The 104,315-nt window shown below is 42.3% G+C and overlaps 1 protein-coding gene and 1 long non-coding RNA gene across 14 annotated transcripts; one reads left to right on the plus strand and one right to left on the minus strand.

Annotated features, from left to right (window-relative positions):
* Positions 1-240: 240 nt before the first annotated feature.
* NIN (ninein) lies at positions 241-102,378 on the minus strand. 13 transcript variants are annotated; one of them, XM_058738998.1, is made up of 33 exons: positions 102,245-102,378; positions 101,708-101,761; positions 97,868-97,928; positions 92,545-92,748; positions 81,528-81,609; positions 71,164-71,253; positions 69,403-69,563; positions 54,013-54,052; positions 52,564-52,754; positions 48,029-48,175; positions 47,387-47,554; positions 46,759-46,895; positions 46,311-46,451; positions 45,898-46,072; positions 41,542-41,652; positions 41,064-41,153; positions 37,564-37,702; positions 35,590-35,711; positions 33,813-34,318; positions 30,608-32,752; positions 29,216-29,341; positions 29,042-29,111; positions 27,296-27,511; positions 24,008-24,121; positions 21,174-21,296; positions 20,406-20,519; positions 19,515-19,661; positions 17,676-17,843; positions 16,228-16,377; positions 13,841-13,945; positions 10,195-10,395; positions 6,312-6,425; positions 241-4,176 (listed from the first exon to the last, which is right to left on the minus strand). In XM_058738998.1, exons 4-33 carry the CDS (start codon positions 92,725-92,727, stop codon positions 3,967-3,969), a joined length of 6,486 nt encoding a protein of 2,161 aa, XP_058594981.1. In that variant the 5' UTR covers positions 92,728-92,748; positions 97,868-97,928; positions 101,708-101,761; positions 102,245-102,378; the 3' UTR covers positions 241-3,966. The 13 variants fall into 13 exon arrangements, with proteins under 13 accessions (XP_058594981.1, XP_058594983.1, XP_058594985.1 ...); XM_058739000.1 differs by lacking the exon at positions 102,245-102,378 and adding an exon at positions 102,078-102,224; XM_058739002.1 differs by lacking the exon at positions 97,868-97,928 and having other exon boundaries at positions 13,841-13,942.
* Positions 94,343-95,866, plus strand: LOC131517196 (uncharacterized). Its single transcript, XR_009264453.1, has 2 exons — positions 94,343-94,512; positions 95,296-95,866. It is a non-coding gene; the product is annotated as an uncharacterized LOC131517196 (long non-coding RNA).
* Positions 102,379-104,315: the final 1,937 nt, after the last annotated feature.

Below are 104,315 nucleotides of genomic sequence, written 5' to 3' on the forward strand. Positions count from 1 at the left end.
GGGTATAGAGACCCCAACCTGGCTGGTCCAGAAGTCCTTAATTCTATGACAGAAATGGAGTCCCAACGCTCAGATCTTCTTAAAATGCAGAATATGAGGATATCGTGTTAGGTCTGGAGTGGGTACTGAGACTCTGCATTTGTAGAATGTGTTTAGTGCAGTATTTTGATGCTTTTACTCTAAGGACCAATGGTAAACACATGGACACTGTTTAAAAGTTCAGGATGTATACAAAACAGCCATGTTTGCAAAATTATTTATTTACATCTTAAGCTCACATTAAAACCTTCCTAAGATGGAATGGTTAAGATGAAATATACAAAGTTGATATCAACACATACACAATTTTATTTCAAAAAGTTATCCTGTGGATGGCTTTTGATGAACTCGTTTTTTTTTTCCTCCACAAAACCAGTGTTCCCTTGAAAGTGTCTTCTCATAATGTTAAATCATTCAAAAAAGCTGAGAAATAAAGAGCTAACTTTTATTATTAAACAGCTATCCATATGCCATGCAGTGTTTTCTGTTTTAGTCTATGAGATGTTCAAATAGGCCCTAACATGATATAGTAAGTTTTAAATATGGAATACTTTGGTTATTAGGTTTTGACTTGGCTTTTGGCCGAACTTGTCTCTCATTCCACTGAGTCATTATAGGTAATCCATTCAAAACAAGACTTGCTCAATACTCTTACAAAGCACTTAGTCGTGCCTGGATTGGGAATACCTTTTAAGATGCTGACAAAAACAACACATTTTTTTTTTTTCTTCACTCAAGAAAAAAACCCACAAAAAATCATTCCTACATGTCAAAGTTGACCATAAAGTAGACTTTTTATTCATTCTTCCAGAAAAAAAAAAAAGTTCATCATAACAATACCTGACCTGGGTATTTGTACATTTTTGAAACACTAGACCTGTAAGACCTCCTTTGATACCCTAAAAACTCATGATTTTGTGATCTATTTATGTAAAATATGCTTGAGATTAAATACATAAGCAATGCATTTGAAGCTCCTGGGAAGGATTCACATTTAAAAGTTTTTAAAATCTGGGTTTTAAAGGAGTTTTAGAAAAATAAAATACTGTGATCAGTTCTACCCCTCCCTCTCTACTTTTCTCTCCTCACAACTTGAGCTTAAGAGTTCAGGCTCTAAAAAGCATAAGAAAGCAAAAATAGAACAATGTAGGCTTTGTTACACACATTTTTGCCTCAGTTAACATATCATAAAGGCAAACCTGATTTTCTTTCCTTGAAATGAAGATCCCATCTTCTAAAACTAACATAAATAACTGTTCAGAAATACAAAGAAAGTTTAACCACTGCTTTTAATAAACAAGTGGCTAAATGCCTATAAAATAACGTGCTATTATAAATTGCCAGCTAAATTCCCACTCTAGTCTACAAAAATAAACTGCACAAATATGTAAATTTAAGGTAACTATTTCTCATGTTGGTCTTGCAATTTTATAAGTGCAGTAAAGCAAGAAATGAATAAGCACCTAGATATTGACTGAGTCAACTTTCATTTGAGCAGCATTCTGATTTTTGGATAAAGGGGATTCTGAATGTTTTCTAAAACTTTCCAGAAAGTCCTATTTACATTCATTGTACAGCATTTTATATACATGTAAATACACATTAATGAGAAATTAACCTATGCTTTTCATAATGTAAAAAATACAACACATGTGATCATATGCTAAAGCCAGTAATTTGAGTAATCTGCTTGTTCAGTTTTGATAGCAATAACCTTGAGTAACTTGAATCATATTACATAAATATACCACAGATGCATAGTTTATTTATGACCTTAGTAGCCTAGGTCTAAACACAGTTTTAAGTGAAAAAGATTCTCTGTTAAAGCCTATGCCATACAAGTAGTTGGGCTTACTAGTAATGTTTGTACTGGGTAAGAAAGATTAAGGAAGGCGTGACAGCAGACATCAAATGTTTTGAAGGATAACTAAAGGGAAGAATTAAAATTAGTTATTTTTCCAGGGGGGTATTCATGACTTTCTGATAAGAGCTGTCCAAACATGAAAAGGTCTGTCTCATGAATGTGAATTCCAGTCCCACAAACGGCCATGCCTTGTCAGAGCTCTGGTAGTGAGGACTCCGGTGCCGGCAGTAGGTTGTCAGGTGGGACTAATAGATGGTTAGGCCACAAAGAGCTCTAAAGTAGCTTGATGCAAATTTTGTTAAAAAATTTTTTTTGTTTATTAGAGCGCGAGTGCTTGCGCGCACAAGTCAGGGAGGGGCAGAGAGAGAGGAAGAATCCCAAGCAGGCCCATGCTGTCAGGGCAGAGCCCCACGAGGGGCTCCATCCCATGAACTGTGAGATCATGACCTGAGCCAAGATCAAGAGTTGGATGCTTAACCCACTAGCCACCCAGGTGCCCAAAGATTTTTTTTGTTAACTCTATATGACCTCTTAGGCGGTTTGCTTCATCTTTTGTTGCTGCCCATAAAGCAGTATGTGATTTTGCTGTTATTTATCTTGTAAATTGATGGGCTTGGCCTTCCAGGAATGTATCAGAGTGAATTTTTCTCATCTAATTGCTGTCCCACAAAAACAAATAGCTAGTTAAGATGAGCTTTGTTAGTGTCTTACACATAGTAAGTCCTCCACCAATGCCTGACTAGCTGAAGTGGGCTAGAAGTAAAGATTTTACTTGGGGAAAATAAAAGTTACCTATTCTAAAATGTTGACTGTTCTAGAAAGTTCTGGTCTTGCGACTGAATGGAAAATCCTATTTGGCACTCCTTTACCTCAGAATGCATGCCAGTGCTTATCAGAGTTAAGAAATTCTTATGATCAGATTTGAGGTGTTAGGTTAAAATTTCCATACTTCCTATTCCTCTGTTAAACAAATAATAACTTCAAGTTAGGTTTTTAATGCTAAAATCAATGCTTTTTTTTCCAAAAGAGTAAATTCAGTGAAAATGTAAAACTAAAAATCCTATGGCTCTAAATCTAAGACAAATAAGGTCACATGGCTTATGCATTTCAGATTCTTAAAGAGGCCCTACTGTTTCAGGAAGACCATTTAAAATATTGTTCCCTGAGTTCTTGAAGCAACCCTAAAAGTAAGTTGATGAACTCCAAGACTTTAGAGAGAGAGAAACCCACATGGTTTGCTTAACTCTCTTCTAAGAGTAACTGTTGAAAGTGGTTTGTGTTCAGTGCTTTCCTTATAGCTCAAATGCTATAAGAATGTGGCTTTATCCATTTCTTAGAAGATAAGCTCCCCAAATGAAACTTGTCAGAAGGAAAAAAAATGCTTAAAGAAAGTTGGTTTTTTTAAAGCAAGTACAGTTTTAACCTTAGTTAACCGTGTAGTTGAGTAAATCAGTTTTTAGTATCCATAATCCATCAGGAGTGGTAATACTGCCATAGGTGTTAGAAGGTCAAGTACATGGGCTTTGGCTCTTCTGTCCTCCGTGGTTATTGAGCTCAGGGTCTCTCACTAAAGAGCCAAAATTATTGGAAACAGAATGACTTCTCCATATTTAAATGTGTAAGAAGACAGACATTTGGTTTTCAAATAAAGATCAAAACAAACTCATCAGATCTAAAACTTAAAATACCTGGAATTTACACAAACATTTGTACATAATATTGTTTTGTTTTTTAACTTATTCACAACTGGGGGTTTTAAGATTCTTGCATTGTGTTCACATACCCACCTTTTTGGTGGCTATCAGGGTATGTTTTTAAAATTCAAAACTGGGGAATAATTTAAACAGTGAAATATGTGACTATTTGCAGCTCCCATTAGAGTCTCTTTAGAAAAACTAATTACAGTGAATGGAGAGTACAGTTCTGTTGCTGGCAGTTTTAGGTTGAGCTGAACTTTAAACCAGTAAAGGTTTAAAAAAAAAAAAAAAAAGGGTTGAGAGAACCTACTGAAATGTTCCATCCATTTCAGTAAAGTGCACAAATGAGTGTATCCTTTGGCTTGGCTATGACCTCAAGGGAGGTGTAGAAGTCAGTGGTGCTGGTGCCAGATTCCTGACTATATTACTGAGGCTGGCAATCTTCTCTTCTAGGAGGTAATTTTTCTTTTCTGCTGTTTTTTGTCGCTGTTCAGTCATTTCCAGAGCTTTCAACAACTGGGCATTTTCAACATACAAATCCTTCACCATCGCATCTGCTTTAGTATTCTTGCACAGCTAGAAACAGAAACCAGAAACATTTTGACTCCATTTCTGTAACTGTCTTAAGTTTAAGGTCTGACATTAGGACAGTTGTTCATAAAGGCAAATGACTTATATTCTTTTATTTAACAATACAGGTTTAACATCAGACGTGGCATCAGGGATACAGGCAGAGCACATCCACTTTTTCCAAGCTGTTTCTTTGCATAAAGTTTGTAGAAGCCACTAATAAAAGAACAGACTGATATTTCAAAGCTCAAAAAATGAAAGCTTTTTTTTTCCCCACCTAAGTAAATTAGGTGTTACTGCTTTTTCTTTCTCTAAAAATAGCAAAATACTTTCATAACTTCTGAGGTTTAGGGTGTGAACTTTAACTCTGTTCTTAACAGATGCTTGAGTTTCCCTCCCATTCATAGCTATAACCTACTGATTATTTTAAAATTTTGTTCATGTATTATAATACAGAGGTAAGATCTGGGCGGCTCCTTTTCCTTAACTCTTCCTCTTTTACATAGAACTTGTCAGAAGATAGACTTTAATTTTTATGGTTAAAATATATAGTCAAGGGATGGGAAAACTTGTCAGTGGCCTTGCGATAATTTTATTTTGGTTCCTATTATATGTATTCCAACCCTCCCTTCCCTCATTACACCTCATTTTACAGGCAGTTTTAACCAGGGCATCTAAAAGTATAGAGGTTTCAGGGGAAAAAAGAACAACTGAGAGTGGCTAATTTATTAGCATTGCAAAGGGCAATGATAAAGACGATAACACCTGAAGCCTGGAATCTAGATGACGGGCAAGTGTAACATACTAACCTACCCTATTGAGCTGTTCTAAGGAAACATTTCATCCCTTCTTCTCTCCCTTCCTGCCGTTTACAAAACACTCCTGGCTCTTCATCCTAAGACCCTCTACTGCCCACTCCTCCCTATTTCTCCCGTTTCTTCTCCTGCTCCTCTCAGGACACTATGATCTGTTAATGCCAAAATATTTGTAGATGTCCACACACCATATGTTGTCGTAACTGCATGATGTTCCCGTAGCCTAGAATGCCCTTCTCACACTTCTTCACCTGTTCAAATCTTACTCAGCTGTCAATACTTGAAGAGGCCTTCAGGAAACTTTCTTTAAAGCATGGAGTTAGATCAAGTATTCTTCCCTGTGTTCCCCTCTGCTGAAAATAGAGTGGATCGGATTTTCTTTGTTTAAAATTACCACCTTGCCAAATGCTTAATACCTTGTATGTGAACTACGCTCCCCATTGGCAGGATTTTGTTCACTGTCATATCTCTAGCACTTAGAAAAGGACTTGGCATGTAGTAACTATGTCTTGAATAAGTGAATGATCACAGGGTTGAATAAATGCTTATTGTGTAAGACTTTCTTTTCTTTCCATTTTGTGATTAAGATATTGGGCAAAGAAAAGTTCCTAATTCTCCATTAAGACCTTCTCTTGGTATTATTATTCTTAAGTTTTATGTGTCTAGAAAACCAGGTGGGACAATTTCTGCCCCCACCTCCCCAGGTCTTAATTTCAGTTTCCAAAGTAGCTATAAATCTTTACTATAGAGTGGTCCTTTTTTGCATGTCTCTTCAGTGGTTACACAAATACTTTCTAAACCCAGGCCACACCTGCCACCAGCAGGCCAGGGTCCCTATTCTAATTCAGAGCACAGCCTTTTGGGGTCTGGATATAGCCAGAAGACTTTTTGAAGTCGTCATAGCCATCGCAAACAGCAAAGCTAAAATTCCATTTATTATCTCCCCATTTTTTACCAACATAAATTTTCTAGTTATTTAAATAGAATGTTTACTGTCTTGGGCAAATAAAAATCTACAAAAATTAAATTTGAGCCACGGAACTTCATTAGGAATGCATTAGGTCCAGATGAGTCTCTTAGCAAATGTACATTTTCAAAATTGTGGACAAACAGGCCTTAGCTCTGGAAAAATAATGTAGAATACAGAATTCATATTTTTGGAGTGGTATGGGGGACAGTGAATCCTAAGTCCTGCTATACGTTTGTAGTAGAATTTGCCTTTATTTGACAACAAAAATTAACACGTTAATGGCAATAAAGGAATGTAAAACTGGAGTTAAAAGTGGAATGTGGGGTGGGTGGGTGGAGAGGACCCGGGAGGCTCACTTGTTCTTTGAGCTGATTTACTTTATCCTGAAGAAGCCTTTTCACCAGTTTCAATTTCTGTTCAACTTCCATCATCCGTTCTTCCATGACAGTTACCAGTTGTTCCTGGTTTCCCTGAAGGGAAGAAAAAAATGTGTTGTCATTTGAAAAATATGCCATACCGAAAAGAAAGCCCTAGTAATTTATTTTTCCCACAAGATGCCTAGAGAAAGGACAGTAAATATGTGCCTTTGTAACGGGAGGGGTGGATTTCTGATGAAATGGGGGCTCTGAACACTGCATGGGTTGCACATTAGAAAAGTAATCCTATCAGAGAATCAAAGATTAAAAAAAAAAAAATCTGTGTTACTATCTTCCCCTGAGATAAAGCAAAATTCTTAAAACCCGCATTTTAGTACCTGTGTGCACTTCTTCTAGTAAAATAGTTTTCAATGGTAAATTAAAAATAAGGTTATCAACCTTTCCATCTGTGACTTGGGCCTTGGCAATACTGTGGGTCTCTCAAGACCAAAACAAAACTGAGTTTATTCAGGATCACTTAGCATTTCCAGTCAGCTTGCAATTTGCGTGTCCATTTTTCCTGTGTAAAATGGCTGATTACTGTGAGGGTGTTACTGTTCCTTTCTTTATAATAACCGGCTTCTTCCTGCCAGTTATTGTTGTCATCTGTTTCCCAATTTGACTTGCCATTGTGAAGCAAACATCTGGATTGGAGGCTGGGTTTATCATAAAAAAAACTTAAGAATCTCCCCACAACTCATAGATAAAACGAGAGGGCAGAAACAGAGCCAGGGCTTCTCCTCTTCTCACACAACAGTGATAGGTTAAGGAGTTATGTGGGTTTTGAAGAGAGTGTGAGTGCAGCCAGCTGCCCTCCCTGCAGGTCACGAAAATGTCCATGTAAGGAATTTGAGGTTTTTAAAGGTTCTTCAAGCATTAAGCAAAACTCAGGTGTTAATGGCTGATGGTATAACCCCTTTTAAAAGCATGGAGAATGACCAAACGTGGACTGGAAGCCAATGTTTGGATAAAGCAACAGCATTTATTCAGATATAAACAACTGAACCATGTGATTAGTTTGAAGACAACTGTAGTAGGTCAAAGTCCAATGCAGGAAGTAAATTTCAAGAAAGAAGCTTTGAGAACATTTAGCTTTAAAAAAAAAAAAGAATGGCTTTTTAAAGGTCAAACGTAAATGGAAGATGCCTGATTTCTACTTGCTTTAAAAAACAAAACAAAACAAAACAGGGGCGCCTGGGTGGCGCAGTCGGTTAAGCGTCCGACTTCAGCCAGGTCATGATCTCGCGGTCCGTGAGTTCGAGCCCCGCGTCAGGCTCTGGGCTGATGGCTCGGAGCCTGGAGCCTGTTTCCGATTCTGTGTCTCCCTCTCTCTCTGCCCCTCCCCCGTTCATGCTCTGTCTCTCTCTGTCCCAAAAATAAATAAAAAATGTTGAAAAAAAAAATTTAAAAAAACAAAACAAAACAAAACATATAACTCAAAGAACATGGAGCATGGCCAAAGAGGAAAGAGGAAAAACAAAGGCAGTCATATATTTAAAATTTATTTTATTGTTTCATCAAAATTTTTCTTTTTCCTGTCAAAAAAGCATGATACATCTTATACAAAACAGTATAAATAACCCAAATTTTCTTCCAATTCCATATATAAAAGTAGTACCTCTTATTAAAAATAGTTACAGCATATGGAATGAGAAAATATATAGAATACATCCTTTCAAGAATCTCAAGTCCACATTCTTTAAATGGTATAAATAAAATGATTTGTAACAAGCTGAAATTTGTGAATTTGATTCACAAACTGTCATTTCTACGTTAATAAATAAGAGACCTAATACTGCAAAGGCTTGATAATAATAATAATATAATTTAAAAGAGCACTTGATTCCAAAATGTTTTCCAGCTTATGTCTCTGTGTGTGTTTGGGGGGGGGGGGGGGGAGCGTGTGCATCTGAGTAGCTGCCATGGTAAGAAATGTCATCAATAGCAGCCCAGTTTTCACAGGTGCCCAATCCTTCTGTAGGAATCTGCATGCACTGCTCGCTGCTCCGGTAGCAAGGCCTAGAGAAAGAAGGCAAGTGGTATACTTCACCCCATGTCAAGATCATGTTTGGGGAGGAGTCTAAATTCACACATCTATAATGCAAACAATCTTTAAAAGCACACACATTAACACTACAATGCAAGCAAAGCAACACAGAGGCAGAAGAAATCACATCACTCCACACACAGAGGCGACGTGCAGATTCTAATAATGTTCTATAATCTTAAAATTAGTGTCAGCTCAGGGGCCAGAAACAGAAGAGCCTGCAGTGGTATTCTAGAGACAACAATAAGCAGTCCACTCTGCCATCTGGCTGGAGAAAAAAGTTTTTTTGTTTTTTTTTAGTACAAAAACCTCAACAATCTTTGCAGCGCCTAGGTGGCTCAGTTGGTTGGGCGTCTGACTTTGGCTCAGATCATGATCTTGCAATCTGTGAGTTCAAGCCCCACGTCAGGCTCTGTGCTGACAGCTCAGAGCCTGGAGCTTGCTTCAGAGTCTATGTCTCCCTCTGTCTCTGTACCTCCCCTGCTCATACTCTGTCTCTCTCTCTCTCAAAAATAAACATTAGAAAAAAATTAGGCAAAAACTGTACTAAGGTTTTTTAAATCTTATCCTGAAGTAATTGGAGTAAAAGGATATTTTTTTATTTTTAAACATTGGCAGGTGGGTTGGAAGAACATGTTTTGAAAATAGCATGAATGAGAAAGCAATGGATACAATGTCTGTTAAAAACTGAGGTCAAGGTTTTATAACTCAATTCTGTAATGAATTACTGAAGTATCTTCGACAGCCCATCTACACAATTTTAATATTTGGAAACTGAAGTGGAATAGAGGAAGCTTCCAAAAACGTGGATTTTTAAAGCACAAAAGACAAAACTAATTGTAACCTTTTGTTTGAAAGGGCAGATGACAGAGGATATAATGACAAACCATAGATATATACTACGAGAAGAGGAAGACAGAACTGCTCCACTGTGTAATTGTAGTGCTAATTTGACTTTGCAAAGCCACTTTGAGACAATTAGGGAAAAGGAGTTGGGGAAATTCCTTATTAAATGTCCACTGAGAGACAGAAGATGAGCATCCAAACCAGAAAGGATTCATTTAAAATTATACAAACGAAGGAGTAATTTTAATTTTATTGGTTCTGAATAAACAAAATCGACAAGCAAAGCTGGACTATGAATGAAGCACTTAAGAGAACTATTTGAAAATCCAGCTTGTATCAGATTATGTCTGTAAGAAGCTAGGATGATTCTAACTCAAAGGGAAGGGGAAAAAGATGTTGATTTTCTGAAAGAGTTTTTGAAACTAGTTGATTTTAAAAAACATAGTTGACATTTTTCCCTTATGTCACTGACTCCACAAAGTCCCCACTTGTGAATTCTATGGAATTCAGCAGGTTGTACCCCTCTGGTACAGGAAAACCTAGGGGCCTGTGTTAGTACTGCGTATCCCAGAGGTGAACTTGAATTCTGTAATATTTCTGGCATCGCACAAATGTCAAGTCAAAAACTGTTAGGTCAGCTGTACACTGTGCTTAAGTGATCCTGATCCTTTGTCATGGATTACGAATGTGCAAAGGAGACCCAGAACACTTCATCACCCAGCTTAGAAGCTGAGAGCTCAAAAGCATCACTGCAAAAAACCAAACCCAAACAACACTGCAGTTCCGTGGGTCTGTAAACACAGGTAAGGTGAGACTCTTCAACAGACACGTTAAGTTCTTAATCTCCACCGCTGGACGGGTAGAGCTTCCCAATAAACAGGTCAAATTAGGTGATCTGAGTTTACTATGAGGGAAAACAGAGCCTCGTACCTGCGGCGTGTTGGTTTCGGAGGTCCTGTTTTCAAGTTCCTCCTGCAGGCACTGGTTTATCCTTTCTGCCTGCAGCAGCTGCTGTTGAAGCTGCAGAAACTGCTCCCTGGGCACCGTCGGACAGGCTTGCTGCTGGCGCAGCTGGAGATCCCACGTGGGAGGGGATGGGCTAAGCATCACAGTGGACCTCAGGTGCTGCATCTGGAGGACAGAGGCGGAGCCCGGTCAGCCGCAGTGCCTTCAAGCACAGAGCTGCCCTTGCAAATGTCAAGCAGAGGGAACGAAGCTGATGAATTCATTAACGGCCTCTCAGACCCACTGATCACTTGAACACAGGACAGTACGTGACTTGAGTAAGAAGTGAGTAACGGGAAGGGTCATTTTCCTTAGGAGATAACATAGTTAAGAAGTAGGATTTCTTAAAAGTTTTAGACTTAAAAGATGTACTTCCTCACTCATGATGGAGCTACATGATATAAGTCATGTGTCTGAATTCTACTTCATTGTTTCTGGCACTAGAACTTTTAATTATGCCTGTTTAAAAAAACAGCGGGGCACCTGGGTGGTTCAGTCGGTTAAGCAACCGACTTCAGCTCAGTTCATGATCTCACGGTCCATGAGTTCGAGCCCCACGTCAGGCTCTGTGCTGACAGCTCAGAGCCTGGAGCCTGCTTTGGATTCTGTGTCTCCCTCTCTCTCTCTGCCCTGCTCATGTTCTCTCTCTGTCTCAAAAATAAAAGCATTAAAAAATAAAAATAAAGACACAAGTTGGGGTAAGCAAAGGGGAGAAAGTGGTTCAGCTTTAGGGTTTTGCCACTTTACTTACCATTCATAAAGACTCTTAAAAGCAAATGTTCAATGACTATGTATTTTCCAGGTTAGCAACTGAGTCAAAGAATCTCCTATCCAAAATTATTTTAACCTATTTTATTTTGTCAATGTTCAACTCTTAAATGGCACTGTAAGATAAGCAATTCGGGGACACAGGGTGATATAGAAATACTTGTTCAAGACCATAAGACAATGATGTGTGTATCACATGCCGAAGTTGGGGAGAGGAAAAGGAAGGAGAATGCACACTGCATGTGGCCAGTGAAGCATGGCACTCCACATCTGTCGATACATTCAGCGGACTGAGGACTCAACAGAAGGCATGCAATGAAGACGACCAAGTACCCAACTCAAGAAGAAGCACCTCAAGGCTTCTGAGAGGGGAAATAGGCCCTCTAAGAGACGACTATAACTAAACATTTACCATGAAACTTCAGAGCCACTATCCATTTCCTTCAAGCTAAAGTTCTGAGGTGGGAGATTACCCGTTTTGAAATATTTCTAGTTACAGATTTAGAAAACCCACCATTTTATTTTCAGGAATAAAGAATAGGGAGAGTTAGGATCCCATGATTTTCTATCAGCAGGATGAGTTTCTTCACATTTATCTTTACATACTGAGGAAAATCCTGGCCTAAATGTAAACAGACATATGCCACAGTTAAAGCAAACTGAAAATGAATACTGGCTCTTACCTTAAGTATGTATTAACTGTTACAGTCAGTAGAAATGATTACATGAACAGGGAGTCTAATGAGAGGTCTCCATGCTATGAAATTGATTGAAAGAGAATGTTCTACCTTCACACACTATCTCAGGCAGAGAACTGCACCCTTCTCTGCTAGTTCCAACCACAGAGTTCTAGGTACAGGTTAGCCACAGACAAAACAAAAACAAAAGAAAATTACAGGAGTCATAAAGAGAGGAAGAAAAGTATGAGTTACAAAAAGAGAACAGTTAAAACTGGGTATATTATATACCTGAATAGGTGTGCTCAAGTCAGAAAGAACTTACAAAAACACCAACATTTACATTTCTCCGTGTATAAACTTTAAAATATCTTATGGCTCTGATCCTGCAACTGCAATGTGAGTTTGGGAACTTACCACCTTTTCCTCCACCTACCCCACTACAATTATTTAGAAGATTCCAGGTCCAGCACGGGTGGATCTGATGTTAAATACTTGGTTTTACAGTTTATATTCTGCATCTCCAAATGGCAATTTTCTCGTTTGAGTGTTTGAAAACTGTTGGCTACCGGAGGTACCCAGTGGACTTGAGAAGTGCTGATATGGACTGGAACCCCTTTGTTGAATGTTCAAAATGAACTGTTTATAGAACACCGCCTCATGTAGTTCAAAGAGCCCCAGAGTGTGACTCAAATTCTTCTATTTCCTAGTCTAGTGATGTGGGAGCATGCCCTGGAGCATGGATATGTATTGTATTACATCAGCGACTTTTAAACTGGCATAGAAAGATGAGGAGAGATGCCTTCCGTCAAGGGAGTGCCTACATCAGATTAGAAAGCTTTCCTGAAATTCCTTGATCCTAAAAATTCTGAAAAATAATGAAGGGAAATTGCTTATGATGGCTAATCAGGTCAAGGGGGGTTAGGAAGAGATGGGGGTTTCTGAGGACGGCTCGAGCAGGTGGGAGAAGAATTGGCCTGTTAGCAGAACATTCGGAGAGGATCTGCCACTGCCTAAGTATATACCCTGTTACTTATCAATTTGGTACTAGAGAGGTGGGGCTTAGCTTCAGATATCTTACTCCTCACAATATATAATTATTTCATCAGAAAGCATGTCTGTATCTAAACATAGCCTGCAGCTTGGGCTTTTGAACACACTTATTATATGCTATTTATAGTTTAATCTCCCTATTAGTGGATAAATCAGAGAACATAAGATTGGCAGAAACCTCAGTGGTCATTTAAATGTCAGTGTGACATATTTGCCAGTATTTCGCCAGATTTCGTAAAAATCATCCATTTAAAATTACCTTGGCATGTCCAATTTCTTAAAATATTTAAATCTCTCTCATCCTATAATTCTGTTTTTAAGATATTTGTATTTGTAGTAGTTTTTAAGAGCACAAAAACATTTTCTACCCATGCCTCTCTACCTGAGCTAAATTTTATAGTACACTACGTGATATTTTCATCTACCCAAAGCAAAATATCTCTGTGAAGTTTTTACTTATTATAGGAGGATTTGTACGGATGTTGTTTTACATCCTGTAATTGTACTTAGTAATCAGAAAGCAATCTGGTAGACTGGATGCTCAATGTCCGAGCTGACAAGTTTTACAACTCCATTTTTATATTTAACAGATGTACCTCTCCCGAGGCAGTGAATTACAAATCTGTAATAAACCATGACAGCACCTGAACATTAAACTTCTACATGCTGATATTCCCAAATTCCTAACCCAAGAGGCTGTTAGCAATCCATCTATAAAACACTACGTATGATATGGGAGGTATCGGGAAACCGTTACAATCACAGCAGTGGTGGGGAGCTCTGGGCCAATATCAGAGTCCCCGCCCCCTGAATTTGTTGAGGTATGGGTCCTTGCATTTTAGGATTACCCACATTATTCCTTCCTCTGTGAAGCAGTGTAAATTCCCGTGACTATGTAATGAGCAAAAATGTCTATCAAACTTGGTAAGACAGACCAAAGAATTCAGCTTGGCAGCATACTTTTCCAGTTTTTCTCGTAATAGGAATTCATGCTATGCTGCTCTCTCTCAACAAACGGCACATTCGTGGATTAAAATATTCTTCAGACTGAGGCCCTTTGCTTAAAAACTCACCTCCATTAGCTGCTCATCCAGTTTTACTTGTTTCTTTTTCAGGCCTTCATTTTCCAAATGAATTGTTTCTAACTCTCTTTCAAGGGAATTCATCTGACTGACCTGCTAAAACAAAACAAAACAAAACAAAAAAACCCAAAAATTTCCTTTACAAACAAACACTTGAGTTGCTCTTCTTTATTTTGACAAATCCATGCTAGTCAGAAATCTCACCCCTTGGAAGAAAGCAAAGATCATTCAGCAAAGGAAAACAGCACTATGATTCAGTGCATCAATTATATTTAGTTTTTGATCATCACTGCTTACATAGAACAGATTCCGTAAGGCACCTGGCTTGCAAACTTTAGTGTCACTCACTGTAAGAAACACACCCAGGACATAAACTCATACCCATAAGTACAGATATACGCATCATCAGTTATAAGTACATATCACTGAAAGAAAATTTCATGAAATATTTATCCTTACCATGAACCATGTACTCTGATATTTTCCAGTACGTTTTATTAATAAAAAAGGTAGAAGTTTTCACTACATCACTTTCATGATCCTTTACGATGGATCGGTGGGGAAAACAGTCTTAAGGCAAAGTTTAAGTCGGGTTTAAAACAGAGTACAAAAAACCTGCTTTATTTAACTCCTTTCTCAATTTTAAAGACTAAATTTGAAGATTTTATGAGTATCCATTTTTGGAATTCTCTATTGCAGGAAGAATCTAATGAGCTACCTGACCCAGGAATTCGGAATATTGCTAAGTAGAAATACAGGACACTTCTATAGAAGGCTGATTTTGGTTTCTATCAAAAAGAGCTGAGGAGAGTAGCAAGAATTTTTAAACAGAAGAGTAATCTTTTCAAGTTAAAACCTATCATTAGACTTTTCTCTCAGTGAGCAGCTGGATGAAACCCTTTATCTTTCTGAAAAATGTACTTGAATGTACCTAAAATTAAATGGCATTTTGGCTTTAGAGCACAAACCAGTCTTCTTACCGCCTATGGTCATAACTTTCACAAACTTAAAATTTTCATAACATTTTTGTGACAGAAACAAATGATTGTTCATCATTCTTCCCAGATTTTTACACAAACCATAATTTTCAGAAGAGGAAGGTAACAGTGACCACTCTGAGTTTTGGTTGAGAAGAAGGAAGAAAGAAAAACAAGGGACAAGAACTCCCAGGGTAGCACTGGGCTTAGATCTCTTACTTCAGGGAACCAAGTACAGAAAGCAAAAGTTGCTCTAGAGACTTAACCACATGGTAGCCCCCCTCCAACACGGTCCCTACTGATGTCCACCCATGGTGTTCACACCCTTGGTCTGTGTGACCAACCGAAGACAGCAGAAATGATGGTGTGTCCCTTCCAAGGATTAGCGCTCGCTCTCTCTCTCTCTCTCTCTCTCTCTCTCTCTCTCTCCCTCTCTCTCTCTCCCTCTCTCTCCCTCTCTCTCCCTCTCTCTCCCTCTCTCTCCCTCTCTCTCCCTCTCTCTCCCTCTCTCTCCCTCTCTCTCCCTCTCTCTCCCTCTCTCTCCCTCTCTCTCCCCCTCTCCCTCTCCCTCTCCCTCTCCCTCTCTCTCTCCCTCTCTCTCTCTCTCTCTCTCACCTGAGGCCTCTGGTAATCAGCCAGCCAGAAACAGAGCCTCTTCCTGTAATATTACTGAACTTGGACGTGGATCTTCTAGTACCAGTGAAGCCTTCAGATAAATGTAGTCCCAGCTGATAGCTAGACCACAACCTCATGAGAGACCCTGAGCCAGAACCACTCAGCTAAGCTGCTTCTGAATTCCTGGCCCACAGAAAAGGAGACAACAAATGTTTGTTCTTTTAATTTGTTGCACAGCAATAGATAACACAGACCATATGAAGATGTTCCTGATATTCAGGATATATATATTTTAAAGTATATCTATTTTGCTAACTTAAAAGGGCTGTGAGGCACTCAGTTGGTTGAGCATCTGACTATGGCTCAGGTTATGATCTCGCGGTTCATGGGTTCCATGCTGACACACATCGGGCTCTGTGCTGACAGCTCAGAGCCTGGAGCCTGCTTCGGATTCTATGTCTCTCCCTCTGCCCCTTCCCCATGTGTGCTCGGTCTCTGTCTCTCAAAGGTAAATAAATACTAGAAAAAAATTAAAAGGGCTGTAATACTGCTAAAGATGATTAACCATCTTCATTATGAATGCTTAAAGTTAACTGCTCCTTTGCAACCACCACTCAACCATAAAGAACTATAATACTATTTGACCAGATTACAAAAACATACATGTAAGGAAGAACCAAAATATACCATTGTGATCACTTCCTTGGAAGCATGCAGGGAAAGAAACATACACTTAGGGACACATCACAGTAAGGACGTTGACACATATAAACTCTCAAAACTCACCTTCCTATTAGTAGGTGATCGTTCCTTTTGAAACTGTTCACACTCTCTCTTTAAGCTCAACTTCTCTTGCTCTGTAGGCCTCACCGTACCTGATGAGTTTAGATGTTTTTGGTGCTTAGGGGGAAGAAGGTTTGATTCCAGTTGACGGACCTAATAACAACATATGTAAGAGGAAGAAATGTGAAGATAGTCATCCAGTGAGGAAGAAAAACAAAAAAAGAACATAAGGAAAGTTTTTATTCAGTACTTGGGTTCTGTTGTATTAAAAACACTTTTTTTTCCCAGTCAAGCCTGCCAATTTTTTTTAAATTTTGTTAATGTTTCTTTATATTTGAGAGAGTAAGGGGCGGGGGGGGGGGGGCAGAGAGAGGGAGACACAGAATCTCAAGCAGGCTCCAGACTCCGAGCTGTCAGCACAGAGCCCGACACGGGGCTCAAACTCACAAACTGCGAGATCATGACCTGAGCCAAAGTTGGACACTTAACCGACTGAGCCACTCAGGCGCCCCAAGTCTCCCAATTCTTGAAGTCTGCTTTTTTTGGATTGCAAAAGATCCTTCTAGGTAAATCTGTTTTTAGTCTGGTTGGGTCTAAAAACCCAACACTGTAAGGACCAGAGAATAGAGGACGTCTGGATCTACCAAATCGCTGGGCGTCCACAGGGTGACGTGGCTGTCAGGAAAACATAGTCCTAGGCACTTGCTCTCTGACATGGCATGGCTTTTAGGAGTCAGTGATGTGACAGTCCCATCAATTTTATATTGGACTGTCCACACCTGAAACCATGTATCCACACCAACAAGTTCCATGAGGACAGCGACCATGTCTGTCTTGTTCAACGCTATAACTTTAGCAATAGCAGAGTTTCTGGCACAGAGTAGGTGTTCTAAATCGCTATCTGTGGCTCTTCAGAGAGTTCTTCCTTAAGAGAAATGTTTAAGCATAGGTTAAGCATAGTTGGTCAACTACTTAGCAAAAGTAAAGACTATATATAAACATCAGTTTAGTGGTTGGAAAAGATCATCTTCAGAGACCATTCTAACCTTAAAAGGCTGAATCTTTAAAAAGGGGTACTTTTTCTCTTACAAGGAGTTAGCCCAATAAGATGGAGTCCAATTTTGCCACTTTTGTACTATCAGTCTTGACAGCTAGTCTCTTTAAATGAAGAATACATAGTTACCATAATTCTCATGAGTCTGTATTGAAAGTCAGGATTAAAATCATTGATTTTAGTATAGAACTGATTACACAAAATGAAACAAAATATTTTATAAACATATCAGGATAAAATTATTTGCAAGTAAATGATAAATTATGCATTCTTAACGTAAGTCTGCCATAGCAGAATACTCAAATCCATACCCTAGACCCATTTCAGTCCTATTAAACATTCATTTTTATACCACACTATTTTCAAACCTATGTCACCATGTGCCGCTTTTCGTTACCTTGTCCCGTGAGTGCGTGAGTTCCGCTTTGGTATTCCGCACCACAGTTTGGAGTCTTTCGTTCTCTTGCCAAAGCAGCTGTTGTTCCTCCTTCATCAGATGATCCATCTGGTCCCAAGAAGGCCTTTGCTGCCGGTTATGGAAGGTGGCTATTTCTGGGGCCCAGTTCTTAAGAGCAAATTGAAGAGTTAAGCCTTAAAAACAAGCTGATTTCTGTTTTGAGTATATTTACTCAATGACAATAATTCTTAGGAAGCACCTTTCATTCTTCGTATCTTCTAATGGGGGTGAGTGTATGTTGTGTGTGTATGTGTCTATATACACACATACATACCGTATTTGGGGGGTGTGACTTAAAAAAGGTTTGGAAACTTCTTTGTTTAAAATGATCTTCGGCAAAATAGTCCCATCAAGTCTAACAGCAAAGATGACTGTAGGGCAAGTCAATTCTATATAGGACCCAAGTGCGTAGAGATTGGTGGCCTTAAAAATTGCTTCATACTTATCAAGTTAATGCTTTGAACCCAGATCACTATTCTTTTGGTTAACAGAACACAGAGGGAACTTCAAGATGCACTGCTAACTTGAAAGCTTTCACAAGCTAAACTCTTTCATTTTTCCCATATGCAATCATACCCTTTTTTAGAATCCAAAGCACATACTGTCCATGTAATTGAGCCCTGAACTCAGGAATATGCTTTAAGCTACCAAAGTGATTTTTTGGATTCTGGAAAATGCTTTAAAAAAGGTAACAAGTAGGTAAGCCTTTTGTGTTTTAAGCTAAACCATGAAAAAGAAAAAGTTACAATCTCATTTTGAGAAAAATGTCAGCCCAGAAATAATTTTTTAAAATGGAAAGAACTATTTTTCTTTTTAAAAAAAATAAAGAGGAGGTTCCTGGCTGGCTCAGTAGGTAGAGTGTGAGACTCTTGGTCTTAGGGTCATGAGTTGAGCCCCATGTTGGGTGTGGAGCCTGCTTAAAAATATGTGTGTGTGTGTGTGTGTGTGTGTGTAAAATAAAAAGTATCACCAAGATATAACTGGATTAAAATAGCTGTCCTTTTATGGTAGGACAAAATCTTAATATCTCCACAAGGCTGACATCTATAATACCATTTCTAATTTATATAAGCACACAAAATAGCATTTTGATATATTAAAATGAGATACACTTTATATAACATCAAGAGTGTTTTTGTTACCGCAAAATAACTCAGCGTGGTCTCCTGACCTGCGCAACACAAAACGTAACCTTGTCACTATGCTTCCATTTATATGAAGTTCAGAAAAAGGCATCCCTAACCTATGGTGGCAGTGGGTCAAAAAGTGGTTCCCTTGTGGTTATCGACTGGAGGGGAGACATGAGAGCCTGCTAGGTGCTGGCAATGTTCTATATTTTGAAATAGGAGTTGTTTACACAAATATATGCACATACATAGTTATGGAAAATATACACGTGAACAACATAGGTTTGAACTGCACGAATCCACTTACGTGGAGATTTTTTTTTTTGAGACAGTATTGTATTTTCTCTAGCTTTATGATAAGGATACAGTACATAATATGTATAATACATAAAATATGTGTTAATTGTTTATATTATTGGTAAGGCCTCCAGTAAACAGTAGGCCTAACTATTAGTAATTAAGTTTTGGAGGAGTCAGAAGTTTTAGGTGGATGTCTGACTGTACAGGGGGCCGGGGCTCCTAACCCCTGTGTCGTTCAGGGATCAACCATATATTTATGTAAACACACACATCCATAAAAATATTCAAGTTACAGACTTAAAATCTGTGCACTTAACTGTATAAAGTTATACCTCAATAAAAAAGAAATTACCTTGTCACCAGCATTCTGAAGTTGTTTATATAAAGACATCACTTCTTGTTTCAAAGCCTCCTTTTCCTGCTGAGTCATTCGTAGGTCAGATTTAATCAGGGACATTTGCAGGTTCACATTCTGTAGGGTGTCTTCTAAACTCTGAACCTGCATCATGAGAAAAATCTTACATTGTGATGCAGATCCTCACGGTCTCACCTACAGCATGTCCAGGAATGAATGAGCTAAGATAAGAGAATTCCAAGGTCCCTTATATTTACTATATCCAGCTCTTTTTAGTAGCCTCGTGGAGACCCCAGTTATTATGTATATTTACAGGATGTTATATTTAGAGCAATGATGAGCTATGTCCTGGAGCAAGGTGTCGCTAACACAGTCATCTGGTATATGACCAAGTGATATCTTACAGAACCAGTGAGTACCAGCTGGCATGACAAAAGCTAGCTCAATCCCATGAACCATGAGGTCACAACTTGAGCTAAAATCAAGAGTTGGATGCTTAACCGATGAGCCACCCAGGTGCCCCAGTATCTATTTAATTAAAAATAATCTAAATTTGTAAAAGCAATGTTGATAGATATCAAAACAGGGCATGAACCTGCCTTAGAAATCCTTTTTCTAAATCAGAAACAAGCAGTCATTTCCACACAGTATTCTTAAGCTTTTATAAGTAATCTCATAATGATGAGGTAATCTCATAATAATGAGCTCTGAGGGAACTGTTGTTCAAGTTTCATCACACTATAAGCATATGACAAATATTAATCAAATTGAATCATTATGAACCCTCTTAGGCCCATTCTATCTGGAATATTCTTTCTACTAGGAATTCTGTTGGAATACATAGGAAAATAATTAACTGTACAGGTGAAACAACAGTTGGCCACATACCTTTTCCTGTGAAGCCTCTAGTTGCGACTTTAAGGTTTCACTCTGGTGTTCCCAAGATTTCTGTTCTTGCTTCATAGTAGCAATTCTGTGCTCTAAAAGACTTGATTTTGCCAACTGTTTCAGGAAAAGAAAAGAGATAGCAGGCATGTTTGCAAACATATCTAGCCTCAATTTGTGCATCTCCACAGAGGCTGAAAAGATAAGTGCCATGTGGGAGCAGGGCAAGGTAAAACACAGACATTTTCCTGACTCCCTTTTCTACCTTTAATTTTGAAGAGTCTCTTTTCTTTGGTGGTTTCCATTTTTCTCTCTCATTGCCTCATTGTGGGTGAGAAGTGGTAGGCCGGGAGGCAATTAAAACTCTCAAGAGTGTACCATAATAGGAAAACATGGAATGCCTACTAAGGCAGGTGGGGCAAAAGCAGTGTTGTGGGATTTGCTAGGGAAAATATGATAGAAAAAAAAAGCGTGTGTCTATGTAATAGATCTCAGAGTATTATATGCGACAATACTTATTTATATATTAAGTAGCATGGCTATATATTAAAATGAGGCAAACTGTATATTACTATATTTAATAATATCATTACTAAACAAATTTAGCCTCCTGTTAAAATCCTGACCTCAGAAATTCAGAGGGCGCGTAAGGCCTGCTGAAATGCTGGAACGATCAGGCTAAAACGGGACTGCTGAGTGCCACTGGACATAGAGAAATGCTCACTATGGTATACACTGTATGGTGATGGTAAAAAGTCTTCTGTTTCCTACCTTATCCACACAGCTCTTTAGTTCTTCACTGAGAGCCTCCTTTTCTTCCAGCAGTTTTTCATTGTAGCTGAGAACACTAGCAAGTTTTTGCTGGAAGTCACCAAGATCAGGACATCTGTGCAGCTGTAAGAGATCAACAATCCCATCGTGTCTCATGGCTGTATTTATAAAGAGGTATTTATAAACAGGGCGTTTTCATGGCTGCTGCTACTTCCCTATCTACATAGATATTTCAGAGGACATATAAACTCTAAGGAACTATAATTAAATTTAACAAAATGTTCCCTACTCGATTCTCTCCATTCTCCAACTGACTGCCAAAATGTCTGCTCAGATAGATTCAAGCAGACAGACACTGTTACGTAACGGTCCTAGCTTCCGTTGCACCTTCAGGGGAAAATAAGTGACATACTGCCATTCTGTCATCAATTTAACATGTGTACATACATAGCACCATACATTTTCCTCATGCTTTTTTAACTAGAAAAAAATCTTTTTCAGCAATCTCAGTCAAGAGTATAGAATTGGCATGAACCAAGGACTGTGTATCAATACAAAGACAAGTTTAAAGCTAAAACAATCAGCGTTTTTCAGTTTGTTTCATGGGTCCTTCCCTTTGGAAGAGGCCAAAATTGCCTGGCTCAGTAAAATGTTAATGCGGACACATTGGCTTCCTCCTCTCCACTGGAATCAAGGCAAACCAAAGGCTGTTTCCGTTCCATTTCAGTATCAGCCTTACTAGGACTGACATTTTGGGGGGCCTGTGTACTAGAGGATGGTTAGCAGCATCTCTGGCTTTTAGATGCCCATAGCACCCCTCTCTCCACACACCAGTTGTGAAAAACAAAAATGGCCCTAGATATTGCTAAATGTCCCAGGGTATGGGAGTGATTCCTACCTCCCCGCCAATGACTGCTTCAAAGAGACCGATTGTTTCTTACACGTCTTTACCCTTTCCCATAGTCCATATATTTTTAATTTCCCTCTGTTTCATTTGACTTCCATATTTTCAGTTCTTCATTATCATTAAGATTTTATGGCCATCTTTCTACTTTATACCTTAAGTTCTTTGACACATTTAGCTTTAGAATAATATGACAAAATAGACTTTAAGGGTTGAATCTTGTCTTCAACTGAGAACAAATACAGCACACCTTACAAATCTAAAGTCAGAAGGACATAGGACAATGTATTTTAAAGTACTGAGACATTGGTTTACTAAAGGATCTTTCTCCTTTGCTCTCTGCCTTGCTTCCTCATCCCCAGAACCTCACAAAGCCTGGTACCATTTTGGGTGTGCAGGTTGGCATGTGGCTTCTGCTGATGCTACTTGTGTTTCTTTGCTGTTCAACAGATAATTTCTCACTCACAAAGTAATTTTACTTGTATTATGTCCTACAGAGCAGCACATACTTCCTAGGTCCATGCCGTATGGCAGCAACAATGGGCTGATACTACCCTACTGTCGTGATCCAAAAGAGCCCAGATGCCGTGAAACAACTTTCTACCCAAGGCAGACAAAGCTCACCATTTTTCCACTTCACTGTTTATCCCACCGCCTCTGTAAAACCTTCACAATAAAAACATGCCAAATGATGTCTTCACCATGCTATCTTACTCCCAGATCCACTCCTTTTCTTCTGATCTCTAGCTTAGCAAAGTCACAAAACATGCATTTCCCATGCTATGGATTTGGAGCCCATCATTATCATCTTAAAGACCGAACAACAGATTTTCAAAAGGTAAAGGAGAAAAGTATGCCCACGGTAATTAGGATGAACTTGGTAATAACAGCATTGGAAAACTTAGGCCCGGTGAGCTTCAACTTTTGGAATGTTTATAAAGGCAGACAGCTTCTGTTATGGCAGAACAGATCTGCTCTGCAGAACAGCATCTGACTTACAGAACTCCTCTCAGGTACCAGTACTAGGCATTAGGAGAGGCACAAACTCCCCGGAAGGCTTATAATCCTATTAGGAAGTCAAGACTTCTAGGAGTCAACTAGAGATCAACACAAACATAAACTCAGTGCTAGAGACTCAGTATTTCAGCATTCAGAGGACACCTTTGTGCTCACAGGCTGAACAGATACAAAAGAGAGAATCTGATAATCTAAGGATGTCCTAATATCGAAGTAAACCTTAAGTGAAGCAATTTTAAAAAACAGAACTAAATTCTCCTATTTATAAATTAGGATTGCTCAAATCCTGTACTCACTGAAAAGTACAGAATTAAGAATAAAATAGGACAATGCTCAGGATATACCTTTAAGGTGAACCCTCTTTTATACTTAAAATTAAGTCTTTGTTTGAAACTTTGACATAGGCTTCTTAAAACCAAATTCATAAGTGAGACTGCATCCCTGCTAATGTTCTAGAATTTGCTCCTTAGCCCAAGATAGATGCCACATACTTGCCATAAGAAAAAAGAGAAAGAGGTACCTTTTTGTGTGTGTCACACCAGTCTGGATGAGTAGTTATTAAAGTTATGAGCAAGAAAGTCACTTTCATTTTAGACAAACTTATTATTACTTTGTCACCCGGCTAGAGGAAAGCAGAGCGACAAATTTCTTAAACTGAAGCGGCTGTGACTGATTTATAGAATTTTAGTCTACAACATGTCAGTTACACACCTCAAACAGCATGTAGAGGTTTAGGAATAGGAGCCTTTATACGTGGACTTGTACTGCAAACCCTCAGCTTTTACGAAGCAATGAGCTAGTTGACAGGACAGTGTATTAAGGATGTCCGGTGGCTGGCAACGCCAGACCATCAGGTACACCATGTACTGTGAGCCTCTCCACTGCACCCACTCCCAGCAGCATGCAGTCTTACTTGTTTCATTTTCTCCAGTTCATCTTTGAGAAGGAGGTTCTCCTGTTCCACAATATGAGTCTGTATTTTCACTTCAGACAGTTCTGCCTCCAGAGAAGACACTAAAGTGGAGGACTAAGAAGAAAAATTAAATCAAAGAGCGGACATACTCATTTAGCCTAGGGAAACTTACTGGGTTCACAGAAGGCAGCATTAAAAAAACTCTAGCCCCGATTCAACGACACACTCTTTTATGACCATTATATTCAGTGGAATGAACCAAAACTATTTTTTTTAAGTTTATTTTTACTTACTTTGAGAGAGAGACAGAGAGACAGAGAGACAGAGAGACAGAGAGAGAGCATGAGTGGGGTAGGGGCAGAGAGAGAGGGAGAGAGAGAGAATCCCAGGCTGGCTCTGCAGTGTCAGTGCAGAGCCCGACCCAGGGCTCAAACCCATGAACCTTGAGATCATGACCTGAGCTGAAACCAAGAGTTGGGCGCTACCCAGGTGCCCCCCGAAATTATCTCTTGAAAGACTGTCCACCTCAACGTCATGAACATGATTTCTCAGGTAGTTTTTTCAAGTCTCTCCACTGCAAAGTTATTTCTCTTGGGAGAGACAGGTTGAGACGATGATAACTGTGTTTTTCTCCTTCAACTTGTTTATTAATTTTAGTTTCTATCGGATTTTGTCTACAACAGTTACTACTCTCATGTTTGCCTAATGGTAACTTTCTATTTTCTTCTTTCTTTCTACATTTATTTATCAGAATTCTGCTTTAAGGGAGAGGTATTAATTCTCTCCCATTTAGTCATTTTTTAGTCAATTTTTAGTCATTTAGTCAATTTTTAATATCGGTTTGTATCCATACCTATTTATTTTATTCTGTATTTATTTTATCCTTTACTATGATTATTTTGTTGGTCAAACTCTTCCAGCTTTGGCCATGAGGAGCTCTTCAAGTGGGGTTCTGTGTCCTCTCGATATGTGCCCCATGTATTTTATTTTATTTATTTTTAGCACTTTTTTCTTTCATCTTGTATTTTCCCTGCCCTAGCCCTAGAATCAATCATTTTTCCAAGGAGCCCTGGCTTCTTTTAAAAGAAAATGGTATTTAGAAACAAGATCTGGGCACTCCGTCCATATACACACATCTATATCTCTGTATCAATCTATATATAGAGAGAGATTAAGATTATATATATATATATATATATATATATATATATATATATATATATATATATTAAGAAACCTGAGTTTATACTAATGCCTCAAATTCCAGTCCAACACCAGAGGGTTCAGTTTAGCCTTCCCCCATTTCCTCCTTGCAGCTTCCTTCTCCAACAATGAGAACCTCAGTTCTGTTGCCTATAATCTATTTACTTATTTGCTCAATTCTAATATACACAAAGTGGTTTCAGAATTACTGACTTATCCCCCATGAGAAACACATTCACTGGCTGGAGTATTTTAGTGTTTGTGTACACTTCTTTTTTTCTTTAGCCCTACAGTATGGAGTCAAAATAATCATTTCCAGTTTACTTAATTCTTTTCTTCCCCATCGTAATTATGTTATCCATTTACAATATAGTTAGGTTCATTTCTTAGTGTTTGTGTTCCAGGTTGGTATTCCTCACCATCTGATTGGTTTCGATTGGACGTTTATCTGGGGGTATGTGAAGAGTATGTAAAACACTGCTATGCTTTTAAGAGTCAGAGCCATGGGAAAAGATCTACTCAGGGAAGTGGCACTCCCTTCCCTCATCCCTTCTACAACCTTCCCATTCTTCTCTTCCATCCCTTTCCCACCCACCTTCTATGGCAATCATCTCTTTAGTTTCTGGTTTATCACTTTTGTATATTTTTCACACAAATGAGTGAGGATATGAGCATGTGTATTTTAGAACATCCCTTTATTTCTTACATGGACAGAGTCATCCTATACTCTTTTGTGCTTCTCTTTTTCACGTAACAGTGTGTCCTGGAAATAATTGCACATTGGTAGACAACTTTCCTTCCTCTCTTCCTTCCTTCCCTTTCTTTTTTCCCTCTCTCTTTCTCTTTTTTTATGGTTACACAGTACTACCCCAAGGTGTGACTGTGCCCACCACGTTTATCCAGGCATTCTCCTATATATGAACGTCTAGATGGTCTCTAATATTTTGCAATTACAAACAATGCTACATTGAGTATATGTGCATATGAGTATTCATGTTGCTGGAGGTGTATCTTTAGGGTAAATCCCTAGAAATGGGCTTGGTGGGACAAATGGTAAGCTCATATGTAATTTTGTTAAGTATTAGCATATTTCCTTCCAGAAGGCTAATATCAGTTTACACTCCCAGCAACATATAAAAGTGCCTGCTTTCCCCAAAGTCTTGCCAACAAAAAGTCATGGGTGAGAAAAGATGCTGTCAGTATTGTTTTTACTTCCATTTTTCTGATTATGATTTTGAGTTTTTTCACGGACTTGAGGGCCATTTTTATGTCTTTTTTTGTGATTTATTCATTAGCCCTACTTTCTGTGGTATAGGATATATAAATATTTTTCCCCAGTTTGTGAAATGTCTTTTGACTTTGTAGCATTTTTTTTTTTTTTCCTTTTTTGGCCACAAATTTTTTGATTTAATCATTTCTTTTTTGGTTTGATCATTTCTTTTTTGGTCTCTGGTTTATGGGTCATAGATAGCTTTTCTCTACACTAACGTTAAAGACAAATTGGCCCATGTTTTCTTCTGGTACAGACGTAGTTTTGTTTGTTATATTTAGGCTCCTAATCCAATTAGAGTTTTTATCTTTATGCACTATATAAGATATAGATATCTAATTTTTTTTTTTTTTTTTTTTTTTTTTTTTTTAGAAAGCACATGGGAGAGGGGCAGAGAGAGAGAGAGAGAGAGAGAGAATATGAATCTTAAGCAGGCCTCACACCCAGCACAGAGCCCAAGGCAGGGCTCGATCTCATGATCCTGAGATCATGATCTGAGCCAAAATCAAGAGTCAGATACTCAACCGATTGAGTCACCCAGGCACCCATAGGGATCTAATTTTATCTGTTCCCAACCGTCTACTGAGTTGTCCAGGCACCACTTATTTATGAAATCCATCTTTACCCCAGTGATTTGTTATATAGTAAGTTTCCACTTGTATTTGAGTCTAATTCTAGACTTTCTGTTCCACTTCTCTATTCATTTGCTGATACTATACTGTTTTAAGACTTTACATCTAAGAAATTGAAAGTAAGCATTGCTTTATGCTTTGAGATTTTCTCCCAGAAGGCTGGAGGGTGGCCACATTCCATACCTGCACTTTACATTGTTCCAGTTCTTCCTTCAGATTAGACTTTTCTTGTTTCCATTCCTCCAATGTACTGCGCCCTGGCTCTTGATCCTTCTGGCGTAGCATTTCTGCCAGACGTTGATTAAGTTCTTGCAGTTCTTTCTCATTTTGAGAGTTCTTTTGGCTAAGTTCGGTATTTTCCAAATCCAATTGTTGGTTTTGGGTTTTTAATTCGGAAATCTAAATAAAATGGAAGTAAGTTTTAAAGACTAGTTGCCCTAATTCTACTAAAAAACAGATTTAGAGACTATCTACCCAGGGGAAAAAAACCAAAGTTTTATACATACGTACGTACACAAACACATCCTTAATAATAGAATTTAATACGTTATTCATTATTACAAATTTCACCACTTGGGAAGTGTATGAAGAAGTGATAGACCCTCCATTTGGTCTAGCTCCACAGGGGTTGCCATTGTTCACAGCTGGGTACCTATCCCTCCAGATTGTTTTCTATGTACATACAAAACTCGCATGTATGTGGAGGTTTTCTCCTTTTTATAACAAAAGGAAATTTGAATCATTTCAGATATTTGGGCAGCCTGCTTTTTCCACTTGTAATAGTTCACGGACTTTTATCTTTCCAAGTCAGTGCATTCAGAAACCACCACAAGCTATATTTTTAGTGGCTCTAGCATATTGTGTCGAGACATTCCATAATGTATTTATCCATTCCCACACTGACATACAAGTTTGTTATCATTCTTTTAATTATGAAGAAACAAACCAATCTTTTGAAAAACTCGTTTACACAGGGTACCATTTTGAATTTTGGGTCATTTTCTTAAAAGTGGGGCTACTGGGTTAGGTAGGAGGTATGCACCTACATTACTGGTCTGAATATCCCCAAAATGTCTTCCTCATGGTGCTACCAACTTATAGTCCTATCGAAAATGTATGAGTACCTTCATATCCTTACCCCTTTTTAAAGACTAGATGGTATCTTTCATTTTTGCTAACCTGAAAGATGAAAAAAGAATTTATTTGCACTTCCCTAATAAGGTTAACTATTTTTTTATATGTTGTATTTTCCCCCTTTACTTGACCACTCCTACCAATTATCTGTTTTTTCAACAGGGTTTTGCCCCTTATTTGTGAGAGCACAGAATATATTTTGGATGTTAAGACCCTGTCTGTTTCTAGTACTGAAAATTCTCTTTTCCCAGGATGTCCTTGTCTTTTGGCTGTTTCAGGCAGATTCTTAAATGGCCTTGTCCTGCACAACCCCATGTCATGAGACTACACAAATTGGGCACTTGAATGGCACAAGCTATCTGAATCAATTCTAATCCTACGAAAAGATACACTGATACTCTATATCTGTGAAATTCTGTCCTTCCCTTTTTGGTTTCAGTCATGGTGATGAAGGAAGGAGCTAACATCAATTGAAAAGAATGTGAGGGACAGAGTTAGTATTTCATAGATTTGGATTTAGAGCTAGTATTGTCTCCCCATTGCCACTGATTATAAAATTTATATTAAACACTCAGAATCTAGAAATAATATATACATTATTATATTCACAAAAAAATATAAACCTAGTTTAGAGTCCGCATGGGGTGAGTTTCCATTCTGAAACCCGGGATTCACAACTTTATCATCACTAGCTACATGTGATTCCAGTAGTATGTCCTATAATTTTATAAATTGCAAATTAAAAAAGAAAATTTCAGAATCAAGAACACTGGGAAATACCAAGTATCTCCTCACCTGTTTCTTTAAATTTTCAACCATCTTCTGAACTGCAGCTTTTTCCTGTTTTACAGTTTCTATTTTTTGCCTAAAGGGACAGTGAAAATATAAGAGTTAGGCTTTAAAAGTTGAAGTCAAAACAGTCTTAGTTCTTGCAAAAATGCCCTAAGAAAATTTAAGTATATGTCTTACCACATTTCTTCCTGAGATCCATTTAATTTCCCTAATTTCAGGTTAGAAATGCTATCTTCTTCATTTAAAGTAGTAATTTCACTTCTCAAAATAGAATTTTCTTCTTGAAGCTTCTCAGATTCACATCTGAATCACAGAGATTTAAAAATATCATTATAACAAGGCAGTCATGTGGCATCTTTGGAAAATGCTTTCTAGGAACTTCCAATAAAACAAGTATTCCATGCCAGTTAAAATGAGAAGTCTAAATTAGTAGACTTTTAGTACTGGAAATCAAGCTCTGACATATTGACCCCTTTCTTTTGGGGAGATAAGAATTTCACTAAAAGACATTAGGGAAGTGTGGCTGAAACACTGGAGTGCAGACAGAGACAGGAACCGAGACTACGCCCGCTATGTTTGCTGGTCTTCTCAGTGGCAACCATACTGCTTTGGGCAAAAAACTTCCATTTATCTCGGGCTCAGGTCCTACCTGCTCTATATAGGCATGGGCCATATTGCTAAGCTGTATTAGCTTTAGTTACAGACCTCAGGGCACCTAGGAAAAGGAAATTCACTACATAAATAAAAGAAATATGTACACTCATGTTCACTTTGTGATGTTTTTCAACTCATTATGTTCTGATTTTTAGAACCAAAAATGGTCTGAAGAAGGGGAAAAACTACATCTGGAATTCAATTATTTTGTTTCAGATCATTCAGATAACGTGATGTGATATTTTCCAAGTCTTTGAAAACCAAACTTGCTGGAAGACTATTGCAATCATGTTATATAAAGTCAAGTGAGCAGTGTTTCGCATGAGTTTCGTTTCTGTCTTAAGTACAAGCACATTTATTAGAATCTGATAGCTCTTCAACCAAATGATATGTTCTAAGATAAATTTCCATTGTTTACACAATATCAGCATGTACTTCAAGTGATAGGAGTGAAGAACTGTAAGTCATAAAGCACAGAATTTTTCCTATATTAGTATAAGAGTTCTCATCTACCAAGTGAGTTAATCATAAACAAAAGGCATTCTCACAGAACGTGTTCCATCAAATGCGGGAAACAATTAACATTTAGCAAAACCAAAACTACCAATCCAAATGAAATGCTAGAAAACAGTTAAAGACTTGACACACACTGAGGATGCACATGGTTAAACAGCAAACACGCTCCATTAGGACACCCTGAACGAATGACATTTATTTCCTGTAGAGGGGGAGGGGATGCCTCCTAGGCAGGGTTATTCTATCTGTTAATACGACACAGAAGCAGAAGGAAGCCTACGGTACTGCTCTCTTCCTGAGGACTAACAGGTTAGTTTCTCTAGGCACAGCAAGCGGCGGAAGTTAGATTTGGTGAGATGCTCTTGGGATTCCATGAAGTTCAGAAGGTATATACGTTACCTCAGAAGTTCAACTTTCTGTTGCATCTCACTGCACGTGATTTGCAAGTCATGCATCATCGCCTTTAGTTCTTCCTCGTTTTCTCCTTGAGAAGGTCCATCTTTCTGCTTAACTAAAGTAGTGACTCTCTCCCTCAGCTTTCTAGTCAGCTCCTGCAGCTTCTTCTTCTCCAGTTCCAACTCTGCTATGGTGGCCTGACGCTGAAGATGTCCGTCTTGAAGGCCCAGCAGAGCGGTGTCTTCCTCCAGCAGAACTTGGTTCTGTACTCTGGGCTTCTCTCGACGTGTCCGGATTGTTCTGTGAAGCCAGGCAATTTCACTCGCTTTTACTTCTCCCACGAGCTGTGCATTCTGCTGCTCGAGGTACTGGTCTTCTTGATAATGTTCTTCTAGAATATGGTGGACACTTGTCACCGTGGGCACACGCTCTTCCCATGTCTGATGTCGTCCGAGCACCTTCTCATCGGGTTGGACTTCCCGGTTATCTAAATGGGCTTCCCATAAGGAGAAGCAGTCACAGCGCAGCACCGCTCTTTCCTGGAGCCTCTCGATCTTGCCTTGAAGCCTCAAAACCAGAACATGCAGTTCCTCATTTTCTCTCTTGACCTCATCGTAACTCTTTTCCAGGCTAAGGAAGGTTTCAGTCACCTCTTCAACTTTCTTTAGGTCATCCTGCAATTTGAAAACTTCCGAAGTGAGGTCTTTGTTATTTTCTAGGGCTTCGTCATAGCGCATCTCCATCACTCTCAGCTCTTCCTGAAGACAGTCATTTTCTCTGCTGGCATCTTCATATAACAATTTATACTTGGGGGAAGGCTCGGGGATTCTCTCAAGCATCTTCAGTTTCTTTTTTAGCACAGAAACGTCAAAAAGTAGGTCCTGTTTCTTTTCAGAAGCTCGACTGCAGTCTGCACGCAAGATCATTAGCTGTTCCTGAAGCTGACAAATCTGATTCTTCAGGTCCCAGGTCTCAGTCCTGGTCTCTTCACTATTCTCGAGCTCGGAAAAACTCTCTATTGATGCTTCAGACTCCTCTGTCTTGACCTCCTGTCTCTGAGCTGAGCTCGTCCCTGTACTTCCCAGATCCCGGGTCTCATCGTCTTGTAGGTCACTTAGGGCACACCGTGTGGCTACACCTTCTACTTGCTTCGTTTGATTTTGCAGTAAAAATGGCTCTGTCCGTTCCACAGAATTTCCAAAGAATCCAGTAGTTGGCTCGTCTAAACAAGAAGACATCACTGACCCTGGCTCTAATTTCTGTAGCTTCTGTTGCAATCTCGAAATTTCAGTGGCCATTTTCACATTTTCCTTCACTGCTCGCTCATGAGCTCTCTGCAGGCTCAAGAGGACATCTCCATTCTCTTCCAACAACTGCTTTCCTTGCTGGAGCAGGGACATGGCTCCACTTCCTTCTGCGTCCTCCCCTCCTGCTGCCTGGCAGCCACTCTCTCTCCTGGAGAAAGGAGATGCCACCTGCTGCATCTGCTTGATTTTATTCTGCAGCCTGGAGATTTCTGTGCTCATCTGGGCCCTCTCCTGATCTGCCTTCTCACAGGTCACCCTGTGGACACTCTCCATGGCCTGAAGCTTGGCCATCATTTCCTGCCTCTCCCGGTCACGTTCCATTTCCAGCTTCTCAAGCTGCTGGCTGGCCTGCTGCTCTGAGGCGCCCGCCTGGCACGGGACCTGCTCCCTGTCCTTCGGACCTCTGTCACGACCGCTCTTCAGCTCAAGTATCTGGTCGGACAGCAGGCTCTGTTGACTTTCAGACACGTTTCTTAGATCTTCCAGGTCTCTGAGCAGCTGCTCTCTTTCAACGACCATACTACTCAAATGTTCCTTGTACGTTTTCTCCAGCATCTCTCTCTCCTGGGTCAGGACCAGAGACGTTGCTTTCTCTCTTTGCAGAGTCTCTTTGAGCTGCTCCTGGGCTTCGGCGCACTCCTGGGCGAGCTCGTCCTTCTCAAACTCCCACTGGGATCTCTCCTCCAGCTGCTGTTCCACGAGCTCCTGCAGCTCTTGGCGGTAGCGCCCCTCCAGGCTCCGCAGAGCGCTTTCACACCTCTCGGTGACCTTCTGACAATCAGCCTGGGACTGGGCTTCTATCTGAGAGGTTCTTCTATTACACTCAGTTTCCATTTTTTCCCTAAATGTAGTCAACATACAGCATTACTGAAACTGCCACCGCCTCCAGAAGCAAACAAAAAACATTTTCCCGCGCACGGGAGAAGCCGCCAAGCAGACAATTTATATCCTTTCTATAAAAACGGTCTTCACGTATTCCTGTGTAATCGATTTATACAGAGACGGGGTCTCATTTCTGAGGGCTGAGACTGGCAGCCACAATTAAAAGACTTACCTCACTGTGTTTAGAGAAAATCTAGAAACTGCCTTCTTTGGCATCCTCCTGAATGTATATGTTTATGGATTTTTAACCAAAAACGTACACTGATATTTCACATTCACGACCAAATGCACATTAACCTAACCCCTAACTCGGGAAATGTAAATAATTCCTTCATTTTAATTAGGTATATATTGGAGGGTAGTAGTCACATAAACCACACATATTAATATATTCATTGCTTTTCCTTATTTAATAAAGCAGCAGTAAGGTAATCGGAGTATAAGGCATCAAAGCCCTCAAATATACCTGAGATTTCATGTGGGGAAAGTTAAGCACAAAGCTGCACTTCATAATTTGGAGAACACTACCCAGAATTTAGCTCATAAATAGCCTTTCTCAGAACACAGTAATTACTCTCATCTGGAACCTGAAAGGATAATTGAAACAAGAAATACTGTCTGTGGGGGCACCTGGGTGGCTCAGTGGGTTAAGCGTCTGACTTCGGCTCAGGTCTTCATCTCGCAGTTTGTGAGTTTGAGCCCTCTGTCAGGCTCTGTGCTGACCACTCGGAGCCTGGAGCCTGGAGCCTGCTTCGGATTCTGTGTTTCTCTCTCTCTCTCTCTCTGCCCCTCCCTGCTCACACTCTATCTCTCAAAAATAAATAAACATTAAGAAATACTGTCTTAAAAAAAAAAAAAAAAAAAAAACCACCGTTTGAATAATCTCAGGGTAGGCTCATGTCTAAACACTGGCAAAACAGGTTGAGAAAGCATCTAGTCAAAGTCTCCTTAACTGCCTGGACCTTCTGGTGCCCCCAAGGGACAGTATTCTGGTTTCTCCACTTCCCCTACTTTCTTACCTTCCCTCTTGAAGTTCCCTTTGGTGCTTTTCCAAGAGCTCTTTTTGCAACTCCTCCTTCTCAAGAGTGTGCTTCTCCATCAGGCTTTTCAGCTGCTCCTGGTGAAGCTGCTCGAGTTCCTGAGTCAAGCCTCTCACCTTCTCTTCTGTCCAGGCACCATTCCGAAGGAGTCCTTCCCTCTCCCGGGTAAAGCTGTCCTCTGCCTGCTCCAGGCGAGCCTTGAGTTCCATCTCGTGTTCCAGCCTCAGCTTCTCCCGCAGGTGAGCCTTTTCCTCATCCCACCTCATTTGCAGTTCTTTTTTCTCCTCCTCGTGTCTGCAGAGAGTTGTATGTTGTGCTTCCTTGAGCACCACTGCCTGGCCCCGAAGTTCTGCAGTTTCGTTTTTAAGGTCACTTAGTTGTTTTTCCAAGACGCGGACCTCATTCTCGTACTTTTGCTTCATGCTGTCTTGCTCCTTTTCACAGGCGACCTTGGTTTCATCTAGCTGCTTTTCATAATGGTGCACCTGAAGTCACAAAGCAAAACCACCACAATGTTATCCAACTCAAGGCAGTGGGAAGGTGATGGGGGCGGTAACTGCTTTTTTCCCAAGTGACATTCCTCAGCTTTCTCATTTTGACAGCTCGAAAACATGTTAAATAAGCTATGTTTGAGGCAGGCATAGTTTGTTTTCCTTTTTAACTCGGTTGAATTTTATTAGTTTCTGAACAACTCTGATAAAAATGACTAGACTTTCACATAGATAGTGTTGGTCTTCCCAGGCATCCTGTCCAACTGTAAAGGCAGGGGTTTAACATACTTAAATTCAAATATTGATTGAACACCTATCATAGGCACTCGGTGGGCTTTGTGGGGACACAAAGTTGCATACGATATAGTCCTGCCATCAAGGGAAAACAGCTCTAGACATGGTTTTGACAAACACAAACAAGTATGCTACAAGGCAGAATGAAAAATATAAGAGCTATAGAAAACAGACAAATATATTGGTCAAGGGTATTCAGGAATGGGTTCATGCAGGAGGTAGCATTTGATCTAAACTCTGAAGGGTAAGTAGACTTTCAAGAGGTAGAAAGGAATAACACAGCATGTGATGGCATGAACGAAAGAGGACAGTTTGATGAAGAATGGTGAACTACTGGCTTGGCTGGAGGAGAAGGTAACAAAGACCAGAAATCTAAGCTGAAGCACTGTGGTGAAGGGTTTTGGAGTCCAAGATTCAGAAGTTGTACCTAATGCTGTATCAAAGGGCTTTCTTTGGTCTTATTAACATGTTTCTCAACAAGTTAGAAATAATGCATTGGCCTTCAAGTTCCATGCTTGCTAGGGCTGAAGATAATACATTTTGGAGAAACTCTCTCCTAGGAGGAAAAGGCCTCATGCTCAGCCTACAAAACCATCCTGAGCAAAGGGGGGTTTGGTAGCCACCAGACACAAGAGGAAATGTATTAAAAGTGATGCTCTATGGGGTGCTTGGGTGGCTCAGTCAGTTAAGCGTCCTTCAGCTCAGGTCATGATCTCACGGTTCGTGAGTTTGACTCTCGCATTGAGCTCTGTGCTGACAGCTCAGACCTTGGAGCCTGATTCAGATTCACATTCCTGTGTGTGTGTGTCTCTCTCTGCCCCTGCCCCGCTTGTGCTCTCTCTCTCAAAAATAAACATTAAAAAAAAATTGTTTTTAAAAGGGATGCTCCATGAAGTAAAAAGAATTAAGTATGTCCTACAAGCCAAAGCTTGCCAGAGCTCAAAAAATGAGAAAACAGAATAAGGACTTACTTTATCTTCAAGCTCCAGTCTTAAGCGACATAAGTCCCTGTGATGTTGTTCTTTCATCTGCTCAATGACCAGCTCCGCCTCGATGCTCATAGTCAATGGATTGCATTCTTCAGAACCAAGCCCTGAAAACACACGGGATCTGGTGACCCTCCAGCAGGCTCTTTCAATAACACAACTGGCTTCTGAGGAAGGAACGTCCAGTTAAAGGAATAAATCTCAGCCTCAATTACCACTGATGAGATCTACTAGGAAACCATCGATGCCAAGAGGTTTCTTGCTTTCAAGCATTATGGAAAACAAGAAAAAAATGAAGGTGAACAAGCAATACGGTAAGATTCTTTCATGTACAGACTGTACCAAACCACAGAATTCATCTTTTTGAAGAGTAGGTGGGGTTAGGTATGGAAACTCTGGTTTAAATGTGACCTTCTAAAATGAAAATGCTGGGAAGTGAGGTAGTTTGATTAAACCAATCAGCTTTCTATCCATCCAACAAATACTATGGTGACAAACGAGCAGAGGGGCAAAGTGGCAGAAGATGCCTGGAGGCGTTAACTTCATGGGTCAAGACAGCGAACCCACCCCTCAATGACAGAAACTTGAGTATTACGATATCAATTTCCTATAGTGCAAGTGGAGCCCCATTTTAAATTATCAGCTAAAATTTTAAAAATAGGGCATAGGTTAGGAACCTGGATATAGGCAGTTTGGGAGAAAAATTCTCAAGTCATTCATATGAGTTCACTTCTGCAACCATCCCTGATGATGACGGGGAAGGACGCTCAAATGTGAAGCATAAACTGGAAACTGAGCTTGTACACAGACAAAACGATCATGTCTAATACTATGTGGGAATCTCTTAAGGCAGGGGATTCAAAAAAGTTTCTCACATGGGGTCCATAGGCAGATAGGAGAAAGGGCATGTCTAGCATCCGAGATGAAGTCTTGCCTTGGGCTTTCTTTCCGTATATTCTTTCTTTTCTAGTTGGCATATCCCCAACTGAGAAGTGATAGTTGGGATATGGACCACCCCAGCACGGCACAGCTTCGCATGCCCATGAGGAGAACCCCCAAAACTATGGAAAAAGTCCAGAGAAGCTTCTGAGATGCATCATACACCATCAGTTGGGTTCCATCCTCACACTACAGTAAGGCTACTGACCACATACTTAGAATCACAGGAAAGGTCTTAAGCCCTCTCCCCATCCCCTCCTAAATCCCTTATTTATTCTAGAATAAACAGGTAAGGAGAGGAATGAACAATCCTTGTAAGAACCTGTACTTGCATAGCAGTGGGGAAGACCGTAACAGAAAAATTTATTATGAGCCCTTTGTGAAATTCAAACTCCACACACTGAGGAAAGAGGCAGAATGCCAGGAGGGAGGAAAAAAGCTGGTGAAAAAGCAGCAGCGTTCCCAAACAACTCTGCCTTCCAACTTTCCCACTCAAAGTCCTCCTCAAAGGCACAGGCAACCAACACTTATTTAACTTCTTAGTTGTTTTACAGAGGCAATGCCGATGTTTAACACAGCCAGCGTAAGAAAACCAAATTCTGGTTTCTGGTTGGCCTGTTCTCCAAAATGATCATCATACCAGTGAGGCACTCCTTAAGAAAGGGAGCACTTAGCAATAGCTCAGTGTCTGAATTGTAACACTCCCAAGCCCTGGATTCTCAGACCTGTGGCCAATTTCTTTTGTTTGTTTTTTTAAACAAAGCAAATATCCTTGGGGTTTGATTTTTCCATTCCTTTGTTGATACATATAAAAATCAGAAAGAAATATTCTCATAAATACTTTAAGGATAAATGAAGAAAACAGACCACAAGCAAAATAGCTCAAGAAAATAGTACTGCCCAGGTTATTTTTTAAATTTATGTTGGTTGCCAAAGTTGTGCAATTTTATATTCAACCATGGCCATAAAAGCAAAAACCAAAGGCAGAGCCTCTGAAAAGATGATGCCTGAATGGCTTACCCTGGTCAGGCTCAATGCAACCACTGTTAACCTCAAGTTCTTCTGACACTGAGTTCTTCAAGGGAAGTCTCAACACTTTGCCTTGTGTGCGAAATTCCTCCAGCTCAGACTGGAGTTCATCCACTTGGTCTTGTAATACCTGGAGTTTAGAAACAAACACAAGTCTTTTTTTCCTTTTTTAGTTCGTTTACTTTAAATGTTTATTTTTCAGAGAGAGGGAGTGGAAGAGGGGCAGAGAGGGGGACAGATGATCCGAAGCAGGCTCTGTGCTAACAGCAGAGAGCCTGATGTGGGGCTCAATCCCATAAACCATGAGATCATCACCTGAGCCGAAATCAAGAGTTGGACACTTAACCAACTGAGCCACCCAGGCACTCCATAAAAACCAAAAACCACTACAAGTCTTATACATGACAGCAAAAGCACAAGCAACAAAAGAAAAAAGATAAACTGGACATCACTAAACCAAAACCTTTTTATTTTGAAGGGTATCATGAAAGTAAGAAGACAACCCACAGAACAGGACGATAGCTTTTGCAAATTACATGGTCTGATAAGGGACTTCTAACTAGCGTATACAAGGAACTATTACAACTCAATAATAAAAAGACAACCCATTTAAAAATTAGGCAAAGGATCTGAATAGACCTTCCTGGAAAAGGAGATATGCAGGGGCACCTGGGTGGCTCAGTCAGCTGGTTAAGCATCCAACTCTTGACTTCGGTTCAGGTCATGTTCTTGTGGTTCGTGAGTTCAGGCCCTGCATCAGGCTCTGCGCTGACAACACAGAGCCTGCTTGGGATTCTCTCTCTCCCTCTCTCTCTGCCCCTACCCCATTCATGCTCTCTCTCTCAAAATAAATAAGCTTAAAAAAAAAAAAAAAAGGAGATATATTCTGAGAAGCCCTTGAAGAGATACTCAAAATCATTAGTCATCAGGGAAATGCAAATAAAAAACACAGTGAGGTACCACTTCATAACCCCTAGGGATGGGTCGACTCCAGAAGACAGCAAAAACAACTGTTGTCAATGATGTACAGAAATTGGAACTCTCGTACTGGTAGGAAGTAAAATGGAGCAAACCCCTTGGGAAAAGTTTGGCAGTTCCTCCAAAAGTTAAACATGCGGTGATCTTATGACCCAGCAGTTCCACCCCCAGACATATACCAAAGAGAAATGAAAACATATCCACATAAAAACTTGTGCACAGATGTTCACAGCAGCATTATTCATAACAGTCAGACTAACCCCAATGTTCATCAACTAATGAATGGATAAATAAAATGTGGTATGGCCATAAAATGGAATATAATGTAGCAGTGAAAAGAAAGGAAGTCAGCGGTGCCCGGGTAGCTCAGTTGCTGAAGCATCAGATTTGTGATTTTGGCTCAGGTCATAATCTTGCAATTCATGAGTTCAAGCCCTGCATCGGGCTCTGCACAGACAGTGCAGAGCCTGCTTGGGATCCTGTCTCCCTCTCTCTGCCCCTCCCCTGCTTGCTTTCTATCTCTCTGTCAAAATAAATAAAACTAAAAAACTGAAAAAAGAAAAGAAAGAAAGAAAGAAACAAACAAACCAATGATACTCGCTACAACATGGATGAAGCTTGAAAACACTATGGGAAGTGAAGGAGGTCAGCCACAAAGGACCACATAGTGTAGGATTCCACTTATATGAAGTGTAAAGGATAGGTAAGTCTCCAGAGACAAAAAAGGTGGATTATTAGTTGCCTAGGGGGAGATTACAGCTAAGTGGAGTGGGAGTTTCTTTCTGGGGTGATGAAAACGTTCTAAGATCAACTATGGTAGTGATTGTACAATTTTGTGAATATACTAAAAGACACTGAATTGTACACTCTAAATGGTGAACTACGTGGGTGAATGGTGTATAATCTGTTTAAGAATATAATGGAATGGATTTGGGGAGGTAGAGATGACAGATTTTACTAATGAAATCCTAACTTTTAAGAACTATAAGGAAAACACCTCTACTTGATTAGAGCCGAGAGCCAAAACTTAATTGTAAACGTGGCATTAATGTTTCATCTCTTTTCTCAAAATGTGCACATATATTTCCTGGGAAGGCAGGCTGTGGGCAACCTCATAAGGAAGTGATTGTTTTCCTCATTTCTGCACAAATACAATTTACATCTAAAGTAGTCAGAACTCAGTTATACCTACCTTGTTAAAATCAACAAGTTTTTGTGATTCAAGAAGGGAAAAAAAACCCAAATTCCTAAGTTTAGGAGAGTTAAAAAAAAATCAAAGATGCCCATTATTTATAAAAATGTTTTTTGTCTCTTCTGGTATGAATTTGTAATTATTAGTAGCTAAAGCCCTGAGTGGCTTCTGCCTCATCTGCATTTTGTAAATAAAATAAGGTATCCAGGGAAAACACACACACACACACACACACACACACACACACACACACACACACGACAAAAGCAATTTACATCAGATTAGGTCTGCAGTGTTTGATTAAGAAAGGCTCACTTCAGGGGAGTGTGGTGTCGGGTGAGCATCCGACTTTAGCTCAGGTCATGATCTCGCGATTCATGAGTTTGAGCCCCACGTCCGACTCTGTGCTGACAGCTGGGAGCCTGGAGCCTGCTTTGGATTCTCTGTCTTCCTCCCTCTCTCTGTGCCCCTGTCTCTCAAAAATGAATAAATGTTAAAAAAAATTTAAGAGGGGCGCCTGGGTGGCTCAGTCGGTTAAGCGGCCGACTTCAGCTCACGTCATGATCTTGCGGTCTGTGAGTTCGAGCCCCGCGTCGGGCTCTGTGCAGACAGCTCAGAGCCTGGAGCCTGTTTCAGATTCTGTGTCTCCCTCTCTCTGACCCTCCCCTGTTCATGCTCTGTCTCTCCCTGTCTCAAAAATAAATAAAATGTTAAAAAAAGAGTTTTTCTAAAAAGAAAAAAAAAATTTAAGAAAGGCTCATTTTAGGGGCACCTGGGTGGCTCAGGTGGTTTAAGTGTCTGACTCTGGCTCAGGTCATGATCTCATGGTTCTTGGGTTCAAGTCCCATGTCCAACTCAGAGCCTGGAGCCTGCTTCAGATTCTGTGTCTTCCTCTCTCTCTCAAAAATAAACAAACACTTAAAAAAAAATGCTCATTTTGGAATAAGCACATGAACATGACCATGTATTTCTCTACCTGGAATAAAACTACTATATTCTCCCCTAAGCACTAGCAATTTCTGACCTAGCTAAAACAGACTTAAATGCAGTTTGCATGATTCCCTAATATACTGGGTACTAAATAACCGCTAACGTTTGGGCTAAGTGCTTTCTATGTTCCAGGCTCTGTTCTAAGCACTTTACATATATTCACTCATTAATTCTTCACAACCTACTGAGCAGGTACTCTTATTTTTACCATGTTATAGATGAGGAACTGAGGAACCCACAGATTAAGTAACATGCTTATGGTCACTAGTAAATGGTGAAGTTGGATTTGAACCCAGGCCCTCCTGGACTTAATTTCTCTTTAGTCACTTACCCTGCACTGCTGCTCATATTCGTTTCTCATCTGTGTCAGCCTCTCCTCTTGCAGAAAGAATTCAGCACTGCTAGGATCAAGGTCACCAAACTAGAAAAGGACAAGGACACAGCTTTCATTTGCCCCAAGTGTCCGTCTTGGACCTTTAACCCAACAAAGGCCTCAGTTTCTGGTGTTCACCCAGAGTATGGTCTCTTGAGTATGAAAGGAATGTGACATTTATGCAGAACATTACCAACTGGATGATGGGAGAACATTCTAGAGTGATGTGTTCAACTAAGGCAGGGGTCATTTCTCAGTATATGCAATGTTTCCCTTGTATCCAATCTCTGAAATTAGATCCCTGTAAAACTGACGGCTTACTTTAGCCATCTAAATACTTCCCTAACAGAAATTTACTTGGTGGCATTGCTTCTGCTCTTTTGAGTAAACTACACTTTGGGCTGCATATCAGGAGATCAAATTCAAACAGATTTACCTTTTCTGCTAACACATTTTCCAAATTTCGCTGAAGTCTATTTGTCAGATTCTCATACTCTGCCAACTTCTCTGCATTTTCCAGAAGCTCATTTTCTAGACGACTGTTTTCCTGAAGCAATTTGGGGAAAGTAAATGGGCACAGATTAAAAATTAGCAAACTGTTGTACCATTTTATGAAGCATAAATTCATGCTCTAGACTGAGAAAATTTGCTCAGCTTGAAAGTTTCAGTAGAATACAGAAGACAAAAGTAAAGATTAAAAAATTGGTATTTATCTTATAACCCAAAAGTTTGCCCCCTTTCTCTGATCCTACAGAACTATGCTAATACGGTAGCTGCTAGCAGACACATGCAGATATTAAGCACTTGAAACACGTATAGTACAAATAGAGATGGACTCTAAGTATGTAAAATACTCAGTAGATTTTGAAAAGTTAGTGCAAAACTATAAAATGGCTCAATAATAATTTTTGTATATGGATTAGGAGTCTAAATAATGTTTTGGAGATACTGGATTAAATAAAATGATTCCAATTAAATTCGCCTGTTTCTTTTTATGCAGCCATTTGAAAATTTGAAGTTACATATATGGTTTGCACCGTATTTCTCTCCAATAGCATTGGAATGTAGTATTTAATGACATGGAAAAACATTCTCAACACATTGTTACAATTGGTTGCAGGCTACCTATCAGCAAAAGAGAACTCAGGAAAAAACATAAAAAGGTAGAATAACTAGGGGAGCCTGGGTGGCTCAGTTGGTTGATCGCCCGCCACTCTCGACTTCAGCTCAGGTCATGATCTCATGGTTCATGAGTTGGAGCTCCACGTCGAGCTCTTCACTGACAGTGTGGGGCCTGCTTGGGATTCTCTATCTCCCTCTCTCTGTCTGCCTCTTCCCCATTTATGTCCGCTCTCTCTCTTGAAATAAACTTTAAAAAAAAAACTAAAATATCATTTATTAATGATATAGTTTGTTGATATTTACTTTACAATCTTATTTTGGCTTAATGATGTAAAAGCTGCACATACAAGTTTTTCATGACTTGTATATTGAAACTATTATAATAACACATGAACAGAAGTCCACAAATGGTGGGTTTTTTTCTGTATATATAAAACTTGTTGGAGAGATTTCCACCCACGTTTGTTTAAAAAAATAAAACTACGAAGACCAAAGCAGGAGGCATCACAATCCCAGACTTTAGCCTCTACTACAAAGCTGTCATCATCAAGACAGCATGGTATTGGCATAAAAACAGACACATAGACCAATGGAATCGAATAGAAACCCCAGAACTAGACCCACAAATGTATGGCCAACTCATCTTTGACAAAGCAGGAAAGAACATCCAATGGAAAAAAGACAGTCTCTTTAACAAATGGTGCTGGGAGAACTGGACAGCAACATGCAGAAGGTTGAAACTAGACCACTTTCTCACACCATTCACAAAAATAAACTCACAATGGATAAAAGACCTGAATGTGAGACAGGAAACCATCAAAACCCTAGAGGAGAAAGCAGGAAAAGACCTCTCTGACCTCAGCCGTAGCAATCTCTTACTCGGCACATCCCCAAAGGCAAGGGAATTAAAAGTAAAAGTGAATTACTGGGACCTTATGAAGATAAAAAGCTTCTGCACAGCAAAGGAAACAACCAACAAAACTAAAAGGCAACCAACGGAATGGGAAAAGATATTTGCAAATGACATATCGGACAAAGGGCTAGCATCCAAAATCTATAAAGAGCTCATCAAACTCCAAACCCGAAAAACAACCCAGTGAAGAAATGGGCAGAAAACATGAATAGACACTTCTCTAAAGAAGACATCCGGATGGCCAACAGGCACATGAAAAGATGTTCAACGTCGCTCCTTATCAGGGAAATACAAATCAAAACCACACTCAGATATCACCTCACGCCAGTCAGAGTGGCCAAAATGAAGAAATCAGGAGACTATAGATGCTGGAGAGGATGTGGAGAGACGGGAACCCTCTTGCACTGTTGGTGGGAATGCAAATTGGTGCAGCCGCTCTGGAAAGCAGTGTGGAGGTTCCTCAGAAAATTAAAAATAGACCTACCCTATGACCCAGCAATAGCACTGCTAGGAATTGACCCAAGGGATACAGGAGTACTGATGCATAGGGGCACTTGTACCCCAATGTTTATAGCAGCACTCTCAACAATAGCCAAATTATGGAAAGAGCCTAAATGTCCATCAACTGATGAATGGATAAAGAAATTGTGGTTTATATACACAATGGAATACTACGTGGCAATGAGAAAGAATGAAATATGGCCTTTTGTAGCAACATGGATGGAACTGGAGAGTGTGATGCTAAGTGAAATAAGCCATACAGAGAAAGACAGATACCATATGGTTTCACTCTTATGTGGATTCTGAGAAACGTAACAGAAACCCATGGGGGAGGGGAAGGAAAAAAAAAAAAAAGAGGTTAGAGTGGGAGAGAGCCAAAGCATAAGAGACTGTTAAAAACTGAGAACAAACTGAGGGTTGATGGGGGGTGGGAGGGAGGGCAGGGTGGGTGATGGGTATTGAGGAGGGCACCTTTTGGGATGAGCACTGGGTGTTGTATGGAAACCAATTTGACAGAAAATTTCATATATTAAAAAATTAAAAAAAAAATCTTTAAAAAAATAAAAAATAAATAAAATAAAATGTGAAAAAAAAACCAAAAAAAAACAAAAAAAAACTACACAGACATGCATTTTGACATATGTTCCATTCCAGTGTGAAAGGCTGATTGGAAGAACATTATTTTCAAAGTGTATTTTGCCAGAAGAATATAAAGCCAGTGTATTTTTAATACATTCTAGTTCACACTCTCACATAGCAATATGGAATGAAAAAGAGTATGCTTGAAGAATTTTTTCCTAAAAAAAAAAAAAAAAAAAAAACACACTTTCTCCCAAAATGCCGGCGCTAGAACTCTAAGCTTTCAAAGCATGTCTAAATTTAGATGTCAAAACAGGAGCAATCTCTGTGGTGTATTGGGCCTGTTCTGGTGCTCTGGAAACTAACAAATCAGATTCTGTTACTGACCATAGGGAAAACACAATCTGGACAGTGGGGAGGGAGACAGATGTAGACACAATTATCTGTGATGCACTATCTTCCGTCAAGAAAAAAGGAAGCATAGAGTCATGTGGTCTGCAGTGTTGGCAAAAGCAGTGAAGGAGCATAAAAACCCACTGAGAAACTGTGAGATCTGATGGCAGGTGCGGTCGGATTAAGGGCATGGCTCAGGGGGTTGCTGGCAGGACCTGAGGGTGGAAAAGTATAAGGACAAGTGCCCTTCCAAGGGCCTTCAGTGCTACCACGCTGTACTTTTACACAGGGTAACAGCACGTTCTTCACTAAGTTCTTTAGTGTTCTTTAGTAATGTAACTCTAGTGGCCATATGGAGGCTGGATGGATGGAAGAAAAGATGCACATAAGTCAGCTGAAATTCTGAACCTGTTCAGAGCCTGCAGAAATGGAGGAAAGGGATAAATCTGAGAGACGTTTCAGAGCACCAACAGGACTTAGAGACTAATGAGCGGGGATGACTGAGGGTTTTAGCTCCTGTGACACCTCATGGTAATGACACAGATTAAGGAGAAAATTCAGAAAAAGAGGCGATTTGATGGTTAGGGTGGGAGAGTTAGCTCAGTTTTTGATGTGTGGAGTTTCAGGAACAACAGTTAATATACTGCGCGTACTTATTTCCTTTTACACGCTGCATATGCAGCATCTCATTTAGTCCCCATATTAAATATGCCATGAGGCAGATATTACAATGGTGCCCATTTTGTACATTAGGAAACAGGTCTGGATAACGTGATCGAGGTTTTCCAGTAAGTAGTGGTATCCAGAATGGAAGTAGGCTGCACCGTATCAGAGTCCAGTGAAGAGAAGGATCGTTTCCTCTACTGAGACACGAGAAAAGAGGAGAGGATGTATAAGGCAAAAGACATATTTGGAAGCAAAGAAACAAAGCTGACGACCTGTGTGTGGCAGGAGACCATGCCATCTGCTCAGAATCGGGTGGGGGACAGGGAAGAGAGAAGTCATCAACCAGGTGCCAAAGAGCCCTAATGACTCAGTGCAACTACAAGGGGTGAGAAGAACAAGATCTACTGACTGACACCGCGGGCACACCAGAAGCCTGGACACTCCTGCAATCTAGATCCCAGCAGGGGCTCTGTCACGTCTGGGTCATGACCCAGCAGGACAAATATACGGGAATCCTGGGACTGCGCCCTGGGCAGACCTGCCCTCTTTCCAGAGCTGTGGTTTTCCATGTGGCGTTCCCAGCAGGGACACAGACCAGAGAACTAAGAGGATGACTACCTTTAAAGAGAGGGCAAGGCGGTCCCGGATGTAGTTCTCTTCTGTTTTTGCCTTTTCAATTTCCTGCTCAAGTTCCAAGCGCTGCTTGCCCACCTGTTGCAGGATCTGTTCTCTCTCCTTTCGGAGTTCATTCTTTAAGGCTGCTATTCGCTCCTTGTACTCTTCATCCAGTTTCCTGTGAGGAGGAAAGACCAATAAGCTGCCAGTAAGACCCTCAGAGGTCCTTATGCAGACCCACCAAAAATGGAAACACAGAGTCCTAGAGATGGAAAGATCTACTGGGTCCTGCTTTCCTTAAGGCTTGACCACACCTGCGTCCCTCCAGCCAGGTGTGGCTGAGCAGGCAGGCAGGCTGAGCCCCACCACCCTGGCCAGTGTGGTAGGAAAGAGGGCCCTGGCCCCGCCAGTCCCACCTGAGGTTGTACTCATTGCGCCGCTCGATGGCCGCATGGTGATCATCCACCTCTGAAGCCATTAGAGACTTGAGCTTCTCAGCTTTGTCCAGATCTGACCGTAGCTTCTCTTTCTCTCTGACCACTTGATCAACTCGCTCCCTTGAAAGAGAAATAGACCAAGTTAAAGGGAAACCATCTCTAAGCAACAGGTGGACCCAAAAAAGTTCTCCTCTGGCTTGCTTCAGTACAAAAACAAAACCAAGGCAACCAAAACCCTTCCAAAATAAACACTTCCACAGCTTCCTTCAGAAGCCTACATGCAAATCTAAGCGTTACTTAATTTTCACAATAGTGAGATGATAGGAGATTAGCTCCATTTGCATACAGAATGTGTCACAGGCCTCTAAAGGACTTGCTGGGCAAGCAGGAAAGGGAATAGGGCATGTGGACCTTCCAAGCAACTCACAGCAAATGCCGGATCTCAGCCTTAAAGCTGGCCAGAGCTGCCTGGTGAATGCCATTCTTGGTGACCAAAAGTTCATTTTCAAGAGCCAGTGTCAATTCTGTCAGGTTGACATTCCCATCAAGGCTGAAATCCAAGGCCTAGAAATCAGAACAAGTTCAAGATAATTACAAGTTCTGTCCTCTAAAGCGGAAGCTGTGAAGGGTATACAAACCCAGAGAAGTGAATGTACAGTCAAGAAGTTGGATGATCACATTTCTTTAGAGACTGCTTGGGAACAACCTTCAACTGAAGTTCTAAGGAAACCATACATGCTTACGTGCATGTTTAACAAAATATTCTCTAGCACTGTAAATAAATACAATAGTATAACTCTGATCTTTACCAGCCAGAGATCAGTTAAGAGCATTGCACTTGTCAACAGTTTTGGTGTTAAAAACACGGGAAGTAGTTAGCAACAGACTCCTGGTAAAAGGGGGTAAGAAAAGTTACTTCTTATTTCTAAGAGCTTGTGAACAGAAGAATCATTAAGGAGAAATCAAATTAAATCAGATCAAATCAGTTTCAAAAGCTCTGGAATTTTTCAACCCTTCCCCAGTCTGTCATTTCTCTCTCATTTTAGCTGCCGCACCTTCAGGATCTCCTGGCTGTTCTCAATGCCCTCTTCCTGCCAGGAGTCGAGTATTTTCTCCACTGATGCATAGCCCATCCCATCATCCAGGCAGGAGAAGACCCGAAAGCCAATGGTACTTGTCATTGCTGATGGGGTTGTGGTACGTCGTCCACTCTCATCGAAGGACTGGAAGAAGAAAGAGACTCGAGCAAGGTCAGGCCTTTCAACCAGACATTGACCCAAAATGGTCCGTCCTGACCACACTGAACAGAAGCCGTGTCTTTCTAACACTATTAAAAAAAATAAATAAAGTCACGCAGCCCCTTTGATCTTTCTTTCCCAAGGGAGTCAAGAATGCAAAACTTATCAAAAACAGTTGCTCTGGTAGGGAGATCCTTGACATAGATGAGATGTGTCTTAACACCAGGTTTCTTTGGACCCACAGCTAACATTAAGGGGCATAATTAGTGGCTTCCCACTCTGTAATTTATGGTCATTTTTTAAACCCAACTTTTCCTTCCCAATGGTTTAGTCTTTCTTCTTCTTTTGCTTCTCTCCTTCTCCTTATTCTTCTTCAAACAACAGATTAATTCATTAGAAACTATTCAAGTGGGTTTTAACTTCTGCTCACAAAGAAACCACTTCCTATTTCTCTCTCACCTGCATGGAGAGATGCCTTTTCAATTGTCTATATGGAGTAGATGCTGATGGTGTGAGGGATTTTCCATTTTTGAATAAGCCATAGAAAAAATCTTCTACGCTCATTGTACCATCAGGATCAAGATTATGGAAGACTTCCTCAAGCATCTGGAAAAGAGTAACCATTTACTTTAAATATTTCCCTCAAAATAACACAAGGCCCAAAGTACATTCGTGGCCAATAGAAACTGGCACCACTGTTGACCCCAAGGCTCCAGAAATATAGCATGTCTCTTTATTCTCATTTCACTGAATTTATTTTCCTTTTCAGTAATATGTCCTTCCTCCTCCACAAGCTAAGTATAAACATCCATTTTCATAATCCTAGGCAATTTAGCAATTAACTGTTTTCTTTTTTACTCACACTTGTAAAATGGGTAATCTTTTTTTTTTTTTAATTAAAAAATTTTTTTTAAACATTTACTTATTTTTGAGAGACACAGAGAGATAGAGGGTAAGCAGGGGAGGGTGCAGAGAGAGAGAGGGAGTCACAGAATCTGAAACAGGTTCCAGGCTCTGAGCTGTGAGCACAAAGCCTGATGCGGGGCTCAAACCCACGAACCGTGAGATCATGACCTGAGCTGAAGTGGGATGCTTAACGGACTGAGCCACCCAGGTGCCCCAAATGGGTAATATTTAGTGTTGCTACATATTATTCTTATGGATTAAAAAATATAAAGATATAGCTTTCCAGTATTGTAACAATAGAAATAAGTTTGGACAGTCATTAAACTATTATATTGTGGTGACTCAACACAATATTTTGTTTATATTGAATTTTTGCAATTGGTATGTTGGCACAGCAGAATTTGGTCTGGGACAGACTGCAATGATCTAAGAGTTTGGGTCTGAAACTCATGACTCGGGATTTAGAGCACTACTTGGAACAGGACTGCATGTATTGGGGTTTGTTTTAATGCTTTAGCACAGGAGAAATGAAGGTCGGAAAGGAAAGATTTTGTGTGTGTCCAACAGAAGGGCCCCAAGAGATGTAAAGAGAAGGAATTTTGCCTGGCTGTTTTGTGCCCTTTAACGGTAATCCAGTAGTCCTCATTATGTAATTGGGGAAGGAGAGACTGGACTGTAGTCCCTTCGGAGCCTTGCCTACAAGATGGCTTGTTCCCTAGGGCAGTAGAGGAATAGAAAGGATGGATAAAGCGGCAAGAGTCACTGACACCACGAAATAGGGAGGAAAGGCAATGAGCTCTTTTTTCCTGGCAGATGGATTCCTCTTACCTTTGGGGGCTCAAGTTTTTCTATACAGACGCCCCTCCATTGTACAGAACAGAAATCGCCTGAGGATCTTGTTAAAATGCAGACTCTGACACAGTTAAATCTGGGGGTGGGGTCTGAGATTCTGAATCTCTAACAAGTTCTCAGGTGATGCCCACAGAGTAAGCAACACATTTAATCTGAAGGCATTAGAGTCTGCAACTGGGTCCATTCTAACAAAGGCCTCTTTGTAACACATCTTCAAAGTTTCAATATCCATTTTGTAAGTCTGGACTATTGCTAGGATTCATCATCTCATAATTGTTGATTTTATTCTTCATGGAAGTGCCTGAGGCATTTCTTTTATCTCAAATGCTTCTTTCCAATTCACATCCAATAGGAAACATCTGTCTCTATTCTTTTTTTAATACCACTTCCTCTGGTGAGGACTCTGAAACAAGAAGCCATTCTAAAGAGTGGAAATCTTTGGAAGAGGAACAGTTTCTAATGGAGAATTATACGGTAAAACCAATGGAAAGGTATCTGGGTGAGATTTTGAGGTCACTAAGATCCCTCAGCAGTTCTGTCTTGTTCTTACCAAACCAAAGAACACTTTCTTAGAGGACTAGGCTCTCGGGATCATCAAACCATAAGTCATAGTAAAATCCAGGTGTGCTGACTGAAGTGAACAATCGTATTTTGGCTCTAACCTTAGCTCCACACTGCTTGGCCTTGTGACCCTGGCCAAACTGATGCACAGCTTCCAGACTGCCTAAAAACCCATCACCTCATTCATTCAAAGTGGAGGAACAGGTGAGTCCCACCAGTTATTGTACATGGGGGGAGTAGGCGAGTGGTGAATAGAAGGTTGTGGATTCAGAAAAAGGCAGGGTTGGGCTAAATAGAACACAAGTCAAATGGGCAAGTGGGGCACCTCCGCAGTCTGTGCAGGAGCCAGATCCAGAACCCTGAGGACATTCTTACTCCTCATGACACACCAGCCAGGCAGGTCTCTGGATGGTTGATTTCCCAAGGTATACATTGGGACATAATGCACTAGAATAGGGTAACAAACCCAAATACCTAGAGAGGCCAGGAAGGTGATATTAATGAAAAAGGCAGGATGGTTTTGAGACAGTACAAAGGAGTGCCGTTTAAAGCAGGGAACTGAACACACGAGTGCGTGTCCTGTCCAGAGGAGCTAGCCAGCCACTTCTCCCGGCTAGCAAAATGGGAGTCAAATCTTTGGGTTTTTAGAAAAATCTGATTTAAAAAAAGTGTAGCAAGAGTTCAATTTTTAAACATTGGGCATACCAAAAGAACAAACAACAAAAGCAACTCAAAACTTTGGGCCATATTTGGCATGTGCCCTCCCTGCCGTACAGCGGTCCTTGCTTCTGGAAAGCATAGTACGTGAGACAGTGAGTTTAGTTCCCCTTCCTGGTAACGGCAACAAGCAGCAGCGACATCACTTTCTTTATCTAGAAAACGAGGAGATGACTAAATCTAAAATTGCTTTCAGTCATAAAATCCTATGATCCCAAGTTGCTTGTGGATGAGATCATCTTGAACTTTCAGCTCCTCTGTGGTCGAGAGCTAATAGTACAAAGTACTATAGTATTTCATGACTTTTTTTTTTTTTTTTTTGGTGGGGGGAAACATTAAGTAAAAGCTATACTCAATGAGCAATCTTTTACTCATCCTTGGATGAGAGGAAAATAACTAAATAAGCTACTTCTTTCCCTGGGTTTTAGAAATTCCACCACAGAAGAAAATGCAATTCCCCGCAAATGGCTACAGTTTATTCCAAGAATTGTTCTTAGATAAATAATCCAAGTTTGTGCAGTATTGTGCAGTATTTCTTGGCAAAACATCCCAAAGTTCTGTATACTGCACTGGGTTTATAATTTAGGAGGATGAATTTAATGTTATGACTCAACAACACTGGAAAATAAATGACCACTGAGCCATTAAAAAGGTAGTCAATGGGGCGCCTGGGTGGCTCAGTCGGTTGAGTGTCCGACTTCAGCTCAGGTCACGATCTCACGGTCCGTGAATTCGAGCCCCGCGTCGGGCTCTGGGCTGATGGCTCAGAGCCTGGAGCCTGCTTCCGATTCTGTGTCTCCCTCTCTCTCTGCTCCTCCCCCGTTCATGCTCTGTCTGTCTCTGTCTCAAAAATAAATAAACATTAAAAAAAAAATTAAAAAAAAAAAAGAAAAAGGTAGTCAATGGGTATATATAACAGTCACATATACTACAGAGGAGGAGGAAAAAAATCTCTTCTGCAAATGAGGCTACTTGGTAGCTTTTGATGATAAATCTGTTTTTGGTTTAGGAAAATAATATCATTTATCCCCTGAACAAGCAGGCAGTATGGTTTCAAATAGCATTCTAATCAAAGATTCCCCAAACTACAACTGTAGCCCTAACCTCTGAGCCCCTCCAGTCCTTATTTTCAGCTCTCTGAAAGACATATCTTAGAATTATTTATGTTCTTATATTTCATGGCTTTTCAAGCACCCAGTCCTGCCAGTTCCCATCTTAATTTTTCAGAAAACAAAGCTCAGAATTTTACCAAGCAAGAGTCTTTTGGCGGGGGTGGGGGGTGGGAGGGGGTGGGGTCCTTCAAGATTCTTCTGTATCTTCAAAACCACCAGCCCACCATTTTCCATTTCCTCATGACCAGAATATTGTGATAGCTCCTGGCTGGCTGGTCTCCTAGCCAAAGGCTGTCCGCACACCAATATACCCCATAAAAGCAGCTCAGAGCATCCTCGTGATCTAAGTTTTTCTTGTATGTTACTCAATCTGCTGAAGAATGCAGGGTTGATACTGAGATCTTCTCTCCAAAAACCTAAACTCATCAGTCTGGCCTTTGAAATATTCTCCCAATTCAAATCTTCTGAACTCCCTGCATAATCCTTCCTCTAGGTCCTTCTCACATTGTGTTTTGTGAATGCCACTTCTACAGATATATCTGACATGGTGGCCGCACCAAGCTGGTTAGTGTCTAGTAATAATGTGGGGTAACATGCTTAGCACAGTGAGGGTCACGTACTATGGGTTCGGTGAGGGTCAGCTATTGTCAGGTTTGGGTTTTTTTTCCCACAACCTAACACAAGCTTCTTACGAAAGAATCTTCAAGGCTTATCTCCCATGAAAAGAAGAGAATGGAATCTCTGTAACATGCTGCAGGAAGGCAAGATATGGCTGTTCCTAGCCTGTGCCAGTTCAGATTTCATCATCATTATTATTCCTGAATAAAAATATGATGCAAGGCTTACCTCTCCATCGATATTCTGCAGGCCATACTGCTCACAGATGGAGACCAGCTTCTTTCGGTTCAGGTGACCATCACGGGTGATCCCCAGATCTTCACAAACCTCCTGCAGTTTCTCTTCTATCCAGTCTTGGGGAGCAGAAGACCCACTTTGTGAGGCATTCAAGTCATCTGGGTTCCAAAATCTTAACTGGCCTGAAATAAAAACATATATTGTGCTGTTCCCAAAGGAATTGCAAAGAGAGAGAGCCTGTTCTCAAAGAAAACTGTGCTTTTTGAAAGTAAATATTACAAAAAGAGGCTATAAATGCTGATTCCATCTTGATTTGAATCTGTAGTCCAAATGAAATGGAACCACTGGTTCTTAGGCTGCAACAAGAGCAAACAGGCACATTTTTCTATACCACATGAGAAATATCTCCTGTGCAAGCATACCAAGGTTCTAGTCTGTTTTATTCCAACTGAAGACATGCACAGGCTTAAGGCTTGGATGTAACTGGAAGAGAAGGCTAGTTGAGAACCATTCCAAAGAGATTTATCAGCCCTGCCTCAACTATAGCTACCAGACTTTATCTAATCACCACTTTCTTTCTGATCTAAGCACTAGAACTGCTTTTACTAAGAAGGAAATGATTTCATAATAAATATCATAAAATAATAAAAGTCTCAGGATTAGCCTGTTTACACATTTAAATATTCTGACCTACAAACAAACCAACTTGAAAGAATAAATGGTTGTAAATTACAAGTTGCTAGTTACCTATACATTAAGGATAAATTTTATTTGAAAATGTAAGGATCAAACTCATTTAAAAATCAAAATTTACTTATCCTCCATTATAAATTCTAATTAAACTTTCCACTTACATACGAGAGTTTTATAGAGTCATTACTTAATCATGAGATAATTACTAGGACAGTTTTGTGTGCCTGGAAGAACCTTAGAGGGTTGAGAAGAGCATTTAGTGCTACCGTTACTATTTATTGAACAAATTAAGTTCATTACTGCTGTGTCTTTCCAGGTTAGAGACATAGAGAACACACAGTAATTACACTTAAGTAGAGTACAGCCAGGGTAGGCTGTGAGGTGGGCTCAAATTCTGTCAGCTGAACCACAGTGCCATCTGCTGGCCCCAGCAGTTCAACACTAAATAGCTTAATTTGAAAGTTTGCCTAAGAGAGTAATTAACCCATAAGTGAAATTCTACATCTTAGTTGCCATACCTTGTGTGAGGTTAAAATGCTGAGATTTTAAAACTATGAACTTTCCATTGGGAATGGATTTTTTTGTTGTTGCTGTTGTTCTTAACGTTACTTCTTAGCGGGCCTCCAGCATGCAAGGCTGTTTCTTGGGAAGAAGGCTAAGAGATGCAGGAAATGGGGACGTGGAAAGTGCCCTGGGAATGGCAGCCCTTCCTTTCCAGGCAGGCTCCAACACACACACAGTTCCTACCTTCCGCTTCATACTCTTCACTGCGCTGTGTCTTCCAGTGCTAGAGAAGGCAAGAAGAAAAGATTAGTGTGCTTTAGTAAATATTCAGTTTTTCCAGGGAAAACTCTGGGATCATCACCCGAGTAAGTCACATGATTCAGAACCTTTCGGTGGGCCACCCTTAGTCAACCAGCAAATCGAGAAGAGACACCTAAGAAACACCACTTAGCCACCCGCACTATCTCACTAGGGATTTGCCTTTCACATTTGCAAATTCACTTATTCAACAGCTAAACCTGTCACAGCCGATAAAACCAAGCCGAAGCAAATATTCGGAATCCATCAACCAACAAAAATTCATACCATGCATTTATGAATCTGTTCTTCAATGTTTATTGGGTGCTAAGTGTTATGATACAACTTCAGGATACAACTATGAACAGAACAGACACATTTCTTGCCTCAAGAAGTTTAAATGCTAATGAAGACATGCAGACAAGAAAACAAAGTATAATATTGTAGTGTATTAAGTGTGATGGAGGGGCGCCTGGGTGGCTCAGTCGGTTCAGCATCCGACTTCAGCTCAGGTCACGATCTCATCTCTCCTGGGTTCAAGCCCTGCGTCAGGCTCTGTGCTGACAGCTTGGAGCCTGAAGCCTGCTTCGGATTCTGTGTCTCTTTCTCTCTCTCTGCCCTTCCCCCACTTGGCATTCTGTCTGTCTCTCTCTCAAAAAATAAATAAGCATTTAAAAATTAATAAAAAAAATTAAAAAGCCTATAAAAAGTGTTATGATGTAGAAGTTCAAATACTATGAGGGTATCTAAATAGGATCCTTCAGACTTAGGAGATCTGGGTAGACTTCCTGAAAGAAGCAACATCTAAACTGAGACCTGAAGGGTGAGCAGGAGACAGCCATGTGAAAAGAAAGGAGCAGCTGCTATTTGCTGAAGCACAGAGGTAACAATGAGCCTAGTATGTCTGTGACACAGTGAGGGAGGAGACAGAGATGCAACCCCAAACAGGTGGGCTAGAAAGCTCAAGTTAAAGAAAATACATGTTACCAGTAAATTGCATTAGAAGCAGTGAAATTTACCTGAACTGGACCATTTTGCCCCTATTGTACTATGTTACTACTGGTCTTTTTCAAGTCACATCATACATTTTATAGTGTGTGTACTGCATGAAAGCACCCAGCCAGGACACAATCAGAACCAAACTCTGGACATTTGTCCACCAGCCAAGTGCAGCACAGGTCTGCTTCTGGTCAGTGGCAACAAGTAGGTCGCGGTGGCCCTTGGCCAGCCCGCGAGGTGCCTAATCACTCCTGTTGGGAGGTTTTACAACCATGGCAGGAAACCCTGTTGAGAAAAGGTGTATCCCCCTTTCAAAACCTGGCTGCTGTCTCAGCAGAGATCCAACTTGATGAATGAAACTGCTTTCGATAACAAATACCCAGCCCTTTCTCTGTGATGGTTGAACTGTACAAGATGATCTGATTTCCTGGAATCCTCAATAAACTCAACAGGAAAATAAGCCTGATTAACTCCAGTCTCCGAGAGCTGGCATCCCTACGGCAAAGAGTGTACCACCCTAAATTCTTAGACTGAACGTTGACTTTCAGTATCCCATTCAAGTTGATATGAGTGGAGGTCCTCTTTCAGGCAACCCAAGCATGTCTTTTTCCACCCCATACTCACTCATGCTGGTCCTCTCCAATTAATTAAAGGACCATTGTTGTATACCAGAATTTCACAGTTCCATATTTTACTTGGAAAGACACTGAAGAGAGCATCAGAGTTTCCCCAGTTTTGTCACACTAAACTAAAACTCCAGACTGACAGTGCTGAGGTTGATCGTTCGTGCCATGCAGAAGACCTCAAAAAGCCATAACTCACAATGTACAAGTGCACTACAACTCATTCAGATTACAACTGAAAGTCACTAATATACATGGTAGTTATGGAAACAGAATTAGGGGACAGTGTGATTTTTGCTTGTTCGTTTGTGATTACAATTTTAGCAGCCCACAGTTCCTCCTAAAGACGTATTTCAAACCTAGTGGATATATGAGGCATGGTGGGGGTAAGGAAGGAGCGTTGGGGTAAACAGCCCTCTGTAAATTTTCTTACATTATTATTTCTGGGTGGAGCTCTACTGTTTTCATATAAAATGATTTAAATCAATAAAGCTCCACTAATAAAAGCGTCCTGTCTGTCCCAGCATATTTATTTTCTTACCCACAGAGCAAAGACTTAAATTCTTATACTAATACTACTTTTGCATCTCCAAATTGTGAAAATTCATTCATTATTCAGCATATGATTTGGAAGCACCCTAAAATGGAATCCCTTAAATCTGCTTAAAACAAATAAAATAGGTTTCTATGATCTAAGAACCACTGGTCAAAATAAAACTAAATCACAAGGAGGAAAGGATTTTTAACAGCACAAATGGACAGAACAAAAACAGGAAGAGTATCAATGGGCCCCACCAATAAAGGAAGCCCCGACTGGGACACACAGATGGAAAAATGCAAAAATTCACTAGAGAATTTGAATGGCAGATTTGAACTGGCAGGAAGAAAGAATCAGCAAATTTGAAGACTAGTCAGTTCACATTATCTAGTCTGAGGATCTAAAAGAGAAACACACCTTCAAAACCCCCTTGGTAACAATTCCTAAAGTCACGAGGTATGTATAGTTACTTAAAAGATTATTGCTTACATTTTCTCACTTCTCCATTCATTTTATTTGTTTATTTTTAATGTTTGTTTATTTCTGAGAGAGAGAGACAGAGCACGAGCAGGGGAGGGGCAGAGAGAGAGGAAGACAGAATGTGAAGCAGGCTCCAAGCTCTGAGCTGTCAGCACAGAGCCCAACATGGGGTTCGAACTCACAGACCGTGAGATCATGACCTGAGCTGAAGTCAGACACTCAACCAACTGAGCCACCCAGGCACCCCTCCATTCATTTAAAAATAGTGAGCAATTAGTTCAGAGAAGCAAGAGGATTTAACATACTGTTTCAAATATTTTGTGAGTCTATGGGACTGGATGATTATATCGGATTCACTTCTTATTTTGAGAGAGCGAGTGAGAGAGCAAGGGACAGGGAGAGAGGGAAAGAGAAAATACCAAGCAGGTTTCACATTCAGCACAGAGCCCAACGCAGGGCTCCATCTCAAGACCATGAGATCATGACCTGAGCAGAAATCAAATCAGACACTTAACCGAGTGAGTCACTCAGGTGCCCCCATACCTGATTCAGTTCTCAGGACAGTACTTCCCCAACTGTTCTCCTTCCCTGGTTCTTTCCCCAAACTAATAAGAGTAAGGGGGTTACAGCACAAAGAAGCCATACTGCCCCTTAACTACTGAATTTGGCCTGGACAAATTTATTAATTGCTTTTTGCCTCAGTTTCTCCATCTATAAGATGGGAATAAAGTAGTACATATTTCACAGAGTTGGGCAAAATGCTTAAAATTGTGCTTGGCAAACAATAAGCACTGTAAAATCTTATTTTTATTGGACATGTGTTTATGTAGTACATGTTAAATTTATTTTTGAAGATTTTATTTTCATTACCATGTTTAAACTTAAGGCATTAATTTAGGTGGCCTGGGGGGAATTATCAGTTATTCATATATTTGTAAGAAAATGCCAAGTCCAGTAGATAGATATGCAAAGAATACAAAGAGACAATTCACATAAAAGGCAACACAAATAAATATGGGGAAAGACTCATTTCAACAGCAAAGAAGTATAAATTAAAACCAGGGAATCCCTTTGTTCCCATTAAATTAGCAGTACTTAAGTCCTATTACCATCAAGGTTATGAATTAAAATAGGCCTGTTTATACGTTCCTGGTAGTAGTGGGAATGGATATTACCCTTTTGGTAAAGAAAATTGCTTCATGTTCCAAAAGCCATGAAAATGTTCGTATTCTTTGACCCAATAATTTCATATGATTTCCACTGACAATAAAATCAAAGGAAAAAAGTTTATGCACGGATAGGTACATTTAGAACTTTTTACAAAAAGTCCTGAAAGTGTAATTCTAGGGGTGTCTGGGTGGCTCAGTCAGTTAAGCATCTGACTTTGGCTCAGGTTATGATCTCACGGTTCGTGCGTTCAAGCTCCACATCAGGCTCTGTGCTGACAGTTCAGAGCCTGGAGCCTGCTTCCAATTCTGTGTCTCCCTCTCTTTCTGTCCCTCCCCTGCTTGTGCTCTGCCTCTCTCTCTCACAAGAATAAATAAAACCATTAAAAAAATTTTAAGTACAATTCTAAAACCATGTAAGACATGGAAAAACACGTGAAATGTTAAATGAAAGACCATGACAAAAATGCCATCTATGCTATGACTACCAAGGGCAAAAATATTTATACAATTAGACAAAGAATGGAAGGAAATAGAGATAAGAAAAATAGACGCATTTAGTTGAGGGACTATGGGAAACAGTTATATTTCCTTTGCTATTATAAATGTTTGTGCAATATAAACAGGTGCAACTTCACTATTTCTTTTTAACCCCCTGCCCTCTAATTCTCACTAAATGAATTTCCTGTGACCTGGGGGTGGGGAGAAAGGGAAAGTTCTTTCACAGAACCCACCTGCTCTGTGACCTGAGACAGAAGAGGCCTGGAGTGGTGGGAGTGGTGGGATGGCAGGTGCTGTTCAGGAGGGTGAAAGCTGCTGATGCCAGTGCCTCCTGAGCTTCTCAGAGTGTGGACAGATCAGGGATACCAGTCTGAGACCCGAATTGGGGACTGAGACCATGACCATCCTTCAGGCAGCTTAACCCAATGGCACCAGGCACAGCACAGCCTTCTAAAACCCCAGGCAGCACTGGCAGCTTAAATGATTTCACACAAACTCTGTGGGCAAGTGGTGGCAGGTAAGGGACAACTTGTTAAAAAATCTCTAGGGGAGGTGTGCCTGGGTGGCTCAGTCAGTTGGGCGTCCAACATCGGCTCAGGTCATAATCTCACAGCTTGCGAGTTCGAGCCCTGTATCAGGCTCTGTGCTGACAGCTCAGAGCCTGGAGCCTGCTTCAGATTCTGTGTCTCCCTCTCTCTCTGCTCCTCCCCTGCTCACTCTCTGTGTCTCTCTCTCTCTTAAAAATAAATAAACATTAAAAACAAAAAACATTTTTTTTTTTTTAACTCTCTAGGGGTAACAATTTCCCAAGCATTTCTCCCATGGCCCTGTATAAGAAACAGAGATCCAGCTAGGAACAGCCCTGCCTAGAACCAAATGTATATTAAATGGCTACATTTCCATTCCAAGACCACTTCAGTTGGAGATGGAGTTAGCCACCCAGAAACATGTGCTGTGCTTCTCCCCAGTCTCCGCCAAGGGTCTGTTCCTTTAACAAGGGGGAGGTAAGCACACGGAAGCCGAATGTTTGTTGTTAAATTGCAATTTCGTGGGGCGCCTGGGTGGCTCATTTGGTTAGGCGGCCGACTTCAGCTCAGGTCATGATCTCATGGGTCCATGAGTTCGAGCCCCGCGTCGGGCTCTGTGCTGACAGCTCAGCGCCTGGAGCCTGTTTCGGATTCTGTGTCTCCCTCTCTCTGACCCTCCCCCGTTCATGCTCTGTCTCTCTCTGTCCCAAAAATAAATAAACGTTAAAAAAAATCATTAAAAAAAAGTTGCAATTTCGAGGGGAGGGGAGGGGAGGGGAGGGGAGGGGAGGGGAGGGGAGGGGAGGGGAGGGGAGGGGAGGGGAGGGGAGGGGAGGGGAGGGGGGGAGATTCAGTTCATTCATAGCTCATGTTCATTCTCACTGCCTGGAGCCAGTAGTTCCAATTAAAAAGCAGGGGGAGCAGGAGGGGATGGCAGGTTAGAAGGTTGGAGGGATTAGGTCATTTGCCTACTGGAACACCATCAATAAAGGGAGGCATCATTCTGGAACAAGGTCTTTTAATTGCTGCCAGTTTACCCAGCACAGTGAAAGCCCAGCAGGTGGTCTTTAGACACAGATCAGCCATAAGCACTGGAAGGGAGATAATCTTAAAATCTTTGAAAAAGTGGGCAAAGAAGGGAGGGACAATTGCTGGCATGTGTTCTCAATACTAATTCATGAAAAAGGACTTTGAATTTCTTCCCCTGAAATCTTAGGTCATCTATCACTGGCGCAATGGATGTTAATAAGCGTTTTACGGTCATTCTGTTTGATTCTGGAGGCAAAATGGTAGAGGGCATGAGCACAAGGGTTGAACAGAGAGACTGGGTTCGATCTGGCTCTGTCGCTCAGTGTGACCCCTCGGTTCCTTACTTCATGCCCAAAGTGGGGATGAGCTGCCCAGTGCAGACGTGAAAGCGTATGCCTGGCACTTAGGAAGTGGTAGCTGTCATTATGATTTCAGCCAGAACAAATATGTGGTTAAGGATTTGGGCTCCAGGGGTGCCTGGGTTGAGTGTCTGACTTTGGCTCAGGTCATGAGCCGGTTCTCTGGGTTCGAGCCCCGCATTGGGCTCTGTGCTGACAGCTCAGAGCCTGGAGCCTGCTTCAGATTCTGTGTCTCCCTCTCTCTGCCCCTCCCCTGCCCGCTCTCTCTCTTCCTCAAAAATAAACATTAAAAAAAAAAAAAAAAAGATTTGGGCTCCAGAGCTGGACCCCCAAGGTTCAGTTTCACCTCCACCACCTACCTGCTGTCCAACCTTGGGCACATTACTTAATAGCCAGTGTGCCTCAGTTATCTCTTGGGTAAGTGAATAACAGTACCTGCCTACAAAGGTGTGCTAATATTTGGAATGCATTTCAAAACGGTGCCTGCTATAACTCGAGAGCTAACTATCTGTGAAGTAAATAGATATTACCATTACTATTCCTACTATTTGGGTGTCCAAAACTAGGACAAGGGCAGAGAAAAGAAACAACAGATAGACCAGTGTCAGCTTGAAGAACAAACCCAGAAGAGGCTCTGTAGAAACTACAGCTTTGAACATGTAATTGTGACGAAGCAATCAACTTTTGATTCAGCTTAGGAGCAGGGCCTCCCTAGTCGCCCTCCCCCTGGTCGAGAGTGTCCCCTGGTTGGTCACAGCTGGCAGGGGCTGCCTGTGCTTCCATATGACCATGCCAAGTGTGCTGGCCAACGACCCCATTGAGAGCAGCCCGAGGGGAGAGGGTCAGAGGTTGCCTGGCCCCAAAATGGCTGCTACAGAAGGCAGCCCCCCAGCCCCCTCAGGCGGACAAAGGAAGCCTGCTCTGTAGGCTGTGCATCTCAACGTCACTCTGGCCATTGTGGTCAACTCTCTGGTTGTCCGGTAGCCGGACGAGGGTGCCCCACATGCGTGGGCTACACCAGTGATGCCGCTTTCAGGACTGCTTTCTCTGGAGGGCCACCTGCTTTGCTGGACCGCAGAGCAGATGGCCCGAGCCTCTTGGATCCCGGGCTCCCAGCCCCAAGGCCGGGCCGGCATCTGCAGCCTGCGGGCCTGGCGAGGCCCCTGCCCACAATAGCCCCGTCCCAGCCCCCACCAGCCATCTGCTCCAGCGCAGACCTTGTGCCCTGCAGAATGTATGGCTAATTAAAACGATTATGGGGGCACATACGGGGCTATTCTTTCCCAGCAGAGGTTGCTGAACCAATCTCAGCAGCCTTAAGCAGATGTTTTTTTTTTCTTTTCCTTTTTTTTTTTTTTGAAAGGGGAAAGCCTTGCAAGCCCATAAAGAAGAGGAAGGAAATTTGCTGGAATAACAAAGCTCCCCAAACAAATAGAGCTATAGTGTCCATTTCACAAGAGTGGCACAATTAGCTAAGCACAGGAAGTCTCTGGAAAAACACAAACAGAACTCAGTTTAGAAGGGTGTTTATGACCAAAACGTGAGGACTTTGAAAAACACACCATCTATGGCATATTTAACTAACAGTTCTAAATATGTATAAAGCCCTTGCTTGCTCTGGGCTGGGAACTAGAAGCCAAGCAAGCCCAGGAGGGCCCCTGTTTCTGTAGGGACTTGGGTTCGTTTCTGTCATCCTGCCTTTGCAGGCAAAATGGGCAATGGAGACCGCCTGCCAGCCTAACTCTCAGTCTCTCTGCTCTGAACCCATGGACCTTCCTTTATCTTTAAAAGCAACTAAAAGCTGGGGTGCCTGGGTGGCTCAGTCGGTTGAGTGTCTGACTTCAGCTCAGGTCATGATAGCACAGCTCGTGAGTTTGAGCCCCACATCAGGCTTTGTGCAGACAGCCCAGAGCCTGCTTCAGATTCTGTGTCTCCCTCTCTGTCCCTCCCCTGCTCATGCTGTTCCTCTCTCTCAAAAATAAACATTAAAAAAATTTTTAAAGCAATTAAAACCTACAGGTCAATACCGGGGACAACACGAATTAATGTAGGATTTTTCACTGCACACATGTTTTTATGGGTCCTGCCACGCTGCAAATTTAAGAGTTTGAGCCTTAAGCCTCTTCTCCTACTGAGATGGGGAGTGTTCTTGGCTCATTGGATTTGAAAGTCCCTAAAGGGATTTATTTTTATTTTTTTTAAATCCCTCATTTTTTTTAATGTTTGTTTATTTTTGAAACAGAGAGAGAGAGTGTGAGTAGGGGAGGGGCAGAGAGAGAGACACAGAATCTGAAACAGGCTCCAGGCTCCAAGCTGTCAGCACAGAACCCGATGTGGGGCTCGAACCCACGAACCGCGAGATCATGACCTGAGCTGAAGTCAGACGCTTCACCGACTGAGCCACCCAGGTGCCCCTAAAGGGATTTTTTTAATACATCTGCTCATGGTATCTCCTTCATCAGAGTTGCTCTTGGTGGATAATGAACAGTGTTTTCCATTCGGAAGATACACTTAATGGTACAGATGGAAAATGTTATTATCATTAAAATTAACTTTGTTCATTTTTAATTTGTTGTCTGTTTTTCTTTCTTGTTAGTAAATAAATACTAGAAATTGTTGACCTGGAAAGAGATGGGGGCGGGGGCTGGATGCCAAGGCAATTCCCTCTGGGATCAAGTCAGGAAGACTTACCAGAACAGCAAAGCCTGCAAGCCTGAGAGCTACAGTCTGTGTTAAAAGAGAGAGATCTTACCAGCTTTGAAGGGACTTCTTTCCATCACTTTCAAGTGATCTACAATTGCATCTTGAATGAGTGTTTCACCTCTGGGAATAGCGAAAGGATCTAACAGACTTAAGAAAACTCAAGGGAAACACTGGAAATTCCATTAATACAAAAAACTATCCTGATGATGTCCTATCGTTTGATGGAAATAAATGGCTTCAGCAATGAAAGTGCTTACTTTGTCAAAGATTAGAACAAAACATCTAACAGGAGGAATGGGAACACAGGTACATTTCGATGACAAAAGCTCTTAGCAGAACTTCTCAGTCATTAAGAAGTTTGCTCCAGAATTCAATATTTATGCCACACAATATAAATGAATCATTCATGAAGGTTGACTGTGAAGATATGCATAGATGAAAATGAACATAAGGGGACTAGAAGTCAGTTTCCCACTTCTTGAAGAAGTCTGATTTTATGTGGGGTAGTAAAAATCAGTTCGGGGGGTTGTTCTTAGTTCTTAAACCACTGCCACCACTCCTGTCCCACCCACCCCTACCACCCCCCGCCCCCTGCAGTCCAAACACAAAGACGCGATTTGCTGAGCAAACCCCATTGTTGAGCAAATGAAGCAAGTGGCTTCAACTTTTCTCTCAGGTCCTCACTCAAACCTCACGGTTTTGGCTTACACTACTATTGTCTGTAGTTGAAAAAATAATGGTTTAAAGCCTCCTACTCTTGATAATAATCTTCCTAGACTCGATTTATTCCCTGTGGAGGAAAACAGTTAACAAGGTGTCCCCTGTTTTCAACGAGGGCAGAAAGCAAAGTAGTCCTGCCCTAATTACATTCATGGAACAACCTTTCCTACAGTAATACAGAATAGAACTGGGCATTAGTTTTGCTCCCCCCCCCCACCCCTGCCTTCCACCTATCCTTAGAAGAAACCACAAAATTCAAGGTCAGTTCAGTAGCCATTGTGGGTATGCATATAAGAGAAGGGGAAAAAAATGTACTCTCTGGAAACTAAAACCTCACTTCTGTTTCTTAACCAAAAATAACCACCCAAACGTTCTCATTAATCACATCTTATGCTGGAATCGAGAATGTGCCCTTTCTTAGTCTGGATTAATTCAGAATAGAACTTCCAATTGAATTGCCTTGAGTGAAAATGATCCCATAAAAAAGAAAAAAAATCACTTTCCTTTCAATACCACCTGAGATGAGAGGTCAGACTCCCAAGGGAATCCATTTGCCAGATAAACACCCTAAATTGGAAGGTGAAGGCACATTTCAGCCTCGTGGTGGAACCTACCTGGCACCTGTGAAATTAGCACATTCTACGTCAGGGTTTCCAAATGAAATTCTGAAATACACGTTGTAGCAATGAGAACGTGAGGAGATTACAGTGGTCTTTCCCTATGCGATGGCTTTATGGCCTTATGAACTAGACACGGGAGGGGAAGCAAGCTTCATAGCTAGGTTAGATATTTTCTGTTTCAGCAGGAAAGAATCCAATTGCCAGAATTAAAGCTCGGGGCAAGATCAAGAGGATTAATATGTACACAATTTTTATTAGGGCTTTAACATATATGGACAGAAACAAAAGTCGAACACAATCAAAAGCACCTCATAGCAAGGCTTATTCTCCTACATTCTATTCAGAGGATGAGGCCCAGTTAGTAGATCATTCGTTACTCCACTGCCACCAAGCAGGCTCTCACCCAAGGCACCATGTCACAATGGGGTGCCACAAATGGTTATGAGAGGGGTTCCAGGTTCTTGTAACTAATGAAGACTGAAGTTTCACATGGGACTTACATTAAAAATAAATGTAATAGGGACGCCTGGGTGGCTCAGTTGGTTAAGCGGCTGACTTCGGCTCAGGTCATGATCTCGCAGTTCGTGAGTTCGAGCCCCGCGTCGGGCTCTGTGCTGACAGCTCAGAGCCTGGAGGCTGTTTCAGATTCTGTGTCTCCCTCTCTCTGACCCTCCCCCATTCATGCTTTGTCTCTCTCTGTCTCAAAAATAAATAAACGTTAAAAAAAAAATTTAAAAAAAAATAAATAAATGTAATAGCTTGAAAGCAAACTCTGTAACAGTGTCACTCTTACCTGTCTGTATTTCTAGGTTTTGTTGGGTGGGACAGAAGGTTGGAGTTACAGGTAGAGAGTTACCTGAGAATTACCTATCATTTTGGTTGTACATATGGGAGAAGGCCTCCCAAAATAAGAATGCAGAAAAAAATATAAGTCACGAACCCAGGAGTAGAGGACCAAACTGTCAATCCTTGGCAACTCCCTTATTACAGAATAATCCTAGAGGGAAGTGGGGGGAAGGAGATATTTTTTTTAAATGTTTATTTGAGAGAGCGCACAAGCAGGAAAGGGGAAGAGAGAGAGGGAGAGAGAGAATTTCAAGCAGGCCATGCGCTGTCAGCACAGAGCCCGATGTGGGGCTCGAACCCACAAACCGTGAAATCATGGCTGGAGCCGAAATCAAGAGCCAGACGCTCAACTGACTGAGCCACCCAGGCTCCCTGAGGAGGAATTATTGTTTCATCCCTTCAGATGGCTGTTTGCTCACTTATCCCTACAAGATGAGTTCCTAGAAGGAAGCAAGACTTTTGCAGGTATCTGTGACCCCATTCCATTCCACTGCCCACCCCTCTCCAAGAGTTCAGGTAAATAAAACTGATTGATCCTGGAGCAAAGATTAGTCTCCTTGTTGGGTAGCAACAGCCAGGCTTCTTCTCCATGTAACCTTTGACAACGGGTTAAGGTCCTTTAGTCTTCATCAAAAAATTCTAAACTCACTTTAGGAAAAATCTGGCATGTCTGAGAGGAGAAACCACATTCAAAGGCCGGCTAGGAATCTCACCTTGCCCTGAGCCAGGATCCAGGAGTCAAAGGAAATTCACAATCAAAACCAAGAAGGCCCATCTGCGGTTCAGCAGCTGACTACTCCTGATGAATTATTCCCATCAGGAGACACCCATCCCTGCTCCCTCCTTCAATACTGCCCAATGGCACTGAGATGGAGTATGAACCACTGGTAACAAATATACCCAAGAAATAAATTCTTAACACCCAAGGGCAGGAGACAAAAGGGCCTCAGGCAGCCAAAAGTGAAAAAAAGAAGCCAACAGTAAAGAACTTCTGACAGGTTCTGAAATGCTTATAAGTTAATGAATAAACCCCACAGGTCATTAAGAATTTTCTCCTCCCCATCATTCCCATTTGGGAGCCACTCTAGAATAAGGAAGATTACCAGGCATTGGGAAGAGACCAGGGGATTTCTGGTGCGAGCACGTGCTGTCCAGAGTGTGAAGTTCTGTTGGCCAACGGAGTGGCCGTAATTTGCTAAGGCTTCTATGGAACCTGGCCAGGAAACAGAAATACTATCTTGACACAACAGTATATGCCATGAAGGCTGACATCCCGTGGAAACTATGCCACCAGACTGAGTATCTGTGAAGGCAGGGTGCAGTCTACCGCTACACAAAGCTTGGACAGGCCCTCCTTGCTGCCCACAGGAACTTCAAAAATGTCACATGTGAGACTATTGACTTTTTAAAGTGATGAATCGATTTGAAAACTGACAACTCAATTCAGCTCAGAAACACTAAAGTTTTAGGCAAAAAAGCATCTGGATGAGCATTCAGTTTGAGTCCACTTTCAACAATTAAAAAAAGACAGGGTAAAAGGGGGTTATCCAGTGCCCTTATAGGCTTTCGGGGGCCAGATCTAACAGATTCGCAAGGTCGGGTCGATAGGGGGTCTTCAAGGTAGACAGACATGGAGAGAAAGGACCCTTCTAGGCCTCTCTCTATTTGCTGTTCTAGTGAAAGGCAGATGAGCACTAAAGCTTCTATATACAGTATCAAAAGGTCCCACCTAAGAGGTTCCGAAAGAGTAAAGAAAGCTGAATATCGGGGGTGAAATGTGTTCTCCCAACACGCCCTCTCACTAAGACACAGCTGCAAGAATTCGCCTGAACTCGGGCCTCAACGCTTATCCTTATTTATACAGGAGCCTAAAGTCTCACTTTTAAACACTAAATCTCACTGGAAGTCCATAGATAAGATAAAACAAGGATATAAGAGCTCTGCTTAAGAACTTTCTAGGTATCCCAAGATCGTAATTAGAAACTGTGTTATCAGGGGGTGCCTGGGTGGCGCAGTCGGTTAAGCGTCCGACTTCAGCCAGGTCACGATCTCGCGGTCCGTGAGTTCGAGCCCCGCGTCAGGCTCTGGGCTGATGGCTCGGAGCCTGGAGCCCGTTTCCGATTCTGTGTCTCCCTCTCTCTCTGCCCCTCCCCCGTTCATGCTCTGTCTCTTTCTGTCCCAAAAATAAATTAAAAAAAAAAAAAGTTGAAAAAAAAAAAAAAAGAAACTGTGTTATCAGGGGTGCCTGGGTGGCTCAGTCGGTTGGGCGTCCGACTTCCGCTCAGGTCACGATCTCGCGGTCCGTGAGTTCGAGCCCCGCATCGGGCTCTGGGCTGATGGCTCAGAGCCTGGAGCCTGCTCCCGATTCTGTGTCTCCCTCTCTCTCTGCCCCTCCCCCGTTCATGCTCTGTTTCTGTCTCAAAAATACATAAAACGTTAAAAAAAAAAAAAATTAAAAAAAAAACAAAACTGTGTTATCAAAAAAATAAGTAATCATTTAATTTCTGAGCACCAAATCATAATGCCTTGGGTACTGAAAGCAGTTGGAGAAAGGAGAATTAGACTTAAAAGTGTTTTCCAAATAACAAAAGGACTAAATACCCCCAGAAGTGTTGAGACGTATTTTAATTTTTTTTTGGTCCATAGGGAAGTGTCTTAGATACATTCCATACCACTCAGGGTTATGAAACAGATTTTATGTAACAAAATGCTATCCTTCCTGACAGCAAGATAAATATTATGAGCACTGCAATAACTATGCAAATTACTTACATCTCTGAAACTGCATATGCAAAATTTTTGTGCACATGAGTATATGTGTTTTATTGGGGAAAGGGCCCAATCTAAATTCTCACAGGGACATGAGAAAGGGTCAGAAACTGACCGAACTCAAGAAGAGAGGTAGCCTCTGCCCCTGGCTGGCCCCAGGCGCCTCTTCCTTGCTTCTCACTGCCTTTTCTGTCTTCAGCTGTCACCTCTCACCCATACCACCCTTACACCATTTGGCAAGTTTCTCTCTCTCTCTCTCTTCTCTAGCTTTTCTTCCTCTTTTCTTCTCTCACATGTCTGCCACTGCTCCTTCACCTCTGGTGTGAGGACAGGTATTCCTTTAAAACTATGGTGCAAACTTCTCGGGATCAGTAGACCACCAGTCCTGTGTCTTCTAAATGTACTCTGGCTGGTTTCATTTTTGCTCAGTACCTAGGATCTGTTATCTTTGGGTTTGTGGGTATTCTGGAAGACTGAAAATGCTAGATGTCTGACTGCTGGGGTCATTACTGGAGCAAGCTTCCTGTGGATTTTAATGAGCTGAACACGGGTGTTAGCAATGAATGCCCACGTGCGCGCGCACACACGTGCACGCGCACACACGTGCACACACACCTCCAGGAAACCACCATCTACGGGCTATTTAAGAAGGTTGAGACACTTTGTCTCTTTCCCAGCTTATGTTAATATCTGAAATATTTGCATCCCCAGTCTGAGCTGGGATTTGCAAGAAATATTTAGAGCTTGCTCAGCATGGCGTTTTCAATCATGTTCTATAAATGGCATGCTGGTAAATGAGCCGTAAGGAATGAATAAAGAAAATGTTACTGCTTCTCCTTCATTGGTAGAGTACGGTGATGAGTACAAGGGGAAGAAGGGAGATGAGGGAAGTGGGCACATCCGACTGCTGGAAGGCCAGGCGGGCCTGGGTGCCAGGAAGGAGAACCACGACAGCTGCTGAGACCACAAGAACCGAGTTTGAAAGCTGCTTTATCCCACCATGATAGATAAGGCGCGGTTTTCAAAATGTCTAAGCGCACTGCTTTTGTTTCCTACCTGCCACAGATGCTGTTTTATAGCTTGCCGGGGGGTGGGGGAGGGGCCAGCTTTTTACATAACTAAAAATGACAGTGCCATGAGGAGAGACATATTCCTAAGAAGTGCTCAAAGTGGCAGACCCCAGAAAATAGGAAAATAACTGAATTTTAAAATATATAAACACAAAGCTTGCACAGAAATGTCAGCTCTCCAGAAGTTGAAACAGAGGTGAAACATTCAAACAAAAGAAAAATTAGCCGTCTATATCCAAAAGGCCAAGTAATAAGATTAGCAAGTAGCTGGTAACTGAGAAGAGCCATAAATCCCTCAGTTCTCCTGTTTCCACACCACCGTGGCAGGGGTATCCATCCGTCACCGCACCTCTGGTCCGGATGGATGTGCCCGTCCAATTCCTTACCTCGTGGCGGTCACTGGCTGGGGTGTGTGAAGGCCGTGCTTCTTCATCTAGTGGCTCAATCTCTGCAAACTCTTCCACGGATTCTTGAAACTCAGGCAAGGACCTTCGTCCGTAACGCTTCCCACCTTTAACATATTTGGGCTGAGCTTCTAGTGAACAGTCTAGGCAGGGAGACAAGAGTTGAGGCCACATTACATGACAGTCTCAGCCCTTAGCTGACACTCACAGCTGTCAGACACAGCCTCTTATACTAGCCCCCAAAATAAACCACCACTGTTTGCCAGTTGTGCGGGGATGTGGGCGTATATGAGGCGCCAGGTCAGACGCAGAGCACAGCTTCTAATTCTGAATGACTGACAGCAGCCGGAGCGCATCTCTGCATACAACGGGAGAGATGCAATGCCAGCAGAAGCGTCTGACTTTAGAAGTACAGAATTAAGATCAGGATAAAGCAAGGAGTCATATTTGTTCTTCTGTTTATTAAGCTGGTGTCGTGCAGGGAGGGGGAAAGGGAGAGGGGGAGATCGTACTGACAAAGAGACACGCTAGAGGAAGTCTTGGAAAATAATGATAAAGCGAACACCATATCAGCACTGTTAGTATTCACGCACCCCTCCTGTACCTCAGTGACTCCTTTGTTAACCATCCCACCTTCTGATCCATCAGACAAGCGGGATGACAGAACAAAGAAACTGACACAGTGGATCCTAATAAATGAATGACAGCTCATCGCTTACATGAAACCTGGCATCAAGATCGCATTATAAAATTAAAAGCTGTAGAATAAAATAGTAAAGGCAAAACTGTATACAGAAAAATGGTACATTTTGTTTTTATTCTCTTCATGAGTTTGGTGTTGTACAAAACAAAATGGAATGCGCCTCACAGGAGGGTTATTTCTTGACCTTAAAGAAGGACCTCAGCATTTTGATGTAACATGTCTCAGGTTCAATGTTTCACCATGTTCACGACCACCAATGCAGCCACCGCCATCACCACCACCGCCATCGCCGCCACCGCCATCGCCGCCACCGCCATCACCGCCACCCCCACCACCGCCACCGCCACCACCCCACACTAACCTTTCTCTACAACGGATGGCTTTAAAGCAATAGAATAAATACTTCACTCAATGCACGTGTCATCTTAGATACAGAGATTTTTTAGCACCTTGCACAGAATTAGGAGCATAAAATATTCTATTAAAATACAAAAGATCAGCAAGGCGTTGATTTCAGTTCTTATCATCCGCGAAAGCACGGTGTCTCTCTGAGAACATAACGTGTATTCTATTTGAACACGACAGTCTTAACAAGATGTGTCTCAACTCACACATGGAGATTTTCGGATGAGGTTATGTACACACATCATCAAAACCAGGGTGGTCAATTAGATAAGAACTGAAAGAACAAAACCCTTCCTTTACCACCACTGAAACCACATGAGGGGTTAAGCCATTACTTCGTAGCCTCCCTGGGAAGGCCGGCGATCCTGTGTGACTAACTCTGCCCTTCCCCGCACCCCCATGCCCTTCCTCTGATATACGCTCAGATTTCACAGATGTGGTCCGAAGCATTCTGAAAATGCTCAGCACAGCTCAGAGTGAAGTATTTATGCTTGCTCTATAATTTCTAGTGATATTTATATCCAGCTTTTAAAAAGTCCCAGCCAAGTCATTGTATTTGGTGGAGCGATTCTCTTACAGGAAGAGTTTAAGCATACACAATTTAGACGGAAAATCACATGCACATTTGAAGGTACCTTTCATCAGGAGAGAGTGTGTCAGCCTGTGAGTATTCAGGAGCGGCCCAGACACCCGAGCTACTTGTTGGCAGCTGACACCCACAGATGCTAGTCAGATAAAGAGGCAATGTAGAACCATCCTTAATTTATTACACATTCTTAAGTTTTACTGGCAGACAACAAGGTACACCGTTAGTGACGATGGGGATGGGGGTGGGGGTGGGGTTGGAAAAGATTAAAAGAAAAACTGACAATGTCAGAAAACAGAACATGACATGTTCCTAGTGTGAGAACAGTCGTGGTCTGGGGATGGAAATGGCAAAGGAGCTCTCACTGCGCGCTGCACTTTTACGGAGGAAAAGAGTAAAGGGACGAAGCAGCCATCTTAAAAAACCTACTGTAATTGACTCCAAAACCCGCCTGTGGATGAGATGGTCTCCCAGTTATGTACCACTAAATATCCCATGCCCTGCAGGGATATGAATAAGGAAGAGAACTAGTGGATTGTGGGCCATTAGGGACCCTGGGAGATTTGGGTTTATTTTACTTATTTTTGCATTGCCAAGAGTTTTTAAAGTTTTCTATTTATATTTTATTATTATAATTGTGAACAAGCTTTAGTATCTTTAGCAGAATGTAAATATATCACAAAGTCAATTTCTAGCGAAATCTAGTCAAGTATACACTCTTCTTTGGAATAAAGAGATTAGCACAAAGGAAAAATGGAGTGTTAACGTTACCTCACACTGCATTTCCCAAACCTTCTATGTGACCAATAAAGAATTAGACTAACTGAACCAATTACAGTGACTCCTTTGACTTACACACTCACATATTCCTCTCCTTAGAGCATGAGCATCATTGTACTTACATGATAAGAAGTGAAGAAAGACAGCAAAAGTAAGGAGGTCCAGAGAGAACATTCATGGTCAACAGTCATTACTGTGTTAAACATTTGAAAACTATGATTTTCCTTATCAACTCAACCAGGCCTTTAAAAGGCCACAGCAACAGTCCACCAAATGGATTTTAAGACACTCTTACACCCCATAATTAAAGAATGTCCAACCCCATCCTTACGCCCAACAGAGACTTAGAAAACTGCAGCCCTGGGGCAAAGTTGATGCATTTTACGAACACATCCAGATGTAACTTAACACATGTCAGGGTTTCACTGTAGAACAATTTTAGTTATGCCAGATAATATGGGGCGTCTGGGTGTCTCAGTCAGTTAAGCTCCCGACTCTTGGTTTCGGCTCAGGTCATGATCTCAGGGTTCCTGAGATGGAGCCCCCCCCCCCCCCCCCACCCATCATGCTCTGCCCAGGCAGGACAGTGCCTGCTTGGGGTTCCCTCCCCCCCCCTCTCTCTCTGCCCTCCCCCTCTTGCATATTCTCTCTCTCAAAATAAATAAATAAACTTAAAAACAGAAATGAAATTGCTTACATCATATAGCTTTCTTTAACATAAGTGTAAGTGACTGCTCCAATCACGTGCTCCAAGGAGGGCTAGGAAATGCCAGTGATACAAACAATATATAAAGGACTGCCAAACTTGCAATGTTTTCTTTCTTTGAACATTTATGATTTTACCCAGATGCCAAGCTTCGGAGTCATTTTTGCTTCTTTCAGTTTTCTATTTCTCCTATTTGACAAAAATAAAAATAGGCTTTCAAGGAAAGAGGACAAGCTGAGCCTGCCTAGAGGTGCCTTGGACCCCATCCTCAGAGAATTTATTATGAAACTCACCAGTCATAGTAAAGTGGCTTTGAAGCAGTCCTACCTGACTTAGTTTAGATGATTCAGGTTTTATTCCATAAACCAAACACATAGTTATGAGTAGGGGACAACAGAGAAATCTTGATTCAATCCCCTAAACACTGCTAGAGGAATATGGAAGCAACTGATAGTCTCTACAGAGCAGATGGGGTGGGAAGGGGAATCTCAATGGGAGTTCAAAAGACAAAAGAAATACCGTTCCTTCCAGTCTTAGAAATCAAACAACAACTGGATGGTCAGATATCACATTCTTTACTCCAGATCTCATCTGTCCCAAGAAGAGACACTCCAGACCTGTGATAATGTCCACCTTCCAGAATCAGGGTGAATCACTGTACACATACATGTACGACTTGTGACCAGAAGGGCTTGCACTTATAATAAAACGAAAATTGAAATACAGTGTCAGTGGGAAGGACCACTCAGGGGATAAGCCAGCTGGAGGCAGGGTAAACCTCTGACACTCACCCATTCTCCCCTCTCTCCACTCCCTCCCTGCCTCAACTCCAGCTGAGGAGTACAGAGCACCCTTTCCTGTGGTCCTCAGACTGACTGCAGCCTTCCTGATGTAGGTCTCCACTTGGAAGGCTCAGCTCTCCCCAGGAGCCAAAGGGCAAAACAATGAGGGCCCAAGAGGAAGCGGAAGGGGTGACAGGAAAGCCTAAACACCATGTATTCCATCAATGCTTTCTTTACAAAAACACAAGCTTGGGACCTGGGATGGAGCGCCTTCCTCGGCACTTACACCGAGAAGTTACAGGAGAGTTGCAAAGACACACTCCAATATCAGGTAGATTCTTATAGCTTCTAATTATTGAACACCTGCCGTGGGCAAAGTATCATGTTGTACCTGTTGAGGAATAAGATGGATATTTGATCGCTTTTTGATTTAAACTTCCCTGTTCCCAAAACTGACCGAGGATACTTACAGGATGAAGAAGAGAGCTCTGCCTTTTTGGTGCTGATATTCTTATTTTAAAATTGCTTGAAAACACCCTTGCTTTCTACTTCCCCTCCTGCCCCATTCTGTTAGGCTGGACAATCGTTCCCACAGACACCGGCACCTTCCAAAGTCAAGAGCCCTCAGCACAGAGTAACGCCAGTCTGAGGCCCTCCATATTACAGTTCTGCTGAGCTCACGGATTCCTGAAACTCATTTAAAAATAAGGAGTCAAAAATGAAGCATGTGCAAATCTCAGGACAAGCACTCCCAAGAAGCTTCCCTGGGAAAGGGCAGTCAGGCAGCTCCCCACTTCCTTGCCTCCTGTGAACACCATTACATGCAGACTGCACAGAGTATGACCCCATACTTGATACTTAGTAAGAGAAAAGGGCAGAGAGAGAATTAAAGGGGAGACCAAGGCCAAGAGAAGGAGAGGGGGGGAGAAAAAGGGAGAGGTAGAGGGAGGGACAGAAGTATGTGCAGATGGGGAAAGGGAGAGGGGGTGGGACAAGATGGGCAGGGATCTAGGGGCCTATGGAGAGACAGAGAGGGGCAGCAGTAGGAACAGATGGGGGAGGGAACTGAGACGTAGAAGCAAAGTATAGTGGGGGTCCAAGGAGGAGGACAGAGGTGAGCTGGAGTGGTGGAAAGAAGACAGGGGTGAAACGGGGGATGTCCCAAGGAGGGAAGGGGAGAAGAGAATCCAAGAGAGAATGAACAACATAAAGACATCAGGAAAGCCCTTAAACATTATCTGCCATTCCTCCTGCCTCCCAAGGTGCTCCCTGCCTCTGTGGGAGGTCATCAGCAAGCAGGGTCACCACCCCACACTTCTGTGCATACACAGCCCTTTCTGGGGCAGCTGCTCACGGGCCACTCGCACGATGCTCCCAGCTACCCCTCCCTCTGCAGTCCCCACACAAGATGCATACATTCATCTAGGCGTTCAGTGAATGCAGTGACCGAATTTTAGGAGCAGTCTCCAGTCAATTCTTACCAATCTGAGTGGAAGTTTCTTGCTGGAACACAGGCACTTCAGGACACAAAGCTAATGGAATGGCTCTGATTAACCTTGCCTGGGAGGAAAGCTCTGAGGCTAAGGTCTGCACCCCACAAGGGTGCCCAGGAATGGTGGATGGGTGTGGCTGGCAACCCCCGGGACTGAGTGGTCTGACTAGATGGTCTGTTCAGCCCTAAAGCAGTTCAAGATCAACAGGAAAAACTCTTTGAGTTGATAATGATGACAGGATTGTTTCCTTAGGCTTCTCCTAGAGATGTCAGCCTGCTGATCCCCATTGGAAGGTCATGCATGCATCTGGAGCCATTTTGGGGAAGAAGGCAGAGATTCACATTTCACTTAAGTGAATCCTCCCCTTTGTTCCAGGTTCAACTCAAAACTTATCTCTATCAAGTAACTGCTTGGCACAACCTTCACGGAACCTTTGCTTCTACGAATTTAGCACAACCTGTACTGTCGATAGCTCCTGACTTAATAATGGTCATGGTCAAATTTTTCTAAAAGCATTTTACGTGTTAGAATCACCTACCCAGCTGGACTGTAATGCTTCCCAGGGCACAAGAGCTTCATGGAAAGAGCCTGGGCTTTGATTCAAACAGACTTGAACTCAAACCCTCAGTTGTTAAAAAGATGAGGAGTACTTAATGTCATGAAGGCTTAGTCTACTTATCTGGAGGAAGAGAAAACAGGGGCTAGGTGGGACAAGGTCACTCTTTTGTCAGGTGGCTCCTGCCCTGGATGAAGACACACCCCAGTGGGTCCCCCCACCCAGACATCTGTGAGCCAGCAGTGGCTGGGGGACCGGTGGGCAGGACCAGTGCAGCCCCCAAACCCGCAGCAAACTTTTCCGACCTCATTTTTTTTGTATTGGGTAAGATTAGTGGCACAAGCATAATGATGTTATCAAATCCGTCATCTCAGAAAGTGGAACCACCTCCATTTCATTCTTGCTCTAACTTTCTCTTCCTTGTCACCTCCTTCCCCTTTATCAATGGGCTGATTGAGATGAGAGGGACACACCAATTTGCTATACTTCGTATCATTTTCATGTCCCTGCTTTGGAAATCTTCTCGGACTCTGGAGTGGAAATAAACTTAAAACATTGGTACAACTCCTTAGTAAACTGTTTTGTTCACGTGAGTATTTTGGTTTTTGCACAACACATGCTTTTTTTAATTAAAGAAAAATTTTTTTAATTTTAATTTCTTTTTGAGAGAGAGAGAGAAAGAGCGTGCACAAGAAGGGGCAGAGAGAGAGGAAGACAGAATCTGAAGCAGGCTCTAGGTTCTGAGCTGTCAGCACAGAGCCCAACACAGGGCTCAAACCCACAAACCGTGAGATTAAGACCTGAGCCGAAGTTGGACGCTTAACCGACTGAGCCACCCAGGTGCCCCAACACATGTATTTTTTTAAAGAATGCCTTCTTACCCTTAGTAAAAACAAAGCACATGCAAAATCATCATAAATACTCTTCGTAAAATCATCACAAGTGTTCTATAGCACACATGAATTGCTATTTGTTCTGTGATTACAGATACAACACAATTTGTCTATACATTATCAAATATTTATGCTTGATATATATTTTTCCACTACTTAATTTTTTCCCACTACTCTAAATGACTATCCTTATAGACACATCTTTGTGCACATACAGAAATATTTCCACAGCATAAAAATCTGAGAGCTGCATTCATTAGCCAAAGGCATTTTCACAGCTTTTGGTGCCCATTCATTGTTTGATATGATTCCAATAAGATCTTATCATTTTGCATGACCACCAGTGGGCCTGAGTGTTTCCAATTCTCTCTTATGAAATGACTCCACTCCTTTCTTGATGGTGGTGATGGTAGTGGTTTTATTTTGCTTTTAAATTTAACCAGAAAAATTTTCTGGTCCTCAGCGTTAGCATCTCACAGACACCAGGGAAACAGGGAACTAAATCCTTAGTTATTTGAGTATTTTGTAACAACCAGAGAAAGGACAACCAAGCACAATGGGTGGGCCACTGGTGCCTATATCTCCTAAAAGCAGGGCCCTCAGCCAGATATCAGTGCAGGGCCCAAGGTCTCTAAAGACAGTTGCAAACACATATCTTTAATCGCTGCAAATTAGGGTCTAGCCCGGGGCCTGGCCAGAAGGCCTGCTTCAGTGCACACTTGCTCAGTGAATGAAAAGTTATCTGTTTATTATATCCATAGCTTCTTCAAAGTGTAAGAAAAATAATGACATTAGGGCAGCTCCTGGAATTAAGAATTTTATTTTTAAAAAAATCACCTGCCCCATAACCACGCATAGTCTTATTTTCTTAACGATTTGGCTTTTCCAGATTCGAGTTTTCCCTTGCCAGTAAACAAAGGGAAGATTTTTACTCTAACCCTATCAGGGAAAGAAAGGGCTTCCTGTATGATGCTAACATCTTCCACTGAACAGAAATCTAATGCACGATGCATCGAACAAGGACAAAATCTCCGGAGAGCAGATCCAGACAGTATGCCGATGCCGTATAGCTTAGAGCCTGTGCCAGCATTTCCATCACAAAAATCCTATAATCCAAAGCCACAGCAAATTGAATAAGTAACTAATAATTAGGTTTTTGCCCCTCTCTTATTCCAGGAAAATAATTTAAAAATTAAATTGTACATGTAGATAGGAAGGGATTATGTCACTGGTGATGTTAATCAGTTAGGAATTTACAAACAATTCCCTATATCCCCAATCCATTTTTCTGTCCTTATCTGAATAGCAGCAGTTTTCACTGTGGTGGTGGTGGTGTACTTAGGGGGAAAAAAAAGCTTTTTCCTAAGAGTCTTAGAATCATAAATTATCAGAGGAAAAAGATGCTACAAATCATCTAATTTGAAAAATCACGCTAATTTTTAAAAAAAAGAAACTGTATCTCAGAGACGTTATAAATGGCAGATCTCAAGTCTATGGAAATAATGACTTAATTCCATCTCCCCTCAAATTCTAAGATAGCTTCGTTTTTATTTATATATAACTGCCTTTTATTAGAGGAATATGAAGGTATGAAATCCACTGGGCATTTGCCCTTAGCAAGCAGAACCTTGTAATGTCGATTTATGTTAGGTAAAATCTGACAGAAAAGCAAAGCTAGCCTTTTCCATAAATTTAGATGTCATTTAGATATTCAGAGACAACACGACTCCATCTTGGAGCTGAACGGAGTTTAAGTATTTTCCAGTACAACTTCTTTCCCACATGAGGTGACGAAAGACCCCAAAGGTTGTGACATATAAAGCCAACCAATTAGAAAAGCAGAGCCAGTATTTTATCATTGCTGGCTCAGGGGCCTTTCCACCATATCAAGCTGGATTTTCTATGGGATAGTCTGGTACAGCATCTGGTATAACTTATAAAATCTTAGGTATTATAAAATTTCCACTCATGACCCATTCTGTTTCAAAGGCTGTGCACTGTGGCCCTATTCTTTCGGTCACCTTCCACAGTTTAAGAGTAATCTTTTCTCTCAAAGTCTAGTTGGTCCATCGATTTCAAAAGACAAAACAAAAATAGCACAGGTCTGGCCCTTATCGTAAGAAATGTACAAGTACTGAAAAGCCAAATAATGCTGCAGACACAGGCATTTCTGTCACTAATGATCAGGTGAAACCTGTTTTTTTTTTTCCTCCCCTTCTTGCTGACTCTGGCCACTTATCAGAATCTTTTTGGCCATACTGCACTGACTGAGGACTGGGTTTACCCCCAGCTCATCCAACTGGGGGTTAACATGCTTCCTAGATTGGGGGAGTCCCTTGGTGAGCCCCTCAGCATCCTCCTGGGCCACCATCTGTGAGACTTCAGTTAAGCAATGTGCCTCTTTGGGCCTCCAGGTGCTCACGATAAGCTGTCAGTGTTTTCTCCAGCCCTACAATCATACGGTCTATGATTTAGGTGATAGTTATTTTCATAAAGGGGAAGGTGGGGGTGAACTGAGACGGCCTCTTGATACTGCATTTGAGTCCGGAACCTTCTTTCTCTCTCACCAGCCAAGCCAGTCTGCCTGTGGGGGTTGAATCACATTTTAGAGTGGGTGGGAACACGTTTCAGTGCAAAGAACTGTATGATCCCCGAGAACAACTGGAAAGGCCGGAGAGAGAGACGGGCAAAAGACAGAAAAAGCAGAGATGTCAGGAACAAAGCAGGGAATGTGGGAGGAAGCGCTGACTCACTGCCTCCTCTGAGATAAAATGCCCTTTTAGGCGCTGGCTCAATCCTAGATTTTATCCCACCAGGCCAAACATTAGGGAGGTCCCGTAAATGCTGGATACGTTGCTATCGATAAGTACTCTGCCACTCCATCACACCAATCTGGGGCAGCTTTGTAACGAGGGTTTGCTACAGCCTACCCGAAGCATGTGGCACACAGCAAAACCATCGAGATCCCTTCTGGGTGCTGTCCTGCAAGACCCGTCCAAATTATGGTCTTGACCTGCACGGCAGCGGGGCACACACATAACTCTGAAACCAGCGTCTGGAGCTAGCTTCATCAATGTTACTTCCCAGCTACTGGCAAACTAGGCCAGCCTTTGTCCGCCTCCTCATCCTATTATTTAGATCCCAGCACCGAACAACTCTAGGCGGTACCCTTCACATCTGGGGTCACCGTAAGTCTGTGCATTTATTATGACAATCTTCTGGCGGGTGACCATGCAGGTTTTGAAGAAAGGGCAGCCAAGAGGTCATGCGGACTAGTGTCAGAGTTGCCCATTCCAAACCGACATAAAAGCACATGACCAGCACCCAGAGGAACCACAAACTTAATGTTTATGTTACCGAGTTTATGTTACGGAGGCTCTTACTAACTAAAATGTGGAGATGTCACCAAAGCTCTATTCTGGGTCCCAAGATCTTGCGCTATTGTTATCAAGATGACAGACAACCTCATGGGGCGCCTGGGTGGCTCAGTCGGTTGGGCATCCGACTTCGGCGCAGGTCATGATCTCACGGTTTGTGAGTTCAAGCCCCGCGTCGGGCTCTGTGCTGACAGCTCGGAGCCTGGAGCCTGCTTTGGATTCTGTGTCTCCTTCTCTCTCTGCCCCTCCCCAACTTGTGCTCTGTGTCTCTATGTCTCTCAAAAAATAAATAAATGTTAAAAAAAAAAAAATGACCAACAACTTCAAATAAATAAAAATACCAATAAAATGTGACACCTCGTAAGAACAAAAGCCCATGTTCCAGCAGTGGTCATCTACTGAAATTCTATTAGTAGTCTGGAAAATCTCCAGAAGGCAATAACCTCCCCCACAGGCTCACTGTAGGCTTCTAGAGAGCTCTGGCAAGCCTCAGAGTTGACGATAACCTTCCTTGGGGTGGTACTATACGCAGAAAGGGGATGTTCGATCCAGAACCCAAAACACTGCTAAACATAATGGTCACAGATATGACACAAATCTTGAGCATTCCAGAAGGTATGATGGAGAACTAGATCACCAGTGAAGATAAGAAATGAGTTCCCATCTGTGCTTTATCTAAATAGGTCACATTGAATGACTCCTTGTAGTGACAAAATGTTAATGATTTTTCCTCAGTCTCAAAAACTGGACTATATTTCTATGTTATCTTTTTTAAAATCAGGTTTTTAAAAATCTAGGTGTAATTCACATAGAGTAAATTTCCTTTTAGTGCACAATTCTGTGGGTTGGAAAAACTCATAAAATCTGTAACCACCACCATAATCAAGATGTGAGACAATTTCATCACCCCAAAAATCCCCTCATGCTTATTTACAGCAACCCCTACTTCTAGCCTGACAACCAATATTTGATAAAACTGGACTGTACCATAATACAAATATCAGCACTGCTTAGACTTTCCTTTAAATATTTACCATATTTCACCGACCCAAAACAGACAGACTGACAGGCAGGCAGGCAGGCAGGCACGCACACACACACACCCTAGATTTGAACACTATGACAGTAGGATATGTCTTACAATCAATGGCATTTTGCTATTTTAACTGGTAAAAACTTTTTCTTTTCAGATATACATAAAATGATGTCTTATAATCTACAGTGCTTTTTAAAAAACTAAGTGAAGTGTAATAGTAAGTTCTTTATTTTTCAACATTCATTCAATACTTACTATGTGTGAAGCCTTCTACTAGACACTGGAAACAGAAAAATGAAAACGTGGTCCTCAAAACTATCACTTGAGATATATATTATCAATTATAATATACGATAATGTCTGTAGCAAAAGGTTATCTACCTACTAAGTAAAATTATCTCTAAATTAGACACTCTTCTTCTTTCAGGCAAAATTCTCCCCCAATTCAGATCCTTCCACGGACACAGGAAATAAGGATGAAGGTAGAACCATTCGGCTTCACTCTGCCCATTCTAGGAATGAGTTATTGCCACGCCATGTGACATATTGCCTAGGAACAATCCAATTATTTCTTCCATAATACACTGTTGTGGTAGGGAAGCCTCATTTCAGTGTTCAACAGCTGCAAGGCTTTTAGGATAATATCAGAAGACAAGTCACTCAAAATAACTCAATCTCCAAGAGGCAGATGCCCCAAATCTTTCATAGACATGCTTCAAAGTCCCCAAATTCTTCCCTGGGCAATTTTTAAAGGGGAGTATAGAGAAGAAAAGTTAGTGAGTGCCCTTACCTGATTCTTGAAAGTGTTCTTCATTTGACAGAGTTCTAGACAAGATAAGTATTAATGCTTCTTTAAATTGGTCAAAATGCACCTAAAAATAAACAATTAAAAATGAGTTCAAAAGAGTTTCCACAGCCTTAAGGACGCAAATCCATCTTCAAGGTACCAGAACCGTTTGTTAGCATCCTGACAGCCTTGAAGTGAGTCACAAACAGCTTTTGTTCTCTTTTCTTCATTTCTCTGAAGCACTGAAGGGAAAAGTGGGCTGATCATTTCTGACACCCCCGTGTCGTAAACCCTAACATCAACATCAATATTTATTCAACCCCGAGGGGGAAAGCTAGATAGCAAAACCCTCTTTTTACACTCAGAAAAAGATACGTTTTGAACTCAACTCCTTTTATTTTTCTGAACAAGACCACAACAGAAAGATGTTAGGTTAGACATTAGGAAAAACTTCCCAAGTAAATGATCCATTGTAACAATGCCCCAAAGATGCTTTCATCCCTGAAGACATTCTAGAAGAGGGTGAGCTATCATCTGAGGGTGACTTGAATACAGTCTTGCCTGAGGCAGGTATATAATATTTATCTCCCAAGGCCCCTGTGACTCCATAAACAAATAGAAATCAATAGCAAACACAAAGAATAAAAGAACCTTGGGAAGCTTTGTCTTGAATTCTTAAAAATACAATTACCTTGATAGAAAGATGAAAGAACATGAGTTTTATTTAAGTAAATATTCAGTTAGAATTGGGGAAATACTTTGGTTAAAGGGGTAAAACAGTTTTCTTGATGGCCAAGTGTATTCTTCCATAATTTAAATTTATGTGACCTCACCGTGGGGTAGAAGGGAAAGATGGTATTCCTTCTCACGGTAATTCTAGTTCGATGATGTGGCACCTATTAACACAGAAGCCTATACATAAATTCAAAGTTGGTAAATTTGTAATTTGTGCCGCTAAGGGTCTCTTTGGACACCGTTACAAAACGTTGTCTAGAAGTTTAAATATGAGTGACAGATAAAAACCACTTGGCGAATTATACTGGGAAAAGTAGCAAACCTCATTAGTTATCTAAACAATGTTGGAAAAAAATCCTATGTCTTATCTATGCAATTTACCATACTGTCCCACAGTAGGTGTGATTTTTCTACCACAACCATTTTGATCACTCCAAATTACTTTCCAAAATCATCTCCCTTTAGATGGTATAGACTAAAAATCAGTATACCCTATGGAGCCAGAGCAGAAATCCGCCAAGGGAGGCAGGACATCTGCTAGAGAGCCAGGGCTGTGCAATCAATGAAAAGGTGAAGACACTGCAGAAATGTAAGCGATACTAATTAGGGTTCACAGCAGACAAATCACTGCACAGCCTGCAGGAGGAGAAAGGGCCAGGTCCTGCTGCTGTCCCAAAGTCAGAGTACGGGCTTCAGGCACTGTGGCATCCTGGGTCCCGTTCCCAGGGGCAAGGCCATCTTCCCAAGCAGCCAGTTCAAAACCACACAGACCCAAGGGCTCTCCTGCCCATGGACATTGGCCAGGCATTTACTACTTCCTACTGGAACCATTCCTTCCTCACAGGGGGGCGGGGGGCAGGAGGAGGGTTAGGGGTACAGGCTCTGTGCTGGAGCCAGCTGCATCCAGGTTCTGACCCTGCCTCAGCCACTTACTGCCTGCTGTGAGCTGGCTAAATTACTATACTTCTCTGAGCTTTAGTTTGTTCATGTAGAAAAATGGGGATCTCTAACAACTAAAGTTTAGGACTCATTCAGCAAATATTTATTGAGCAGCTGCTATGGGCCAGGCAATGTCCTAAGCCCTGCTGACAGAGCAGTGAACAAGAGTGACAGAGATCTTGCCGCCTGGAGTGCATGTTCTCAGGAAATGTCACAGGGGGTCCAGGCAGCCATTGTGTGAAAAGCATTGCATGCCTTTTATGTTATTTATAGTAACACCTCCCTCACAGAGGCATTAGGAAATCAAAATGAGAGTTACATAAGGGGTCTAGAACTTCCAGGGTAACTTATCAACTGCTCGGTAAGTGGTAGTTAATACTCTAATAGCTATATGGGGTGACTGTTTCCCCTGCTTTACAGAGAAATGGCTACATTTTCAAGCAAAGCAACTGGCCCTGAAAGTGACCGTGACAGCCAAGTGGCAGTGGCGGAGGTGACGGCAGGGATCTTGCCTCCCTGCCAGGATCTGGGCAGTTGCCCAACATCAGAGAAGCCGATCCAATTTGCTGTGCTTAGGGACCTCAGCTTGGGGTTTCTCCTCTCTTAGGACAGTGATGGGAATGACCTGAATGAAACCTTGGCCTCTCCTTGACACAGTTATGAGTTGAACAGAAAAGGGAAGTGCTTGCCTTGAGAACTTCAAGTCCTATCTACTTCACCTCTGGGTCTCTGCTGGGTCTGGGCTTTGAGAGAGGTTATTGGATCTTGTCCCTACATAGTTCAATTCAGGGAGTATTGGCCATGAAGGTCACCATGAGTCTATGTACCTCAATTTCTCACCCTGAGAAGTGACCAAGATACCTACAATCTGGACGTTGATTCTCATCAACTTCCAAGACTTTGTTACACCATATTTAAGGGATAGTCAGCTTCATACAAACAAACCGACCTTTGAGACAGTAAAACCTCATTTATACGGAGATGGCTGATCAGACAATCAAGCGGCAGACAACTGGAAAACAAAGAAGCGATGTCCAAAGCTGAGGAAGGCATGGAAAAGCCCACACACTCTGCTCACAGAAAATGCCACAGAACCAGCTCCGGAGCTATTTATTCTCACTCAACCTGATTTATTATAAGCTTATTTACCTGCTTCCCAGACCACTATAGATTAGAAGCAGCAAATAAGACACAGGAGGGGCGCCTGGGTGGCGCAGTCGGTTGAGCGTCCGACTTCAGCCAGGTCACGATCTCGCGGTCCGTGAGTTCGAGCCCCGCGTCGGGCTCTGGGCTGACGGCTCGGAGCCTGGAGCCTGCTTCCGATTCTGTGTCTCCCTCTCTCTCTGCCCCTCCCCCGTTCATGCTCTGTCTCTCTCTGTCTCAAAAATAAATAAACGTTAAAAAAAAAAAAATTTTTAAAAAGACACAGGAGCGCTCTGAGGTGAAGTACTAAGAGAAGTAACTACTGACACCTTGGGATTGAGTAAAGACGTTAACTATCTTTCCTCAGACAAAAATACAGTTTTTAAACTTAAAAAACCTTGTCTTAAAAACTCTACCAACTGTTAGAGAAGACATGCACTAAAAAACCTAATAGGCTGGGGTTATTTATTTAGTGTTGAGACAAATATCTATGTGCCACAAAACAAAGGCTGAGAGTATTGCTCTTATAATGTAGACAAATAACTGATAGACCAAGAAGATTTTAAATGATCAAGAATAATCGTATGCTGGGGCACCTGGGTGGCTCAGTCGGCTGGGCATCCGACTTCGGCTCAGGTCATGATCTCGCAGTTTGTGGTTTCAAGCCCCACGCTGGGCTCTGTGCTGACAGCTCGGAGCCTGGAGCCTGCTTCGGATTCTGTGCCTCCCTCTCTCTCTGCCTTTCCCCTGCTCATGCTCTGTCTCTCTCTCTCTCTCTCAAAAATAAATAAACTTAAAAAAAAAAAAAAAGAATAATCTTATGCTGTTTAATATCCTCTTTGACAGGGCAAAACTTTAACAAAATGTTTGCAATCCCCAAAGGTTATGTAAGACTGCTACTAAATGGGGTAAGAGATGCTGTTATCAGAAAATTGCATTAATGTGGATCCTGGATAACACTAGATGAGTGGGTGTATTATTGCAGGTTCCTTCTTTCCTGGGCATTTGGTCATTTGGATCTCACAACATCCACATGAGCCAGGTAAGGCAGGCATCTCCCCTTGGAATTGAGGAGGCAGAGCACAAAAAAGGCATGGGCCTTGCTGGTGGCCTCAAGTCTTGAAGTTTTGGGGTTGCCTGGTGAACTCAGGACTTCTGACTGGACTCATCAAAGCCTGGCAGCCCTCCTGCCCTAGACCTGCTTCACTCTCTGACCTCTCAGGGAAATCCCTAAACTGCCCCACATCAAATCCTCAACTTTACACAAAGCCAGTGTAAAACAGTACACTGGGGCTCCAGGGGGTGAAAGGTCAGGAGGAGAATCTTGAGTGTGCGAGGGGAGAAGAGGAAAGAAGAGAGGAAAGTTGATTAGCACTTACAAGACAGAAGCTGGTGAGTGCTGTGAGAGACACAAAGACAAGCTGGAGAGACCATTTTTATGACATTTGGCTTCTCTGAGATATTCACAGGCAGAGCTTAACAGTTTCCAAAACAGACCTACTGAATCAGCCATTTTTTTTTTTTTTAAAGAAAAAGGGGCTATAAAAGACTAAACTTGATGAACTCAGAGGTTCTTCATAATCTAACAGTGTCTATCTGATGGACCTCTTCCACACACACACACACACACACACACACCCAGAAATCCAAAAACAAAAACGTGGCAAGCTGATCAAAACAATTGGAGCAGCCTTAAGTCTTAAACGGATCTTATTTTCCCTCCTGCCAGGGCATAGAGACACTGGACCCTCCACTTTAAATAACAGTAAATTCCACATCTTCCAAGAAGACAGTTCTCTAATAGAGGCAGGTGACTGCTATTTTCTGACAATGCTCATGAATACTGATATGGTGGAAAAGCCCCTTAGGGCACATCCCAGAACCAAAACGTTAATAAATGCCCTCTATTGTAAAGAAATGTGCATCAGCGGGCTCACTAAGTTCAGTAACTGGAATTTGTAAGTACCATTTTTCTCCTCCAAGGGAGCTTTACTATTGCATTACGTTAAAAGTTAGAAATCGTCACAAATATACAATGCAATTAAACCTCACACAGTAACAAGCCTCCAAGCCATGCTTCCCCTGGTTGGCACCCCCTCATTTGACTAATAATTGCTGCCATTCATTTTACAAGCATTCCTATATCTTGTATGCCTCAAAGGACAGTTTGCAGCAATGGGAAAATTACATGACAGACTAAAAACACACATGACATTTACACTAAATTAATGACAAGACTAGTCAAATCTGATTTTTTTTGTCATGTGTCACCAGCACATAATAGAAATTCACCTCATCATTTTTCCTCTCCAAATTTCATACAAATGCTTTTTTAGAAACATAATTTGCCTTTCCGACAAAAATAAAGCAAGTATCACATAAGAAAAAAACGTTACTTCAAACCGCACACACAAAAAAACGGCAACAGGAAGTAGAATAAGGAACCTAACGTTGCATAAAATCATCTTACACAATCATGGAGATCAAATACATACAGTTTCCACATGTATGCAGTACAAACAGACCCAGGATGAGAAACTCAAGCCAAGTGTTGAACCAAGTGATCTTATTAAACGAGACAAAGGCCCGTGTAACTATCATCACACAGAGGAGGTTCGTATCTAGCAATACAAAGGGAAACTGATGAAAGAACACTCAAAACATTAAATGCTAGCTGAATCGGGTAGAGAAATATGGACTCTTCAGAAGGACACAGTGCAGGAAAATGATGTTTACAGCATTATGCAAAAGAGAAATGATACAAAGAGATGTCGTTTCATTAAAAAAAAAATAGTTGTGAAATGTTTTATTCTAGTAAAGCATTCAGATGATTTTGGTCATTTACTATAGATAATGTGGACAGGGGCAATGTGGAGAAGGGCAAGCCCATTGCCCATCGTAAAAGGCAAGTCCACGGGACACCTGGGTGGCTCAGTTGGGTAAGCGTCCAACTCTTGATATTGGCTCAGGACATCATCTTGCAGTTTGTGGGTTTGAGCCCCACATCCGGGGCTTGGGATTCTTTCTCTCTGCACCTTCCCCACTCACTCTCTCTCTCTCTCTCAAAATAAATAAACTTAAAATTTTTTTAATAAAAAAAAAGACAAGTCCAAACCTAAAGCAACTGTATGAAGTCATACTCCAAGACTGACCCAAGGGGCCCCACCTACAGATGGAGATGGATGCAACCACCGCCACACAAAAGAAGTTTCTAGCAAATCCATTCTCCACTCCTAGCCATATAGGGCTAGAAAGGGGCAAGAATCAGTACTTGAATCCAGGTCTGACTTCAAAGACTGTGCTCTAATATTATACTGTCTTGATGGTAGTAGTGGTGATGAGAGGGGCGTGGAGAATGAGATTCATTCTTGCATATCTGGAATCCAAGGAGGCTGTGAAAACGTGTGTTCAAATTCAGGGATGGGGAAATCTGGGTTCCTATCGTGCTGCTGCTTCCACTGAGTTGCCTGACCTTGGATGGGTCAATGTACTCTTCCAAGTTCTCTTTCTAAGGTTTCTTTGTCATACAGGTCAACACTGAAGTCTAAAATCTGTGATGGACACAAAAGAACGGTAAGTCCCCTCTGTCCAGAAAAGACGTTACTCATAAGAGTATCAGTGGAATACTGCAGAAATCGGATCAGCCTTCTGGACCATACTTTCTCCAGAGAAAGAGACAGTCATTACTGAAATAAAGCAGGTAGAAGAGAACAGTCTTTCAGCACTTTTTCCCCCCACCTCTGAATCTCTGAACCCAGCCAAAGATCTTCCCATCAGACTAAATACCTCTGAGAGGTTCAAGGTTCACAGCACGTAAAACCAAAGTTAATTTTGCAATAAGTCTGACAACAAAGTATTAATACAGAAGTAAATCTTGCAGCCTCTTAATCAGATTCTCTTCTTGTCCAAAAATGGGAACCACAGACCCTTAGGAGTTCAAGTCAACCTTAACAGAGATGGTTGTAAAAGAAGGGAGTGATGGTCTACACAGGGTCATAAGACAAAATGGGAATCAGAAAATATCCCTCACCATTTCAGGTTAAACTATGGTGGCTAAACAGTAAGATACAGCAAAGGTCCAGACATTTAATAAGAGAGGCAATGAGAAATGTTTCCACCATTTCCTCCAATGCATTCAAAAAGCCTCAGATCAATATGAAACAGGAGGATGAACACCAGGTAGTTATAAATAGATACTATTTGATGATCAAGTGTAATTTTGCACACAGAGAACAAGTCCAAATAATCACTGCCAGAAAGTACTTCTGTATTTCTGATTTACTTTTCAAATGGTTAAAATATGTATAAGAGAAGGAAATTTTAAAAAGCTTTTAATGGAACTGGAAACAAACAAGCAAGTCTACCATATGAAATTAATCACGATATTTATAAAAGACTCCCCCAAGCACTTTAAAATGAAAGATGGGAAATCTGAGTTTAATTACATATTTGTAAAGCTATTAGATCTTAAAACTAAAAATTTCAAAGCACCTTTGATGAACAAAGTCCACACACCTATGGGACTCTTTGGAAGCCACTGGTAAGTTCTGCTACCAGGTGGCCTGTTTTGATTCTAAAGAGTGCCAAAGACATAGAACACTTCAGCATCCAGGTTAATATTAGCAAGTATAGAAGGAAACGCCTCAGAACCTCAGGGGGCTATTTTGTCTCAAAGTTGTTATATTCCATAAGTAAAGGAAAATGCATTTTTAAAACTATATAAATAACACCTTCAATAAAACCAAGGTAAAGTATACTTCTGTCCTGATTACTAATAAAGGAGAAAGGCATATGAGAACATTTCATTTCTAAGAAACAGAAAGACCAGGAAGCACCTGTGACCAATATCAATTGCTAGGATGAAAACTTGGTTCAATTTAAGAGCTAATGCTGCTCTGTTTTCTTCTATGTTTGTAGTATGTATTTGCTCCCAGGACTATTCACCTGCCAGGCACATTACCCGACCAGACTGTAAGTTCTTTTTTTTTTTTTTTTTAAAGAAAGGCAGACTGCCACGTGCAGCGCCTCATTTGGATGTGTCCGGAGTCTTGGAAGCTTGACTACCCTACGTTCTCCTACAAATGGACCTTGAGAGCTTGTTTGGAGGTTCTAGCAGGGGAGCGCAGCTACTCGTATACCCTTGACCGAAGAACGGTCCTCCTCTATCGGGGAAGGTCGTCCTCTTCGACCGAGCGCGCAGCTTCGGGAGGGACGCACATGGAGCGGTGAGGGAGGAAGGGGACACCCGCCTAGCCAGCCAGATCAGCCGAATCAACCCTGGCGATCAATGGGGTGACAGATGTCGCAGCCAGATCGCCCTCACATCTGACTGTAAGTTCTTCAGTGTCTTCAGGAGTCCCTTGTCTTGGGCTCCTACCCACCTGACAGGTGCTTCACTGATGACAAAGCTATGGATGGAGCTCTTTTGATTATGTAGCAGGAAACACCTTACCAGCAGTGTCCTGCCTTCTTTCAAATCAGTGATCCACAATCCTCAGGCATTGCAAACACTTACATAGTAAGCACTATGCTCAGGGGAATATGGCTTCAAGTTATAAAGCAAGATCACATAGATGAATTGAAAGGGTTGAATGGCCTAGTAGCAAAATGGCGTGAAAATGGCAAGTCAATTTCAGTTACTTTCCTTAACCACTGTCAAAAGAAACATTAGGCTTAAAAAAGAAAAGCCAAGAATTCATTACAGATGGATTTTAAAATAAAAATAAACAGAAAATATTCATATTGAGGAAAACAATGCATTTTAGCTTATTCCTTTTTCAAGAAAAAAAACGACCAATTCAGCCCAATTCCAATAAAGGTAAGCTTGGAAGTTTTGTTTCATTTAAAATTTACACTCATTAACATTTAAAGATACATTTGAACCCTAGGCATGCAGGAAACTGTTGGATACTACTGTATCCAAAAACCAATTTAATGGAAAACCTTAGTCTATGATAAACATAAATAAGTTGCACAGACTAGCAGAATGCCTAACATATAGGACACACACAATATATATTTGTTGAATTAACGACTATATTTAGATTTGTCATGCTACTATTTCTTTCTCCTTGTTAAACCAAATTCCTAAGCCTTATACATTTTTCTACAATTACCATCTAAAGAGAAGAAAGATGATTGGCATTGAAAACAACTTACAATTTTACAACTTACAATCCGTACTCAACGTCTCAAGAAGGTGTTAGTGCTTAGAATTCTTCAGCAAATTCTAAGGAATTTTTTCCTTATAACTATAGACTATATAGAATATCTCAACAGCATATGGCCAAGTTTATGTGATCATCTGAGGAGAATAATTCAGTTTCATAAAAAATGCAAATCGAACGGTAGTGCATTAATTCATGCCAACCCTGCTCTCAAGACAGTCACCAGAGACCTCCCACGTGAAATCAATATGCATACATCTATTTAACTTTTATCACTGGCTCACTAAGTAAATATCAGGCTACAGACCACTTAGGTATTCATTATTCACAGGCAAATAGCAAACGTAAAAAGCAGGCTGATAGTGTCAAGTTGTTAACAAATCAATCGATAACTGCTCCCCTGTTCTAGTTTGCTGAACGAGGGCAAAGATGTACAACATCTGGAGCAAACTGTGTAAGTGCTAAGGTACAATCTGTGCACAGCAGAGGGATCTGTATTTATGCTGATGCGGAGACAACCTCTCCAGGAACCCTTAGGTTGTATCTGTTCTTCTCAGGCTTTAATAAGCACTGAAACAGATCCACTCTCGGTGCTATTCCTTATACAACAAAAGGGCTGAGATCCCCAAGGACCACAGTAGTGGGAAACGCTACTCCCTTAGCTCTCCAAGGTGTCCGAGATGGAGACAGAATGAAAACACATTTGAGCGCGTTACATGAATGAGGAACAAATGATTTCATCCTCAAACTTCCCAATTCTATGACTTTTGCAGCAAGATTTTTAGCATTTTTTAGGGACCACATGTTTTCACAGGCAGCTAATCCCTCCCCCAAGAGTGGCCAAGAATGGGTTTCACTTTCGTAAAACAAACAACCACCTCACATTTTTTTTCTTTAAGTGTGAACCCTGATAAACATGATGTTCATAGTGCCAAGCCCCTGGGAATAGCATCCTTTGTACATTAATTTCAGGGTGATCACTACTCCCATCTGTCTCCTGTCACAGACAGTCAATACATCCTATTGTACCTGAGGTCACTTATCCAACTTGTCATCTAAGAGACAGCGAAAATGAAATGAAGAAAAAGAAATTCAGTCACCGGAATAAAGTTGAGCTTCATGACTCCTTCCTCAATTTACACATGATAAAAAACACTGTCTACAAAGCATCATCAATGACAACAGAGCTCAAAAAGCAATGCCCATTTCTTCCTCTCATCCATTCCAAAAATCAGCAGCAAGACTCAACTCAAAGCCATACAAATGATGCTCTTAATTATAATTACAAAAATTGAAGGCAATATGAGGTCAAGACAGATCAAACACCCTTTCCACTAACAGCAGGAGGTATATATATATAAAAAAAAAAAAGGCCCCTTCTCACTTCCTACTCATTTCTGTCACTTGATCTGTGGGGACAACATGACTATTTGTTGTCAAATGCAGAAGTTAACATCGGCACACATGCATATCCCTGCTGGAAGCAAGTCCTGCTGGGTTTTAAATGAACCTGCACTGTACTTACTTATCCTCCTGTCTTATTTCCTAGGTGAAAGGTTTAATTAATACTTCACCCCAGAAACACAAGAAATAGCTTTATTGGGAGTAAAAGTCATAACAGCAATCTATTCATCCTGTGAGCGGCAATTTTCTTGCTACGTTTTCTTTCTCTTCGAGGGAAATCTCAGTCCCCTCCCTCTGCCCTAACGATGAATATAGAGTCCCCAAAATGATCCACAACAAACAAGAGTTGGAAAACATGCTCTTATTGCTTCTTTTTCCTCTCTCTTCATCTGGGAAGCTCAGGGCACACCTTTATTCCAGAGCACAAATTCAAGCGGGCCCTTGCCACCCGAGCAAACCACACTGCTGGGTCCCACCCATTACATTTTTTCTGTTTATCAGGTTAACAGCTAGGGGCACACACAGCCAGGATGTTAGAAGCAAGTTGCAACACGCGTGCTCTGCACCCCACCCCCACCCCGGACAGAAGCTGTACCCACTTCCCGCTGTCTGCCTTCTCCCCCAGACCTTACCCTGCCCAAGAGGTTGTCCTGAAGCAGCGTCTCCTGGAGCACTGGGGCCACCTCCTCCAAGCTCAACATGTGGCAAAGGTCGGTGAGTTCCTCCTGTCCCAGGGACCCGGTGCCTGTCGTGTCAAAACTGTCAAACAGCTCCTTGAGTCGGGCCTCATGCTGGTCCTGCTCCACCTCATCCATCCCATAGCCCACGGCGCTCACCTGTGTGCGACAGAGACAAGGGCGGGTGGTGGCAGCCCGGGAGTCCTACCCCTGCCCTCGCCAGCCCCTTGGGAAGGTTCTGTACGTCCTTGGTCCCTGATGCTGGTCCATGAGGACCTCGGTGGAGGCAGGCAGGAGAGGCGATGCTGCACCCTCACCCCTCACCCCACCCCCAGCAAGACCTCAGGTCTCTCCAGGAGCCAGCCCTGGCTGGCCAGGCGCCCACACAGGCACTCACACCAGGGCCACAGCTACACAGGTCACTCAGGGTAACGTTACCAGAATGAGGGAGTCTCCTCTCCTGCCTGGTCCTCGGGCAGGCGGCCAGTCTCAAACTCAAGACTGAAAGCGCTTCTCTGTCAGCTCACGAGCCCCTGGACGTACAGAAGGTGAAAGGCCACTTCTGACACTCCGTCCTTTCAAACTAACTGTTAGCACCAATATAGGCTGCAGGGCCCGAGCTGTGAGGCAAGTCGGCGAGCTCCAGACCACCTGCCCAGATGTCGCAAGCCACCGCTGTGGCCACGCTATCTAGTTCCACTTGGCTCAGCCTAGATGCCCCCCCATCACAGTTAGCATGGAGGCTTGCAGCAAGAGGCACTGGATGAATATGTCCGATACAACACAAAACCACCTCCCTGTTTACATGAGACACAATGCCTTTTACACAAGTTCCCCCAAAAGCAGTGTAATTAACTTCACTGGTGCAATTACGTGAAGTGTGACAGGAAGGGTATTCCCTGAAGCTGGCTTTAGTCCCTGGGGGTTTTAGGCAATGCCTAATTGCCTAGAGAAAGGAGAAAACACTATTCCAACCTTTCAGACTATGAGCTTCAGAGGAGCCACAGACCATATGAATCATACAGAGTCTCAGGGAACCTCCATTATCCAGACCACCTCATGTCTGTCTGTCTTCCTTCTTTTCAACCCCCAACCCCAGGCTTCCCATTTCCCCACCTTCCATGGGATCAATAAAAACGCAGGCTCATGATTAACTCAGAATCACTTCTGCTAAAAACAGACATCATAAAGTTCTAGGTACCTCATATTTTAAGAGTGAAATCTGGGGGTTTCTTTGGTTGTGCAAGAATTCATTTTTAATGTGTTGGGTCTTCCGACGAGAGCCTGAAATGCGCATGTCTGAAGCTACCTTCACCATGACGCAACGGAAGCCAAACACAACCTAGACCCCTGAGACAATGACCTCAGCCATCTAAACCAGGCTCTCAGCACCAGCCCCTTGACTATAAAAAGCAGCACTTTCAAAAAATATATTTATCTTGCCCATATATTTTTTTTACTGTGATAAAAAATACATAACGTGAAATCTAACCTAACAAAAATTTATTAACAAAATTTTAAGCGCGCACAACCGTTTTCTTCGCTAAACGTGCACTGTTGTACAGCGGATCTCTAGAATGTTTTCATCTTGCGTGACTTTGTACCCACTGTAGAACAACTTCCCATTGCCCCCTGCCCCAGCCCCCGGCAAGCATCATCCCAGTTTTCAAAGCAGCACCTTTAACTAACAAAAGCCCTGAGTAAGAAAACTCTCTAACTCAAGGGCGATGTGCATATAGCAGATGGACAACACGGGTGACACACAAGTTCAGGTGTTGAACATAGCCAGAACTGTAAATAAGAGAGGCTTCCATAACACATCAGTGCTGCTCTAGGCTGTGCTGTTTTCTTCCCACAGGCAGCCGTCCAAAACATTACAAGCTAAAATGCAACCATGACCACCTGGAGTTTCAGCACAATGAGGTAGACTCAAGGTGTTTTCAAACAGCTCGGCTACTCAAGGCCACTACTCAATTCGTACTGGGGCCGCTCATTAAGGCAAAGCAGCACCATTTAGGTCCAGGCTCCTGGTCTCGGGGTCTTCTTTTAATTCTCAGCTTTTCTATTACTAAGGTGCTGTCGGTTCTGGCTGCCTTCCCAGGATTGGTCTGTTGGGTTAACTAATCACCATGCAAATGTTTTCAAAATAAGTTGAGAGTGCGATATAAACATCAGAGCATCAGAAAAGAAACACCAAGGTGTTAAGCGAAGCCACAAAAGTTAGGGATTTAGACAAGACCAATGCCTGGCTAATGAGACTCCGTTAGAGTCTGTCAGTTTGTTGTCACCTAGGATCTGAGACTCCCCAAGGGCCCTGGGATTTTCAAGGTTGCAGTGACTCTCAGACTCACTCTGAATTTTACAGTCCCCTGGGCTATACATAATCTGACCAACTTCATAAAAGGCAGACAATTCCACTTTTACTTGATTTTGCATATTAAAAAAAACCCTCAAAAGTGAAAGAATTCAAAAACTTCCCCTTTTTATTTTTAAGGCATGGGGATTGGTTCACTGAGACCAATGAAAGGGGACCATAAAACTCATAATGTACTGAGAAGTCCTGATCTCATCCATGGCTTTGGATTCAATAAGCTATCATGCCCTGCTCTTTGGGAGGTCATTGGATTTTTCACTAAATCAAATCTCTTTCATTTCACAGCAGCTTTCCTTACTTATCTCTTTTTTTTCATCTCCCTCCTTCCCAAGACGCTATGCTTTGGAGAACATTCTTTTGACTGGAGGGGGAAAACAGCCTCAACCCTGTGGAACAAATGAGCATACGGAAACATCCAGAAGATGTTACATATGGTGACAAGTTGTCAGTCCTCGTTTGGCACAGAATGCATTTTTTTTTTTCTGGTTGATATTATTCCTCAAATGTTCGTGAGTAATTTCATGTGCAAGAATTTTTTTTTCTCCCTGCTTGGCAGAAATTTCCGTAAGGACAAGGTCCACAACTTATTTCTTTTATATCCTCCCCCAAATGCATAGCACAGTCTGTTCCTCACACCAGACACTGACTCAGTGTAGGGAGATTCCATGAGTGGAACCTTACCCTGAATGAGTGATGAAATGAACCTATGAAGATTCTGAAATGCCCATTTCTTCCACAAGCACACCTCTCCTTCCCCCATCTGACCCCTTTTGTCAAAGGCATTTTCCGTCTTGGATATCACTAAGCAGAAGCAGAAAGCCAGAACCCACTGCCAACCTGTAGCATCTAGAACTGTCCGGAGTTTGATTAAGGAGTTAGTAATTAAACCAATGGATTCATAAACTTCGGCTGTAATTTTTTTTTTTTTTTTTTTTTTGAGAGGGGCAGTTATAGGATGTGACTTTGGAAGAGAATCTGTACTAAACCACTGTCCCAAGTCCCCTTGTTTATAGAATGGGAATAATAATACCCATCTGGAAGGGCTGTCCTGAGGGTTGAAGATGGCAAGCAAGTGAGAGGATGACCCCAGAGAAAGTTGATACAAGAGGGGAATTGAGAAAACCACCAAGAAGATACTTGTGACTGACAAAGGCGGGGTGAACTGAAGTCAACCAGCCCTAGATCTGCTTTCAGAGAAGCAAAGCGGGAGCTGCGGAATGCCACTGGGAGAGCAAGAAAGCACAGGCCAGGTATTATGTATACAAACACTGTTATATCACTAAATGGTCAATGGTGGCAGGTAAGGTTCAGGGCTTCTTCCATATTTAAAGGCAGATTATTATTTTTTTTTTTTTAACATTTATTTTTTTTGAGATAGAGAGAGACAGAGCATGAACGGGGGAGGGTCAGAGAGAGAGGGAGACACAGAATCTGAAACGGGCTCCAGGCTCTGAGCAGTCAGCACAGAGCCCGATGCGGGGCTCGAACTCACATACCGCGAGATCGTGACCTGAGCCGAAGTCGGACGCTTAACCAACTGAGCCACCCAGGCGCCCCTTAAAGGCAGATTATTGATAAATTTAATATCAATCAAAAGCAGAAAGGCTGAAATATTGTTGGGAGTTAAGAAGAAACTTTTATTTTTTTTTAACTCCTGAACATCTACCGTAAGTCTGGCCTACGTTGAGTACTTTACATAAATGATCTCATTTAATCCTTCTAATTCTTTAAAGTAGACACCAGGGGCGCCTGGGTGGCGCAGTCGGTTGAGCGTCCGACTTCAACCGGGTCACGATCTCGCGGTCCGTGAGTTCGAGCCCCGCGTCAGGCTCTGGGTTGACGGCTCGGAGCCTGGAGCCTGTTTCCGATTCTGTGTCTCCCTCTCTCTCTGCCCCTTCCCCGTTCATGCTCTGTCTCTCTCTGTCCCAAAAATAAATAAAAAACGTTGAAAAAAAATAAAGTAGACACCATATTCCCATTTAAGATGCAGAAATTGGGGCTTGGCAAAATTAAGCAACTTCTCTCCAAGGATACGGTGCTAATATGGGGATGAAGTGGAGATCAGAACTCTGGTCTGACTCTAAATTGTACTATCTCTCAGTCCTGTGGATGCACACAGAACACATGAATAGGACATCACTGGCAAATCACTTATCTCCACCTTTCTGTGTTAATCAGCTAACCACTAAAGTCCCAGAAACCACCGCGAAAACCTGATGGCCACAAACCCCTCCAAATTGGAGTGGGGAAGGATGGGGTTTCTTCCTCCCTACCTCTCTTAATCCACTTATTGAATAATTACAAGGCACTAGAGAGGTATGGAATGAGCATTCTCTTTTTTTCCAAAGCAGTTTTGGGATTTAGAGCAAAGAAGAAATAAAATTTTGTATAAAAATGACCATGGAGAGTTCCATATCTTCAACAGTGGGCACAGTACAGAAATTGATAATTGTTAAATTACTTCCTCAAAATGCTTAAGTATGTCTGGTCTGTGCAATCAATGCTTTCCATAGTTAAAGTCTACCTGATACCCACCAGTGACAGAAATCTTACTCAGAGATGAGGAAAGCTGGGCTTTGAGTAATAAACCCTCTTTCAAATTGCCAAGAATAACTCCAGTTTCATAAAGCCTCCCACAGGTCGTGGCCTCTCTTCACCATCTACTTTCCCAATCAAATTGACAGAAGCCTTTACAATTCCTTTGGAAAAGAACAGTCGGTGCAAGCAATATTTTGGAGTTTTAACTAAGGATGGTTAAATAAGAGGCAAATGCACCGAGCCATTAATCACAACATTTACCACCCAATAACCACCCATAATGAGAACTATTTGGAACAGTTTCCTTCCAAATAACTCCAAACAAGGCTGCCAAAATGTGCAGACCTTGACGGGTATGGCCATTACCGATCTGTGTCCTTGCGCTCCACTTGGCAACCCCGGCTGATGAAATCAGGGCCAACTGGGCCTGGAAAAGACATAGGTGGAGGTCCAGCTGGAATAATGAAGTCCCCAACATAAGGCCAACATGAAGTGGATACATGAACTTATGAACTTTCCAGCATCCAAGGTACACAGAAAGGAGCTTGTAAGAATGGCACCCCAGCCAAAGGGGACGTCTGTTCTGGGCCAGAGGGAGTGAAAAAGGGACAAAGTCTGGCAAAGGAAAAACCAAATAATAAATGAGCACAATGCCAGAGCCCCTCGCCCAGGCCTTTTATTTCCCTCCAGATGGTCCAGCAGCTGAACAGCTATGTGGAATGTCTGGAGGCCCCTCCTGGCTCGGCCGCTTTCCTTAGGTATCATAATAGATGCTTTCAGATTTGTGTTCAGACATAGCTGTTGGGGGTCCGCAGACCAGGCAGTGGCCACCAAGTGACTAATACTAGTTACTTTATAACCAAAATGGTGAACGTGGACAAATCCTGCTTAGAGAAAGCTTTTCATTCATGCCTTTAAGCTTTCACCATTTGGCAAGTCAGAGTCTCATAATGCCAATGATCAAATTAAAATGTTTCTTCTTCCCTCTTTTCTGCAAACACTTTAATTGCAAAGATCTCCAGCCTTAACATTTTGGACTCATTTCAGTATAAAATGAAATAGTGACAAGAATAAATTCAAGTGCAGGAAAAGCTTAATAGAAAAAGCAACAGTCTTTTTTCATCTACATATCTCTATATCTGTATTTACATTACATTTGTATAAAATATTTCTGCCAAAAACTATGGCTACTCATCAAAATGACTCCTATCAGGTAGCCTCCTCTCGGTTCAGAGAGTATCTCACTTCTAGCTGGATACTGCAAGCACAAGAATATCACCCAGAACAAAATCACGGCATAAAGAGAGAACACCAAAGTTTAAATGCCACTGCACAGAAAAAAAAAAAAAAAAAAGTCACATTAAATAAATATGAAAGAAAACAACAACCTCTGTTAATCTACACTATAAAACTGAATTTAACTAAGGACGTCCTACTAGCATTTATTCTACATTAAACATTAAAAAAGGTTTTAGGATTTTAATATTTAGTATATTGATGTGTACCAAACCCAAGCTTTTGTTAAACCTAATGGCTATGTGGATTACCAATCAGGTGGTTAACTCAGGGCAGCTGGAGGAATCAAATCATTAGGCTAGCACCTTGCAGCTTCGGTAACCTGTAATCCGCTAGTAAGTAAAATTACAGAAGCAGAAAACAGAGCTACAGGTTTGTTTATTTATTCATTTTGAGAGAGAGAGAGTGGGATCAGGGGAAAGGCAGAGAGAGAGGGGAAGAGGCTGAGAGAGAATCCCAAGCAGGCTCTCCACTGTCATCTCACAAACCATGAGATCATGACCTGAGCCGAGACCAAGAGTCCAACGCTTCACCGACTGAGCCACCCAGGCACCCCTGGTACTTTCTGAAAAGAGACTGCCTATAACAACGTTCACTTCTCAAGCCGCATGTACCTGAATTAATTCAGAATGCCTGCGGCTATGACTCCAGTTCCTGGAGGAAGAGCTTCCCTTCCCTCATCTATAAACCAGGTTTTCCCACCTTTGTTTTTTATGTGGACATTAGAACACAAACACTTCGTAATTTTTCCACCCAAAAGTTTGAATAAATTATTAACTGCTGATATACATTGCAACAAAGAAGTGTCCTAATTTCAAAAAAAAAAAAGTTGCTTCCTTCTACATTCCCATAATCTTTTTCAAGTTCTATTTTATTCGTAAATAAGATAAGAACATCTTTTTGTAAGCCTCAGTCTCTCCACAAGCCTCTGCCCAACAGATGCAAGCTCAATAGCCAGAATTCAAACCACATAATTTATTGGCTTACAGATGAACTGGCATCTATAAAAACAACCCCCCGCCCCGAGAAAAGGCTTTAGGCAGCTTGAATCCCACTTGAATACTCTGGTTAAACTTGCCAACCCTTTTTCAAGGTAAGACTGATAAAATGCATTTTCGTTACCAACACAAAATGGAAGCATCAAGATTGGTGAAATGTTAGTTTAGAAAGTCATTTGCAGTGACATTTAAAACAATTTATTTTAACAACATTTGACTTACGATAAGAATATTGCCTATTAAATTAAAGTTGGCTGTTCAGAATTCACTGGTGCCCTGTTCTCCCCCTCTGTGACAGTTAACATCTTTTGATACTAAGGGTCATCACATATCTAAAATGGAAAAAGGACAAGAAGAAAGACACCGGGCTATTCTGAGCAAGTGCCTATTAAAATGACTGATCCGTGACATTTTAATGCGAAGACTGTACCCCTGATGGCTTCCATTCCATTGCCCTCTAAAGCTTTCTCCTGCCGTGGCAATATCTCTGTTGATGTCCAACACATTTGGAACATCTGTAAGTCCTACCCTTTACCTATATGGCGGTTCAGAAGGCTTTCCCCTAAGGAATCACCAGAGAACAGGTGGAAATAAACAAACCTGCAAATAAACTCCCCGGGATGTCACTCTTCCTCCCTAAGAAACAATGACAACAGCTGAAGAGACTACAACAAACTGGTTTTTCAGCCAGCCTGTAATGTTACTTTTACACACAGTCTGGAAATTATCACAAACACACGCCCCCCCCCCCCCCCCAACTCCAGGGCAAGACCTGCCAATATTTCAGGTCATCCACCCCTACGCTAGCCACTAGAGAAGATTCAAGATAAAATTAAGCTGACACAGAAAAAATACATTTCCTTGTAGACTGTCAAGCCTCTGCAAAGCAGCAGGATGAATTTATGTTAACGTATTTAAGGGAGCCCAACCGAGAAATCATCCATGGCCTCAGGAACTTAGCCCACGCACCATGATGGACTTTATCAGGATTCTAATCCAAAAAAGCTACCATGTCAGTCACAAAAGACAACTACGCAATCTGTTTTGATTTCAAAAACTCAGAAGTTATATGGCAAGTCCATCTCAGGAATTCCCCTGCCCCTGCTAAGAAGGCATAAGATCCCATTATAGCTAAGTTGTCAAAACAAGGTACGTGGTAGGGTAGCTTTCCAGCCCCTGTTTCACGTGCACCTTAACCTGGGTTTGTCAGGGCAGAGGCTAGGAAAACGTCTCTTCCTATCTCGCTTTCAACTTCACAGAAAGAGCTTTCGGCAGGAAAGTGTTTCCATCAGCCTTGTCCTTTTGTCAGGGACCGGTCTGGTAGCCGAAGAAGCCCAGCCCTTGGAACCCTGGAACGCTGCACTCTACACTTCCATTCCGCTGGTCTGGCGATCAAGGCTTTCAGGCAATAACCCAGTGTCATTTTGTTCTCTCCCCTTCGTTTTTAGCAACTGCACCGGGAAAGTCTTTCTATGTGCCTTTCTCCCGCGCACCTTCTAAAATTCCCCCATTCGGGGCCCCCAACGGCACTCCGCAGCTCCGAGCACCCAGGCTCATCACCTCGGGTTTCCCCCAGACAGGTTCACTTCAGCTTCTCAATCACAAGGCTGCCCGGGTGGTTCAGGCAACCGAACCGCCACCCTTTCGGCGCGCTCCGGGACTCCAGTCCGCTCCTGGGTCCACACACAGTAGCCGCTTTCAGCTCGCGGCTGCGGGCTGGGACCACGGGGGTGGCGGGGGATCCCAGCCCCGAATGAGCGGCCCGAGGGCGGGCGCGCCGCCGCGGTCCCTGCCAAAGCGGTGCTGCAGATGAGTCTCGGAGCCGCCCGCCCGGCGCGCCCCCGGAACCGACGGACACCCCCATTGTGTCACCAGGCAGCGCTCTCTCTCGGCCCCCGCCGCCCTCGCCTACCTTCTGGCGGCCTCTCCGTCGCGCCCGCACCGCCGGCCGCCCGCCTCCAGCGCTCTGCAAAGCGAAGGGGGACGCTTTGTTAGGGCTCAAGAAGCGGGATAATACTTCGCAGCCGGCGCCGCGGTTCCGGGCGGGCGTCCTTCAAAAGGACGCGGCCGGGGAGCCGCTCGAGCGTCATTTCCATATGTAAGGAGCCGGCTCGTACAAAAGCGCGGCTCTCCGGGGCCGCGGCGCGCATCCTCCCCGCCCGCCGGCCCGCCCCCCGGCAGCGCAGCCCGCGCCGCCCGGGCCCGCCCCTCCTCCCGCCCGCGAAGGCGCCCCCTCTCCGCCGCGTTCCCCCCCACCCCGGGAGCGCCCCTCGCGCCCCGACCTCGCACTCCCGAGGGGAAGCCCCAGCCGGTCCCCGTGCGGTGTCCGCCCTGGGCGCTCAGGGCCTCGCCGACGGCGCGGGGGGCAATGCGAGGCCTCCGCGCACCGCCCCCCCCCCCCCGCCAGGCCGCGGAGCGGGGGGGCCCCGGCAACCGGCTCCTCGCTCACCGCGTCCCGGGGCTCAGGCGCCCGGCGCCGCCGCGGCGACCATGGCCGCGGGCGCACTCGGGGCTCGGAGGCGGCGGCGGCGGCGGGACGGCCGCGCCCAGCGCGCTCGGCTCCCGGCTCGGCCGCGGTCACCCGGAGCTTCGGACGCGGGGGAGGAAGGGCCGGGCCCGCGCGGGGAGGAGGAGCCAGGGCTACGCCGGCCGGGGCGCGGCTCCTCCTCCGCGGCCCGCGGCGCCCGGGCGGCCGAGGGAGGAGCGCCACGCGGTGTCCCGGCCCCCGCGGGGTCCGCCCCCGGCCCCCACCCGGACGGGTACGGGGCCACGGGTTCCGGGGATTGCTCAGGTAGCGGAAACACGGGGGGAGCCCGGTCCAGGGTTGGCTGCTGTGTGACGCTGGGAGGTCGCTTCGGAGATTTGAACTTGGAAAACGCAGGGTTCTAGGGGCGCAGGTGGATCGGCGTTCTCAGGTCGCCGTCAAGCAGGGGCTAGTGCGTCCACTCCTCCATCCCCTGCCCTCTAGCCTCTCCTTGCGAGCGCGCCGCTCACACCCCGCTGCGCCTGAGACACCCAGCCAGCCACCTCTGCGCGTGGAGGAAAGGCCTCCGCCTCCAGACAGAGGGACCTTAAGGTGGAGATTCAGGTGCCTCTCTTGCCCCCAGGCGGTCCTGGATTTCTCTGCCTTTGAGCGCCCTTGGCCCTCATTGGAAGAGGGCTCCAGGGAGAGCGAAGAGCTCTAAGACTTCACTCCGAACTCTGGAACAAGTGTGATCGTCGTACCAGGTCTAGTCGGGCTTCCGCACCTGCCCACCATGTTCTCAGAGGCTCCCACCCGCATCAGGCCTTCCGCGGGTACATCCAGCCCTCAGTCACTAGCCACACAGGACGGAGATTCCTTGGAGTTGGTTGTTCTCCAGCCAGCGATTGTTCACTGTTTACCACCTCCTACCCCTACTCCACAGCTCCCCCAAATGCTCTCCTTTTTCACTCCTCCCGCCCCCATCTCTACACTTCTGATCTGGATGCAAACAGGATCTTAAACCCAAGCCAAGAAGCAGCAGCTGAGGGCAGGTGACATCCACTGTGCTCTCTTCCAACAGCAGAGTTCAATGTGTTGGCCTGGAAGAAGAAGCCGCCTGATTTATTATAACCCACAAGTCTGGTTATTTCAGCAAGAAACTGGAGACTGTTCCCTTGCTACTGAAAGAACGAGGGGTAGACAGGAAGGAACCTATCATTCAATGAGAACCCAGTGTGCTGGAAACTTAGCAGAAATGATCTTACCTAATCCTCGCACCACCTTTAGGAGACAGACCTTATGATGCCCATTTTGCAGATGGGGAAACTGGGCCTCAGAAAAACTAGGGAGCTTGCTCAGGATCTTGCAGCTAGTACTTAACACAGCTGAGCTTCAAAAGCAGATTACATATGTGACAAAATTGCACCAAACTAAATACACAAATGAATATATGTAAAATTAGTGATGTTTGAATAAGGCCCTAGGATCGTATTAATGTCAGTTTCCTGGTTGTGACATTGTGCTACAGTTATTCAAAATTACCATTAGGTAGAAGGTCTATAAGGGATTACTCTGTACTATTTCTTAAAACTTAATGTGAATCTATAGTTGTGCCCTAACTAAAAGTTTGTTATTTAAAACATCTGTCTTAGGGGCGCCTGGGTGGCGCAGTCGGTTAAGCGTCCGACTTCAGCCAGGTCACGATCTCGCGGTCCGTGAGTTCGAGCCCCGCGTCAGGCTATGGGCTGATGGCTCGGAGCCTGGAGCCTGTTTCCGATTCTGTGTCTCCCTCTGTCTCTGCCCCTCCCCCGTTCATGCTCTGTCTCTCTCTGTCCCAAAAATAAATAAAAAAAAAAAAAACGTTGAAAAAAAAAAAAATAAAACATCTGTCTTGGGGCGCCTGGGTGGCTCAGTCACTTCACCTCAGGTCATGATCTCATGGTTCGTGGGTTTGAGCCCCACATCAGGCTCTGTGACAGCTCAGAGTCTGGAGCCTGCTTCCGATTCTGTGTCTCCCTCTCTCTCTGCCCTCCCCCTGCTCGTGCTCTGTCTCTCT

Source organism: Neofelis nebulosa, chromosome 7, assembly GCF_028018385.1.
Source record: "Neofelis nebulosa isolate mNeoNeb1 chromosome 7, mNeoNeb1.pri, whole genome shotgun sequence".
Lineage (NCBI taxonomy): Eukaryota > Metazoa > Chordata > Mammalia > Carnivora > Felidae > Neofelis > Neofelis nebulosa.

What these genes read in the sequence shown, in the direction of transcription:
- NIN (XM_058738996.1), bottom strand. Translation starts at nt 92,727, where the DNA reads ATGGATGAGGTGGAGCAGGACCAGCATGAGGCCCGACTCAAGGAGCTG. An exon ending in AGGGAACTTCAAGAGGGAAG is followed by an intron (nt 32,753 to 33,812) that starts GTAAGAAAGTAG and finishes GACTACATTTAG; the next exon opens with GGAAAAAATGGAAACTGAGT. An exon ending in TGGAACAATGTAAAGTGCAG is followed by an intron (nt 24,122 to 27,295) that starts GTATGGAATGTG and finishes TTTTCTTCTTAG; the next exon opens with TCCTCCACTTTAGTGTCTTC.